Source organism: Schistocerca nitens, chromosome 4 (assembly GCF_023898315.1).
Source record: "Schistocerca nitens isolate TAMUIC-IGC-003100 chromosome 4, iqSchNite1.1, whole genome shotgun sequence".
Classification (NCBI taxonomy): domain Eukaryota; kingdom Metazoa; phylum Arthropoda; class Insecta; order Orthoptera; family Acrididae; genus Schistocerca; species Schistocerca nitens.
Window position 1 is genome coordinate 361,726,936 of NC_064617.1, and position 144,179 is coordinate 361,871,114.

Below are 144,179 nucleotides of genomic sequence, written 5' to 3' on the forward strand. Positions count from 1 at the left end.
GAAGAAGTGTTTTCACCTGAATCTTCATGGTAAACTTCGGTAACACTAGCCTCACGGCACAAATAACTTTGCTTTCGCCATCTTGAATGCCACATAAGTAAAGATTCCTAATTAAGCGTGTAGAAACGCTAACTTGCATATAGCGTTAGTGCTAGGGGATGTACGTACATGTAAGCAATCCTCGACTGTGGAAACGCAGCTTAAAGGATATTTGTCAGATATATTTTATAAAAGACTTTGATGGTGAGTGGGGTACTTTTATCATATTTTTTGTAAAACAGAGTGTGGTCCTAGCTTTTATAAAAGATTTTTCGAAGAAATTCGACAGTGTAATGTGGGCCTTAGTCAGGAGTCTGAGAGGTCACAGACTTACCACGTTGTAACATTTTTTTTTTATTTGTCATTGTGAAGAACCAAGTTATCATTCAATAACTGTGTCAACAAGAACACTCTTGTGTGAAATTTATTTCACAGCATGATGATAAATGAGCTATATCAATGATAAGCGTCAAGAAATAGGTGTGTGACGCTATTTTCCAGAAATATGTAGTTCTATGGTTACAGTAAGTCAAACAAAAATTGAATTCAGAGGTTCCCTGACATCCCTGTACTGCAGATGACATACTGTATTAATTTAGACTTGGAGATGATTTCTGATTGCATCCTCTCAGCACACATAATGCAAAAAAGGTGAAGTACATATGTAACCTATACAACAAAAGCTGATGTTAACATACTGTAACTTACATAAAATTTGTATGCATACATCTTTATTAATTTATTAACATATTTAGTTCTGTAGAACCAAATTGTGGTACAAATCTCCAAGATCATGGAACATGTCAGTACATGAGCTTACAACATAAAAATAATAACAGATTAAAAATAAAATATTTATGAACCCATAAAAAGTAAGCCACTAATCTATGTAAACGTAATCAACAATATAACATAAGAATTAGCTTCATTTTTGAAGCGTCTCCTCAACAGAATAGAAGGAGTGACCCAAGAGGAAACTCTTCAGTTTCGATTTGAAAGCGTGTGGATTCTGCTAAGATTTTTTAATTTCAGTGGTAGCTTATTGAAAATGAATGCAGCAGTAATCTGCACACCTTTCTGCACAGGAATTAAGGAAGTGTCATCCAAATTCAGATTGGATTTTTGCCGAGTATTAACTGAATGAAAGCTGCTAATTCTTGGAAATAACTGAAATTGTTAAGAAGAAACGTCAGTAAAGAATATATATATATATATATATATATATATATATATATATATATATATATATATATATATTGAGGCGCCAATGTCAAAATAACCAGACTGGTGAACAGGGGTCGACAAGAGGTTCGTGAACTTCATCACTTATTGCCTGAACTGCCCGTTTCTGAGCCAAAAATAGCCTTTTAGAATCGGAAGAGTTACCCCAAAATATAATAACGCACTACATAACAGAATGAAAATAGCAAAGTAGAGTAATTTTCGTGATGAACGATCACTTACTTCAGATACCGTTCGAATTGTAAAAATGGCAACAGTAAGTCTTTGATTGAACAACATCCTGAATGTGGGCTTACCACGACAGTTTACCATCTATCTGAACACCTAGAAGTTTGAGCTTTTCAGTTTCACTAATCATATTCTCATTCTGTGAAATTAAAACGTCATGTTTTGTTGAATTGTGTGTTAGAAACTGTAAAAACGGATTCTTACTATGTTTTAGCGCTACCTTATTTTCTACGAACCATGAACTTGTGTTATGAACTCCACTATTTGAAACCGAGTCAATGTTGCACACAACATCCTTTAGTACCTAGTGTCATCAGCAAACAGAAATATTTTAGAATTACCCATAATACTAGAGGACATATAATTTATACAAATAAGGAACAGGAGTGATCCTTGGGGCACCCCCCATCCCCACCCCTGTCCAAATTGACCGTACTTCACTCAGAACGCACATCACAGCCATTCTCAACGCTGTCGATAGTGACCTTTTGCTGTCTGTTGGTAAAGTAAGAGGTGAACCAATTGTGAGCTGCTCCCCGTATGCCGTAATAGTAAAAGGAAAAACCCAACAAAGATGATGAAACTGTGGTGAAGCAAGTTTGGGGATTAAACAAAACAAAAAAACTGTATTTTTACATGAAGGTGGATTCTCTTTAATTCATAATTATTTTCTGGCAATAGGATAACAGAGCTTAAAATTCCATTACGATAAATAGAAAGAAACGATTGAAGAGCCATGTTGGGGAACATACGAATGAGAGCAGTTTCACCGAGTGGCTGTTATTGACGGCTGACGCTTTTGTGACTGTTCATCTGATGGAATATATTTTTTTCGGAGAAGACGAATGACTGTCGCGCCAGTTGGCATGTACACGTTTTTAATGCTTCTGGTAGCTTTACAGGGTCTCCTCCATAGATGAGTTCAACGAAAATCTCTGAAGCACTTGAGCGTCAATAGGCCGACTGTTGTTGTTTACATGCTTAAAGGTTATGTTGGAAAAGTTACGATGTTTAACTTAGTACAGACCGTCTGTGTAATTCTTCCGTGTCACCGTACAACAGGAAAGCTATGGCTAGATGTAGGGTCGCGCTTTCGTTGGATTTTCGTGAATGATTCGAAAAATATTAGGTCTAGAAACGGGTGTATAATTGGGTATCGAAGAAAGCCGAATATTTATCAGAATAGCAGGGCACTTTGCACTTTTGGAAGGTTTTGTGCAACAGTTGCCTTTCCAGTTGTATTAGCGAAACCCACAATGATGGAAAGTCAGATGTTCAAGCAATTGCCTGGTGCTGTCATCGACAGTTCAGAAAACGTCTTATCGAGAACATGGATTTTCGTTAGACTTATTTTTAGGGTGTTTCATTTGTTTGTTATATTCACACCATTCGTCTTTTTAACACCTTTGCTATACATGGGAGAAAGATGTAGAGAATGTTGGTTCAAATTATTTGTTAATGGTAAGTATGGCATAAACTGTGGCTTTGAATAAATTAATGTTACTCATAAATTAAAATTACATTTGCTCTACTTAACTCTTACAATTCTTTTCTTTAGTTCCAAAATAGTTTTCTTGTTTTATGATTTGTTCTTCAGAAAAGAATTCCATAGCCCAGAACAGTGAGTACATAAAATTAGTTTGTAAGTAAAAACTAAACACTGTGAGACACTGACGACGAACTCTGAGAGCGTAACTTGCTGGTGGTATTATTCAGGCATAGAAATTTTGTGTTATTTACACAGTGTATAGAGGTACTATAGATAGTAGATCTACAAGTCTGCTATCTGTATGCTCTCTCTTCTTTGTACACTCTGTGTTAAGTGTGATTGGAAGTAGTTGTTAGATGTTGTTGTATTCAGTCCAGAGACTGGTTTGATGCAGCTCTCCATGCTAGAGGTACTATAGATAGTAGATCTACAAGTCTGCTATCTGTATGCTCTCTCTTCTTTGTACACTCTGTGTTAAGTGTGATTGGAAGTAGTTGTTAGATGTTGTTGTTGTTGTTGTTGTATTAAGTCCAGAGACTGATTTGATGCAGCTCTTCATGCTACTCTATCCTGTGCAAGCTTCTTCATCTCCCAGTACCTACTGCAGCCTACATCCTTCTGAATCTGCTTAATGTATTCACCTCTTAGTCTCCCTCTAGATTAGATTAGATTAATACTAATTAATACTACGATATTTCGTAATGATGTGGAACGAGTCAAATTTTCCAATACATGACATAATTAAGTTAATTTAACAACTTTATTATTATTATTTTTTTAATTTTTTATAATTCTTTTTTTTTCTTAATTTATATCTAAAAATTCCTCTATGGAGTAGGAGTTATCATTCAGAAATTCTTTTAATTTCTTCTTAAATACTTGTTGGTTATCTGTCAGACTTTAGATACTATTTGGTAAGTGACCAAAGACTTTAGTGGCAGTATAATTCACCCCTTTCTGTGCCAAAGTTAGATTTAATCTTGAATAGTGAAGATCATCCTTTCTCCTAGTATTGTAGTTATGCACACTGCTATTACTTTTGAATTGGGTTTGATTGTTAATATCAAATTTCATAAGAGAGTATATATACTGAGAAGCTACTGTGAATATCCCTAGATCCTTAAATAAATGTCTGCAGGATGATCTTGGGTGGACTCCAGCTATTATTCTGATTACACGCTTTTGTGCAATAAATACTTTATTCCTCAGTGATGAATTACCCCAAAGTATGATGCCATATGCAAGCAATGAGTGAAAATAGGCGTAGTAAGCTAATTTACTAAGATGTTTATCACCAAAATTTGCAATGACCCTTATTGCATAAGTTGCTGAACTCAAACGTTTCAGCAGATCATCAATGTGTTTCTTCAATTTAATCTCTCATCAATGGACACACCTACGATTTTTACCCTCCATGCTGCCCTCCAGTACTAAATTGGTGATCCCTTGATGCCTCAGAACATTTCATGCCAACCAATCCCTTCTTCTAGTCAAGTTGTGCCACAAATTTCTCTTCTCCCCAGTCCTATTCAATACATCCTCATTAGTTATGTGGTCTACCCATATAATCTTCAGCATTCTTCTGTAACACCACATTTTGAAAGCTTCTATTCTCTTCTTGTCTAAACTATTTATCATCCACGTTTCACTTCCATTCATGGCTACACTCCACACAAATACTTTCAGAAACGACTTCCTGACATTTAAATCTATACACAATGTTAACAAATTTCTCTTCTTCAGAAATGCTTTCCTTGCCATTGCCAGTCTACATTTTATATCCCCTCTACATCATCAGTAATTTTGCTCGCCGAATAGCAAAACTCATCTACTACTTTAAGTGTCTCATTTCCTAAACTAATTCCTTCGGCATCACCCGATTTAATTCAATGACATTCCATTATCCTTGTCTTACTTACGTTTATGTTCATCCTATAACCTCCTTTGAAGACACTGTCCATTCCATTCATCTGCTCTTCCAGGTCCTTTGCTGTCTCTGACAGAATTACAATGTCATTGGCAAACCTCAAAGTTTTTATTTCTTCTCCACGGATTTTAATTCTTACTTTGAATTTTCTTTTGTTTCCTTTACTGCTTGCTCAATATACAGATTGAATAAAATTGGGGATAGGCTACAACCCCGTTTCACTCCCTCCCAACCACTGCTTCCCTTTGATGCCCCTCGACTCTTATAACCGAAATCTGGTTTCTGTACAAATTGTAAATAGCTTTTTGCTCCCTGTATTTGACCCCTGCCAATTTCAGAATTTGAAAGAGAGTATTCCAGTCAACATCGTCAAAAGCTTTCTCTAAGTCTACAAATGCTAGACATGTAGGTTTGCCTTTCCTTACTCTATCTTCTAAGATAAGTCGTAGGGCTGGATTGCCTCACCTGTTCCAACATTTCTACGGAATCCAAACTGATCTTCCGCGAGGTCGGCTTCTACCACTTTTTCCATTCGTCTGGATAAAATTCGTATTAGTATTTTCCAGCTGTGACTTATTAAACTGATAGTTCGGTAATTTTTACGTCTGTCAATACTTGCTTTCTTTGTGATTGGAATTATTATCTTCTTCTTGAAGTTTGAGGGTATTTCTCCTGTCTTGTATATCTTGCTCACCAGGTGGTAGAGTTTTGTCAGGGCAGGCTCTCCCAAGGCTATCAGTAGTTCTAATGGAGTGTTGTCTACTCCCGGGGCCTAGTTTCAACTGGTTCTGCTCTGTCAAACTCTTCACTCAGTATCATATCTCCCATTTCATCTTCATCTACATGCTCTTCAATTTCCTTGTATAGAAACTCTATATACTCCTTCCACCTTTCTGCTTTCCCTTCTTTGCTTAGAACTGGGTTTCCATCTGAGCTCTTTGATATTCATACAAGTGGTTCTCTTTTCTCCAAACGTCTCTTTAATTTTCATGTAGGCAGTATCTATCGTAGCCCTAGTGATATGTATGCCTCTACATCCTTACATTTGTGCTCTAGCTATCCCTGCTTAGCCATTCTGCACTCCCTGTTGATCTCATTTTTGAGACATTTGTATTCCTTTTTGCCTGCTTCATTTACTGCGTTTTAATATTCTCTCCTTTTATCAATTAAATGCAGTATATCTTCAGTTACCCAATGATTTCTACTAGCCCTCATCTTTTTATCTACTTGATAATCTTCTGCCTTCACTATTTCATCCCTCAAAGCTACCCTTTCTTCTTCTACTGTATTTCTTTCCTCCATTCCTGTCAATCGTTCCCTTATGCTCTCCCTGAAACTCTCTACAAAATCTGGTTCCTTCAGTTTATCCAGGTCCCATCTCCTTAAATTCCCACCTTTTTTCAGTTTCTTCAGTTTTAATCTACAGTTCATAACCAATAGATTGTGGTCAGAGTCCACATCTGCCCCTGGAAATGTCTTACAATTTAAAACCTGGTTCGTAAATCTCTGTCTTACCATTATATAATCTATCTGACAACTTCCAGTATCTCCAGGCCTCTTCCATGTATACAACCTTTTTTCATGATTCTTGAATGAAGTATTAGCTATGATTAAGTTATGCTCTGTGCAAAATTCTACCAGGCGGCTTCCTCTTTCATTCCTTACCCGCCATTCCACATTCACCTACTATGTTTCCTTCTCTTCCTTTTCATACTATCGAATTCCAGTCACCAATGACTATTAAATTTTCGTCCCCCTTCACTATTTGAATAATATATTATCTCTTCATACATTTCATCAATTTCTTCATCATCTGCGGAGCTACTTGGCATATAACCTTGTACTACTGTGGTAGGCATGGACTTTGTGTCTATCTTGGTCACAATAATACATTCACTATGCTGTTTGTTGTAGCTTACCAGTACTCCTATTTTTTGTATTCATTATTAAACCTACTCCTGCATTACCCCTATTTGATTTTGTGTTTATAACCCTGTATTCACCTGACCAGAAGTCTTGTTCCTCCTGCCACTGAACTCCACTAATTCCCACTATATCTAACTTAAACATATCCATTTCTCTTTTTAAATTTTCTAACCTGCCTGCCCGATAAAGGGATCTGACGTTACGTTCCATGCTCTGATCCGTAGAACACCAGTTTTATTTCTCCTGATAATGGCAGCCTCCTGAGTAGTCCCTGTCGGGAGATCCAAATGGGGGACTATTTTACCTCCGGAATATTTTACCCAAGAGGACAGCATAATCTATCATTTAACCATACAGTAAAGCTGCATTCACTTGGGAAAAATTATGGCTGTGGTTTCCCCTCGCTTTCAGACGTTCGCAGTACCAGCACAGCAAGGCCGTTTTGGTTAGTGTTGTAAGGCCAGATCAGTCAATCATCCAGACTGTTGCCCCTGCAACTACTGAAAAGTCTGCTGCCCCTCTTCAGGTACCACACGTTTGTCTGGCCTCTCAACAGATAACCCTCCGTTGTGGTTGCACCTAGGCTACGGCTATATGTATCGCTGAGGCACGCAAGCCTCACCACCAATGGCAAGGTCCATGGTTCATCGGGGGAAGTTGTTAGATACACATCTTATTCCTCGTGATTCTAGCTAATTTCGTTGGGTACAGAGGAGTATTCGACACTTGTCATTGGCTTTTATCTTTGATGTAATGTTAACAGCTGCTATGCTATTACAGTTTGGTGCGCATTGCCACAGCCTGGTTGTTGGTTGGTGAAGCCAACCGATGTGAAAGCAAAAGTTTTGGTTGTGGTGACAGATTGATCTGTAGTATAGCTCGAGATTTGGGTTAGGCTGGAAGATGACAGTATGTTTGTGAGTTGGTGAAGCCTACGAATGGAAAGCAAAAAAATCCTGGTATGAGTGACGCACTGATCTGTAGTTGAGCCCACATGAAAAAAATTGCCGGTGATTTGACGTTATAATTACCATGATGGTTACGTTTGTCGCGTGTTTTCTCTGTCACTGGTCAAAGCTGACGGCTGGTATAGAATATGCGAGTCGACCGAAGTGTCCAATCCCACAAGTCGGCTTTGACATGTGACATAAGGCTGTTGTGGTGTGTGACATCATGACGGCGCGGAATTTAGTTTGTGAGAGTGGCGTGTTTGTAGGTGTCGTTTTGATGCGATTGGTGGTGCTCTCTGGTGGTGTGTTAGGTGATGTTTTTGGTTTAGTTTGCGAGTGTGGTGTTGTGTGTGAATTTTGGTAAATTGCTTTTTTTATGTCTTTGGTAGGTATGGATATGACTGACAGGGTCAACAGTTTTCGGTTGTCGGCTATGATGGGGGTCAGTGCGTTGTCTCTAGTAAAATTTCTTCAACTATTCAGATTTTTGGATGCAGTCGTGAAGAAATGAGGCTTGCTTTAAGTTCCAGCGTCTCAGACCAGGGACGGTTGTATGTGGAGATGTCGTAAGGATAACAGGTCAAGGGAAGTGTTCGATCCCAATGTGTGGCTGTAAATGTTGGTATTGGTATCGGGAGATGTTTTTGAGCTATATAGGTCAAGGGAAGTGTTAGGTCCTAATTTATGGGGTTGGGAGCTGATGTTGAGCTGTATAGGTCAAGGGAAGTGTTCGATCCCAATTTATGGGATTGGGAGCTGCTGTTGAGCTATATAGGTGAAGGGAAGTGTCCGATTCCAGATGATATTGTGTTTAGTGGTATTTGGGGAGTTTTGTGATGCCGTTTTTTTTCGTCATTTTGCATTGTTTTGTATGTGGGTGGGTGTCTAAATTTGTTTATATTTGGTTTGTCCCCACCCAAAAACCCCCTATTTCCCATGCTTGTCCTGTTAGTGTAATTAGGCTTTTTGTGGAATGTGTGTGTGTGTTTGTTTTTCGATGTATTCTTGTCCTCATAATGTGTACGTAATGACTTTATATGCTTCATATTGGAATCATTTGTTTATGGTCATTTCCGCCATATTTGTGACGTCATGGGACAAAGCAGACGGGCGGGATCAGACGCTTCTGTGTTTCCAAATATGCCTCTTTATCCATTTAGTGGTAAAATGTTATTCATACTTATTCTGTCTACAGAGGATTTTGGTCAGATTGAGGCCTTTGATACTACTGACATAAGTGACTTGTTAGCCCAGAGCTCTATCTATGATATAGATCAGCCTGTTACCATAAGCTATTTCCCAAAACGTAATATAGCTGCAAAACAAATATTGTCAGTGTTCTGTACTGATTATTTCCGTGTATATATGTCACATCACAACATCATTCTATGAGAAATGAAAGCCTTTGTGCTGTATCTTTAGTTTCAGTTGATCCAAGATCTATAAATGATGCTACAACAAGAAACAGATTGCATTTCTGCTGAGAGAATTGCACATGTTTGTGTAGTTGTGCAAATAGAAGCAACCAAGTTTCCTTGTATACATGAAATGTATTCCCCATTGTGGATATGAACAAATACCAGCTGACAGAAATGAAAATTTATTCCAGACTGGGCCTCTAACCTAGATTTTCTGCTTATTGTCACTACTGTTAGGCTATCCAAGGACAACTTATGGCCAGACCCAAACTTCCATATGTTGTCAACTGCGACGAGGGGGAAATCTGGTTTGAGTCCCGATCTGGCACAAATTTTCGTTGTAGTAGTTCCATTATACAGCTGATGGTTGTTCATATTCACAACTGTGAATAAATTTCATGTATTTCATAATGGCTGCAGCTGCTAGAGTGCCTGATCCTCCAGACATGCATGATGTCTGAAGGAGCATTGCGTTATAATTTGGAATAACACAGGCACTGCAATATCATATTTATTTGCTGACAATGTGCAAACGACTTTCATGTAAAATGGCTTGCCTGTACAGAATGTGTGTAACCAATGTATGAGTACAGGTTGTAGACAAATGGTTGATGACATATGGAAGTTTAGGTCTGGCTGTGAGTCATGCTCATGTAGCCTAGTGGTAAGGTGACTGGGGACATTGCATTGTAATTCGGAATAACACAGGTACTGCAATATCGTATTTATCTGCCAACACTCGGCAAGTGACTTTCATGTAAAAAGTCTTGCCTGTACGGGAATATACATAATGGATGTATGAGTACAGGCTGTAAACAAATGGTTGACGACATATGCAAGTTTGGGTCTGGACGTGAGTCATGCTCGGATAGCCTAATGGTATGAGACTGCTTGCGACGAGAGAGAAATCTGGGTTACAATCCCAGTCCGGCACATGTCTTCATTGTTGTCATTCCATTATGCAGCTGATGGTTGTTCATATTCGCAACTGTGAATACATTTCATAATGACTGTAGTCACGGCAGTGTATGTTCGCCCAAAGGAATAATGCATCGTAATTCAGAGTGACACAGGTAGTGCAATATTGTAGGTTCCCTTGTCATCCATTCCCATTGGCTGGTAGAATTTGTGTGTAGATCTGGACTGTGACAGAGAGACCTTTACTTGTACTCACACAGAAGCAACTTGAAATCAGTGTATGCAGCCCTACAGTTGTTTTATGTTCCAATAGTTTCTATAAAACATTCCCATTGGTTGGTAGCAGCTTCACTCTTTCAAAGAAAGGGTGTTCCTGCATTGCCTCAAATCCATGGTCAGTGTCAGATTATGCCTCAACATAATATTCTCTCAAGTCAACCGTTTCTGATGCAGTGTTTAGCACTCTGGAGTGTTTGGGGGGTAGATGTTTCAAATCTATTCAGATTCAAGTTTTCCATTATGCCTAAATCACTCCAGGCAAATGCTGGGATAGTTCCATTGAAAAGGCACGGCTGATTTCCTTCCCCATCCCTGAGACATTCTGAGCTTGCACTCCATCTATGATGACATTGATGGGATGTTAAACCATAATCTTGCTTCCTTCATCCATTTAAATTTATTTTGATAAATTATTTGACTGAACTTAACATTTTTTTCAGTGCAGGCACACACAAGTGCATATGGGTGTTGAGTGTAAATTGTTTCACTACTCATGTGTTTCATTATGTGTATAATAAACTATTGTAATTAATATGCTGTTGAACCTTCGTGGAAGATTAATATTGTGTGCTGGATTGGGACCTTAACCTGGAACCTTGCCTTTCGCAGGCAATGCTCTTTCTGACAGCTTTCCAGGCTCCAATCATTACTTGCTCTCTCCACTCTACTTTCACCAGTATACAGGTATATAAATTTTAACTTCCAAACTCCGTGGAAGTTCTCCCCCGTACCTTATTGGACTAGCACTTCTGGAAGAAGGGACACTACAGAGAAATGGCTTAACCATAGCATAGGGAGTTGTTACCAGAGCGAATTTCTGAATCCGCTATACTGTGTGTGTGTGTGTGTGTGTGTGTGTGTGTGTGTGTGTGCAGTAGTTGAAACTTCCTTGCAGTTTAAAACTGTGCCCGACTGGGACTTGATATTGGAACCTTGCTGTCTTTCTAGACACAATTTCCAAGTTGTGGCTACTCTATTTCTCTGCACTATCCATTCTTTCAGGTGCACTGTTCCTGTCAGTTTTGCAGGAGAACTTCTGTGAAATTTGGGACGTACAAGAGAGGTTCTGGCAGAAATAGGACTGGGGTGATAAGTCGTATGGCTAGCTCATGTGGTAAGAGCATAGCCAGTGAAAGGTAAGGTTCTGGGTTCAGGTTCAATCAAGCACACAATTTTAATGTGCCAGGGAGTTTACAAAACAGTCAACATTCTCCTTCAAAGTGAAAATTTCATTCTGGAATATGCTGTTCTCAGGGAATACCTTAATTTCACACAGAACTAGAAAATGAGCATTATTGCTTTAATATACTTTATTAAATCTTTCAAAATGATAGAGTGCAGCAATCAGTCAGTGTTTCCTTTCTATCTTTATTAAAGCGAATGCAGATTTCGTCTAGTAACTGTGATAGGTGTAGAATACTAGGGCATGTATAAAAAATGTGCTTTAATAAGGCTACAAAGTCATGTCATAGTTGTTGAGCGAATACCATTTTCCTAATGTAAGATCATTTTACTCGATTAAATTGCATGCAGTTGGGAAGTTTGTCCTGCTGTACAAATATAAAACATTTTATTTGCAGTATGTTCAGTACTTGTATACATTTTCAAGGGTGTACCTTGCGAGGAGTGGCAGAGGGCTGCTAAACTCCCCCCTTGGGGGGGGGGGGGGGTAATTGCAAGTTGAAGTCTCATCCTGCCCAGCCAGATAGGCAGATTGGTTTGATGAATGTTGCACATGTAATGGACACTGACTATTAGCAAGAGTGCCCAGAGCCATGCGTCAAGAAATCACAAAATTGTTTCATCGTTCACTGCCAATCTACCATGAATACAACTCCTCCTTTCCCCCTTCTCCAGTTCTGGTCCTGCGTACACTCTTGTCTCTTGTTCATTTTGGTATAAAATTTATAACCATGCATTTTATTTTAGAGTGACTACATTTTTTTCTAATTCAGGTATTGAAATTTCTGGACCAGTGATGGTGAAATTAGGGCAATGGGCATCAACAAGGCGAGATCTTTTTTCTGAAGAATTTTGTTTCCACATGTCAAAATTACAAAGGAGGACAAGACCACACTCTTGGCATCATACAGAAAAAACTCTTCAGAAAGCATATGGACCAGCTTGGAACCAAGTGATCCTGAAGATAAATACCGAGCCGATTGGTTCAGGATGTTGTGCTCAGGTAGTGTACTAGCAATAGAATGCAATTTTTTTTTCTCTGTGGTTGAAATGCTTACTTTTTCTATTTAAGAGTGCCAGCTGTTTAGCTTTTTTCTCCAAACATTTTGATTTTCATAAGCCGTATTTCGGTAATACTTACCATAAAAAATTAGAATCTCTGTGACAGTTTCCAACCACTCGACCACAATTTACTCTATACAATTGTTACCCCAATTCTGTTCTGATTTTGATCTCTGTTGAGTTCCATAACTCTGCTCCCATCTAACGTAACTGTATTTCCAAGATTTATTTAAATAATCAAATTGCTCTAGCAATCCAATGGTTGTTGACAGCTCTTCCACATGTGGAAAATTAGTTTTTCCTTTACTGCTGGAGGCAATCTACTGATAAGTACTTCCACCAAATTCATTTCACTAGTTGGTTGATCTAAATACTTGCATTGGTCAAGGAGCCATTCTAAAAAATTATATAGTCCTCTCTGTGAGTCATTATACAGTCCTAGTCCTAAAAAGCCATAACCTTAGCCTTTGCTATGCCCCACTTGTGCAATATCTTGATTTTAAGTCTCTCTCAGGTTGGCTGTTGTCAAAAACGAATCTGCATTAAGTAATACCCACTGGAGTGCATTTCCCTCTAAGTGATATTCTGAAACGAACTCATTTCTGGCACCCCACATATCGACTAATGTCCCATGGAATTCTTTACATGTCCTGTTGTTCTGCTATCCTTATCATGCTCCTTAAAGGGTGGTGGTGTCTTCTGATGCACAATTGTATGCTGTGCGTTTTTTCTTTACATTAAACCTTACACCTAAAATATGACACATTTTCTACAGCCAGTTCCCATACACGCAATTTCCTCAAAAACAGTGTTTGCACATCTACTATTTCTTTTTCCAGTTTCTTATCTAAAGATTCTAGTTCTTTCTTGTCTCCAACATCTTCTTTAAAAAAGAGATAACTGCTGCTTCCAGTACTCCAAATCCTCTCTCCTTTTTTATTCTCTCTCTTCCTTTTCTCTTAGATTCATTGTTTACTGTTCCCTCTGATCCTGGTCTCTTATTTACCTTAAAATTGGATTTAACTTTCTTTTTAACTTCCTCTGATTTTGTAAAATCCAGTTAATACTGGCTTCAATATATTATGAAAAGGATGGACTGCTTCTGACCATATAGAGGAGACATTAAGTCAAAGGCAGTGCGCGCGCACACACACACACACACACACACACACACACACACACACACACACTCTCTCTCTCTCTCTCTCTCTCTCTCTCTCTCTCTATGCGCACGATGACTGTTTCCAACCATTGTCTTTTCATCTTTTCATTGTGCCTGTCTGTGACCCCACATCCCGTCTACATGGTGAGCGGCAGTCTGTTTTTTTCACAGTATTGTTATTCCATTCTGGACTTTTCATTGGTTAATATAGGCAGTCAAATAGAAATCCAAACACCCACCACAATGGGACTGTGGAATGGTTCCATTCAAAAGGAATCACCACACATGTTAAGACATTTATCCCACTAGGAGACAAGATGATGCATTTTTGATGTGTAGAATGCGATTGGCTGCTGGTGGATCACAACTGCACCCACTCTTGCTTTTCCTTGCCAGACTGAAACTGGCATCCATGCATGTCTTTCTTCAGGCCTCCTGAAAATCGCACGGTGAAAGAGCCATATGTACAGAGGATATTGCAATGTTTTCTAGTCAAATCACCGAAGAGAAGCCTTCATCCGATTGGCAGTGTGGGGGTAGGCATTATTGTGCAATAGGATTATTCCGTCTGACAACATTCCGTATTTTGACTTTATGGTGTGTCGCAGTTTCTGCAAAGTATCTTCATAGTGCTGTGCGTTGATTGTGGTTCCACAGTGGAAGAACTCGATGTGCATAGGGCCCCTGCAGTCAGAGGAGGAGATCATCATTGCCTTACCAGAACTTGTGTGTAGAGCTTTTGATTTCTTTGAAGGGTGAAATATTGGATATTTTCACTGTTGGCTTCGCTGTTTGCTCTCAAGCTGTTAGAATGATGTTGGATGGAATCATCCTGTTGCACGATAATGCCTAACCCCACACTGCCAGTCAAATGAAGGCTATGCTTCAGTGATTGGATTGGGGAATGATGCAACATCCTTTATAGAGCCTTGATCTTTCACCATGCGATTTTCATATCATTGGCAACTCAGAAAAAGACATGTGTCAGTCAGACAAGGAAGTGCAAGAGTGGGTGCATTCTACAAAACAGGAATTGATTGTGTCATCTTCCAATGGGGCAAATGTATCAACGTGTATGGCAATTACTTTTGAATGGAACCATTTTGTAGTCTTGTTGTGGCTGGTGTTTGGCTTTCATTTGACTTCCCCTCATAGAATAATATAGCTACAGTTGCTGCTTTATGGTTTTAATGTGGTCTGAAACAAACATCTCTATCACCATGAACAACAGTTCACTATTAGTTACTTAAATAGTTTCAACTGACATCTGAAGACTCAATACAATATCTACGTTTACCAGTCCACACATGTACTAAGATACACTTATTTCACTCAAACGCCAATGATAGTTATCTCATTTTGTCCTGCGAAGAGCTTCAGCTCACATTTTCAGTACAACACATCTTATTTTGCAGCCACAGTCATCCTGTCATTCCAAATAGGGTGCCAGTCTTTTCCATTGCTTGTAAACACTGTTCAGCGCTTGCTAGGTGTCATCACATTGTTGTCCACATGTTTGCAGATGCACTGTATCCTGTAGAACGTATATACACAGCGGTATTTGTTCCAACAAAAATCTTACAGTGTATTTTTGTATATGCTTCAGGTGAATGTCTGAACTCTATACTGGGGAATTACATTATATTGTGGTATTTTCAAAATTACGACGAAGTCTCCACTAGATTGCAGAATTCACAGCTAATACGCCTGAATATACATATTTCCTATTGCAGGTGCCAGAATCTATGGCATGTTATAAAAAAATTATTCAGTTTATAATATAATGAATTCATTTAATGAATTGCTGTCCTAAGGTTGTGTATCTAATAAAGGTAATGTGCCTAATAGTATGAGGTGATTAACAGAGATATCTCCATTAACTTTCATTGCCATGGCAAACAACTTGCTAATGTGCCAACATAATGTGATGAAGTTAATTTGGGGGGGGGGGGGGGATAGCAAATCTCCAGATAACCATGCAGACAAAGCATCTGATATGCTTAAAACATTTAATTGTTTCTTGGGCAGACATTTGTAGTTTGTTAAAAAAAGTCTGAGCTTGCTTCTTGTCTCGAGGCTATGTTTCGCCATCTCAGTTTTTGTTTTTAGAATTACCTATACAAATTAAATAAAACACTCCATCTGACCAGCCTTGGGTACAGTATGATTTGCGTGGAAGAATCTTTGAACCATCCCTTTTGTCTGTCAGTATCTCATTTGAAACTACAATGTAAAGCTGTCACTTCAAGATGAGGTAATTCACCAGAGACTAATTGAAACAGGGTTAATGATTTCAAAGAATGAATGAATTTCTACCCCAAGTAAGAACGAAAAAAAATTTTTTTTAGTTATAATCTGTTAACTGTAATGAAATTTCTCATTATAAAAAAAATAGTTTTCAAATAATTCGTGACACTTTTTTCTCTTTCAATACCATTTTATACAGTCTTATATAGCTTAAGCTCAGTTAAAAATATTGTTCCGATGTAGGGACAAGCGCCAGCACAAAGACGAAGATCGCAAGAGCAAAGAAGGCGGTGAGACGACGTCAGCCAGTAGCTTGCTGATAAGGACCACACCATGACAAGAGCGGCCTCTAGTCAAAGAGAATATAAGTGCCGCTCTGCCTAGCCTCACCTGCAAAGTATTCACACCATAGGGCCTACTAGGAGAACACTATGATAACAGCAAAGGACACTGGTTGTTTTCATGTCGCCCATTGCTTGTGACACCATTGTCAATCTGCTTTATTGAAATAAAGCTATTAATGTTGTTTGCTTCAATTGTTGTATAGCATTCTGAGAACACAGCATCCCTTAGGCACCCTATAAGCGATGAGTGGGCAGGACCCCACAATATAGTTTAAATTAATGTAGTCTTAACAGATGTGTCTTACCCTAACAGAAGCTTACAGACAAAAGAGAGTGGAATGTCCAATATTAAACAAAATTACGCAGATGGTTTTGGGAAAAGCTTAATTAGTTGTCAATCACAGATATTGATTTTCTTCCGGAAAACCTGGAATTCTCAGGGCATTATATTTTACCTGGAAAAATCAGGGAAATCTATAGGAATATCATAACATCTCAGAGAATTGAAACTTGGTTTTATGGAGTTTTATAAGTCACAAAGTTTGAAATACTAAATATCCCTTAGTGTGTTAATTATATGAATATTATTCCATATAATATATCGATGTTTATAAACTGTACTTAAACTACTGCTTATGGCTAGTGCATATATCTCAATTGTGAGAAAAGAAAAGACATTATTGCCATGTGCCACCCCTCCTCCCACCTCCTCATGCTAACCATTAATTTATCAGGAGTTTTCTAATAACACCATCATCCTCACTGTACCTAGAATTCTCAGAGACTCATCTTTTTTACTGTTTTGAAGAAGCCACCCTGTTGATGAAATTTTTGGTGACACCCCTTTTTAAACATCACAGCTGTTGCCTGCCTGTGTTACATGCATAAGATCTGGTGTCAGGACATTGTGCTGGTTGGTTCTTTGCAGTGCTGCAAGGATACTCTTACTACGTGAAAAAGAGAAAAATATTACTGTGTCAGTATATGCTGCTGCAACTCATTTTGTACATTTAAGGGTTCTTATTCTATTAACAAAAGTGAATCTTTGATGTGCATGTTCATCACAACTGAGGAACAGAGTTAAAAGGTCAATAAGAAACAGGAGAAAAACAAACATGCATGCAAGAAAAAAATGAAAATAGTGAAAGGTAGCCTTTGATATCGACTAAGTAGACTATAACCTTACACTATATCCCGAGATAGGTGAGTTGATAATACATATGAAGAAAACAGAAGTAGTGAGTACTAGGTCTAGTTCCACCAGCAGCAAAAACTCTGGTTATGTAGAACTTGGTTGACTGAATTACATCTTCCACATTACCATTCAGTTGGTTATTATTTCACACTAGTAACTTAGTATCTTATGTTTGCCGGTGTTGCGCAAATAAATTGTGTTGTATCCACAATACAATGAGGTTGATACAAAAGCAGTGCAGACCATTGAAGTAAAACTTGAACCAGCAATGTAGCAATGACAAAGAGAAGTTCCAAACACATGTCTGGGTAGAACCAGCATTGATTACAGCAAGAACAGCAGCAAATATACATTCTGCAGCAACTAATAACTCCAGAGAATGCAAAATCATCTACATGACTATTCTTGTGTTTCAATCCTTTTCTGAAATGAAAGACAGGCAGAAACTATGTTAGTGTTACCTCCATCACCACCTTACAGAATTTATTGTATTAAATCTAGATATTCATGAAAATCTGTACTTTTGTTCTTTTGCCTACAGAATGGATCTGGTCTACTCAATTAGTTGTGTGTGCTAGAGGATCCTGATAAATTATCTTCTAACCAAGTGTAGTAAGTGGTGTCATGTTAGGACAGTAAAACTTGAGTTCTTCTCTCTAACCTTGAATTTTACAGTTACATGAAACAGGAAATCGAATCTTATCATGAATGGCTCACCAAGATAAAAGGGTTAAATGGGCAGTGTCATTTTGCATGTTTGAATGATCAGTGCAAATGTTCCAGTGCTCATTGTATTATAGGGGGCCTTTGTCACATATTGTACTTTCACCAAGGAAGTAGCCTCAAAGATATTGCTTCTTTCAGATCCATAGTTAAATGACATCTTACACATTGTGCGAAGTTTTGAGTTTTCCTGTGAAATGAAGAATTATTGATTCACTTCTTATGACATTGTGCCAATGTCAGACAATAATAGGAACAAAGATCAACCTACAAGGCTCACCTCCATCATGTACAATGTTGTTAGTGGAGTAAAAAAAAATCAGACTTAGCATCCTCTCGAACTCAAAGCAATTCTACTGCCCTGTGCAGATTGTTTTGTGAAACATGAAAAATACTGTTACATTTATAAAAATTTGGTTTGTCTCTTTTGTTATAAAAGCGATCAATCTCAGTCTTCGTGCTCTTCATGCCTGAAACACAGTAAAAGCAAAATTTTAGAAATGACTCAGAGCATGCAATATTATTGCTATGGAATCCTAAGATCCGTAAATTTCAGGAATTACTGGTGGGTTTGCAGAGTTTAGTGAAAACTAACTTTGTAAGTAGATACGGGCACATCAAATCTCTCATTTATTGGAGGAAAATTTGTTTGGTTCTTAGTTCACCAGCCTATTACCTGTACAATAACCATATAACAGCTTTTAGTGGCTAAATTTGTCCTTATAAGTGGAAAAATTAACATGGACGTTGAATATAAATAGGTTGCAGAGAAAATGGAAGTTTATGAAAAATTTTTCATGTTCACAATGGGATTAAGATATGCAAATAAGATACAGGCTTATAATTCTCATGCCACCTTCTCCTGTGCCAATATTTGCAACAGTCTGCCCAAATAACTGTACAAGTACCAACAGTCACCTTTTGGCATTTCAAGTGCATCTGCCGGCTTCCAACACTACTTTCAGCAGTTGATTCAGTAAACCTCAAGAAGTGACATTACTTAGACAACATAATTATTACAGGTGCCAACTTACAAAAGGACCTTCAAAATCAGTTATTATTGTTCTGATTTCTCCAAAAAACTGGCTTAAAATTCAATTTGCATAAATGCCAGTTCTTCTAGAAATCAGCTTTATTAACAATAAATGTGGTAACCTTCCAGTATACAAATATGTGCAAACAATTGCCCAAATGCTGCCACTGAAAATTTTAAAAGGGCTGCAATCCTTCATGAGGAAGGTAAATTACTTCTGTCAGTTTATTGGTAATGATGCCCAGGTCTTGCACCCTCTTAAACACACCAAGAAAAAAGGGAGCAAAATTTCTAAATGTTCAGGTTGCAAGCAAGCTTTTCATCAATTTAAAAAAATCATTCTTAGCATCCCCTTGTTTGGTTCCATACTCTTTGTAAAAAATTCATACTAGTTCCGTTGGGTCCCAGTATGGAGTTGGGGGCAGTACTTCCACACGAAGAGGAAGGCAGGACTGAACACCCCATAGCCCTTATCTTGAAAACTGTAAATTCCATCCAGCAGAACTACTCACAGATCAAGGCAGAAACTATTCTCTATAGTCTTTCTGGTGAGAAAGCTTCTCATGTACCTCTATGAAGTGCAATTTCACCTGGTGATGGACCATAAACCATTGCCAGACTTGTTAAGTCCCTGATCATCGTAGCTGGTTGGGATGGCACTATATCTGCAGAGGTGGCCATATTATTATTGTCAGCACATAATTATTGGACCTTCTACAAGTTTATCAAACTTCATATTGTCACAGGTGCCCTCTCCATGCTGCAAGCAGATTCAGAAGTTTATCATGCTCTTGATTAATTCCCTAACACAGCCTCAAAAGTTAAAACTGAATCCTGATATGACTGAACCCTCTGGGAAGTTTTGAAATGGCAAAAAAAAAAAAAAAAAAAAAAAAAGTGTTGTCCATAAGGTCCTGGCCCTTCTACATGCAGGACAGTGTGGTACTGCTAGAATGAAGTGCATGGTCAGCCTTCATGTCTGTTGGACATTGATAGTGACATCAAACACCTCACCTGGACATGATCTGATGAAGCCTTTCAGAAATCACCCCTACATGTTTTTTCATCATGGATGTTCCCAGCATCCATGTTAATTTTGGTGGTCAATTTTGTAGTTTAATGTGGCTCATCATCATGGTCATCTAATCTAAATTTTCGTATGTCTATTACCTCCACAGCATCATGTTGGAAATAACCATTGGGTCTTTCTGCACCTGCCAAGGGGGGGGGGGGGGTGCGCATCTGCAAAATATGTCTTTGCTGCTGAGCAGTATCTGTGGTGCCAATTTGCATGTGCAGTACCACCACATTGTAGCATATAAAGTCACTTTTGACACTTGATACATGGGCAGAATATCAGTGGGAGAGTTGAAATTTGCGTGCTTGCATGCTGAACTCAGTGATGATCTTGATTATTTATCTGTATGCTGACTTCATTTCAGTTTGTTACCTGGTGGCACCTAAAGAACATTTAATGTATAACCATTAAGATCATTTTATGGTATAAGCAGGGAGATAAGGAAGGATGGAAAAAAAAAGAAAGAAACGCAGAATAGCAGTTCTAATAGAGACGAATCAGATAAGGTCATGGTCATATATGAGGCATGTTCATAAAGTAAGTGTATTGTGACCATAACGGACTGTGGTTTTTTGTTCTTTGACAGTTGACAACACAGAGTGGTAGAGGGGGATCACTTGATCGAGTGAGCATCGCAGGAACATGTCAGTGAGTAAACTCACGTTGTAGTGCCCAGTTGCGTGGAATATGTCAGTAAGAAATCCCAGGTGCAAGTGATGTGCTGTGATCTGCTTCCTACTCATGGAAGGAATAACATTGACTGAAATTTTTTCTTGAATCAAAACGATTTACGGCAAAGGTGTTATGAACAACATGGATGTGTTTAAGTGGTGTAGGGAGACAGAACAAATGTTGATAACGAATAGAGCTGTGGAAGACCTTCCATTTTGCCTATGAGATGGTGCAAAAAATTGAGGAAGCTGTTCATGAAGACTGACAGTCAACAGTGGATGAAATTTCTGCAATGTTTTCACACTTCTGAACTCTCATATACAAGACACTCACAAGAATGCTGGGATACTGGAAACTGTGAGCAAGATGGGTCCCCAAACTACTGACAGAGCAGCACAAGGAAAACTGGGTCAGTAGCACCCTCAACAATATTGTGAGACTCTAAAAACTCAAAAGAAGCTTTCAGAAACAAAAGAAGGGCGATGTTGATAAGAGGAGTGTGCTTGTAGCTCGTCCTCACACAGCCTTAGGCACTCTTGGACTCATTTGGTTGGGATGTTTTTGAACTACCCCCACATTCCTCTGACTTGATGTCTTCATATTGTAATCTTTTCTCCTTGCTGAAGGCACACACGAGTGGAATTAAATTTTCAACCAATGACCAGGTGTAGAAAGAGTTTCTGAAGTGGGGAAAGGAGCTGGTGGGGTAGTTCTGTGAGGAGGGCATAAACAAGCTCGTGCCATGGCTCATCACCTGCATTGAACTGCATGGCAATTATGTGGAAAAATAGTCAACAAATGTATTGAAAAATATTCTGTATTTTGTTCAAATACACCTTTTCTAAAATAGAACAAAAAAAATAAAAATTCTGTATGTGCCTCGCGTAATTCATTCATTGCTTTGGCAGCTCACCATTTGCATGAAGAGTACATATTTCGTGCGCACTTTTGTGTGTGTGTGTGTGTGTGTGTGTGTGTGTGTGTGTGTGTGTGTGTGTGTGTGTGTGTGTGTGCGCGCGCGCGCGCGTGCGTGCGTGCGTGTGTTTGTGTTTGTGTTTGTGTTTGGGGAAGGGGTCACTTAGCATATATTTAAATGGAATATAAACCACCATTTTTCTTTTGATAATTATCATTTATTTTGATAACTGTTCTTGTATTTTGATTTCAGGTGTACAAAGCTTACATACGGCAAAATCTCATTCACAGCAGCCAGATGCAGGATGGAGGTAATAGGTTAAATTTTGTAATATGTTAGTTGTAGTATGATAAGGGAAAGAACGTTTACTGTCTTGGTATCATTTCCTTCATACCTGCGTCTATTCTTCACATTAAGTAGCAATCTAACCTTTTTATAACATTGTTTTTTTTTTTTATTCTGGTAAGCTTATTATGGTATTTAATTCATTATCACGTTGAACCAACTGAGATGGCAGAGCAGTGGAATGGTAGTCTCTTAAGTGGGCGGAGATAATGTCAAATGAATTTGTGGTCATTGGGTTTAATTTTCCCAAAGTGACCTTTCATCATAGTTGGTAAATGCTGCTATGCTCTCCCAGTAATACAGTGTTCTACTGGTCTGCATCTTTTAAATTATCACTTCATTTGTACCAGTTGGTAGGTCACTGAAATTTCCCTGCTTCTTGAAATCTGACACCATATATTTTTCTTATCTTCAGAGTTGGTTATTCAATATGTGCTAGCATTTCTATTTGTTGTCTTCATTTATTTCACTGTCAGAAATGTTCTAGCTTTCCTCACAGTTTCCAACTGAATTTTTAACCTATCTGTAAACCTTCATGGCTTTAGTCAAAGCTTGAGCATTGTATGAGATGATGAATCCTGGATCCATTGTGGGATTCTGTAGACAGCCTCAGATATTCCTGTAGGATAATAGTTACGCATGGCACAGTGGGGACCAGCTTCTGTTATGTGAGAGAAGCTAAAATTTGTTTGTGGCCTTCATGGATTTATCATATTTGTGTAATAGGAACCCAGATATTCAGCGCACTTTGTGCTTCTGGCCTTTTTGATTTTGAATTTGCACATCATGCGGCCTTCTGTTGTGTTTCAGCTCTGAGTAGCTGACCTTATGAAGTACTGCTAAGGATTTAATGAACTGAGGCACAAATGTATTGCTTTTGGAAGCAAATATTTATTGTGGTTCCAGTGACATCACTCAATTCTGAAATAAGGTAATAACTTTTTATCATGAATAAGTGACACATTGGTATATTCAAACTCTACTAACATAGCTTCTTCACCGTCATAATCGCCAACCTGAACTAAGTCTGTTGAATTCATCTTTAGTGTTATAAATATCCTGGATGATGAAAATATTCTTTTTGGTTTTATGTAAAATAGAGTGGTGCTTTTTAGTTTTACTATTGGATTTTTTATTATGGCGACACGAATTTATGCTTTAATTACAAGTGAACCAATTAGACATAAATTGGGTTATACCAATATTTTTCTTGTTTTGTTCTGTGTTGGGCTGTATGGAGCAATTTGATTTTAAAGTTCGATATATGAATTTTACTTTAGATTGTGGCAAGGATTGTCCAGTTTCAGGCATCTTCTCTAGGAACTGTTCTCTTTAAAACTATGTAACTTGAAGTGTATTTTGCCAACGTTACTGAAACTTTTAATAAGTCATGGCTGCAAAATACTAACACGAATTCTTTACAGATGAATGGAAAAACTAATAGAAGTCGACCTTGGGGAAGATCAGTTTGGATTCCGTAGAAATACTGGAACACGTGAGGCAATACTGACCCCACGGCTTATCTTAGAAGCTAGATTAAGGAAAGGCAAACCTACATTTCTAGCATTTGTAGACTTAGAGAAAGCTTTTGACAATGTTGACCGGAATACTCTCTTTCAAATTCTGAAGGGGGCAGGGGTAAAATATAGGGAGCGAAAGGCTATTTACAATTTGTATAGAAACCAAATGGCAGTTATAAGAGTTGAGGGGCATGAAAGGGAAGCAGTGGTTGGGAAAGGAGTGAGACAGGGTTGTAGCCTCTCCCTGATGTTATTCAATCTGTATATTGAGCAAGCAGTGAAGGAAACAAAAGAAAAATTCGGAGTAGGTATTAAAATCCATGGAGAAGAAATAAAAATGGAATGGAATGGACAGTGTCTTGAAAGGATGGTATAAGATGACATCAACAAAAGCAAAAGGAGGATAATGAAATGTAGTCGATTTAAGTCGGGTGATGCTGAGGGAATTAGATTAGGAAATGAGACGCTTAAAGAAGTAAAGGAGTTTTGCTATTTGGGGAGCAAAATAACTGATGATGGACGAAGTAGAGAGGATATTAAATGTAGACTGGCAATGGGAAGGGAAGCGTTTCTGAAGAAGAGAAATTTGTTAACATCGAGTATTGATTTAAGTGTTAGGAAGTCGTTTCTGAAAGTATTTGTATGGAGTGTAGCCATGTATGGAAGTGAAACATGGGCAATAAATAGTTTAGACAAGAAGAGAATAGTAGCGTTTGAAATGTGGTACTACAGAAGAATGCTGAAGATTAGATGGGTAGATCACATAACTAATGAGGAGGTGTTGAATAGAATTGGGGAGAAGAGGAGCTTGTGGCACAACTTGACTAGAAGAAGGGATTGGTTGGTAGGACATGTTCTGAGGCATCAAGGGATCACCAATTTAGTATTGGAGGGCAGCGGGGAGGGTAAAAATCGTAGAGGGAGACCAAGAGATGAATACACCAAGTAGATTCAGAAGGATGTAGGTTGCAGTAGGTACTGGGAGATGAAGAAGCTTGCACAGGATAGAGTAGCATGGAGAGCTGCATCAAACCAGTCTCAGGACTGAAGACCACAACAACAACAACAACAACAACAACAACAACACCGGCATAGTCAGAGCGTAGCGCCACAGCATACACGTGTGTCAGCGATCTCTGCTACGGGGGTGGGTTTTTTTTTCATTCCGCTAGTACCCACATTATCTAATTTTGCACCTGTTTTCTTAAAAATTATTGTTATTTGATGACAGATTATTTATGTATCTTTAACATCGAGTATAGATTTAAGTGTTAGGAAGTCGTTTCTGAAAGTATTTGCATGGAGTGTAGCCATGTATGGAAGTGAAACGTGTATGATAAATAGTTTGGACAAAAAGAGAATAGAATCTTTCGAAATGTGGTGCTACAGAAGAATGCTGAAGGTTGGATGGGTAGATCACATAACTAATGAGGAGGTATTGAATAGAATTGGAGAGAAGAGAAATTTGTGGCACAACTTGACTAGTTGAAGGGATCGGTTGGTAGGACATATTCTGAGGCATCAAGGGATCACCAGTTTAGTACTGGAGGGCTGCGCGGAGGGTAAAAATCGTAAAGGGAGACCAAGAGATGAATACACTAAATAGATTCAGAGGGATGAAGGTTGCAGTAGGTACTGGGATATGAAGAAGCTTGCACAGTATAGAGTAGCATGGAGAGCTGCATCAAACCAGTCTCTGGACTGAAGACGACAACAACAACAACAACAACAACAACAACTGAAACTTTAATGGATTATAGGCATATACATTGATAGTTGAAATCGCAAGTTACAGAATTTTTCAGTCATCTAAAAGAAATTTGTACGATTTTTCTAAAGTAACTTTTTCACAGCCCAGGATAAACATATAACAGGAAGTGTGGGTATGCCTCTTTTGTGGTTGTAAGAAGCTGCAACCTCTTTGACCATACAGTGTAATATGGATTTCATAAAGAATAATATTGAAGAGTGGTTGTGTGCATGGTGAACTGTGGGATTAGCAGTGGGCTTGGAAATGAAATCAGGTGATACGTTTCACAATTGGTTGTAAGAGTTGCAGATTGGAAGGAACACCACATTAATTTTACTTCAGACCTTTATTCTGTTTTGTCGTATAAAAAATCCGTTTCGCATCACCTTTTTTTATGAGGGCTTTAGACCTCCAATGGCACATAAAAAAATGGTTTGTACCAATTTAGAAATGTCATACTGTAAAATTTTTACAAGAGCTATTTACATTATTTGCTCATTTTTAAAGTAATTGTATCTACCAGTATTCCACTTCTGCAAAATCACGGTTTCCCCTGAACCAGCCACTCTCATTCATGTTGATTATGACTGGCTCAACCTGAAAGACATTTACGACTGGCTCAATCTGAATGACATTTTCAGACAGTTCATATTTCTCCCAGTAGCTGTCTTCAATTTTCATGTCATGTTTAATACACTTTTTCCAGAGTTCTGGAGTTATAGCATGTATGGCTTCTCGGCATGAAATGTTAAGTACATCCTTACTTCTACAATTTTCTAAGGTGTTAGCTGTCTTTGTTCTTGCTACTTATCCCTTTCATAAGGCCATATGGTGTCCATTGGATTGAGCTCAGTATGAGCCACTGGCTATCAAACAATATTTACTTCTTGTTGAAGTTGTTTCTTGTTCCAGTTTCTTTATTGGTGTTTGAAAATAAGGCCTATCTGGGAGTATCAGCCCTGCCTTAGTCAATTTAACTAAAATCATCAACTTCAGGTGGTAGTGAAATATCATTTGATGCTACCCAAGGTATGATTTCACCTTTCAGCCTCAACATGCTTGAGTTTTTAGTTGAAGAATCGACCATCATATGATATGGTGCTTGATCTATAACAACAGCTGACCTTTAAGGCAATAAACTGAGGACTTTCTTGAACCATTCTTCATAATTGGCCAATTTCATTTTGTTGTGGTAATCTCTGGTTCCTTTCTTCCAAATAAAAACAAAGTTCTGTGCCATCAAGAAATCCTCTTCATTTCTGATGTGGAAAATTATGATCTATTTTCCAGCTCCCAAGGTGTCTGTAACCCTCCACGGCATTCGTAAATTTGCTGAATGTATGCTCAGTATTGATTACAGTTGTCATAGCTATTTTCTGAAGAATCAACCATGTTTTCTTGCCACCCATACTCCATTGTCCAATTCTGCCCGCACCAGGTCTCGTCTGCAAAAAAGATCTTGTAGCCCTTTGTTTATAGCTCTCTCATTTTCCTAATGGAGGTATTCTGGGATACAGCATCTATCACAGACTCCATTAGCATTGGTTTTCTGTTAAGTTTTTGGAAACAGAGTCTTAAGCTTTTAACTGCTTTCAAAAGGGTAGAGATTGAAATTGTTTAGTCCTGCCACTCACCGTGTATAGGGTGCCTAAAGGATGCTGTGTTCCTGGAATGCTATACAACAGTTCAAGAAAATAACATTAGTAGTTTTATTTCAATAAAGCAGATTGATAACACTTAACTTTAATGTAGAAAGGTGTCACAAGCGGTGGGCGACATGCTGCTTAAATCAGAGTCCTTGCTGCACACAATGTTCAAACAATCAATGCATATGGATCACTACAATGTGATATCGTAGCGCTCTCCACTAGGCCGTGCTAATACTCTGTGAATCTGTCCACTAATGTCTGTATACTGAGCCGATCTGAGCGGGCGAGGCTGGTAGGAGCAGCGTTTATATTCACTTTGGCTTGAGGGCGGTCCTGTCATGTTGCGGTGCTATTGTGCGCACTGTTGGCCAACATCGTTTCACTGCCTTCTCAAGTCTTGCATTCTTCATCTTTGTTCCGGCACTTGTGGTTATGCCAGAACATTCCTCCCCCCGAAGCATCGGACCATCGTCGTGTAGGGAGTGCAACCATGGTGGGGGGGAAGGAGATGGGGGCAGGAGTGTGTGCGCATTGTGGGACTGGAAGCTGTGGCTGCAGGAGACGTCAAACTTCTGGCCGTACCACACCATATGGCCTGCGCTTCGGCGGAAATGTCCCCCGGAAAATGACCAGGAGGGTACACGTCCACCTCCTGCTGCCTGCCATGAACCAGATGAAGAAGGTGGTGACTGCTGAGGTGTGGGTGGGTCCAGCTCCCTTTGGTAGGACGATAGGAGACGCAGGAGGTTCCACCTAAGTCTCCATGGGGTCGTCCCACGGTGTCGCGATGACACACACTGCTGGCTGCTGTGGGTGCAAGCCATGGCGACCTGAAAGAAGATACATACAAGCGCCAAGCTGATGGACAATCTCGCCTTGTGCCTACCGTCGCCTGTCACTAAAAATCGAGTAAAAGACAATATCATGTGGTGCGAAGCGATACTTGCAGACTTCCTTTGGTGCTGGATGGTGAGGAGGGTGGAGCAGGTGGAGCAATGTCCGATGGCAACGGCCGTGAAGCAATTGCGCCGGTGATGGTCCATCTCATGGGTGCGATCAATATGAGGTGAGAAACAGTTGCAATGCTTGATCCCTGGTGTGTGTGAAGCGATGTTTGGCCATCTGCTGCTTGAAGGTTCTGACAAAAAGTTCTGCTTCGTCGTTTGACTGTGGATCGAACGGTGCAGTAGTTAGATGCTGTATACCATTGCGTTCACAGAATGTTTCAAATTTGTTCAACGTGAACTGAGGGCTGTTGCCTGACACTTTTACTTCAAGTAAACCTTCTTGGCAGATGATTGATGACAACACCTAAATTGTGCTGCGTGATGTCGAGTTCATTGGCACAGCGAAAGGAAACTTGCTGTACGAGTCAACCATAATCAACCAATGAGTATTCCAAAAAGGGCCCATAAAGTCTATGTGCATGTTGCCATGGTGATTGTGACTAAGGCCAAGAAGAGAATTTTTGCGGCAGATTGGACTGATTTTCTGCACATGCGCGACATCGTGACGTCATCTGTTGTATTTGGGTGTCCATACTCTGCCAGGTACAGTGTTGACGCGCTAACTGTTTCATACAAACAGTCTCCCCCCCCCCCTCCCCCCTCTCATGTCCTTGGTGAAGTAACTGTAACACTTTTTTTGTAAAGCTTTAGGGATCAACACAATTCACTGTCCATTGTCATTTTAAACCAGAATCACACCTTTCTGTACAGCAAGGCTATGCCGACATGCAAAGTATCGGCGCATGAAGAGTTCTTTATGCTATGCAAGGAACGAGGCCAAGATGTGCAAATGTATTTCAGCAAAATGTTCAAATCTGAATCAGCTTCCCTGGCCTGTGCAATTTTTCTATAGTTCAGCAGAAAAGACTGAAGCAGTTCAGAATCCTGAGCATCTGTGTGACCACAAGATGCAGCAGAAGTGTCAAAGTCTGTATCAGGGCCAATCGGAAGGTGTGAAAGTGTGCCTGCATTAGCATGTTGAGCTGTCGGACGATACACCATCTCGTACTGGTATTGAGACAACAACAAAGCCCATCTTTGCAATTTTTGAGGAGTTCCTACAGGGAACAGTTTTGTCGGATGAAACAAGGACTGCAAAGGCTTGTGATCCATCACTAAGTAGAATTTTCTGCCGTACAAATAGTGGTGAAATTTGGTGACACCATACACAATAGCCAAAGACTCTTTCACAATTTGTGAATAGTTACACCGTGCTTTGGACAACACTTTTGATGCGAAAGCAATAGGCCTGCTTTTACCACCAATTCTGTGCGAAAGCACTGCACCGATTCTGTAAGAGGAAGTGTCAGCTTGCAATACAACTGGTTTTTCAGGATCAAAGTGAACTAAGCATCGATCACTGAGCAATGCACCTTTAAGTTTCTGAAAATCTACTTGGCACTCATCTGTTCAAACAAAGGGGACATTCTTGCAACACAAGCGATGCAATGGAGCTGTGATTTGTGCAGCATTCGGTATAAAGTGAATGTAATAGTTCATTTTCCCTAAAACTGACTGCAATTCTGTGGCATTGCGAGTAACTGGCGAGTCTTGTATGGCTAACAAATGTGAGTGAATAGGATGTACACCTTGACTGTTTATGACATGACCAAGATACTGCAATTCAGGTTTTAAAAAAATCACATTTTTCTGGTCTACACTTTAGTCCTGTCTCAGATAACACATGAAACAAAGCACATAAATTTTCAATATGTTCATCAGGTGTATGACCTGCTACTACAATATCGTCCAAATAGTTTGAACAGTTTAGCACTTGTGCAATCAGCTGTTCCAAATACCGTTGAAAAATGGCTGGTGCGGAAGCACTGCCAAAAGGCAAACGCAAATATTTAAACAAGCCCAAATGAGTATTTACTACACACACTTTTTGAGATTCTTCATCGAGCCGTATTTGAAGATATGCTTCGCGCAAATCAGTTTTTGAAAAGTAGTGTTCAGTGCCTAATTTGCCCATGAGATCCTCTGGGCATGGCAATGGATAAGTATGAATGACAGTTTGTGGGTTGACTGTAGACTTAAAGTCAACACATAGGTGAATGTGACCTGAAGGTTTGGGGAGCAATACCAGTGGACTTGTCCATTGACTAGCTGATATGGGCACATTAACTCTGTTATCTTGCCATTCCTTAAGTTCAGCCACGACTTTGTCCCGTAATGCAATGGGAACAGTTGTGGCCCAGCAAAATTTTGGCTGAGCATCATCTTTCAGCATAATATGTACAACAAAATTGTTAGCTTTGCCTAAACCTTCAAAAAAGTGTTTCAGGAATTCTTTTAGCAAGCTAGCTACACTGTCTTTTGCATTGAATGCAGACACTGACAACACATTGTCCTGAATGTTAAAGCCAAACAAATCAGAAGAATCAAGATCAAATATGTTCTCACACACACGTAATTGTAGCGCTCTAAAAGTCACTGTATGCGAGCGATACGTGGCAGGCAAAGTACATGTTCTGAGAATGGGAATGTCTTGTCCATTATAAGCCTCAGTTGCGAGCTAGCTTTAGACAGGCATTGTGAGCCTAACAGTTCATATGTGTGATGATTGAGCAATGTGACAGAGGCACCTGTGCCCAACTGAAATTTCCCACATTTCCCACAAATAAGTAAATGAACAAAAAGTTTGTTCGACTGACGGATGCTTGCTAGTTGCAGTCTAGTTGATATACAGGGTGATTCAAAAAGAATACCACAACTTTAAAAATGTGTATTTAATGAAAGAAACATAATATAACCTTCTGTTATACATCATTACAAAGAGTATTTAAAAAGGTTTTTTTTCACTTAAAAACAAGTTCAGAGATGTTCAATATGGCCCCCTCCAGACACTCTAGCAATATCAACCCGATACTCCAACTCGTTCCACACTCTCTGTAACATATCAGGCTAACAGTTTGGATAGCTGCTGTTATTTCTCGTTTCAAATCATCAATGGTGGCTGGGAGAGGTGGCCGAAACACCATATCCTTAACATACCCCCATAAGAAAAAATCGCAGGGGGTAAGATCAGGGCTTCTTGGAAGCCAGTGATGTGCTCTGTCACGGGCTGCCTGGCGGCCGATCCATCGCCTCGGGTAGTTGACGTTCAGGTAGTTATGGATAAGGTTTCATAACTAACCTTTTTCGTAGGACTCTCCATACAGTTGATTGTGGAATTTGCAGCTCTCTGCTAGCTCTGCGAGTCGATTTTCCTGGGCTGCGAACAAATGCTTGCTGGATGCGTGCTACATTTTCATCACTCGTTCTCGGCCGTCCAGAACTTTTCCCTTTGCGCAAACACCCATTCTCTGTAAACTGTTTATACCAACGTTTAATACACCACCTATCGGGAGGTTTAACACCATACTTCGTTCGAAATGCACGCTGAACAACTGTCGTCGATTCACTTCTGCCGTACTCAATAACACAAAAAGCTTTCTGTTGAGCGGTCGCCATCTTAGCATCAACTGACGCTGACGCCTAGTCAACAGCGCCTCAAGCGAACAAATGTACAACTAAATGAAACTTTATAGCTCCCTTAATTTGCCGACAGATAGTGCTTAGCTCTGCCTTTTGTCGTTGCAGAGTTTTAAATTCCTAAAGTTGTGGTATTCTTTTTGAATCACCCTGTATATTGCATTAATGACATGGGCATTGTGATGAGAGTTTTGTGAGTGGGCTGAATTCTTATGTTTGTTCTGTTGCAAACATACGGATTGCACATGTCCTTTCCTACCACAAGCGTACCAATGAGCTTGTCGGGAGGGGCAGTCTCGGCAATTATGCTGTGAATAACACCTACGACAAGACTTAATTCTGTTAGCCTGTGTAGCTGCCTGTTTAGCAAACTGCTTATGCGGTATGGAACGTTGTTTACTCGGCTTGGTTAGCGCAAGCTGCCGGTGCGGAATGGGGCGATCGCAAGCAAGGGTCACAACCCAGAAAACAGCTGGCTGCTCAAATGCATGAGCTGCCAAGGTACCGGAATCATACTGATCAAGCATTTGCACTACCTGCTGAAATGATGGATCAGACTGTTTCAAAATCTGTTCTCTCAGTTTGACATGATACAACATAATATCTGAATATAAAGCACCGCAAGCACATTTAATTTACGTTTCCTTGTCATAACTTGCAAATCTGTTATCCTCTTGTGCGATAAGTTTGTTCTGACCATACTTTTGCAATGAAAGAATTGATACGTAGCTGTTACCACATTCACTTGTTGGTCATAATAGTCAGTCAGTGAAGAGATAACACTGTCATATGCAAGTTCACTCAGAGTGGTGTGAGGAAAGAGTTTTCGAATTAATCTGGACTCTGTACTTTCTACCGTGGATAATAGGTAGGGAAGTTTCACAGTACCTGCAACATTGTGGGCTAGTAAATGTGCTTCGAACTGTGATAGCCACTTGAGCCATTCCTGTTCTTGGTCACAAAACTGTCAAAAAGGTGATATAGCAGCTGTAGTGACGGTGCTTGTTCTTTCAGGCGTGCAGTGTTGGCCAGTAGCTGCTGCACCGTGTTGAGCAGTGTAGATATTGGCTGCATCTGAAACTGAAACGTCTACATTAGCTGTGTGGCATCTAACACTTGCCGCTGTGGTGCCTGAGCAGTGGGTGGGGCAGGTGGGGGGGGGGGGGAGGGGGTCATGTTGGAAGTCACAAATGCAACAAAAAGGCAAAAATATGTACAAACATTTTCTGCAATGCCTACCTGAAAACACTGAGTATCAAAAATGACAAGAAACTGTTAAAGCAATTAAGCACCCCTGCAAAGTAAAGACAAGAGAGAACTAAGGCGCCAGCACAATATAAACGAAAAGTTCATGGCCGTTGGGCACTGGGTTCGGAGGATTCTCTTCGCCAGTTGTTGGGTCCTGCTCACTCGTCGCGTATAGGATGCCTAAAGGATGCTGCATTCTCAGAATGCTATACAATAATTCAAGCAAATAACATTAGTAGTTTTATTTCAATAAAGCAGACGGATGACATGCAACATAAATCTGAGTCCTTGCTGTTCACAATGTTCAAACAGTCAATGGATATGGATCACTACAGTCTGATATCATAGCACTCTCTGCTCCGCGAATCCTGTCCACTAATGTCCGTATACTAAGCCGATCTGAGTGGCCGAGGCTGGCAGAAGCGGCACTTGTATTCACTTTGGCTTGAGGGCGGTCCTGTCATGGTGCGGTCCTATTCTGCACACCATTGGCTGACGTTTCACCGTATTCTCTTGTCTTTCATTCTTTGTCTTTGTTCAGGCACTTGTGATTATGCCAGAACAGAAATATCAGGAAAATCTACCAATTTTCTACCAGTTTGAGGTGGAGGTATTTTAATTGTGAAGAATACCGTATACATGTAAAAAAAAAGTGATTTGTTCTTGCCCTGGACAAACACAATGTTTTTTCCTTGACCTGGGTAACGTATTTTCATCCTTATCCTTTGAAGCAGCTGCTATGCTCCTCACTGACAATGATATTTAAAGACAGTGTGTCACTTTCTGGTACACAGGAAACCTACTTTTCTCGCTCACTTGGAAATAAATAAATAGCGCTTAAAACTATTACAAGTTCACCCACTGACAATGGTGGTCTCGGAGGAATCTTGATATGATGTAGCTACCATGCTGGTGTCAATAAGGTACTTTTATAAAATCCATGTCCCATTTTATGGTCACAGTGGTTGCAGCTTCTGACAACCATGAAAGAGACTTTCAAAAGAAATCCACGCCCTCTGTTATGTTTATCCTTTGCTGAGAAAACATAACTCTAGAAAAACTGTAAAAACTTTTTTTCTTGAGTGATTGAAAAAAGACACCCAAGACTGGACAATCTGTACTATGATCCAAAATGAAATTCATATGTTGAACTTTAAAATTAAATTGCTCCATATGACCTAATGCAGAATAAAACAAGAAAAATATTAGCTTAAGTCATTTTGCGATTGGTGTATAGGTTTGCTTGTAGTTAAAGCCCAAATTCGAGCTTCCATAATAAAAAAAATCCGATAGTAGACTCAGAATTTTTAACTTCTTTATGTGGTTGTGGGGGATGTATTGTCATTGTTGACGTTACCTTACCATGTAGAGAACATGTTTGAGTTGCAAAGAGGCACAACTAAAAGACTGCTACACATTTGAGCTTTTTGACAAAAGGCCTTCTAAAGTAGAAAGCACGTGCCACATGCATGCAAATGCACCCCCCCCCCCCCCGCCCCCCTCTCCTGGATTTAAGTGCCTGCTTCGGCCTCAGGGATCAGAGTCAGTCAGTGGCCATGTGTGTATGGGCTGCACTTATGTGAATGTGTGTGTTTGTACTTTAGAAGAAGGCAAATGTATTGCAGTCTTTTTGTTGTGTATGACTGTGACTCAGTGTTTCCTCTATGTGGTGAGTACCAGTCTGTGCTTTTCATGATGATGTCATTATTCCAGCCTGGATTTTACATTCTTTGATTTCTTCTAACTCTGAGATGCATACATGCATTTTTGGTTGCCTTGTGATTTGGTGATGTATTTATGCTACATGTAAGAAGAGGTTTTTAGTGTGTAACTTTTCTCTGATAACAGATAGCACAGCCATTGTGACTGGCAACCTTCATGTCAGAAAGATCAGCCTACAGTGCCATTTGCTGAGTTATGAAGTTTTACACTCCTGCAGGAGGGTCTTATTCCTTTCTGCATCCTATTGTTTTATCACAAAGCATTCAACAATGATACTTTGTGAGCAATATTTTATCATCAGACATTCCTGAGAATCCTTATAAAATACGGGTGCAGTAATTCAATTTCTGCAGAATTTTTATATTCTACACTACCTCAAAGGCATTTTTTACAACTGTAACACAAGTGAAATTTTCTCCTCACCAAAAACTGATCCACATATTTCTATTGCTCTTGATGCCCACCAGGCTTAAAGCTGCTATATGAGGCATTCACCCATGTAAGTTCCAATTTCTACACATTTCCCTTTGCAGTACTCTAGTTCATACAATCGAAATCAGATTTTCATGCTGCTTTTTATTCCTAAAACATTTCAATTCATTTTGGAAATGAGCTTGTTCCATTTATTTATTGGTGCTAAGAGAAATTTCTATCAAATCTCCACTGTTCACTATACCTACTTTCATATCAAAGCACTTAATTATCATTGGTAGCTGTCTTGCATTTATCAGTCTTCAGTCATTGTTTATGACCTCATACACCCTTTTTTTCAGTTTATCCTTCAATATGTTTGAATGATTTCTTTGTCTGGAGTATTTCAGGTTTACCTTGAAGTTATTGGTGTGTAATAATAGTTTGAAGTTTTGTATAAGACTGTATTGTTTGAGTCATTATTGTTGTGTCTGATAAGACACACTTTTCATATTTACCTTTGAGAGAAAAAATGAAGTATTTGATTGTGTATTAGCACTGCTTATAAAGTAATTACTGTTACGCACTAATGTTGAACATAGAATGAAATGAGAGGAATGATTCATCTAGAGAAAAGCAGTGTTATGATCAACAGTTAGGAAGGCATGGTGTTTTAATAGTGGACATTAAGTATTAGTCCTGAAAGGAAGTGATTAGCTTAATTACAAAAAGTTTTATTATCAAATATACTCAGATTTTGTTCCATAAAGACACGGGAGAACTGCCGGATATCAGTAACTTCCTGCCACGATATTTCGGCGCAGAGTCTTCTGGCCATCTTCAGGTGAATGCAACTGTAGTAGTACTGGCAAGTACATGCTGAGCTCTGCTATTTAAAGCCTTCTGAGGTGACATTGCGCATGCGCTGCTCAGCGCGCGCGTTCATAATGGCTCCGTGCGCTGCGCCTCGCGCCCTCCACTGTGAAAGCCTGGCGTATCGGTGTCAGGTCGATTTCCATCTTTATGCAGATAACTACGTCGACTACGAAGTTTCTGTATAACAGGATTCCAAGCAGAGTTCAGCTGATAACCGCTATCTCGATTGATGAGAGTCTCGTTGTCAGACAATCTTATTTCCACAGATTCATTGATAATCGAGCTCCAAAAGTTTGATGTATGGGCCAAAATTTTTGTGTCATCTTAATTCATGGAATGGTCTGTGGAAATACAATGTTCGGCGACTGCGGACTTGGTAGGTTGGAGAAGGCGAGTATGCCGTTGGTGTTCCACAATGCGTTCCTGCACAGTTCGTGTTGTTTGCCCTATATATGATTTGCCGCATTCACACGGAATTTTGTAAACACCTGGTTTACGCAGGCCCAGGTCGTCTTTAACGGATCCCACCAGTGATGAAATTTTGGAAGGAGGGCGAAAGATGACTCTCACTTTATACTTTCTCAATATTCTGCCTATCTGTGAAGAAATATTCCCAATAAATGGTAGATAAACAGTCGACCTGAAGGCCTCTTCCTCTTCCTTGTTCCGTGGTTTGTAGGTCTTCATCACTCTGTTCACTTGCCTAGGTGAAAAGCCATTCTTCAAAAATACTTTTTGCAGGTGTTCCAGTTCCGCTTGAAGACTGTCGGCGTCAGAGATAGTATGGGCACGGTGGACCAAGGTTTTGAGAACGCCCATTGTTTGTGTTGGATGGTGGCAACTAGTAGCTTGTAGATACAGGTCTGTATGAGTGGGCTTTCTGTACACCGAGTGACCAAGTGTGCCGTCACTCTTCCGTCGCACCAAGACATCTAAAAATGGCACACAACCATCTCTCTCTATCTCCATGGTAAACTTTATGTTTTCATGTATGGAGTTCATGTGACGTAAAAATTCTTGGAGACGGTCCAGACCATGAGGCCACACTATAAAAGTGTCGTCAACGTACCGCCAAAATACTGTCGGTTTAAAAGTGGCAGATCGAGTGCTCTCTCCTCAAAATCCTCCATAAAAAGATTGGCCGCCAGGGGGGACAAAGGACTCCCCATGGCGACACCATCAGATTGTTCGTAAAATTCATTGTTAAATATAAAATATGTAGAGGAGAGAGTGTGCTCAAACAACGCTGTAATGTCTGCACCAAACATATTGCCAATAAGGTGTAGTACACCTCATTGGCAAGGTGTAGGTGTAGGTGTAGTACACCTCATTGGCAATATGTCTGGTGTAGACATTACAGCGTTGTTTGAGCACACTCTCTCCTCTACATATTTTACATTTAACAACGAATTTTACGAACAATCTGATGGTGTCGCCATGGGGAGTCCTTTGTCCCCCCTGGTGGCCAATCTTTTTATGGAGAATTTTGAGGAGAGAGCACTCGACTCTGCCACTTTTAAACCGACAGTATTTTGGCGATATGTTGACGACACTTTTATAGTGTGGCCTCATGGTCTGGACCGTCTCCAAGAATTTTTACGTCACATGAACTCCATACATGAAAACATAAAGTTTACCATGGAGATAGAGAGAGATGGTTGTGTGCCATTTTTAGACGTCTTGGTGTGACGGAAGAGTGACGGCACACTTGGTCACTCGGTGTACAGAAAGCCCACTCATACAGACCTGTATCTACAAGCTACTAGTTGCTACCATCCAGCACAAACAATGGGCGTTCTCAAAACCTTGGTCCACCGTGCCCATACTATCTCTGACGCCGACAGTCTTCAAGCGGAACTGGAACACCTGCAAAAAGTATTTTTGAAGAATGGCTTTTCACCTAGGCAAGTGAACAGAGTGATGAAGACCTACAAACCACGGAACAAGGAAGAGGAAGAGGCCTTCAGGTCGACTGTTTATCTATCATTTATTGGGAATATTTCTTCACAGATAGGCAGAATATTGAGAAAGTATAAAGTGAGAGTCATCTTTCGCCCTCCTTCCAAAATTTCATCACTGGTGGGATCCGTTAAAGACGACCTGGGCCTGCGTAAACCAGGTGTTTACAAAATTCCGTGTGAATGCGGCAAATCATATATAGGGCAAACAACACGAACTGTGCAGGAACGCATTGTGGAACACCAACGGCATACTCGCCTTCTCCAACCTACCAAGTCCGCAATCGCCAAACATTGTATTTCCACAGACCATTCCATGAATTAAGATGACACAAAAATTTTGGCCCATACATCAAACTTTTGGAGCTCGATTATCAATGAATCTGTGGAAATAAGATTGTCTGACAACGAGACTCTCATCAATCGAGATAGCGGTTATCAGCTGAACTCTGCTTGGAATCCTGTTATACAGAAACTTCGTAGTCGACGTAGTTATCTGCATAAAGATGGAAATCGACCTGACACCGATACGCCAGGCTTTCACAGTGGAGGGCGCGAGGCGCAGCGCACGGAGCCATTATGAACGCGCGCGCTGAGCAGCGCATGCGCAATGTCACCTCAGAAGGCTTTAAATAGCGGAGCTCAGCGTGTACTTGCCAGTACTACTACAGTTGCATTCACCTGAAGATGGCCAGAAGACTCTGCGCCGAAATATCGTGGCAGGAAGTTACTGATATCCGGCAGTTCTCCCGTGTTTTTATGGAACAATCAGTACGCCGGGAAAGCTTTAAACATTACTCAGATTTTCTTTTAACTTAGGATGATTAAGGTGCCCAATAAAATCTTCTTGGTCTCCGTGCCACACCAATTAGTTCAAACTTCACTGGCTAATTACTTCATAGTCTTTCTAAATTGGTAACTACTTGCTGCAGTGTGGTTGATGACACTGTCTTTACACATTCATGTTACCAGTCATGAGTTCACTTTACTTCATCCACTGTCATGTAATGCATTCTGTTCACATGTCTCTGCTTCAGCCAAGAAGATTTTATTACATTGTGTTAGTTAGATACAGTGAAATTGTATGTGATACATGTGGTTTTGTTTTCCACATTTTAATAGTAGAATTATGTTTTTATTGAATTTTTTGGGGTATGAGAACTTGCTCCTGTGATTTTATTGGGATGATATCAATGATTATTAAATTAGGTAACAGCAGTTCTGCCATTTTCTTCAGTAATTGTTGTTGTGACTGTTTTCTGTGACCTCCTCTCAGTGGGAGGATGAATCCCACAGAAAATCATTTGAAGACAATAACCCAATTTTAAAATATTAGAAAGACTACTGATGACTAATAACTAAACTGCTCTTCATGCAGGGATGTTATTAAATAATACTAGTAGCTGTAATACCACAGTTGAAAATAAACTGATATTGCATGTAGCTTAGAGTGTTATCTGATTACATAGTTAATCATTGCCATCTTTTCAACTTGAAGCTACATATTTGCTCTTTATTTACATGTTGTACAAATTTGATCCTTAATTCATTGAAGTAAGGAGTTTTCACATATTGAATTATGTATCTTAAATCATAAGTATATATAAATCTTTAAACTGACATTAGTCACACCACTTACTTGTGTAGATTTTACTGTATTTGTTAGGTATGCCTGATGATGATCTTCTACCCGTTGCTGTGAAGGTTGTCCATCCGAACATGAATGAGCTCTTAAGGTACAACAGATGGTTGAAGTTATGTATTGACACTGTGCTAACTTTATCTCCTATAAAAGTTTCATTTTGTTCTTGTAATCTACAAGAAGGTGGAGGTGTTTTTGCCCTTGTTATTGAGTTTTGTGTTATGGTACATTTTTTAATTACTAATATAAAATTTAGTGAAGTATTGAGAGCCAAGGAAGAAAATGAGTTCTGTTTGGTCAATCTTGATTGGTCTTTGTTTTGAATGGTGTCTGAAGAGGTTGTTGTTGTTGTGGTCTTCAGTCCTGAGACTGGTTTGATGCAGCTCTCCATGCTACTCTATCCTGTGCAAGCTTCTTGATCTCCCAGTACCTACTGCAGCCTACATCCTTCTGAATCTGCTTAGTGTACCCATCTCTTGGTCTCCCTCTATGATTTTTACCCTCCACGCTGCCCTCCAGTACTCAATTGGTGATCCCTTGATGCCAAAGAACATGTCCTACCAACTGAACCCTTCTTCTAGTCAAGTTGTACCACAAACTCCTCTTCTCCCCAATTCTATTCAATACCTCCTCTTTAGTTATGTGATCTACCCATCTAATCTTCAGCAGTCTTCTGTAGCACCACATTTCGAAAGCTTCTATTCTCTTCTTGTCTAAACTATTTATCGTCCATGTTTCACTTCCATACATGGCTACACTTAATACATATACTTTCAGAAACGACTTCCTGACACTTAAATCAATACTTGATGTAACAGATTTCTCTTCTTCAGAAACACTTTCCTTGCCATTGCCAGTCTATATTTTATATCCTCTCTACTTCTACCATCATCAGTTATTTGGCTCCCCAAATAGCAAAACTCCTTTACTACTTTAAGTGTCTCATTTCCTAATCTAATTCCCTCAGCATCACCCGACTTAATCCGACTACTTTCCATTATCCTCGTTTTGCTATTGTTGATGTTCATCTTATACCCTCCTTTCAACTGCTCTTCCAAGTCCTTTGCTGTCTCTGACAGAATTACAGTGTCATCGGTGAACCTCAAAGTTTTTATTTCTTCTCCATGGATTTTAATACCTACTCCGAACTTTTCTTTTGTTTCCTTTACTGCTTGCTCAATATACAGATTGAATAACATCGGGGAGAGGCTACAACCCTGTCTCACTCCCTTCCCAACCACTGCTTCCCTTTCATGCCCCTCAACTCTTATAACTGCCATCTGGTTTCTGTACAAATTGTAAATAGCCTCTCGCTCCATGTATTTTACCCCTGTCACGTTCAGAATTTTAAAGAGAGTATTCCAATCAACATTGTCAAAAGCTTTCTTTAAGTCTACAAATGCTAGAAACGTAGGTTTGCCTTTCCTTATTCTTTCTCCTAAGATAAGTCGTAGGGTCATTATTGCCTCACATGTTCCAACATTTCTACGGAATCCAAACTGATCTTCCCCGAGGTTGGCTTCTACCAGTTTTCGTCTGTAAAGAATTCTCGTTAGTATTTTGCAGCTGTGACTTATTAAACTGATAGTTCGGTAATTTTGACATCTGTCAAGCGGTATATGTGACAAGCTTCAACATATGAAAAGAAACAGTAGTTCTAGGTAAAAACCAACTAAAAGGGGAGAGGGGAGGTTTTCCAGAATTATGAAATTATTCCAGGAACTACGTACAATTTTTTTAGCTGCAGATGGCTCTTTACACTACAGAGTCTGCCAGAAAAATGTATACAGTCTTTGTCAGGCTCTATCGGGATATTGATAGTGTCGTTCGATTTGAGTTATGAGTGTGTTGTAGTAAGGTCTTTGGCTCAACAGATGTTAGTACTTTCATCTCGGTATTGAGAAAATAATATGGCTGGAGCACGCTTGACATTCAAGCATCGAAAATAAATTGTGAAGTGGTTTTTCAAGTTTGATAATGCCGTTGAAATGCAGCATCAGTGGAGACGGGAGAGTGAAACAGAATCATCAACCCACCTAACAATTAAACTGAAATATGCTCACTATTTTTTATATACTATATTTAGCATATTTCGTGACAGTACCTTTTCCATGAAATGTTTACAAGACGATATTTGTCTTTTTGTGTTGGTTTCAGTCGTCCAGTGAAAGTATGATTCCACAATGCAGTTTCGTCGGCTGCAGAAATGACCTGGTCCAATTGCGTTTGCCTCATTTTCGGTGCTTCAAATACCATTTCTTCGAATGCGGTTCCTTCTTGATGTTTATATAAAAAATGTAGTAACATAATTCATTTTTCCTGTTCAGTAGCAAATATTTATAACGGCAACCTGCACATTGTTCCAGTGTCACACACACCGAGAGTTCACTGCCAACTGACTACGGTTAAAGACTACTCCAGTGTCAAAGACATTTCACACAACACACAAGCTTCCACTTGTAACCAGTCTCTTTGATATTCTTTGTCACATCTACTAATATTAATCAATATGCTGTCACTCTCAAAAATATAAGTAAATTAGCATAAAATAAGGCAAATTACAATTCACAAAAAAATTATTCTGACAAAAATATAAGAAAACATTTACAATATCCATCATTAGATTTGGTATCGACAAATCCGGTAGAAAATAACACATCTCCCAGATCCATTACAAAACACATTATTGACAAGTTTGAATTGCATGGAATGATTTGTGATATTCACAAAGGAAGATCAGGAAAACAGCATGCAGCTACAAGTCCTGCATCATTGGCTCATGTATTGGAAACGTTTGTTAATTCTCCAAAGAAGTCTGCTCCGCAATGTGCACGTGAAGAGGGGGTTAGCAGTACAAATGTATGAAGAATTCTGAAAGCTGCAAAGTGGAAAATTTACATTTCATTACTACTGCGTGCGATTAATGACGACGATCCTGATCACCGAATGCAATTTTGCGAATGGTATCAGCAAATGGTAACTGATGATGAACAATTTGGTATTGTGGAGTGACGAGGCACAATTTAAACTTAATGGACCCGTGAATCGGCATAACAGTGTGTACTGGACACCAGAAAACCGCATGTTTATGTGGATAAAGCAGTCAATCTACCAGGGGTTCATGTGTGGTGTGGAGTATCATCTAAAGGCTTAGTAGAACCCTCTTTCTTTGATGCTACTGTCACTGGAGAAGTGTACCTGGAAATGATACGCACATCAGTTTTGCCAGGTATACATGTGCTTTATGGAGCTGAAGAAGAGGTCTTCTGCCGACAGAATGGAGTGCCACTACACTACCACCTAGCCGTATGAGCTTTCCTGGCTGACAATTTTCTGGGGCATTGGATTGGACGAAGAGGGCCCATTGAGTCCCCTCCACGGTCGCCAGATCGAACATCTATGGACTTTTACTTATGCGGAACTGTGAAAGATAACATCTATCAATGTAAGCCACACATGTTGGAGGAACTTCGCCAGGTGATTACAGTGACATGTGCAGCGATCTTCACTGTAACATTGACTAATGTAGTTGCAGTGAACGCTAATTGTTCTGTTATGTGTATAGCCAACTATGATGGAAATGTTAAACAAATAAAAGTAATCATTCCCGGGTTCGATTCCCGGCGGGGTCAGGGATTTTCTCTGCCTCGTGATGGCTGGGTGTTGTGTGCTGTCCTTAGGTTAGTTAGGTTTAAGTAGTTCTAAGTTCTAGGGGACTGATGACCATAGATGTTAAGTCCCATAGTGCTCAGAGCCATATAAAAGTAATCATGTGCTAAACTGAAGGCTGCACAACATGTGTGATCAATTATTAAATGTAAAATAAACGCGTAAGTAATACTTTTCGTTCCTTAAGATGTGTATACATTTTTCTGGCAGACTCTGTATTTGCAATAATCAAAATACTTGAACAAAAAAAAAAAAAGCCCAAAAACTTATGACAAGAAACTGGTCACCAGCAGGTTAATGATGGGTGATGCATAGGCATGTGTGAGGAACAGGTAATTTCATTGGATTTTGAGCTTTCCCTCTTTTCATGGCTTTAGGAGCAACACTCACAAACACTCCCCTTTTCCACTCGGAAGCACGTGCACCATCCCACGCACACGCACACGGACACACACACACACACACACACACACACACACACACACACACACACACACACACACATATTAACAACCAACATTATCTCCATTTTGACAACAGTTATCTTCTCCATATCAAAACATCCCTCCCTCCCAGGTTATCTTAACATGCTGATAACATTACAAATGTCTTTACAGCCAGACAACATTCTCCCTGATTAGATCATAAACACATCTCAGCATCAATTTTTTCTTGTAGCCCAAATGACACTTCTAAATCGTCACTTACCATTACCCCCACTGTAACACAATTATACTCAGATCTTTAGAAATCCTACTGTAATCTTCATCATATTTTTGGTTACCTCTCCTAGTGATATGAAATGAATAATACTGTGCTCAAATTCCTGGGCTGACCCCAAGCCTCCTTCCCAAAGTTATATTTCATCTCTCACTCAACCTGTGCATTATCCTATCCCTTTCCATGCCATTTCATCTCCTAATCCAGCAGTGCTTTGGTTTGCCCTGTGGATGACTCAGGTACAAGACTTTTTCTGTATATTCACCCAGTACATCCTACTGCTCACACATGCTTCTTATGTGATTGAAGACAGGGCCACATGTGAAAGCACTCCAGTCATGTACAAGTCTTGATACAAGCACTGTTCAACACTATCTTCGTATGGTAAATAACCAGCTGTATATGTACATGAATGGATATCGTCAAACTATGCCGAATTGCAAAGTGTCCAACTGCCTACCTTGCTGCACACTGAAATAGTTATGAGTGCAGAAACTGCTACAATATTATTGCCATTTGAGTTCACTCACTCACCACCACCACCACCACCACCACCACCACCACCACCATCATACATTCCCCCTCCTCCTCAGAAATGTAACTCTGGGAAGTTGTGCCTCAGGTTGCCTTTCATTCAGTAAACCCCTCGGTAATTCTTCCACAAGTCTTCATACTCATAGCGATGAATTCTTCTCAGGTTATCATCTGAATGGTGGCGTTGTCTTGTCGCAATGTTTCAATGAGTTTCATACCCATCATCTTCGCCAGAAGATGATGGGTACGAAACTCATTTAAACGTTGCAACAAGGCGATGCCACCACTCAGCTGATAACCCGAGAAGAGTTCATCAGTGGAATACACCGAGAAAGACTGAAATCACATTCATCCTCATATGTCCACTTCCCAGTGCATAAATTATCCTTTCTTTTCATTTCCCATTCCAATTCTCTTCTGTCTCAGTATTGTGTCATCTGTTTCCAATATTATTAAAAGTTTTACCAATGTTATTGAGACCCTGGTCTTTAGATTTTTTTTCCTTCCAGAACTTTGCTACCCTTACCTTGTTTCTCACACTGTAGACCCTCCCCCTCCATCTGCGACACTCTAAAACTATGTATTCATCAACAGTCAATGATGTTATGATCAAAGTGACCACCTGGGTCTTGGCTGGTGTCAGTGTTTCTATTATGATGGAATAGCAGAAACGGGATCCAGAGCTTCATAACCATTGAGATTATGTGTACAGTTCATGTTCAGGTGAATCATTACTTCTCTTCACCTTTTTACATGAGGTGACTGAAGTCATGGGAAACCAATGTGCACCTATACTGATGGCAGTAGTATTGCATACACAAGGTATAAAAGGTCAGTGCATTGGCAGTGCTGTCATTGGTACTCTGGTGATTCATGTGAAAAGGTTTCTGATGTGATTATGGATCCATGAGGTGAATTAGTTGGAGCTAGCATGGGACATTCCATTTCGGTAATTATTAGGGAATTCAGTATTCCAAGTGTCAAGATTGTGCCCGAGAATACCAAATTTCAGTCACTGCCTCTCCACAGGGTGACACAGCTGTTGACGGCCTTCATTTAATGGCCGAGAACATTGGCATTTGCATAGAGTTGTCAGTGCTAACAGACAAGCAACACTGCATGAAACAGCCACAGTAATCAATGTGGGACAAACGAACATATCAATTAGGACAGTGTGGCAAAATTTGACGTTAACAGGCTATGGCAGCAGACACACCGATCCAAGTGCCTTTGCTAACAACATGACATCGTGTGGAGTGGCTCTCCTGGGCTCATGACCATATTCGTAGGACCCTAGATAACTGGAAAATTATGACCTGGTCAAATGAGTCCTGATTTCAGTTGTTAAGAGCTGATGGTAGGGTTTGAGTGTTGTGCAGACCCCCATGAAACCATTGATGAGAGCTGATGGTCGGGTTTCAGTGTTGTGGAGACTCCACAAAACCACAGACTCAAGTTGTCAACAGGGCACTGTACAAGCTGGTGGTGGCTTCACGTGAAATGGATAGGGTCCTCTGGTCCAATTGAACTGATCATGGACTAGAAATGATTATGTTCTGCTACTTGGAGACCATTTGCAGCCGTTCATGTACTTCATGTTCTCAAACAATGATGGAATTTTTGTGGGTGACAATGTGCCATGTCACCGGTTTACATTTGTTCATAATTGGTTTGAAGAACATTCTGGACAGTTTGAGCAAATGATATGACCACCCACATGGCCTGACAGAACATTTATGGGACATATTTGAAAGGTCAGTTCATGTACGAAATCATTCACATGCAAAACTTTTCCAGCTATGGATGGCTTCAGTGGCAGCATGGCTCAATATTTCTTCAGGGGACGTACAGTACAACGAATTGTTGAGTCCATGCTACACCGAGTTGCTGCATTATGCTGGACAATAGGAGGTCCAACAGTGAGGTGGCGCAGTGGTTAGCACACTGGACTTGCATTTGGGAGGATGACAGTTGAAACCCAAGTCCGGCGATCCTGATTTCGGTTTTCCATGATTTTCCTCAAAATCGCTTAAGGCAAATTCCAGGATGGTTCCTTTGAAAGGACAGGACCAATTTCGTACCCCATCCTTGACACAATCTGAACTTGTGTTCCATCTCTAATGACCTCATTGTTGTTCGGGCATTTAACACTGATCTCCAAGGAGGTCCAACACAATATTAGGAGGTATCCCATGACTTGTCACCTCAGTGTATGCAAACTTGACTTTAAAAATATTAACTAATGCTTGTTCAGTTGGGTGCAGGATTCGTGGGACATCTTGCCATTTAGTTATACTGAACTGCAATGCTTTACTGCTTGTTACACAACACAACAAACAAGGAGCCACATTGCTATCAACATATTGTTAACTCAAATGTGGCCCATGTTTACCTTACAAAAATCAGATAGTGGCATGCCAGCTGGACTAACGCTGAGATTCAAATAAAATCAGATTTTAAGGGAAAGCAGTTTAAAGGAAAGGTCTTACTTCTACCATAACACTTGTCAGAAAAATAGTCACCAGCAAGTATCAAAGCCAGTAACAACAGCTTTCTTTGTGATACATGCTTTTTTAAATAACACTATGTGGATTTCATAAACGGACCTCCAACTACGTTTGTTTGCGTGGTCATCTTCCGCAGCAGCTGTTAAAATCTGTTACTATAAGTTATCTGTCTTGAGGTGACTGCAGTTTAATTAAAAAGCATTACACCAGATGCGTTTTGCTTTTATTTATGAAGCATCTTCTATGGTTATTCTGAAAAATGGATGCGTTTCTACATTTTTGGTTGTTTTAGGTTAAAAACAGAGTTTTGTTTCTAAAGTTGGTGTGCAAGTTACCTATGGAGTTTCTTTACATATTCTGTTCCTACCCTCCTTGATAGCTGCGACTAGTGTCAAAAGACTTCGTTTCCCATTTGCACTCGACAGTTTTTGCGATTATGCAGTATTTCTTGCACTGCATTATTTATGCTTCACTTTCTTAAACTGTTTCTCGTTCCGCACTGCAACAGTGTTTATGTCTGTTGGTTTCCTTTTCTTTTCTCTCTCTCTCTCTCTCTCTCTCTCTGTCTGTCTGTCTATCTGTGTGTGTGTGTGTGTGTGTGTGTGTGTGTGTGTGTGTGTGTGTGTGTCTGTGTGTGTGTTTTAGTGAAATTTGTGAAAGTGTCTTGAATTTAGATAGAATGTGAGAGGAGTGGGAGTAAGTCGACTTTTCTTTTGGAGGGAATGAGGGGTATGGAGCTGGGATCGGCCTGGATGGTGATTATAGGACAGAATTGGGGAGGAGATGGTAGTGGTAAATTGAGCCTGTGGTTTTATGTGTACATTTAATGTTATATTGAGTGGTAAATCAGTTTAAAGAGTGTGTGGTTTGCCAAGTTGGCCTGTTCATTTATGAGTTGTTTCTGTTCTGTTTGGTTTTTTGGATGTGGAAGTTTTCTTGTAAGGTGAGGAAGTGTTTTTTGTTGTTGTTTAGCCTTATGATTTCTATGTCTGTGTCTCTGGCTGTTACTTTATGTTGGTGTTGGTGTAAGTGTCCTGCAAAAGTTGAGTGATTCGTCCTATACTTCCATGCTCTTACATGTTCTTTGTATCTGGTGTCAAATGTTCTCCTTGTTTGATTTATGTATCTTCCATCAGATGTAATGCATTTCAGTTGTTATATTCCTGATTTCTGATATAGATCAGTTTTTCCAATTGTTTTTGGGAGGCATTTCTGAATTGAGTTGTTGGTTTAGTGGGCTATTCTTAAGCCTTGTTTTTTGAAAATATTGGATGTTCTGTGTGTGTATTTGAGGTTACATGTCATCGTATACCATCTTTTCACTTTCTGTCTCTTCCACACTTTGTATTGTTTCTGTTCTTGTATTTTGTGTATTTGTTTGTGTGTGATTTTGTCCTTGTGTTGGTAACAGCTGGGTGTTTGTTCTTTTCTGTTTCTTGATTTTCTTGTTTAGCTTTGTTACTAAGATCTATTTGTATACATTGTTTGTGGCTATTTGTATTACTGTAGTCATTTCTTTTTTGTGATTGTGTCTAATGGTACTGTGTTTAGTCTGTGGAGTATGTATCTAAGTGCTGCCTGCTTTTGAGAACTAGGGTGTTGTGGTGTCTTATGTATAATTGTGTCTGTTGCTGTTGGTTTTTGGTATATGTCAAATGTGTGTTGGATATTTTGAATCTTTATCGTGATGTCCAAGGAATTTAACTGTCTATTTTGCTCTTTCTCTATTGTAAAATGTATCTTATCATGAACAAAATATGTGTCTGTGTATAACTGGTCAATTTTTTTGTTTGGTTTTTCTATCAGGCAGATGTCATCCATATATCTAATCCAGTATAGGATGTTGTACATATTTGACATTATTTTGTTAAATATTGCATTCAGCTCGAGACAGATCACCTATAGTAATAGCCTTCCAACTACTTTGCAGTTTTATTTTTCTCTTGGTTTTTTTAAACTCTTCATGGCTGATACATTCTTTTCTACATCATAGTTGTCATAGGTTTGGTGAACAAAGACGGTAATAAAACTTGACATACTGCAGTATGGATGTGTTAGTTGGACATTTCTGACACTTTGGAATGAGATGATGGTTACATTTCATGGAATTCTGTGTGTGCTGTAATTATGCTAATCTTGTCCTCATGATCCCTACATGAGCAAATGTAGGCAGTTGTATATTCATGGAATCATCACTTAAAGCCAGTTCTTGAAACTTTATTAGTAGACTTTCTCGGGATAGTTTAGGTCTGTCTTCAAGAATCTGCTAGTTCAGTTTCTTCAGTATCTCTGTAACATTTTCCCATGGGTCAGACAAACCTGTGGCGAATTCTGCTGTCCTTCTCTATATATGTCAAATATCTCCTGTTAGTCCTATTTGGAATGGGTCCCACACACTTCAACAATATTCTAGAATGGGTCACACAAGTGAGTTTCAAGCAATCTCCTTTTTAGACTGATTGCACATCCCCAATATTCTATCAATAAACCGAAGTTTACCATCTGCTGTACCCACAGGTTAGCCTATCCCTACAAATTGTTACACCCAGGTATTTGTATGACTTGAGTGATTTCAACTATGACTCATTGATATTATAGTCATTGGATATTACAGTTTTTGTTTTGTAGAGTGCACAATTTTATATTACTGAACATTTAAAGCAAGTTGCCAATCTATGCACCACTGTCAAATCTTATCAAGATCAGACTTAATATTTGTGAAGCCTCTTTCAGACAGCATTTCATAATAGATAACTGCATCATCTGCAAACAGTCTGAGGTTACTATTAATATTGTCCGCAAGATCTCATTAATATTCAAGATGAACAGCAAGAGACCTAAGACACGTCCCTGGGACACAACCGAAGTTACTGCTGCATCTGATGATGACGACTCTCCATCCAAGATAACGTGCTGCATCCTCCCTGCCAAAAAGTCCTTAATCTAGTACAAATTTCACTTGATACCCCTATGTAGTCGAAATTTTGACAATAAACATAGGTGTGGTACTGAGTCATATGCTGTTTGGGTATCAAGAAATACTGCATCTACCAACTGCCTTGACCCAAAGCTTTTAGTATATTATGTGAGAAAAGTGAGAGTTGAGTTTCAGATGATAAGTATATTTGGAATCTGCAAAATACTGACGTGAATTCTTTACAGACGAATGGAAAAACTGGTAGAAGCCGACCTCGGGGAAGATCTGTTTGGATTCCGTAGAAATGTTTGAAGGCAATACTGACCCTACAACTTATCTTAGAAGAAAGATTAAGGAAAGGCAAACCTACATTTCTAGCATTTGTACACTTAGAGAAAGCTTTTGACAATGTTGACTGGAATACTCTCTTTCAAATTCTGAAGGTGGCAGGGGTAAAACACAGGGAGCGAAAGGCTATTTACAATTTGTACAGAAAGCAGATGCCAGTTATAAGAGTCGAGGGACATGAAAGGGAAGCAGTGGTTGGGAAGGGAGTGAGACAGGGTTGTAGCCTCTCTCCGATGCTATTCAATCTGTATATTGAGCAAGCAGTGAAAGAAACAAAAGAAAAGTTTGGAGTAGGTATTAAAATCCATGGAGAAGGAATAAAAACTTTGAGGTTCGCCGATGACATTGTAATTCTGTCAGAAACAGCAAAGGACTTGGAAGAGCAGTTGAATGGAATGGACAGTGTCTTGAAAGGATGATATAAGATGAACATCAACAAAAGCAAAATTAGGATAATGGAATGTAGTCGAATTAAGTCGGGTGATGTTGAGGGAATTAGATTAGGAAATGAGACACTTAAGGTAGTAAAGGAGTTTTCTATTTGGGGACCAAAATAACTGATGATGGTCGAAGTAGAGAGGATGTAAAATGTAGACTGGCAATGGCAAGAAAAGTATTTCTGAAGAAGAGAAATTTGTTAACATCAAGTATTGATTTAAGTGTCAGGAAGTCGTTTCTGAAAGTGTATGTATTAAGTGTAGCCATGTATGAAAGTGAAACATGGACGATAAATAGTTTAGACAAGAAGAGAATAGAAGCTTTCGAAATGTGGTGCTACAGAAGAATGCTAAAGATTGGATGGGTAGATCACATAACTAATGAGGAGGTATTGAATAGAATTGGGGAGAAGAGGAGTTTGTGGCACAACTTGACTAGAAGAAGGTATTGGTTGGTAGGACATGTTCTTTGGCATCAAGGGATCACCAATTTAGTACTGGAGGGCAGCATGTAGGGTAAAAAAAGTACAGGGAGACCAAGACATGAGAACACTAAGCAGATTCGGAAGGATGTAGGCTGCAGTAGGTACTGGGAGGTGAAGAAGCTTGCACAGGATAGAGTAGCATGGAGAGCTGCATCAAACCAGTCTCAAGACTGAAGACCACAACAACAACAACATGCTGGTTGGCATGGAGGTTGTCATTCCATTCAAGTGTGAAAGTTTAATGGGTTGCTAAGCTATCAGTAATGATATATTCAGAGGAGGATCAGACAAAGCCAATGATCACAATCCTTTACTGTTATTGACCAAATTCTATGTCTATATTGGAACCAAGTCACGTTTAACAGTCATTATCATAGTTGTACTAAGATCCAGATAAGTTTTTTCTGTTGTACATAATCATTAAACATTTAACTAAAACAAAAGCTACTAACCAGCCCAAAGTTGGTGTGAATGAAGATGAGGACACATGTAAAACCCACACTTGGACTGGCTGGTATAATCAAATCGAATGACTTGGATTCTATTCAAGGCAGATTTCTCCTACCCAGTTTACAGGTAGTGGCACATCAAAACAAGTGGCCACTCCAGCAAGAGTCCATGGCTAAAGTTCTCAATTACTGAACTGTCTCAGTACATGCCTTCCACCAGAGTGAATGTATGTGTTGATCCCACTTGCCATAAAAGAGCCAGTTAATTAATACATACTGTATTGGCACAGTTCCTGGTATCTGTACAAATACCACTTATTCATTAGCAAAAGAGACAGGAGAGCTTCTCCTTTACACCTTCTGCTATGAATCGCAAGAGCCTCACAGTTTTGGACCGGCACCAGTTTAGTTAGGTGCCAGGCCAGCGAAAACTATTAGGCATGGCACATAGCTGAGGGTTTTCCCCAAGAGTGAGGGTTCCATTCTACTTGTTGTGTCTACCAGTTTTAACTTCTGTGGTTGATGTAGGAACTAAAATATTAATGTAAACGTAAGACAAATATAAGCTAGCTATGATGTAATTCATGACTGAATCCTTTATAGGTACATAACTGATATAATTGGGGAAAAAAAACCTTTCTGATTGTACCAAAACAGATATATATCGTTCAGTCGTTGGACGCAGTGGTTATTAGTTTTATTAAGACTGAGTCTAGTGTCCACGTATAATACAGAAAGTGAAATGAGTGACAAGCTAAAGCCCTCTCTTGTTACGTTACCACCATAACTACAAATGTTGAGAATTAACTTTAAACTTTCACATCTGTATCTAATTGATCTAAAAGTTGTATTTTGTTAATACTGCTAATGAGAATCTGATGATAGTATACTGGAGCTTAACACTAACACATACGATTGTAGAAAATGAAAACTTAGACCACAGATTTTTGTTAAAAATATAATTTACGTTTAAAGTCAAGCCAGTTTCGATACAGTAGGGTATTTGACTGTTTTGTGGAAATTGTCTTAAATGCTTAATAGTGTTATTTTATGCTCATAACATACTTTCTATCCTCTTGAATTTCAGTATTTTTGGAGAAAATGGAAGTGAAATTAAAATAAATTGAAAACCCACTAAATGCTCCTTTTGAGTCATTTGATGATGCTTGTGACATTACTGGCTAGCTTGCTGCTCCTACTGTTGTAAATCGCATTCACAGTGATACCTTGTTTTGGAATTTCCATTTTGCAAAATAGGTAACAAACAGTGTGTAGTACTAAATTGCACAAATAAATCTACAAAAACATTTGAGAAGTTGTTTTTTAGTGTTCCAAAAAACGAAAATATGGGTAAAATGTAGTTGCACTGTACTGGCAAAATGCCACCACATCAGTGCACAAGTTATTTAAAAATGTCTTGCACTTTGAACTTAACATTAATTTACCTCTGAGACATACTTTCCCACTGTTGCAAGGAAGGTCAGTGTCATTCAACAAAATTAAACTCACAGTGAAAATTAGGAGAATTGGCTGTCGTTATAACCAAATTTACATTAATCCTTTCGTAGCTTTGTTGGTCAGTTGTCTGTAATGGTTTATAAGCAGCTATCCATAGACTGGTGGCTCAAATCTGGCCCAAAGGAATATTTTAACTCATTTGTAAATGGCTCAACAGTCCTCTCACAGTGGTAATGATTGTAATTACAAAACTTCACCACACTGATCAGAAACAAGGTATTGTTGAGTTTTCCTTGCCATTTACATGCAATTACATATGCAGTCGCCATTCAAATGTCACCTTCCAAGAGGATTCCTAGTTAATGTGAGCACACACTTTTTACTTTATTGGAAACAATCCTTTTCTATCTTTATAATGGCCAGCTAGGAATCTTATTGTTTAAATATTCGTCATCTTACGCAAAGATGAATTAAGCCTGCTGCAGACTCTGACATTAGTTTCTGCTCACAAACATCATAGTCCTTACATTTGTGTTACATGCATGGTGTAAGAGATTTATATCTCTCTGCAAACAATATCTCATCATCCTATACCTTGTACTGTAGGCATGGGATAATATGTTTGCCACTAACAGTGCTTTCCAAAGAAGTGAAATGTGTGTACGCAAATTACATGCCTTCGTGCTCATTTGTCCATTTCCCTGACTAAATTTAAAGCAAAGCTATATATAATACATTCTACCATCAAAACAACTGCCTCACTGATTTCTTACCAGTGCTATTTTTGTCTTTTGTTTTACATTTTTAAAAAAATTTACAACCCTGCCAGGATTTGTACCTAAAATTTTCTGCTTTGTAGTCAGATGTGTTACCCATTGCACCATAGATCACAACACCCTTATCTCTGCTGGGTTGTCTTGTACGCAAGAAAATCAGCAATAAGATTTGCCAAGTATTTTGTTGTGCTTTGGATCATAATTCATATCTGATAGTCGACAATCTGCATACAAGATATGGACCCATTTACAAAACGATCTACAGTTCCTTAGTTTTGAGCAAGTTCGATGTTGTTGCAGAGATCAGGGAAAAAAAAAAGGTCTGTCCTTACATGTGATGCCACTCTTATTGGGTGGAGCATAAATGCATCAGCTGTCTGAAGGATTCCGCTATCGGTGTTCACAAAATTACTTTCTGTTGTTACTTAAAAGTTTTAAATGCATTTTACATCACTAAATAGCAAAACTGTTTGCAGAAATAGTACAGAAAAGGCTAGTACCTTTGACTAAAGCTCCTATAATGCACATATATAACTTCACATTATGCCTAGCATGTGATGTTCTTCAGATCTTCAGCCAATAACTGAGCATTTTTGTTTATGTGACCAAATCCTGAAATTTAATGATTTTTAAGCTTTAATTACTTGAAAATAACATATATTTTGTGAGAATATTGACCGAAAATCACACAGTTGTAATCACACAAATAACAATCTGAACCATATTTTTAACAGAGGAAATAGCTTGCTGGTCAACAAACACTAACATTGGATGTTCGTGTCATATCCATTTTATGCATTTCTGTATGATTCTCACTGTGATATTGTCATCACAAAGAAAAACATATGTATATTCAAAATTAATGTGGTCATTCATATTCGTTTTCTATTACCTTGAAAAAATGTGGATCAGAAGAAAAGAAATGTGCAACACAGAAGTGTAGGACCAAACACATATTGCAAACACTTAATATATATTTTTTGTTATTTCTTATCTTTCGATAATGACACAAAAGCTAAATTTTATATGTAAGCATGATAGAGTTTACATTTCTCATGGCATCTGCCTCTTTCCTTATCTAATCTAAACCTACTTCACCCTATCAATAGCAGGGGACATCATAGTGTTCAATGTGGTTTCTGGACAACTGTGAAGCCCATTGTATTAGTTAACTGCCTCTTTTGTGACAAGTGAGATTCATACATAAATTTACTCTGGCATGTACAAATAGTGTGGCATTTCGGAAATAAAGAACCGTGGCCATCGACACATGCTGAAGTGGCCTTGTGCTTTAACGTGTCAGTCCATCAGATGGGATAGGAGAAATCTGTCTTGGATAGAACACAAGTTGTGTACATGTTGGAACATGCCGTTTCAATAAAGAATAACTGTCTCATGGTGTATCCACTTGCTGAATGTTCATTATTTGTTACTAATATTGGTAGGTTTGCCCAAATTAATGAATTTAATACTTTTTTATTTAGCTGATTCTGTTGCTCACCTCATTGTCTTCATTTCAGGGGTATGATAGCCTCAGATATTTTCTGTATAAAGAAATAAAAGCTTTTCAGGATTGTAAATATTTGTTGGGTCACTAACTATGAAATGAGAAAGTTTTCATAGTTTTAACTCCTATATGCTGAAACATCTCACTTGATTGATTGAGGTAATTTACATCCATCAACTTCCAGATTTTAATTGTATACAAAACTTGACTACTCATTATGATATCTACAGCAGAACTCATCTGTTTCTTACAATAACGAAAACCTAACTGCCTTCTTACACCTTTTCCCACCAAGTGTGAGACAGGACAAAAGTTATATCTATATGCAAAGAGCTTAATTATTTGCATCTTACATTCACATATTCAACAAAATTTAGTGGAGAAAAATTTAAATGTTTTCTTATTAAAGCTTCAAAATTATCCTAATCACACAAAATATCAATGGCAATATCTGACATACGGAATTTTGGAAAACATAGTTTTATATGAGCTTCTTTACTCACAAATGAAAAAAAGCAATACCCCACGGTATCAGAAAGTTCATAACTTGTATTAGGCGTGATTACATCACGCGGCTTTTGAGCACATATCCACTGAGTAATGAAATCAGCAGTCCATTTAATAGTTTCATTAGCCTTAAAATTATTTTTGTTATCTTTCAGCAATTTTAACATACTGCAGAGGTTCTCAAATATTCTTATAGCTGCAAAATTTATGGTGATTGGTCATGAAGAGTGATCATTTTTGTCCCTGGTGTTACATTTATGAATGCTATTGTAGTTTTCAAATTGAGTCAGGTTAATAGCGATAATCTTAGTAAAGGAACTAAGTTTTTGTCATAAGAATATAATGGAACTTTATTAGTAAGTTATGGCCTGTTGTGTAGTCTTACCCTTGTAGGACTCGTGAATTATCTTGCTTTTAGAAAGCACAGCAAAGTATGGAAGATATGTGGAACAGTAAACAAATGTGTTAAAAACAAAACAAAAGAAACAACATTGAAATTTTGTAAGACAGTGTCACTCCCAGTGAGTGTTTACAGAAGTGAAACATGGCTTATAAATAAAGTAAGTTGCACACAAGCAGCAGAAGTGAGATTTCCAAATACAGTAACAGCATGCACAAGAAGTGACTGACATATTTCAAATTTTGTAACTTAGGGAAGAACTGAATATATTTAATGTCCCCAGTAAAATACAAGAAAATAGGAGAAACTAGAATGAACATCTTGAAAGAATGAGTGTAGAAAGATTACTTCTCCAGATGTAAAGAATTAACTCTGTTGGGAGAAGTAATCAAGGAAGACTGAGGAAGCAGTGGATACAGTAACAGGAGAAAACAAGACCTTATACTTGAAGTGAAGATGATGAAAGATTTCATCTTCTTTCCTGCGAAAAATGTGCTTGTTAGTGGTTACCTGTTGTACAGGGGCAGAATCACAATAAAATCAATTGACAACTATTTCCTTTTGGAAGAGCAGTCCTGGAGAATGCTTTAAAATAGTTTCCAGAATGCAGTACTGGTGCCTCAAAATTGTGTGCTGATAACAGCAGTTATAATGTAGTGTCTGATATTTCTCTCACCTTACAGATGATTATTAGTCTATCAGTGGGATTTGTAAAATATGACATAGGAATTACATGATTATAATTATTGATCGTAAATGGACACTGCAGTATTCTAATAATTGTTTTGTTTTGTGTGTGTGGGGGGGGGGGGGGGGGGGAGCCTTTAAAGGAGAAAAAGAGCAGTAGCTGGAAAAGAGGTGGTGTAAATGCTGCTATGTGTTTCTCTGTTCTGTCCATCAATCAGCTGTTGGTGACTGGTTGTCTGTCCTCATATATGGTTAATGTTTATATTATAGTATCATGTTAGTGATTTTGTTGCCTGAATAATAGTTAACTGCTGGGCACCCACTTCAGCCCCTTTTGTGCAATTTGTTGACTGTGTATGGTACATGCAAGATCAGTATTACTTATATGTGGTCATTTGAGTGTTACTGTCTTACTATCTCAATTTACAGTGTCTTGTTCTGTTATTTGTGGATCACTCGTGGCATGACTTTAAGGTCACATACCGATCACTGAGTTAGGTGGCACAGTGATTAACATTCAGACTTGCATTCAGTAGTAGTGTGGTTCAAATCCCCCTCTTGCCATCCAGATTCAGGTTTACCATGATTTCATTTGGTCACTTACACAGAATACCTTCACAGTTCTTTTAAAAGGGGTATGACTGATTCCCTTCACCATCTTTTTATATCCAGGTTTGTGCTTTGTTTCTAATACATCAATGTTGGAGCAGATATCTTCTTAGTGTGTATCTGTTGCTGCTCTTACCACCCCACATTTGCTCCTCTTGTTTTTGTTCACTTCAGAAAAGAAAAGAAAAAAGAAACTGTGAGTCTAGAAGGTACCAATTCTAATCATCACACTCATCTTTGAGGAGTTCCAATCAAGTGCTGAAAATGTAAATATAAAAATACATAATCCTGTCATTTCCATAATGTACTTTGTAATATTGGTCAATATAGTGAATGTCTACAAAGATTTGAATATAATGGTTCTGGTCGTTGCAAGACAGTGTCAAGGAACAATTGATACTTTTTAATAAAACAGAACTGACAAATGACGCTTCTACAATCGCTGTGTCTGCCAGACTTAGTAGAACTACAACACTACATGTTTAATGTTCTGTACTATTAACAGACATTATTATAAATTTTAAAGTGATGGCTTTTAGACTTACCCTTAGCTGTGTAAGTGTCCAAATCACTATTTAAGGAAATGTCCCAAAAATAAGACACACTATCAGCTTGTCTTTGTGGAAGAAGAACAATTATTCTTAATCAGATAGCTGTTCATTATGAAACAAACCAATTCATTCACAGATTGTGTGAGTTCCATCATGAAGGACAGCTGTAAAGCATGTAGAACAACAATGCCCAGGAACAGACACAGCAGACTGGAAGTTTCATTTCAGTTCATTTCACATTTTACTTTGAAATAATGCTACTTGCATCCGTTGCATGCATTTGTTTCAGGAGAGATTTAACTATTTTAAGAGCTGCAGCCATTTCTATTACATGGTTATTTCCGAGCTTAAAGTGGCTCAGTCTCGAGGAGTGTATGAATGATTTCACACATCTTATGAGTGCACAGGTATGACACGTATGACTATCTTTGAAATAATGTTATTTGGAACTGAACTTAAGAATTAATTCTATTTGTGCTGCATTAGACTTTGCAGACATGTAAATTAAATATACTCATCAAAGCATGATCTTCAGAGATTATATTTAGCTTTTTCCTCTCCTTCCTTGTATGAAGGAAGGTGGTCTGTTCCAGTGCAAGTCTGCAGTTTTCTGCCAATTTCTTATACATTTTGTGTCTTTATTTAATTTTGTTTTCAATTTACATGTCTGTCAATCGTTTATATGTACTAAGATTTGGGGTGGATTTCTTTCTCCTAGCTGAGAAAATGGAGGGTGTTGGAGACAGTTCTGGCATACACCTTAAGCACTGAGAGAGCTCCTAAAAACCTGGACAAAGCTGGGTTTTTCTTTATGTTTTCTGTGTCTACTTCTTGCTCGCTCTTTGTTGTATCTTGTGATGCACTGATTTATGGCTCAGTCCTTTGCTAGACGTATCTATGCATGCATTTTGGTCATTCACTTTGTTCGTCTGCATTCCCTGGTGATTTTGGGGGGTTGGTCCTCATAGTCGGAGGCTGTCATGACATTCACGTGCGCAGTGTTTGCACTGCTCATGACTCCAGTTATGGCTGCTAATGGTAGGCCTCTCTCAGCTTGAGGCAGGCAGCCTCCATCTCGACATGGAGCATCACCCTGTATAGCCTCTCAGTTTACTGCAGGATGATGATGGAGGTGCGCCAGTCATGTGTCACGTGACAGGCTGTTGCACTGTTTTTTGCCACTATGGTGTCTTCCTCCTCGAGGCACACCAGTGCAAACTGTGTCCACTCGGCACCACACAGGTGGCCTTAGCCCGTACCACTCTCTTTGGTGGGGAGGAGGCCTGCTGGTAGCACAGGAGGTGAGGCTGCTATTGGCTTGACTCTGACCTGCTCTGAACACGAGGCAATGGTCTTGCTGCATCCCTTTCTCCTCTTTCGTTACTTCATGGCTTTATCAACATTTGCTGAGTTCACCTGGACAGTCTTCTTCTGTTGATTTGTTTCACTAGCATTGCCACAGTCTGAGAAGGCCTTGCAGCTGTGCCAACTTGTGACATGCTGTCTGCCATAGTGGTCACATTGTGATTGGTCTTCTTTGTTCAGAGTGCAGGCACAACTAACTTGATTGACAGCACACACTACACGTACCACCTGCTTGTGGCAATATTTTGCCATTTGTCTCTCTTGTTGACACTTCAGGAACTTTAGCTTCATGTCAAGTTCTGAAGGAAGAGACTCCACCTGTACGTGGAAGCTCAGGAGCCAAAGATTGCATCAACTTCTTTGTCCTGATGCTGGTTCTCAGTTATTTACAGCTCAGATGAACAGCAGCGATCTCTTCTTATTGGCCTGGCTGAGTTGCTTCACAGCTACATCTCCAACCCTTGCGAGGAACAGCCCTTTTCTTTATCACTCACTCAGTTCAGCCCCTAAGGAGAGCCTTGATTGTTGTATCTTCTTCTCTTGTGTCTTCTTTCCTAGCTTCTTTAGTGCACTGTACTTGTCGAGGTGGGTCTTGAGAGTCTTCCAGACATACAAGCTTGCCATTCACACATCTATCGAAGTGCTGTAGTCGAGACACACAATGTTGAGCTCCTCTGTTGCAAAACCATAGTGCTGTAGTCTACACATGCAATGTTGAACTCCTCTGTTGCAATACCATCATGCTTGCTTGTAGACTCCATTGAATCTTTACTGTTGTGTCCAGTGTAGACTGGAGATGGCTAAATTGGCATGACGTGTCTGAGGTACTACCCACAGAATGAACCAAGTGGCCGACTCGTGCTACAATAGGTGAGCAACCCATTGATACTTAGCAGAAGAACTGGGCATCTTCGTTGAGGGCAACAAGTCTGAAAAAGTCTCACTTGCTTTGCACAATGACCAGAGTTTCATTTGTCTGCTGCCATTTGTCTTCTGTGTGGGTGTAGCAGGAATAAGGCAAGTCATAGAAGTCTTCCTCAATGGAGATGCCCAGTTCTTCTGCCAAGTATTTTTGGGTTGTTCACCTGTCAGTTGGTTGCTTGTTTCATTCTATGGGCAGGACCTCAGAGGGGTCCATGCCGATTTAGCCATCCCTGATTTTCCACCACATCTGCCCTTGCCTGTTGTGGTGACATGACAATTTTGCTTATCACTGTTAAAACATTAACATAACAACTTTGCTAGGCCAGAAACATGACAACTTTGCTAGGCATGCACTCTGTTGGACACCTGGTTTTCTCAGCCTTTGACAACAGCACTCAACAGCTGCCATGCACTCACCACAGCTGCCCAAGTGGAACTGTCATGACACTTCTTCCCACATGATCCTTCTGTTTATTTATTTTAGTGTTGTTCTTATTATAACCTGAAACAACTTATCCAACACTTATTTCTTGGTAAACAGCATGGTAATGAGTGCATTATAGTTTGCCACCCTTACGAGATTATGCGTCCAGCTGTTGTGAATTGTGAATATACTGTATTAAGATGTGATACTGATCAAATTTTCCATATTCTAAAGTATAATCCATGTTAAGAATTCACAAGAGGCTTGCTGTTTGTTAATGCTTTTTTACAGAATAAATTAAGGGAGATTTTATTGCTTTTATAGCAGAAATCTCTCTGTATAAAACCTTTTCTGAGTATTGGGATTCAAACAGATCTTATTTCTCACAAAGTCTGATTATTCATCACAGCTTGTAGTATCTCTTCTTTGTGTGTCCTGCCTCTTGCTTCACTATATTCCATATTGCCTTAACTCTGTTGTTGACGTCAGTAACTACCAACCTTTTTCACTGCTGACATTGTTTTCAAAAATTTTTGAGAAGCTGATATATTCTAGAATAGTATCACAATTTGGCAATAATAATATCCTCAGCAAAATCACAGTTTGGGTTTGAGAAGGGTTGCTCTACTGATAATGCCATTAACATGTTCACACACCAGATATTACAAGCATTAAATAACAAAATAGCACCAGTATGTATTTTCTGTGACCTGTCCAAGGCATTTAATTGTGTGAATCATAGTATACTTGTAGATAAATCGAAGTTTTATGGGATTGATGGTATAGCCAACCATTGGATCATGTCATAACTAACCAAAAGAATGCAGAGAGTTGTTCTTAGTAGTAATTCAACCAACAGAATCCAGGGACATAATTCTGACTGGGAAGAAATCGCATACGGTGTTCCCCAAGGCTCAATCGTATGTCCACTATTGTTCCTCATCTATGTGAATGATCTGCCGTCTAATTTAAAACAAGCAGAATTAGTTCTTTTTGCAGGTGACACGAGTGTTGTAATCACTCCCAGTATACATACAGAAATGGAAGGATGGTGAACAACATTCTCAAAAGTACCATTGGCTTGTTTTCTGCGAATGTTCTCACCCTGAATTTCACAAAGATACATCACATTCAGTTCTGCACCTCTAGGGGTAATGCATGGTGATGAAATAATACATAGGGTGGAAACTTCAAAATCCTTATGGGTCCAGATTGATGAGAATTTAAATTGGAAAAAAAACCAACACATTTTAGAACTCCTAGAACAATTTAGTTTAACCACATTTGCACTTCGAACCATAGCAAATTTTGGGGAGAGAGAAATCAGTAAGTTGACCTATTTTGCTTATTTTCATTCAGTAATTTCATATGGAATAATGTTGTGGGGTAACTCATCTTTAAAAAAGAATGCCTTCATTGCCCAAAAATGTGCTGTAAGAATAATATGTGGTGCTCACCCACGATCATCTTGTAGACATCTGTTTAAGGGGCTGGACATTCTGACTACTGCTTCACATTTTTATTTTTTCCCCTCATGAAAATCTGTTGTAAATAATTCACTACAGTTCAATAGGAACAATGAGGTACTTAATTAAAATATTAGAAGAAAAAATGACATTCATTACTCAACATTAATGTTGTCTTTAGCACAGAAAGGGGTGCACAATGCTACAACAAAAATTTTTGACCACTTATCCCGTGGTATAAAATGTCTGACAGCACAGTGAATTTTGAAAACAAATTGAAAAAATTTTTCCTTGACAACTCCTCCTGTTTCTTAGAAGAATTTCAATGTTTGTATGTTTGTAATGTGTAAAAGGTGATGGGTAGGAATTGCTAACTCAATCTGTATATCTTGTTTTTAGTTTGGGGAAATAATAATAATAATAATAATAATAATAATAATAATAATAATAATATGTTGATGATTAGAGTACAAATCGATGTACAAATTAATTTGCAATATGAATGTAAACTGACTCGTTCCACATCATGATATGATCCATGGAACATGAAATTAACAAACTAACAAACACTATAAACATAAAGACCCAATGGACACAATAAATCAGAGGGAGTCCATTTTCTTCTGAAGAAAATGTAAGAAGAAAATGTAAGAATGGTAGAAGTAATGCACATTTTCATCTATACTTAAAGATTCCTGTTATAATGTGCTGTTGATAAAGATTGTCACAAATTTCACATAGAAATGATTTCTGAATGTGTCACATTAGATTCAGCAAACACATAAATGAAACATACTCATCAAAATATGATTATCTCAAAATATGATTATCTCCCCATTTGATAATTCTGTTTATTGGGAAAGTTTATGTGCAATTTATATTTATTCTTACAGCTATGAAGATCACAGCTAAGCTAAAACAGATTTCAGCAAGTACTTAATATGATTTATAGCTGACAACAAAAATCAGACTGTAATATGCCAAAGTCTCTTGAAGAGGCCTCTTAAAATTTTTATTGACTTTTCCCTTAGTATTATTGCTTACGATTTAGTGGGGGGGGGGGGGTAGTGGGGGGGAAGAAGCAACAATCTATTTGCATGGCAAGTGCAGAAATTGATACAGTGAGCACTACAATGAAATTTGTGAACAGGATTCAATTGGAAACTTCCCAAATAACTTGGAACTAACACCCTTTTGCGGAAGCAGACTGAAGATATCCTCACATGACAGACCAGACAACTTACAAATCTGTACATGGATTTTCTTTGTACCTAGTACAAACTTTATCACAGAATCACAAATCAAAGAATAACATTGAATTACTTAAGATGTCCTTTACTATATATAAAGTGACAGTTTCTATGGAGACATTTTAAATCAGCAACCCACTGTGCTTTTAACTGGTACAGACTGTTTCGACGTGGACTATAGGATAGATGGGCTACCACTATATGTGTTTTTTCAGCCATAATACTCATATAATGTCTTGCAATTATAGGACAAGTGAGTTTTTATGGATCAGATAATGGACACTAACTCTGCATTGAACAGCACACAGATGCACACAGATGCTAATTGGAAGGGAGAGGAGGGATTTCATGAGACTCATTACAGGTGCCAAGGATAGAGATTTATTTGAAATTATTCTAAATATTTTTTTTAGAATAATTTTCAGCTGTTTGATAACAGTCACAAAATGTTTGATTCAGTTAACATTGAGGAGGCAGTAACTTACCATAAAGCTGTCATAGCATCAAAGACTACAGATTTTAAAAGAAGTGTTAAGAAAGTTAGAAAATTATCTTTTATTATCAATTGTGGCAGGTGGCAGATTGCAGGTTACCTCAGAAGCCAACAACATATGAGGGCTGTTCAAAAAGTAAAGTGACTTTTCAAATTGCGCAGGCAACAACGTACATTTGATTATTGATCTTTTTAGTTTTGTTTTGTTGGTCCACATGTCCCGAACATATGTTCACAGTTTCAAGTGTACAGCATACTTTGTTTTTGATAGATAGAAAGGTTAGACGTGTTTTAGTGTGCTCGGTGATTTCCGATTATTATAAAAAATGAAGCAAAGAATTTGCATCAAATTTTGTGTGAAAAATGGAATCATGTGCTCTAAAACACTTGAAATGTTGACAGTGGCATATGGTGAGTCTACGAAGATGCCAATGATGAACCTCACTCTGGATGCCCTAGCAAACCAACAACAGATGATAATGTCAAAGCTATGAAGAAAATTGTTGAATTACCATAAGAGAAGTTGCCGAGGATGTTGGCATATCGGTCAGCTCATGTCATGCAATTTTTTTGGACGTTTTGGGTATGAGACGTGTGTCAGCGAAGTTTGTTCCAAAACTTCTCAATTTTGATCAAAAGAACCATTGCATGAGCATCTCTCAGGAGCTCTTAAATGGCATCAGTGATGATCCTGATTTGCTCAAAAGGGGCATAACTGGTGATGAAACACGGGTTTACAGTTATGACATGGAAACAAAAGCCCAATCGTCCCAATGGAAGCATCCTGGAGAGCCAAGACCATAAAAAGCACACCAAGTTCAATCAAATGTCAAAGTTTTGTTCACTGTTTTTCTCAATTACAGTGGCATAGTGCATCATGAATTTTTGCCTCAAGGTCATAAGGAGTATTACCTTGAAATTATGTGCTGTTTGCGACATTATGTGCTGTTTGCGAGAAGCAATAAGCAAAAAGGTCCAGAATTGTGGAAAAACAATTCGTGGACTTTGCATCATGACAATGCACCTGCTCATTCATTGTTGCTTGTGAGAGATTTTTTGGCCAAAAACAACATGACAATTGTGCTACAGCCACCTTATTCACTGGATTTGGCCCCCTGCAACATCTTCCTGTCAACGACTGAGGAAATAAAAACTGCATCACTGGAAATACTCAAGGCTGTACCAAAAAGTGCTTATGAGAAGTGCTTTGAGGATTGGAAGAAGCATTGGCACAAGTGTATTGTATCTGAGGGGAATTACTTTGAAGGGGTCAACATGAATATTGATGAATAAATAAATATTTTATCCTAAAAATATAAAGTCACCTCACTTTTTGAACACACCTTGTACATTCATCTCTGGTAATAAATATGTCTGCATCTACAATTGCATACTTTTTATTTTTACTGTGTATTAAGGTTTCTTTCTGTTCTGTTCATGATGAAGAATGGGAAGAATGTCTGCTTGTACACCTCTGCAAAAGCCATAAATTGCCTAATGTTATCTTCAAGTCCTTGTGGAGCAGATTCATAGGGGACTGAAGAATATTTATAGTTTCTATCCTGAAAGAAGATTCTGGAAGTTTTCCAAGTAGGTTCTTGTGGATGTCCGGTATTTTTCATTGAGTGTCTGCAAATCAATATTTTTCATGATTTCTATTACATTTCTTCACCAAACATGCAAGCCAGTATCCATTCACAGGACTTTTCTATGAATATACTCAGTGTCCCCTATTAATTTGACCTCATGTCACATTTGAGCAGTGTGTAAGTATGGGATGTACAGTGCAATGCCTTTGCAGACAAACTGCAGTTTTCCACTATCCTGCCAATAATCACAGCCTGCTACTTGCTTTACCTATAACTGACACTATATGAGAATTCTACTTTATACCACATCTTTATCCCAAAACATATGTTTGACGTGACGAATTCTATTTGTCGTTCTTTAATCTGGTAGTCAGAAGATACCTTGCTTTCTCATTTGTGATTGTACAATTTTGCATTTGTCTAAGTTAAAAGCAAGTCACCAGGTCCTGCACCAGGCTTATATTTTGTCACAATCTCTATGGATGCTGTTGCAAATCTTGGGTAACACAACTAATAATAGCTGCTATATCATTAGTCTGCGATATTACATTACATTAGATGCAGTCCTCGAGTCCTGTGGATATGAGCCTTTAGGATACGGAAAGAGGTCAAGGATAGATACTGTATTTAAGTATAAAACAATGAAATGACTCAACAATATGAATTATTAATTAATTATAAAGAGCATAACACATTAATTTTATGAGCTTCTTTGAAGATGCTCTTCAATGAAGCAGAAGAAGCTGGCCAACAGAAAGGTGTTTGTTTCAGTCTCAAACTCCACCATATTAGCCATAATACATTTAATATGCTGTGGTAGGTTGTTGAATACATATGTATCCATATATCTGACTCCTTTCTACTAATTTTAATCCCTTTGTAAAGCTTGTTTTTGGTCTTAGTGCTATATCCACTTTTGCACTGTTTTTGAGACATGAGAAATATTTATAACAACAGATTAAAAAAAAATACAGATTATGAAGAAATTATCAAAATACCAAAGTTCTTGAAGATGTCTCTGCGGAATGTTGTCTAGCTAACACCTGATATAATGCTTACAACACACTGCTTCATTGTAAAGATATTGTCCCTGTAAGTTAAGTTTTCTCAAAAAATGTTTCCATAATTGATTAGTGATTGTAAATATGCAGAATAAACTAGATTCTTCATTTGTAAATTGCCTATATCAGTGTACCCGTGTACAATGCAAATTTCACTGAATTGTCATGCTTTGTTAATTTTAGGGTATTGTTTTGCATTCAAGGTTGTAATCTATCTATAATTGTAAAAATGCAACAGTTTCTACATAATCTATTTCGTTGTTCAAGTAGGCTATTTTTATAGATTGTGGAATACTGTAAGAAGTACTGAATTATAGTGTAGTCAAAATTTGATAACCTCTTTGTGTGAACCATCTGTTGATATTTTCAACTATTTCATTAGCAGCTTCTGTAGTAAGAGGACTGATACTACTATTAGGTCTCCAACTTTGCTTCCACCGTTTTGCAGTAGATGGCATTAATGGACAGTAGTGGTGCAAGTCATAGGTCGTAAGTGTCATACAGTAAGCTTAGGCATTTGAGAACATAACGCCATCATTATATCAGTCGATTTTTGATTGCATCTTAAAGTTATTCTTGGCTGAATATGTCAACTTACGAGCCCAATTCTCATCATTTGCGGGAGGTTTTAATTTTCTGCTTTGATAAGAAGAAATCTGCGGCCGAGGCTCATAAAAAGCTGGGGAAGACCTACGATGAGACGCCTGATAGTGACAGAACTTTGCAGAAAATGGTTTCCATGCTTAAAGAATGGTGATTTTGACGTTGAAGACCGGCATGGTTGTGAAAGAGAGAAAGCTTTCGATGAAAGAGAGAAAGCTTTCCTGCCCCACCTGCCGTATTCTCCAGACATTGTTCCCTTTGACTAACAACTTTTTAGTTCAGTGGCACACGACCTGGCTGCCCAGTGCTTCCTGTCATATGAACAATTGCAAAATAGGATTGATGCATGGATCTTCTCGAAAGACGCCCAGTTCTTCTGCTGTGGGTTTCATATGCTACCCAAAAGATGGCCAATACTTTGGAATGTAAATTTTTTGTAAGATGCTCACAATAAAGCCTCAAACTTTGAGAAAAAATGACGGAAACAAAGTTTATTCCTAAACTTGCACCATCTTTCAACAGCACAAGTGAAAGATGATTTATCTCTCGAAATAGAACCCTGCAGTACACCATGTACTCATGAACAGCAAAAGTCCTGTTATATTCATCTAAGGCACAACAGACATTACTTCAAGTGACTGTTAATGACTCTCCATCCAAGACAATATGCTGCACTCTGCCTTGATGCAGGTGCAAATCAGGTTAGATGCCCTATAGCAACATATTTTCTTTAGAAGTGTTGATATGTTATTGATTCAAAAACTTTTCAAAAGTCTAGAAACACCAAATCAATGTAGTTTCCTTTGTCTATAGTACTGAGGATACCATATGTGAAGAGTGTGAGTTGAGTTTTGCATGATGGATGTTTTTGGAACCCATGCTGTTTACTTTCTTTGTATAAGGTTATTTTTTCCAGGTAGGCCAGTACATTTGAACTCAGAATTTATTCTAGTATTCTTCTACAAATAGTTGTAAGTGATATAAGATAGTATTTCTGTGAATTAAATGTACTCCTTTTTTTGTAGATGGGTGTGATGTGTTCTTTTCCAATTGTAGAAAACATCTTTCTGCCCAAAGCCTCTGCAGTACATTGCTGTTGAACAGAGCTAATGCAATGGTAAATTCTGTATGGAACTTAACAGAGACTCCATCAAACTGTGCAACTGAAATGAAGTTTTATTTTCTCCCCTGATTCTAGCTACTTTTCAGCACCACTGCTGCTAATTATTATGTTACTCATCATAGCAGTGTTTTTGTAGCCTTGACCTTAGTTACCCTCTACTCTTCTGCTGGCCAAATGCATTTCAATTAAAATATGACAGTCTGTGAATTTATGATCTAGTTTGTATCTACTGCTCAGTTGGCATTGTTTCTTAAGAAGTTTTTTGAAAGAGACCAATGGTATCTGACTACCATTTTCAATTATTTTGTTAGGTACATGTTTTTCTAGCTAGGTTGGCTACTAATTTGAAATACATTTCCTTTTTGTATTCACATCCGGAATTAAATGATTATAGCTCTTGTGTGAGAAATTGAGAAATTTTCCCTTATTCATTTCTGTGCTTTTCTAGCTCTTTGTACCTTGTGTTTATTGTTAGAATTATTATATCCTTAAAAACTCACCTCTGTCTTCATGTGAACATTCTCGAAGTTGCCATGTTTTCATCATGGGTAGGATGCTGAACCATCTGTTCTTGGGAATTCTCAGAGGAGGCTTTTATATTTGTTTTTCACAAAGTTTTCTCTCATCTTCCACTTTTGAAGCTGTAATTTTATCAGTTAGTTGTGTGTTGATGAAAATATCCTCCAAATACTGCATAGAATAACTTTCAAACTTAGATTCTGAGAACAAGAATTTATTCTGAATCCATCAGTTTCTTTTACAGATGAACTGGTGCCTGATGGTATTGAACTATAACTTTTATCCCATTTGTGATTTCTATTGTGGCCAAATAATTTTGTATGCAGTCCGCCCTTGGTAGCTGAATGGTCAGCATGACAGAATGTCAATCCTAAGGGCCCGGGTTCGATTCCCAGCTGGGTCGGAGATTTTCTCCGCTCAGGGACTGGGTGTTGTGTTGTCCTAATCATCATCATTTCATCCCCATCGACGCGCAAGACTTGCACCCGGTGAACGGTCTATCTGACAGGAGGCCCTAGCCACACGACATTATTATTATTATTATTTTGTATGCAGTTTCACGATTATTGTTTATTGCTGCAGAATCACTAAAGTCTTAGGTGGACGTCTTCCACTCATCTCGAGACTTGGGGTCCATAGTCATTTCTAGAAACAGTGCTATGTACAGATTGGAGGCTATGCCAAGACACCAGAAGCAAGGCTGGGTGTTTTCACTTTCTCTGCCAGCTGTCGGAAGGAATTAATGATCTTCGAACCCAGCAGACAGGTATCACTTGTTCTCATAAGAGCAATAATCTTGAACACTGTTTGGGTACAAATGCTTCTGGGATGGCCCTTTCACTGTATTAAAAAACTCCACAAGGCATGCACATAGTGTGCACATGGTTTTCCTTCCTATCACTTACCACCATTTCACTAATGCAGACCAATTTTTCGTAGAGGAAACTGTGTCTGTGGTATTGGATAATACATAAGCACTGTGGATACCTTGGATACATTCCACTGGATAGTAATCACCGTAAACACCCACTTCAACTAGCTTGCAACTGTTCGACCAGAGACAAAGTGGCTTTCAAAGTTCATGAATTTCAGCCAGCTCTTTCCAAGCCTGTGAACAGCAATTGTGAAGAGGCTCCATTCTAGTTAAGATCAATGTATGTATATCTCGTATTTGTGTGAGTTGAATGAATAAAATTCTAAAGTATTATATAATATACTTTAGACAAGTACTCCATGAAGTGAGCTGTAGACCTGGGTGTGTGAATACTAACTTGATCATGTGTCTAGGTAACCACATTCCAGTTCAAAGTCCTGTACACTGTTACCTCACTGTGCAATTCTATCAAATACCTTCTTTAGGATTGAGAGGAACCTGTTATCAACCTGACTTCCACTGTCTCCTGCCTTCATTGTTGAATGAATATAACTGAATTTTGAAATGCTGCTATTTAAAGACTCTATGCTGATTTATACAAATCCAGATACATATTACATAACTGTACATTGTACCAATGTGAAAATAACCAATTTTTTGAAAAGCTTAAAAGATTTCTATTAACCAAGTGGCAGTAGGAGAACACACACATATAAACGTTAAGGAAATTTGCAATCTTTTAGAGCCATGGCTCCTTCTGGTAGCAGGGTTGAAGAGGAAGGAATATGGGTGAAGAATAGGCCTGGTGAGGTTTAAAAAATGGGAAGAGTTCGAAAAAGTCGTCCAGAACCTTGGGGCAGGGGAGACTTACCAGGCAAGGTGAGAAGGAAGTACTGATTACTGAGGCTGCACTGGATGAGATTTGTAAACCTGATAGCTTAAGAGGTGGAAGATAAGATACTAACAAAACATTGTGCAAGAGTTAATAGGAGCGGAAAGCTAAGTGCATTGTTTATGGCAGAGGTGTAGGTGGGGGAAAATAGATAGGTCAGAAAATAAAAGACATAGGAAACTGAAAGGGAGTGAAGAAAGAAGTAGCTATTGAGAAGAAATGCAGAACTGAAGAAATTAACATAAATTAAGGTCAGGTGGGTTACAAGAACCAAGGATTTGTAATGTCAGTCCCCTCCTGCAGAGTTCTGAGAAACTAGTGTCTGGGGAAAGAATCCAGATGCCACGTGTGGTGAAGCAGGCACTGAGGTCATGACTGCCATGGTTAGAGCATGCTGTACAACAGTATACTGTGTGTTGCCAATATGCACCCTCTTTCTTTGTCCATTTATCCTAACTGATAACTTGATGGCAGTCATACTGATGTAAACAGCTGAATAGTGTTTACATAACAGCTGGTACATGACGTGTTGTTCCACAGGTGGCTCTCCCTTTGATAGTATATGTTTTGCCAGTTACAGGGCTGGTATAGGCAGTGGTAGGAGGTTGCATAGGATAAGTCTTACAGCAGACATGATCAGAGGAGTAGGAGCTGTAGGGTAGGGAAATAGGTGCAGAAGGAGCATAGGATCTGACCAGGATATTTTGGAGATTGGATGGGCAATGATTAGCTGTTCTAGGTGTGGTGGACAAAATGGCAAGACAAGGATAATACTGAGTAATAAGAGGGGTACTCTTTGCTGTTTTTTGGAGGGATCAGTAGTACCAGGCTTGGATGTGATGGTTCGGGAAATCTACTTTTGAAAGATTGAAAGAGCTGTTGGGGTAATTAAGTTCAGTGAATGCTGAGGTGAGAATGATTATGTCTTGCTATAGAGTCAGCAACTGAACAAACACATTCACCTCGAAGACCAAGGCTATATGGGAGGAAACATTTGACATGGAAAGGATGGTAATTGTCAAAATGTAAGTACTGCTGTTAGCAGGTTTATTGTGAACAGAAGAGTGTAGCTAACCCTCAGATTTGGAATAGGGCCATGTGGAATTTAATTGGTAGAATGTATTTAGAAATTCCAAAAACTTTAACAGGTCAGCCTCATCAATGAGTCCATATGGCAAAGATGTCATCAGTGTATCTAAACCAGTCCAGGGGCTGAAGACTTGTGGACACCAGGAAAGCTCCCCCCAAGTGACCCATGAAAAGGTTGGCATAGAAAGGAGCCATCCTGGTTCCCATGGCTGTGCCTCTGGTCTGTTTCTATGTCTGCCCCTCAAAGGCAAAGTAGTTGTTGATAAGTATGAAGTTGGTTAAGATGAGCAAGGAGGACATCATAGGTTTGAAATCAGGTGGGTGCTGGTTGAGGTAATATTCAGCAGCAGCATGACGATCTTAGTATAGAAGTAGGTGGCAAGAGTGGTGACAAGCCAGGTGTGTTATGGGAGTGGGATGGGTACAGATTTCAGATGACCTGAAGCCATAAAACCTGGGCTGTGGAGCAATGAAAGAAAGTTGTTTGGCTGGATGAGTCTTGTTTCATGCTGCTTCCAGCTTCTGGTTGAGTTTAGGTCTCATGAGTGAAACAAGCGGAAGTTCGATGATGATTTGGGAAGCCATTTGCAAGGCTGCGTTACTGCGAAGGATTATATGACCATTTTGGGTGATCAGGGCGTACCATGGTACAATGTTTGTTCCCCAACTGTGATGCTGTTTTTAAAGATAATCGGGCTTCTGTTTTACACAGCTCGCATACTCCATGACAGGGTTTGTGAGCACGAGGAGGAATTGTCGCTTGTCCCCTGGCCACCACAGTCATCAGATCTCAATATTATAGAATAAGCTTGTCAGTGTACCATTTTTACCTTTATTTATTTGTATTGGCAGTAATACATGTCTCGCCTCCAGAAGGCAAGCAATTGTTTCTCATAATCGATTAGTTTTCTTGACTGCATTTTCCTTTCTCTGCTAATTTCTCACCAGTCTTACAGGTAGTTTTTAGATTCTTAAACAAGGGAAAAAAGAGGAAATAGGTATTAATTAAATACATCTGAACCTCTGACATTTTGCTAATAACATTAGGTCTTTAGTACAAATGAAGTTCAAGAATGAGTAAAAGAGCTTAACAGAAGTAGTTTGGATGTAGGAGTTAAATCTATTTTAATTAGAGTAAAATAATGTTTATCAGCATATCAAGATACAAGATTGTAAAAATAAGAACTGATGTAATTGAAGCAGTGTGTGAATTCTAATGTTTAGGACAGTTGAAGAGAACAGTTGGTTTGGATAGCAAAATAATTAAACCAAAGCATTTTGAAATGAAGATTCCAGTGTGTGTTTCCAGTATGTGTGAAAAGAGAAGTTTACTGTTAGTGCATATTAACAGTTTTGAATTATTTCAATGAGTGCTGTACTTTTAATGTACAAACTACTAAAAAACTGAAGAGATGTTCAAGTAACAGTGAAGATATGTCTGTTGTGAATTGTAGGAGAGGCAGAAAAACACACAGATCGGGAAACAAACAGGAGTGGTAGATACAATAAGTTGTTTTGAAGATAGTCGATTTTTCAGGCCAAATCACTAACAATTTCATTAAGAAATTGCCAGTTTTACCCATCCCCAGTCATCTTCAGATTGTAAGATGAAAGCAATAGTTCATTCTATCCACTGGGGAAACCACATTGTCTATATGCCAGAAAATAAACTATTTTCAAAGAAGCATTTGAATAATCTGATGTCTCCAGTATGGCCCGAATGTTGTTCATTCCAAAAGATTTAATTATGACATGAATGAATATGGAGCAGAGGTGTAGTAACCAGTGGGTTACTCCACATACTGCCCACACTGGACATAAGTTAGGTCACTACAGCAAGCGCAATGTGCGCCAACATTCAAACGGTGTGCTGCAAGTACCCGAGGCCACCAGCCACCATCACCTTGTCCACCATGAGCGCAGCACTACATCAGTGACATGTGATGGGGACAGCATCTTGATGAGGACATACACTGGCCTTGGAACCATCAGTTGTTAATGTTCTCGAGACATGTAATTACCTCCGCTCTATTCTTGTTGTTGTCACTCCATGACCCAATAAATTGTATCTCTTTTAAGGCTTTGTATTTCCATGTATTCCTATTTATAACACAAGCAGAAACGAGTGAGGGTTGAAATTTCATGTGTTTCAGGGTTTGTGGTTTTTCTGCCAATTGCCTCTTTTATGGAGCCTTTACTCAAGTCACTTTTGCAACAGTAGCAAGTGCATACGGCCGTATTGGAATGGCTGCTGGCTTTGTTGACCCAGGCTCAACTGCCAGTTGTTCACACTATGATGAAACTGCAGGAGACTGGGATGCTTACTAGAAGGGAATTTGCCAACATTTTGTAGCATTCTGAGTAGTCGACAAGGAGGTGTGTAAAGCACTTTTCTTTTCTTATCACTTACTGCATCACTTACCTCCTCTGCAAGAACCAGCATGCCTTTCTTTTGACAGTTTACTGTTCTCCTATCACCAAAAGCATATGCATGTGGTCACTGTGCATATTGAATTTTACCAATATTGCAAACAGCCGCAGCAGTAGTGTCGAGCTGGGGCAGCTGAGCTTCATGGCCTTACTTGTAAGTGTTGGTTCATCACGAATAAGTCTCAGGAGTCTCAGACATTATGATCAGAGATATGATCATTTGTTCAGCACCAGATAAGATTTGTCAACAAGCTCTTCAGTTTGAAGGTCTTATTTTGGAAAAGGTCTTGAATATTGCAAAATATCTTGATCTCCCAAGCTATAAGCCGCCAATTAGAGGCTTAGAGTGATGTTCCTGTTGTTCCTGGTAGGCAACCCCCCAACGGGATGAAGTAGACAAACACATCATTGGTAGCAGGAACAGTGAACACCACTTCCTTTTGTGCCTTTTTTTAAAAGGAAGTCATGGGGATGTCTGCAGGCTTCAACAAACTCTTAGATTAAATGAAGGTAATCGAGCACCCATTTTCCTACAAGTTGACATGGGGGCTGCCATGTCCATACTCAAGTCCCCACTGTTAGCGTGAGTCTAGCATTGATTGCTAAGCTATAACAATTAGTAGATATTTATTCTCAGCCAACTCACTGCTGACACAGCGTACAAGAGAGTTAGTTGTCAGTTTCGTTATGTGCTTGGTGGTTAATGATGCAAGCACTGAAAATTTGTTTGAGGTTGATGCCTTTGCCACTTTTGGTTTTAATATTATGGATGCAGTGCATATGGTGTCATATGAAGTGTCTTATCATGAATTGGAGTTTTTATGTTCCGAGTTTTTGGATGTATTTGTCCTGACGTTTGTTTGGGTATACAATTTCATGGTACATATCATCTCTAAACCCTCCGCCCACACTTGCCTTTTTTTCAGATGTGGCTAGTGTCACTAGCTTTTTACATAACCAGGTTAGGGTGTGACTGGGTTGCTTAAATCATTAGTGTGATCGGACAGATTTCTTCCAGTGAATGGCTCTGCCCTTAGTGATCGTGAAGATGCTGTCTGGTCAGCTTCAACCCTGTGGTGACTTCAAGGTGACTATTAATGCACAGTCAGTTAGACATTTATCCCCTGCCTTATCCAGAGGAGTTGCTCACAAAGTAGGCTGTGGATCACTTCTTTTAAAAATTGACATGGTTGAAGCCTTCTTTCAGATTCCATTGGACAAAGCATCTAAACAGCTGCCTGTGGTTAATCCACCTTTCGATCTCTGTCAATATCAGTGCTAATGTGTGGAGTCACTAATGTTCCTGCCTGTCAACATTTTTTATAAAAGGTGATGATAGTTCTCCCTCATTACAATAACTATCTTCACGATATCATAACAGTTGCTACCACATAACCTTTGTTCTGTGTTTACTGTTCTACAACCCTCGGGCCTCAAATATCAGCTCACTAAGTCTTACTTTTCCCAGCCTTCCATTGTATATTTGAGTCCTGAAATTTCTCAGCGGGATATGCACCCCATGGAAAACCATGTTGTTGCTGTTATAGCTCCTCCTGTCTGTGAAATCTACGAGAACTTCAGGTTTTCCATGGCAATGTGGCATACTGTCACTAGTTAATTCACAGAGTGGCTACTATTGCCCACCCCAAATATCTGTTGCCCTGAAAATCTGCTCCTTTTGTTTGGTGTGGATCTTGGGAGTAAGCTTTTATGCAGCTTAAGGATTAGCCTTCATTCCGCGCTGTCTGTATCTTGCAACATTTCAACCCACAAGCATCTGTTCCCGTGCCCATGTTTGGGGCGAGGTAGGTCCTGTCCCATTGCCATTCAGATGGCTCCAAACAGTCTATTGCCTTTGTATCAAAAAATCTAAACTCGGCTCAGTAATAGAGATGGGTCGTTCGTGAACTAACAGGTCCAAAGGAACACGTCACAGCTTTCTACCGATAGTTCCCGGGAACAGGAAATGGTTGGTCTCGTTCCCGCAATGACGCATCGGCCGGTATAGTTCCAACCTCGGTCCCGTTCCCATCTGTATCGGTCTAGGTCAGGGCTTCACAACATACTGCTCGCGGAGCAAGCTGTGAGCAGCAAGGTGCGAGCACGGAGCAGCGCGAGCACGCTACCCCCACTATCGGACCAGAGCGGAGAGTGGGGAGAGTCACGTGGGGTACACAACAGCTGCCGCCAGTCGATGTAAATCCGCGGCCACCTGCAGGGATATCACTCACGAATTATTACTGCGACAAATGAAACAAATAAAGGAGAATGTACACATGCCTCATAATTTTATTAGCTTAGTGTATGTCTCTACCATCTGTAGACACTGAAACTAAAGAATTCCACGACAATCCTATATTTTCAACACTTTCTTCAACACTACTTAAAATATCACCTCCGGTTGTAGTGTTCTTCATGGCTACCACATCGAGGAGCTCCTCCCTCACCTGAAGATCTCTATTAACACCTCTAATAAATATGGCAAGCTGCGCTGTTCCAGTGATATCAACACTTTCGTCTAGAGCTAGAGAATACGCCATAAAATCTTTACAGATATTTGCAAACTGGCTCTGGACGTCATCTGCCATGTCCTGTATGCGACGCATAATGGTCATGTCAGATAATGGCACAATCCGAAACTGTTCAGCTTGAGATAGACACAAATGTTCCGCTGCAACTACAAAACCATCTTTTATTAAATCGCCATCAGTGAAGGGGCGCAGGGATTTTGCTAAAAATAAAGCAATTTTGTAACTCACTCTGAGAGCTGCCTCAGTTGATTTTTCTTCGTCGTCCAGATCTTCTTCGGATAGCTTCCTTTTAAGTTTAATAACTTCCTGTGCACGATCTGGTCAATCACATTTTCCACGTCCGTAGTCTTTCGCGTGGTACGACATATAATGTCGCTGCAAATTAAATTTCGTAAAATAATTCAGCGTTTTGTGACATACTAATCATTTTGCAACATCATCTTTTTCAGTAAACAGATACAATTCCTCCCAATGGGGGTTGAACTGCGAAAGCATGGTTGGGGTTACACAACGGCGACTTCACATGATTCTTAACCAGCGAAGTGACTGTTACGAGCCGATCGTAGTACTTTAAACGTTACACAGTCGGCGCGAATTCAATAGGCACGCTGCGGCCCTATTCAAACGGGCGCGCGCATTTCCTCTCCCTCCCACTCCGCGACCTTGCAGCTGCTCGCGAGCAGGTGCCTGAGCAGACGCGAGTACTCGTGCTCAAAACCGGCCAGTTGTTAAGCCCTGGTCTAGGTCTTCTACTTATAGTTCCCGATCGGCACCTCGGCCGGTCTTGTTCCAGCCTCGGTCCCATTCCTGTCTGTCTCGCTCTTGGTCTCTCTCGACCAGACTCGTCTTTCTTCACGTGGCCACTCATCACAGTTCCATTGCCGACTGCTCGTAGTTAGTTCAGTATTGAGTTGTTGTTGTTCATAATTTTGTTCGCTTTGCACGCCCATTCTAAATCTGTTTCAAACATTTTTTGAACTCTGAACTTCTGGTTCATTTTGTATTCTATTCAGCGTCCACAACTGGTAATTAAAATGTATTTTGTAATTATGTTAATTATACATACATCTTTTCAGGTAACAAAATGGAGTATCAGCTTACTTCACTATTTCAATAAACAGAAATATTTGTAAAAAGGCCAGTTTTTGGTATTACACATGCAAAGGACATCGGCATGGCACACACAAGTGGCCATTTTCCGTCTTTTTTTGATCCAAGATAAAAGAGCATGTTCATTGTTATGGAAGGCAGACCGACTTACAACCAAATGAAGCCCACAAGCCCACGCTTCGTAATCGAGTGTATGGTGTCACATTCTGTAAAGAGAATATGATAACCCCTACAATATTATTTCAGTGGTACCACGTGATGCATGAAAAATTGGCCCCAAGTACTAGACTGCTCTTTGTTGCTTACCAATTGTCGTCTATTGTTTTGAAGTTGTTTGCATTAGCTTATTTGTTATTTCTTCGCTGCCTAATTATTACATGTTTATTTATTCTGCTCATAGCAGTCAACAAATCTTGCGTAATTGGCGGGCAGTCGTTACTCGGGGCCGGTTTTCCATGCGCCACCTTATATTATTTACCTGTGATCAGCCACATAATGCTACAGTTGGCTAAATGAGATGTTTTGCAGAATCACGAAAATTACAAGTGTGTGAGAATTATGTTACGAATAAAAACTCTGTACTCCAGAGGGGAGTACAGAGTGGCGCCTTCCATCTTCAGACACCTATGCTACTAATTTTCAATTTTTCATAAGAACCATATACCAAACACAATGAATGGTGAATGAGTAAAACTGAATGGTTCCCAAAGAAGAGTGATCACCGGTGAACTAGCTCCCAAGGATGAATGACTTTGCCCAGCTCTACTCAGCAACATTATACTCAGGTGGAAAAATAACCCGTAAAATTTTCATGTGTTCTTGTCTGGTGAAAATTTTCATATAATTATGGACCATACTCCCTTGGTTTTCTCGTTGAGCCTCTCTGCATTCTTAAAAGACAAAGCTGCTCATTGTTTCAAGAATTGGGATCTGTTCTTGTCATGATACAATTACGAAACCCATTTTTGCCCCACATCACAACATGCAAATGCAGATGCTCTGCCTGGCTCCCTATGGACTCTGGCCCCTCATCTCACAGCTAGGAACTGCTTTGTTTTCAATGGGGTGCGGAGGTGAGCCACATAGTGGTTGGTTTCACCATCTCCCGTTCCCATGATGCCTCTGCCGGAGTGGTGGATCTGGTGTTCCAGCAGGTTGTATTCACGATACGACATGGGTGGACGAACTGTCCATCGGGCCAGGCATCAGACCCACTTTCAATTTTTATTGTTGTACCATCGCCTCTCGCCGTAGTTCCAGTGGATTTGCGATGGTAGGTCCTCCACTTAGTACATCAAGGTCATTGGAGGGAACTCACACAAAATTGCTGGCTTGCTGCCATGTGCTTTGGCAGGCGTGTATTGGGATGTGGAACACCTAGTTGTAACCTGCTGCAAGTGTTTGATTTAGCAGGCAGCATTGCGCACTGTTTTTTCACCTTGGCTGGCTGGCCCTTATGCTACCGTGGGAGAAAGTCTACATTTATTTCACTGGTCCTTTTTTAGACACTTTCTGGTTATTGATAATTGATGCTTTTTCTTGTTTTCCTAATGCTGTTTGTCGTCTGTCTGTGACAACAAATTTAAGTGTGTGGTCCTACCAGAGATACGTGCCAAAGAAGGCTTGCCTTGCACCCTGTTTTCAGACAGCGGTCCTCAGTTTGTAACACAATCTTTCAAGGATTTTTGTATGCTTAATGGTCTACCTTCCATCTGCAGTTGAACAGAAGTGAAAAGTCTTGTCTGAACATTTAAGAAGCTGATGTGCAAGTGTGAAGAAGATATCCCAGCAAAGAAGGCTCTCGCATTTTTTTCAAGCTCTAACAGAATGATGCCAATTGGGGCCAAGCGTCCCACTAAGCTCATGCACAGCCCTCAGACACAGACACTGCTTAACCTCTTGCTGCTGGGTAGGTGTCACCTAGCTGCACTGGTTTTGTCAGTGGCCATGCCCATGATACACGTATGGGCTGGGGTATTTGGATGGTACCCTCACTGGATTCCCACTGTCGCCCAAAGCCAGTGCTATCATTGTGTCTTGGTGGTTCGCACCGAACATTGACTTGTGGCACCACCACCAGAACCAGTTGTGCTCAGGATGGGCGCAGGACCCCCTCCTTGGTCTGTGGACATAACATCTAGTTCTTTGTTGGCCCTGTCCACTCCAACTGTTGTGCTAGTCAGGTAGTGCCCACCTGTCCTCGCAGTAGGGGCTTTGTTAGCAATGTTGACAGATTTGCATCCTGTGGAAAGTCCTGGTATTTGTCACTGTGCCGAGCAGGCACTGCCATCAGTGGGGACAGAAGCCAGGTCCCTTTGCCACAGCCTGTCACCAGAGCCTCTCCTCTCCTCTCCTCTCCTCTCCTCTCCAGTTCCCCATTGTTGCTGCCTGTGTTGTGCCCCTTGTTATGGACTCTGACACTGAGATGACTCCTGCCCTTCTGTCACTGCTCCTTCCCGCAATTTGACTCAGAGTCTGCTCTGTGGGCTGTATGGGTGCCCTTGTCCCTCTCACCTTTCCCTGTATGCACCAGTCTGGGTGAATCGGGAACTTGTAACACATTTGGATGCAGCCAATGGCGCTGCCACAGACACCATGGACAGCTCTTCAGTCACAGCATTTTGCACAGTGATGCCTGGTCTTTTCGTCTGCAAGGAAAGAGGAGTGTAGTAATCCACTGGTTACTACACTTACCACCTACAGCAGATGTAAGTCGGGCTGCTACAAGTGTAGTGCACGCCAGCATCCACATGGTGCTCCCACAAGTACCCAAGGTGGCTGCCAGGGACAGCTCAGTCACTGATCGCCATCACTTGGTCTGCCGTGCATGCACAGTAGTACACCAGTGAAAGCTGAAGAGTTGGCAAACACACACCTCATGTATGGTTTCATTGGATGCAATGGGAAGTGTGTCACAATGAAACAAACTTGAGCTGTCTTTGCAATGACGCCAACCACATCAGCTGTACATAGTGAGTGAGAAACCAAATCCTGTTTTTTGTATTGTATGTTTTGGTGATTGCATATTACAGGCTTTTTAACTGGTATGAAGGTATTTTCTCAAAAATTAATGTAACTGGGCAAACAAACTGAAAAAAATCATTACATTATTGCTCTCTAATGAGCTGGTGGAGACCTTGGGTCCATCATACCAAAATACTTAGAAGGTATCCCTGAATAACCTCTGACAGTTTGTTGATGGAGTTCTGGTTCACCCTGTACTGCATAGAGATATCTGGAGGATTCCTTTATCCAGCAGCAGGTGTCATATGACTGCTGAGATGTACACTTTCAACTCAGCATAATTTTTTCTTCTGTTTCTGAATTTGTGACACATAATGTACATTGGCAAAAGTTTTACATATAGCACATTATTCAACAAAATTTGTATGAAAGAAGGTTAAGTTATTCAGAGCAACTCACTGTTTATTGCTATACTGTATTTTCTATGTTTCATTTAATATTGTGTGTATACTATGTTGCTGTGGTAGATATCATAGAGTTCTAGTTCCTCCTCTTCTTCTCCTCCTCCTCTTCTTTCTTCTTCAATTGAGGTTTCATTAATCACTATATAATTATAGATTTTTCTTGCTATTTCTAGGTTGATATGACTGTCGAGGCTCACAATTTGGAAAGATTTGCAAACAATTTTGCAACTACGCCAACAGTGAAATTTCCTGTGCCTGTATGGAATCTTACTCAGTCTGACATTCTAGTTGAGACATTTGAACATGGAGAGCCATTACTGAATTATGTTACAGGTGATAATACAAATGGAATAAAAACTCTGCTGGCTGAGATTGGGATAAACACAATTCTGAAAATGGTAAGAAACTGATTATTTTTAATTCGGTGTCAGTAAATGTTTTACATGAACTGTGTGAAAGAATACTGTATCTTACAAAATGTTGGCCATAAAGTGCCAACATTAATATTATTTGAGTTTCAAAATGGAAATTCTACCACTTCCACTACACTCCTTTCTGTAGCACCTCCTGCACTTTGCTCCCATTGTACAAAGCTGCTCCACACTGCTAACATTTCTATGGCTGCTTCTGTTTCCAGTACGTTAGTTTTATTTTTTAGTTACTCACAATTGACAGACTGACTCTGTGAAATATTAGGAAAGCAAATGAATTCTACAATCTACACTCCTGGAAATGGAAAAAAGAACACATTGACACCGGTGTGTCAGACCCACCATACTTGCTCCGGACACTGCGAGAGGGCTGTACAAGCAATGATCACACGCACGGCACAGCGGACACACCAGGAACCGCGGTGTTGGCCGTCGAATGACGCTAGCTGCGCAGCATTTGTGCACCGCCGCCGTCAGTGTCAGCCAGTTTGCCATGGCATACGGAGCTCCATCGCAGTCTTTAACACGTAGCATGCCGCGACAGCGTGGACGTGAACCGTATGTGCAGTTGACGGACTTTGAGCGAGGGCGTATAGTGGGCATGCGGGAGGCCGGGTGGACGTACCGCCGAATTGCTCAACACGTGGGGCGTGAGGTCTCCACAGTACATCGATGTTGTCACCAGTGGTCGGCGGAAGGTGCACGTGCCCGTCGACCTGGGACCGGACCGCAGCGACGCACGGATGCACGCCAAGACCGTAGGATCCTACGCAGTGCCATAGGGGACCGCACCGCCACTTCCCAGCAAATTAGGGACACTGTTGCTCCTGGGGTATCGGCGAGGACCATTCGCAACCGTCTCCATGAAGCTGGGCTACGGTCCCGCACACCGTTAGGCCGTCTTCCGCTCACGCCCCAACATCGTGCAGCCCGCCTCCAGTGGTGTCACGACAGGCGTGAATGGAGGGACGAATGGAGACGTGTCGTCTTCAGCGATGAGAGTCACTTCTGCCTTGGTGCCAATGATGGTCGTATGCGTGTTTGGCGCCGTGCAGGTGAGCGCCACAATCAGGACTGCATACGACCGAGGCACACAGGGCCAACACCCGGCATCATGGTGTGTGGAGCGATCTCCTACACTGGCCGTACACCACTGGTGATCGTCGAGGGGACACTGAATAGTGCACGGTACATCCAAACCGTCATCGAACCCATCGTTCTACCATTCCTAGACCGGCAAGGGAATGTGCTGTTCCAACAGGACAATGCACGTCCGCATGTATCCCGTGCCACCCAACGTGCTCTAGAAGGTGTAAGTCAACTACCCTGACCAGCAAGATCTCCAGATCTGTCCCCCATTGAGCATGTTTGGGACTGGATGAAGCGTCGTCTCACGCGGTCTGCACGTCCAGCACGAATGCTGGTCCAACTGAGGCGCCAGGTGGAAATGGCATGGCAAGCCGTTCCACAGGACTACATCCAGCATCTCTACGATCGTCTCCATGGGAGAATAGCAGCCTGCATTGCTGCGAAAGGTGGATATACACTGTACTAGTGCCGACATTGTGCATGCTCTGTTGCCTGTGTCTATGTGCCTGTGGTTCTGTCAGTGTGATCATGTGATGTATCTGACCCCAGGAATGTGTCAATAAAGTTTCCCCTTCCTGGGACAATGAATTCACGGTGTTCTTATTTCAATTTCCAGGAGTGTATTACATCTAAAATTTACGTTTCTTGACTCCTACTAGAATCCTACACCCCCCTCCCCCCCTCCTCCAAATACGTATACACTTTAGTATCCCTGCCGATAGACACTGAGTGTGGAAGCAGATGAGCTGGTATGGATATTGCAGCAAATAGTATAGAATGCTGTCACATAGGGTGCATGTAAAGCATGGCATGGGCAGAGCCACTGATTCAGGTGTTCACCTGTCAGTGGTGATGGGCCTGGCCTGGCAGATCTTGGTTGATTTCAGCTCCTTTGCACTTAGGCATCTTGCTGTGCACTGTTTTTGTGTGCTATCGTCAGTTGTTCATTGTGGTTGCATTTGCGTTTATCTTTGTGCTCATCTGTACATAGTGTTTGGACTCTCTGCTACCATGTAGATTGACCCACATGTCAAGTTTCGTTCCCTCTTCTGGGTTCAGCACCTGCGCGTTGTTGTCAAGCCACGATCAACTTATATAGTTACATTTGTGCTGACAGTGATGGTTTGTAATGTTGCAATGCCTTGTGCAGATATAAAGTGGCATCGGAGAACGCTCTTATGCGTATGTTGCACCTCCAGGAGCAGCATCAAAAGTTACAGCAAGAACTACTCACATAGAATGTGGAATTGCTCCCTACTCGTGCTGCCCTAATAGCAGGCCAGGCACTGGCAGAGAACCTTTCTTCTCCATCACCCCTAGCACAATTCACTAGCTGTGGCAAGCTTGTGTAAAAGAGGGAGATTTACCTACACCATTTCTTTCTGCACTGCCAGGTAAGGCACTTCGTTGATCCAGTTGTTGTTGTACAGCAGTGCAGGATTGTACAAAATCGTGCAGAATTTCATGACCTCTAGTTACTCTGAGAAACTTACCTTTGGTGAATGCTTTTAGTTGCTCACACAGTATTTTGGTTATCAAAATCAACTGGTGGCAGCACGGTTACAGTTTAACCAACACCACAAGCACCCTGGGCAGTCATATGAAGCATGGATTGTCAACCTGCAACGTCTCTTGTGAAAGTATTGCTTTGAGTGTCTCCAATGTGCTTTATCATATTTAGACTTGCTAATTAGGGTCACAATCTGGCTAACACCTGACCTGGAGGTTCAAACTACAGCACTGATCTTGTCCAATCCTTTTTTAGCTGAAGTTGCTCAGATTGTAGACTTACATGAACTCACAGCTGCAGGAAGAGAAACAGTCTGGTTAACACTTGACCCGAAGGTCCAAACTATGGCATTGACTGTGTCCAACCCGTCTTTAGCTGAAGTTACTATGTGGAATCACATGAACTTACTGGAGCAGGAAGGGACATGCATGCCAATGACTGGCAGGTTGCAAAGTTGGATGTGCAATGGTAAATGGCCCCTGGTGCCCCGTGGAATGATCCAGGTGGCCTTGCTTTCCAATGAGACCTATTGACAGTTCGAGTGCAGTGATGAGTGCAGCCTGCGTTGTGCTTGGCCATTACTTATCATTCGAAGCATCATAATGCCTGCTTGGGACCTGAATGTCATTCTGTGCGTGTTTGATGGGACAGCCAACACTAGAAGACCACATGTGGACTATGCTGAAAAATAGGCCATTTGGCAGTGGTTTGTGACAGCTGGTAAACTGTGGGACAGTCATCGAAGGACCAATGTTCTTCCTGTCCTTGGAAGTTGTCTCTGACGTCCCCAAGCATGTCCCATTGTATTCTGCTTACGTTGGTAGAGGATCCAAGCAATAAGTTTTAGGTAGACAGGAGAGTGATGCCAGCGTAATTATCTTAGGTTCTTGGGCTGCGCTGCGTGGCAAAAGCCACTATGTCAGATTGTGTCCTACAGTAATCAGTGCATTACTTTCAGGGGGCAATTCTCAATCTCTGCACATTATAATATTGTGGAGTAGTAACTTATGTTGTTAGTGGTAAATTCACCATTGGTGAAAATAGTTTTGGTTGGATGTGTTTTCGTTATTTGGCTTCCAGGTAGTTAACAAAGTACATCTAGTGTCTTAATCAGTCCTCTTTCATGTTTGGACTTCTTATGATCTTGTACAACCAGCTGTTTAAAAATTCTTTGGATCGGGCAGAAAATTCTGAGGCACGTACCTTCCTCCTGCTGTTGACGATACCTAAATTTTGCCATCCCCTGCCTCATTCCCTTCACTGTGCATGTGATAAGAGCAAGGCCAGCTTGCAGCACTGGTAGGACCCCAGTGTCATTTCTCCTATTTCATCAAGTCTGCACCCCCCACCCCACCACATACTTTTAGTGGTAGCTCAGAAACTAGGCAGTATTGTGCAACTGCACACTGATTTTAAACAGACATGCAGTGGATTCGTATCTGATTCCGTGGGCAGAAGTGTTGTTGGCAAAATTGTCCAGGGGCCAGTATTTATCCTGCATTGACTTGCGCAGTGCATACCTGCACTTGTCATTGGATGCAGCTTCTTGGAATTTATTGGTGCTCAGTGTCACGTTTGGGCTTTACTTGTTTAATCTATCAACAGTATTTGGAGCATTTGATTCAGTGTTTTGCTCTTTGCGTTAACTAATGCTGTGACATCTGGTTAGCAGGTTCTACACGAGAGGGACATTTTTGATATCTGCAGGCTGTCTTGCAATGCCTTTTGGAGAATGGCTTTTGTTGCAAATTGGAGAAATGCAGTTTTCTCTCCTTTAAGGTGTATTTTTTGGGACTAGCTTAGCAAAGATGGTCTTATCCCTGACTCATGTCAAAGCCATAGTCAACCTGGCAGCACCCAAGAACCTGAAGAAGCTCCAGTCCTTTGTGGGCAAGATTTCCTATTACGCTAAGTTTATTCCCCAGGCTGTGCACATTTGTCATCTCCTTAAATGGCTTCATCAAAAAGGCATGAGGCGCATGTGGTCTGCAGTGTTTGTTGTCTACTCCCTGTTTGGCTTCCATGATGCTGGGTGAACCATTAACCCTGTTTGCCAATGCGCTCCATGTGATATTGGTGCAGTTCTATCCTGTTGGTATGCAAAAGGCACAAAGCAGTTAGGTTTCAAACATGCTTTCCAAGGCTCAACATAACTACTCGCAGGTGGAAAAGGAGTCTAGATATTGATCAATGAGAGGATATGGAACAAAAAAGGTCTAACGAATTGATGTCCGGAAATGCATGGTTTCCATACTAGAGACTATTTATTCAATCATACATTGTTACAGAGACTGCGGTCTAATACACACTTTAGCACGCAGCTACAGTTACAGTAAGTGTTGAAAATGGTTGCCATGTGCCTTAATGCAGGTACGTACATGCCGCAGCATTTTCTGTCTCACATGTTCAGATTGGCTGGGCTGCATCTGAACAGTGTCAAAGACAACATGAATACACTACACCAGTGTCTCCACATCTGGAATGGGCTCTGCATACATGATACTTTTGAGATGTCCCCGTAACCAGAAACTGCATGGGTTGAGATCCGATGAACAAGCAGGCCACGCAACTGGAGCCCCTCGTCTGATCCATCAACCAGGGAAGACATGACTGAGATGTGTCCGAATGTTAAAGTCAGAGTGTGCTGGAGCACCATCATGTAGCAGCCACATAACCCTTTGAATCATCAATGGCACTTTCTCCAGCACGGAAGCCCAAGTCTCCTGCAAGAAATGCCCATGGTTCCGGCCTGTTAAGTGACGTGGAAAGAAGACTGGTCCCAAAATATAGTTGCCAATTATCCTGGCCCACACATTCTGGTTGCACTGATGCTGATGATTTGCTGTCACGACTGTTATGAAAGTTGAAGATACCACTCTGCGTAAAGGTGGCCTCATCTGTAAATAGGGTGGATGACAAATCCCAGAATCGTGGTTGCCTAGTGAAAAAACCAGTGATAAAACTGCTCCCGATATGGAAAGTCTGCCACTAGTAAGCCCTGCACACACTGTATGTGATAAGACTAGTGACAATTGTCCTGGAGAATGTTCCACACGGCTGTCTGCGTTATCCTGTATTGGTGGGCCAACTGCCTGGCACTGACACGGTGGTCGCCTTCCACAGTGTTAATCACATTTTCCTTCAAGTCTGGTGTCTAAATATTTTGGGTATGTCCTTCATGATTTCCTTCTTCCTGAAACGACCCTGTCTCAGAAGAACGGCAAAACACTGTTGCAAACATTGAGTGCTATGGTTGTTGTCAGCAGGGATAGGTCTCCTGATAAAACCTTACTGTCGGCCACCTGTTGCCATTCGCCTTTCTGTAAGTAAACACCGTGTCAGCAAGCTCTTGATTTGAACACAGAACCATTGTGTACAATGCTGTGTCACATCCACTAAAAGTTGAATTGCCAAGGGAAGTGAATCGGACACAACATTACAAATAACTATGGCAGGAGAGGTCGCTTGAGCTTGTCCTATGAGGAACAGTACGACCTTCTAGGAGGAAACCATGCATACTGTAACTGTGGCCACATTGTACAGTGCATATTAGACTGCAGTCTCTGTAACAAAATATGATTTAATAAATGGTCTCTAGCAAGGAAAACATGCTTTCCTGGACATAAGTTTGTTAGAACTTTTCTGTTCTGTATCCTATCATTGATTTATTCCTAGAGTTTGCACATGGTTGGAAAAAATCATCCTATAGAGCACTAATCACTGACCTCAAGTTCCTGGTTTCCTTATTTGGTACTTGCTCTAAGCTACCATATTGGACTGTGCACTGGTTGCAGAGGTATGCTCTTCTTCTCAGTAATTATAGTTATGACATTCATTACTGGTCCAGCACCCATCATGCAAATGCAGATGTGCTGTTGTGGTTGCCGGCCATTATCTACCCAAATTTCAATTAATAGGAGGCTCTAGTTTTTTTTTTTGACAGTGCCTTGCAGCAGACATTACAGGATTTTCCTGTGATGGTGCAGGGGAGGTCATGGTCGCTGACACACTATTGTGGAAAATCCTTTGAGCAGTCCAAACGGGATGGCCTGAGTACTTTCCCTTTTTTTTTTTTTTTTTCCTGGATCAACTCAAAGTTGTCCAGGGAGTCCTCATGCTTGCCATGGAGGAGCAAAGCTGTTGAGTGATAATCCCTCCAGTATTGTATCCTTGCACATTCCAGTTGCTGCACTCATTGCACTGGGGTGCATCTAGCATGAAGGCTTTTGTGTGGCACCTTGTTTGCTGGCTGACAATCAACCACGATAGTAAACACCTTGTCCAGGCCGTTGGGTCTGTGCACAGAATCAGGGTGCTCTGATGTGTCAGTTTTCCCCATGACTAGTTCCTGAGCGCCCTAGGGACAGGGTGCACATTAACTTTGGAGGGACCTTTTTGTGTAGTGTGCAGTTGTTGGTGGTTGCTTTGTCACATTTTCTATATTTTGCCAAATTGTTCTCCACGATGTTGACTGCTGCCGTCTTCATGTTTTCACATGAAGAAGTATGTCTCTGCCTTGTCCTGTGATCATGCACTATCTAGTTTTCTTGCCATGTACTGGCTGACATCGGTTAATGTGTGCAGTCTAGAAAAGTGTTCATTTGCATGGGTGCCTGCTGTGCAGTCTTTTGGATTTGTTGCACCTTGAGTCACATGTCCTAGGCTTTATTTCCTTACTGTGCTGCCATGTGAGCATGGTCTTTCAGCTGACAGCAAGGCTGACTGCCGGATGTAGTGATGGGCCACAAAAGATTTGCATATGTTAGTGGTGGAAGTCGGTTGGGAGGAGTTGACTTGTCATTCTAATCAGCTGTGCCTGTGACCTGTGGGACTCCTGCCTGACCTGTGGGACCCCTGCTGCCTCCATCTCCAAGCTGACCAGGCAATGAGGATGTTTGCGATGGTGTTGGTCCGATGGGGGGCAATTGTGGCAGTATGCACCACTGTGGCTGAGTGCCTCTCCCACTGCATGCCTTCCCCTGTCCTACCTCTTATTGCAAGCTGGGGTGCCAACTGAGATAGCCAGTGTGCAGTCCTGAAAGTTGACTCTGTGTCTTCTTCTTCCTGCTCGCCAGTGGTCGAGTCTTTGCCCCCACCAGTACCTGCAGACCAACTATAACCCCATGCTTCATAATCTTTTATTATTGATAGTAAAATTATTACTGAATGTATCAAACAGCTGGAGTGTATTTCCTGATGATAAATGTATTCTTATATGTTATACTGTTTCCAGTAGGGAAAAAAAAGTTTATTGTCAGATGTAGTGTCATTTGAGACACTATAGTTTTCTATTCTGCTCCTTTCTTTACCTACTTTCACATGAATGTGAAGGTAAAATGAGAACACTAATATAAGAAAGATTTAATAACAAAGAATTGATGCCCAAGACACTGAAATCATTTGATTCTGATACTAGTCGATTCCTAGAGAATAGACGATTCTTAGAGTTGTGGAATCGGAATCAGTATGTGATACATCACTGAGATCATAATGGATAACTGTTTTTACTCTAATTCTAGTTATTCTAAGTAAATATTATGGACAGTAGGCTACTGAACAGCTGCAAGATGGTTAAGAAAAAGGACCTGTTTTGAACTTTTCAAATTTAAAAGGGAAAGCAGTATCTTGTAAATATTGTTTTAAGGAATACAAAGTCACATTCCAACAAAACGGAAAAGCATATCAAAAAGTGTTTCAAATTCACTCAGAATTTCGAAAAAGTGCTTGAATTAGGTAAAGTAATTGGGAACAACTTTTTATTTTATTTAATTAATTTATTTTTTTGCATTAGTATAGTACAAGTAATAATACTACCTAAAGGCTAGCTGCTTAATATAAACTATACTTTATTTCAAAAATTACTTTTAAACTTGATTGTCATTTTCTTTCTTTTTATTGTGTACTACCCAAACAGTTCATCTAATTAAAGATGTCAAAAGTTATGTTTACAGTCCAATTTATTCCTCTAATAACTCTCCCCTAAAACTCAAGCAGTTTTTTCAACTTGGTCACCCAATCACTGAAGAAGCTGTGTTGAAAAACACCTTTTCCAATAGAAAATATCAGCTTAAATTTTAATTGTAAGCACTGCTTATCAATTAAATTTTAAAATGCATAAATGCTGGGGCATTTTTGAATTTTGGGTATTTGCTCCAACTTATAACTGCCCAGCATTTTACACCAATAGGTTTGGACCACCACCTCTAAAACATCTTGAACATGCTCCATTGGGTTCAGATCACGACTGTGAACAAGCCACCCATTTCAGGAATATTAATATCTAGAAACCATTGCCTCACATGGGCTGCTTTATGGCAGGGTGCATCATCTTGCTGATACAGTTATTGTCTCCATACTGTTCCTCTAATGTACATAGCATTCAACATTGTAAAATGTGTTCATATCCTTTTTGCATTTAGTTTGTTCTTAAGCGCAATTATAAGACCATGTGTTAACCACAGAAAAAGCTCCATACCGTAACACCACCTGTTGTGTACTTCACTGTTGAAACTACTCGTTACAGCAGGTAACTTCCTCCAGGCATTTGCCAAACATAAATCCATTTGATGGATTGCAACAAGTTATAGTGTGGTTCATCACTCCAAATCACTTGTTTAAAGTCATCCATTCTCCGGTGGCATCACTCTTTACAACAGCTCAAACATTGCTTCGTATTGACTACAGAAATGCTATGGCTTATGAGTAGCTGCTCGATCATTGTACCCCATTCTTTTTGACTCCCTACAGACATTATTATGCTACATGGACTACTGGTAGGACTGTAGAAATTGTGAGTGATTCCTTATGCTGACTTGGCATGATATTTTTACAGCCACCCTCTACAATGGACTATGATTCCTGTCTGAAAGTACATGCACTTGTAACATTACTCATATTTAGGCGAGCTAATCGGCTGCCTAGAACTGGTACAAGCTAAGATGAAGCTGAACGCTAGCAAGCTCAGGTCTCAGGGCATGCTGTGGCTTACGGCTAGGTGACTGGTACGAGCATATCCAGCTACAAAGACCAGCAGCATTGCCATAACTGGTGAAAATCCTGAAGCTGGGAATATGAATGGCTGTTACTCATATGGGCTTTATGCAGGAGATGCTCCAAGAAATGGCAGTGTGTCAGAGAATCTTAAAGATGGCTATGTTACAGTCCTTTGAGATTTGACAATAACTCACATCAAATATTAATGAAAATTTGAATAAATTTGCTATCTCAGAAAAATGAGGAGCGTCCAATAACACAACAGTATTTCAATATCTTTAAAACTACAGAAGTTAATATTTCACAGTGAATAAGCATTCAATCAATAAACATCTGAATTAACAACTTTTAATCACTTCATGCAATTACAACAAACGACATCTCAGGTGATAGTATTGTACTATAGCTATCATCCCTGAAAGCTATGTATCTGTATCTATTTTTATTTATTGACCATCTTTTATATCTGTTTCATTATGCGAATGAGTCAGAACATTACATTCTCCACAATTACACAGCAAATGAACTCAGTATCAGTACCTAACATATTGCTATACTTGTGTAGTTATTTAATGAACAGTTTACTATTTTGCCAATCACTTTCACAAAATATGAGGGCAATTCTTTGTCATTTAACGTGAGCACACTTTTGGAAGAATACTGACGTATTTATTTATGTGCAGACTATTACTCACATTTATTGTAAATTATCTGAGTGTAACAGAATATTTGTAACACTTCTTTTATTTGAATGTTGTTGTAATATATTAGTTCAGAGTGGGAGAGTGGTCAACTTAAATCAGATCATTTCTGTAGAGCTTAAGGACAATGTATTTTTTGGTGGGAATAGCCTTCAGCCAATGAGAGTTGGACAGTGGCAGAATGCTGCTTGATTCAGGGGGGAACTGGGATTTTCAAAGTGAAGCTCTCAAGGGAAATTTTCTGGACACTGTGTTGAGTGCTGGAAGAAGGCAAGCGAGTCTTCGATGACTATATAGTGTAGGGATTTTGCTACCATCCTCTTAACGCTCTTAACGTAACTTTACTACATTTGATAAGAATATTTACTGTCTGTATCTTAACTGAATTATCTGAGATGTTCTTTCTTTAATAAACACTATTCAGCATAATCCTGTCATCTACAACAATTATAGGCATTAGAATATAACCCTTGTTATTCAATTATCCATTTAACTTCTATTTTGTATTTCTGTGTAATTTTATCAACTCTCAGTCCTAGCCAATGCACAGAGTATTTGACTGCAGGATCACAAAGCCATAGGTTATTAATTGCAGCTAGATAGCTGCAAGGCATGAAAGCGCAGACATTCACAGCTCACAACCCTATGACTACATCGAGCCGTTCTTTTTAAACAGACCCATGCTTAGCCCAAGTACCTAAAGTACAAGTAACCACAAGTAAAGATGCAACTGATTTGCTCAGATGAGATGCTGTTTAGGAAGAGCATCCACACTAGCAGTAACCATTAGTTACTGGCGCAAACTCTGCATAGTCTTGGTTTAGCTGGCTTTGTACCTTGTCATTTTCATTCATAGTCATATCACCAACAGCAACTTTAGAAGGGTTGCAATGTCCCAGATGTATTTGTTACTCAGGTGACGACTAGTCCACATTCAAAGTCACTGAGATTCCCTGATCAATCCATTCTGCCGTTGCATTATGTAGGGGAGTCTGGGCACCTTTGATCAGATAGTGTATGTGATCGGTTAACAAGGTATGATATTTGGGCAGAATTGTCTGTTACCATGAATCTGCAGAGTACTTTTTGTTGGTTAGTTTTTGTATTGTCGCCAACTTGTATTTCTTTCATGTGTGTTTCACTTTGTGCCAGTGTTTAATCCCAACAATTTCTAAAGAATAATATGTACTCCAGCAATACAGCCCAAGTGTTCAGCACAAGAGCTCATCCATTATTACTGATTGCATTTATTCAAACATATTAATGCATTGGTGTGGAATACCTGTCTTCCATAAGCTCCACCTGATGCAACTAATTAGAGAAACCACAGATTTCACAATCAAAACTGACAGAGCACCATGCCTATTCAAATAACTAAGCCTACCATTTGCAAAGACTCTCTGGTGTAAAGTTTCACAATGCTGCTGCCCGTAAGAGGAAGCTTTGTCATTGAATTTAGGAGAGGAAGGAAGGGGATTGCTATGGATTGAATGCATTGCTGGTGGAGCTCTGTAGAAACTGTTATGATGGTACTATCATAATATTTTACTGGCTCAAAATGTGTTACACACTTATCTATAGACAAACACACAATTGGTAGGACAAAAATATTAGCATTTATGGGAGGACAAAACTACAAACATGATCATCTAGTTTTGGGTATGAAAGAAAATTCACGAAAAGAAAGCTTCAGTTGAAGAGCTGAACCAGTGATTGCTGCAGTAAAGTGCACTTTGGGTGCTCAGTATGTCAGAATTAAACCTGGAAGTGCAGAACTCACCATGAATGCCAGTTTGCCATATGTATTCTTAAGCAGCTACAACAGTTATCCAGTTCCAGTTCCAGTTGCAGGTTGTGTATCCACAACTCATAGGAAGTTATATCTTATTGCAAAAGGTTTAACACAGAAAGTCATGTTTTAAATATTTATATGGATATGGTGTCTGTTCTTTTCAGACATATCCGAAAGAACAGACACCATTGATGACCTGCAGCCGTCTAGAATGAAATTAGAATTATATTAATACCATCAGCTGCTCACAGGCGTTGATGCATATCAACGGGGACAGGTGAAAATGTGTGCCCTGACCGGGACTCGAACCCGGGATCTCCTGCTTACATGGCAGACGCTCTATCCAGCTTACATGGCAGACGCTCTATCCGTCTGAGCCACCGTGGGCACAGAGGATAGTGCAACTGCAGGGACTATCTCGTGGACGCCTCCTGCGAGACTCACATTCTCACCTTGTATATCCACACACTACGTCCGTTGTGTCCCACCCCAACACACTCATTACTCGTGGAAGACATTCTTTCCAAGTCCCGGTTGGAGCACACATTTTCACCTGTCCCCATTGTTATATATCAATGCCCGTGAGCAGCTGACAGTATTAATATAATTCTAATTTCATGTATTAAAGCTAGAAACTGTGTAATCTCATGAGGCAGCATAACTCATGTCGCACAAATAACACAGACTATATTCATCTGGTATTTGATTGTGAGAGCAACTTCCAACCGACTTCAAACTTAATTACAAACCTTTTCTAAACATTTTTTTTTGCTAAAGTACCACATATCCATTGTGTGTGTGGTAAAACTTCAGCATCCATCATGATGTTTTAATTTAATACTTTGTTACTACTAATTATATTTGCTATACAGGGTGGCCAGAAACAGTCTGAAAGCTTGTAAGGGTGTTGCAGAGTAGTTTACACTGAGAAATAATTGCTAAGAAAACAATTTTATATTTTGTGCCATTTCAGAATTATTTTGCATTGAGGTTAGCCAATCAGGTCATTGTAAGCACATATTCAAGCAGCCTGTCAGAGACAGTGTTGCCAAACTTGTTCTTCATTTGATTTCTTCAAACCGAACAAACATACCTGTTGCTCACATAGTTTAAATTTATCATTTCTGAAAAAGGCATATTTTAACTGGTAATGAGCATTTGAGCAAGTGGTAACTCACAGATTTCTACTGAATTTTAGCACACGCAAGTGTTTGAATTTGCATGCACGATGACCTGATAAGCTAAATTCAATGCTGTATAACTTCAAACAGTGTAACATATTGAATTTTTTCTTAATGATTATTTCTCACCACAACCTCCTGTGCAACACCCTTATAAGCTTTCCACATTGTTGCAGACCAGCCTGTGTATGGGGGTTATCACTTTTTTGATTTTCCATATTTGATTTTGACCTTTTCATTAGTCTATGGGTGAATAATCTGAAATTAATTAAAGCAATGTTATTAGGGATTTGAATCTTCAGTTATGAAGGTTTTACATGTTAAATGTCAAATATTTAATATATTAACTCATTTGTAAAGTAATGAGATGTTTGAAGCTGTTTTATATGTGGAAGTTCAGTTCTTTAAAGAATTTGGGGCCATGGGTTAGTGGTGCAAATATAATCAGCTTGACAGATGTCATTTGCAGAGGGAATATTGTCAATTTTGAGTGCCCCCATTTGATCTTAACATTTGGCTAATATCATTCAGGCATAGGCTCGTCTGCTGGGGCCAACACATAGCAATGGCAATTCCAAAACACTTTGTTTCTAATGTGGTAAATTAAGTGGTCTCATTATTGACTGGGAGACCCCATGTGAGGTCGTTTGGCGGCCTGGTGCAAGTCTTGCCACTTCAGTGACTTGCGCATTTTTGTGAAGAAGATGAGATGAAATGATTAGGACAACACAAACACCCAGTCCATGAGTGAAGAAAATTTCTGACCCAGCCAGGAATCAAACCCACAACCCTATGATCTAGAGGCAGTGATGCTGTCCACTAGACCATGAGTGGCAGACTTCTAATGTGGTGTCTTCTGTTTACCAAAAACGTGTGAATGCACGCATTCTGGTATGAGCTGCTGGAGATTGTTTTTTACATCATAAAATGTCATTCATTTGTGGTTGCCAACGTTTCCCTGCAGACAAAAAGATCAGTAATACTCTGTATGTACACAGCTGATCTTCATACTTTCTGCCTCTGGGAACCATTTCCTTGCACACAGTATGTCTTCTGCCACTAAGAGTTTTGGCATACATCAACTGACTTTTTTAGTTTTAGTTCTGTAAGCAACTTGCGTATATGATGCCTATTGATCACTAATAATTTTTTATGGATGTTTAACAGTGTTCTGCTGGAGCTACTATTTAAACTAGAAACACTGTCACTATGCTGATAAATCTTTCTTAGGTACATTTTTTGATATACTGTGGGGTTGTAAGGATTTTTTAGCAATTACTGGGCATTAGTATTGTTCAGTCCTTTAGTGTTTGCTTGAACATGTTTTTGTACCAGCAGTTTCCAGGGCCCTCAGGTGAGCTATCCACATCACTCTGTATGGTGATATATAATTTAATAAATCTTATCTCTGTGTTCAATTTTGGGACTGATTGTGACATTTCACTGATACAAGGTCATTTGCTTAAAACTGCAATGCATTAGCTTTTAGGCTGTGCTTTTCATTATCTTCTCTCCTTTTTGTTTCATACATTTCAGTACAAGTTCTTGAGCTTCTTAAATGTTCCCTGGTGCGGAAGGAAATCAACAATTTTGATGTTAAGCTTCTTGATTTCCTAGTATGCATTATTTCAGGTGAAGATGTTTTCATAATGTCAATGGTCTGCAGAGATGCATTACTCAATTTAATGGATTATCAGCATGTTGGTGCTTTGGTACATGGGTAGCTCAGATCCCTATTTCCTTAAGCATTCTTTTTCCTGGCAAAGACACACATTGCAGTCCATTAGTAAACAATACTTTTTAGGATGTCCCTGGCTGCTTAATATAGCTTTATGTGCTGTACCAGCAACAATCTTTCCTGTGCTACATCTTAGTGGGTAAAACTTAACAAACCAAGATATCATCCCTTTTGTCCATGGCAGAAATTCAAACACATCAACAGCTGCTAAATCCAATATGTTTCCTGACACAGCACTGTATATGAGGTCTTGTCAAAAAATTCAGGAAATCTATCCACAAAATTTTGCTACACTTACCTTCTATTTATTGTTAATGCTTTCCTCCACATCAAGATAATTTGCCTACCTTGGAAGTTTTTGAGTTGATATCTCCATGAAATATGTAGCAAACAATGTTCAGAAGAGCATATCAATATACGGAGCAGGCTTTTACACAGCATCCAGGAAACTGAGGCTGTTAAATGGTGGTGATGATAATGATTATGCTTCTCCATTGTTTCAGAGGTTACTTTACTGTGGTCACGAGAAAAGCTGAACTTCGCTATTGTGCGATGATTTTCCAGTTTCTGAGGGATATCCTTTTTCAGCTCCTCTGATTTTTTCATTCTGTTTCTATAAGTACATCACTGTTTCTGTGCCTCTTCCTGTTCTGTTCATGTAGTAAAGTTAAACTGTTTTCAATCCAAAGTTGGGTCTGAACACCGTAGTACTTTACTAGGCATTAACTTATTACTTATTATAGGTTGTTTATGCTGTTGCTTTTGTCAGACCTTTGAACTGACTTACCCAGACAGTTACAAGGGGATCTACAATTGATTGTGGACTCTGAACCTTGGTAAAACTCAGTGTTTTTCACATTAACTAACATTGCCATAGGTGAGAGAAATGATAAGTAACAGATTACAATTTTAGGACTAAGTGGGGATCAAAACTGAGATCTTTAGTTCCATAGCCTGACACTTTACCACTGAGACACTGAGCCATACCTCTAAAATAGTTTCAAGAGGACCATTAGAACACTCATTTCAACCTAACTTATTTTGTCATACTCCATTTCTTCATTTGGCAATTATAGATGGCCTTTTGGGCACACAGACAACTATTACATTAATTTCACTGTCTTTCAAAAATCCATGTTTGTCACTTCCACAGTGTTTCTGGCCTTTTCCTGGGTCTTCAGTTCACTGGCTATTTCTGCCTGTCAGTTACTTTAGCCATGATCCTCTCTGTTGATTGACTTTCACTTCAAGTTACAAGTTCGTCAACATCTCTGTTACGTTATCAGGGGGAACCTGAAAAGTTCACATTTTGTTGTAAACATGAGCATAGATGTGAATTCTGCCTCAAAATATGAAAACAAAAAAGTACATAATAAATGCTATTTCATAGCGAACTGTATCCAGACGAACTATTTCATAAGAGATATTTGAAATAGTTTTATTTTCTGCATACAAATATCAAAAACTAAATTAACTTTTGATTACTGGTATTGCATATCATCTGGGGAAGCCCAGTTTGGAAAGATAATGTGCATAAGAATGTGTTTGGAAAACAGAAAGTGCATGAATGCAGAGATTTATCAGTGCACTCGATACTCTGTTGCCACATCAACTGTGGGTGATTGGATGGTTTCTGTACGCACTGTATAATGCATTGTAGGACTCAGCCATGGGCCGTAGCTTCTTAGAAAAAAAGAAAGACATGTTTCTTTGCTAGCTAAAGTTCAAAAGTTGGACACTTTAATGTGGCAGTTTTAGGTGGCATCAGATACCGGTAGAGATTGGTCCTGAACTTCATCGTTTATGACACTGCCAACCTGTGCAAGATCTATACTGTAGCCATTGCTGCTGGGACACCTCTAAAATATTTTCAAGAATGCCCATTTCAGCATAACTTATCTCATTATATCATATTTGGCTCCCATAGCTGGTTTGTTGACCTCACAACCAACCATTACCGAGTGTTTTCTGTTGTGATGCTAATTATTTTCCTTTCTTACTTTTAAATGAGTGAAAAGATTAATTCTGGTCCACCATGGATTATGATGCTTGCAATCAAAAGTGATTGGTGATCCACATGACCATCTCCTCTGGTTATCTCAGTTCTAGTTTGTTTATGCTTGTGACCAACCACCAGTTTTGTAGTGTACTCACTCAGTATTGTAGCACCCGGAAAACAAAATCTGTCAACTTATTTTGATAATGTGTAAAGTCTCCCCTAATGTGCAAATCGAGTTATTTTCAGTTCTGCTTCTGCGCTAAGTAGTTTGTCGGTTCTGCCTGTAGCATTGTCAAGTATGGTTTGCACAGCTGTGCATGACCATAAAAGGTCAAAATCAATGACTGCCAGTTTTGTAATTATAAATTTGGGTGGGAAAAGGAAAATAATATCGAGAAACAACTTAAATCAGAGAAGCAGTCTATTCTTGTGTAGAAAAATGCTGCTGACTCTCAACATAAACACTTAATTGTTGGAAGTTTAAATAGAGCCAAAAAGGAAAACAAGAAGAGACCATTAAAAAATCTGTTGAAGTTCTGCAAAAGCAAACTTTCCAGTCAAGAAACTCTCCAACAACACTTTTTTTTTAACAGTCAATTTTAACACACTAAGGCTTTGTCTCCAGGCAAGCTGCATGACAACTTTTTAAATTTGTAGATCTAATTGTGTGCAAACAGAGAATTAGATGCAAATTTCACTAAAAATAGATACTAATTTTACCAAAAAAGTGTTAATTTCAGCAGAAATAGAGACTGAAATTCTGGGTCCCTAATTATCATTTGTAGTTCTTTCACACCGCAAAACACAATGCTCTTAATAACAGGCGATTCCTCTTTCTGTGCATTGAAAGCTGATCAGCATGTGTGAAGTCCCTGTGGTATTGGATAATCTTAGTTGGTGGTCGGGGGGAGGTCATGTATTTTGCCACATCAGTTAATTAAACACTTAATTCCAAAACTCCCATTGATTCACAAATTATGTAATTGTGACTTGTGATTGTTGTTCATTCCCTGAACTATTTCTTCTTCTGCTTGGGACCTACTTAGGACCTCGGTGCTCCTTTTGACTCTTCACATGGTCTTCTCTTCCTTCTTAGCCCAGAAAGCTTTAATTTTCTGGCTGTGAGCAAGCTTTCTCTCCTCTGTCAATTTTGGTCTGCTGGTTCCGGTGCTCTTTTTGTGGTTAAGGAACATTGGGAATACCCTTTGAATTTGGACTGGTCCTGTATGGTTTTTAGTGAAATTTCAAGGTCTGATTTCACTGTGGTGATCCATTTGTTCTTGGAGGCTTTCCCTCTACCTCTTGTGGTGAAGATGCTGTTCATGGGTCTGCAGTGATTCTGTGGGTCAGATGTCCGTAGAAGGCCAGTCACCTTTTCCCCATAGATGTAATTGACTTCTTGGAGATGGTACAGCTCACTGTTGATTGTCTGGTTTTTCAGGTGTCATCCTCATCTCTTATTGGTCCTAGTATGCTTCTTAGGGTTGTCCATTCCTTGAGCTCTAATTTCCTGAGTGGGTACTTCCTGTTCATTAAGAGGCAGTCACAGGCTTATAATATGGAGGGCCTTACTACTGAGTTTTAATGCTCGAGCCTAGGATTCTTGGGAAGGTACTTGGAGATGTAAATGCTCTTGCGAGAGTGGTAGACTCTGTCCAACTTGGCACATCTAGTGCATACTGCCAAGATCTCCCTGTCATTTGCTGAAATCAACTCTTCTATATATTTGACTGTAGGGATGTCATGAATATTGGTGGCTTTTAATGGAACTGGAGATGGGACTCCCTTTACGTTTATCATGAACTCAGTTTTTTGCATACTGACCTTCAAACAGGTCTTGGCTGCTATGCTGTAAAGGCTCCGCAGTTGGTGAGCTCATCTGTATTGTTGGCTAATAAGACAAGGTCATCTGCAAAGGCTAGGCAGTGTACAGTGAGGTTATCATTCTTGTATCCAATCTTCTTTCCAGTGCCTGATGGTAGTGTGCAATTCCATTCCCTGATAATCTTCTCCAGTACACAATTGAAGAGCATTCACAACAGGCCATCACATTGTCTAACTCCCATTTGAATGATGAAACTCAGAGTTCACTTTAAAATTTGACTTTGGAAGCGGTGTTTGAGGATTGAGCTGGACCAGTCTGATGATATTATCTTCTAGGTCCAGTTCTCGTAGGGTGGAGATGAGTGTCTTCCTGCCTATCAAACTGCCCAGACTCTTTAGATTTACTTGTGCATAGATTCATATAGCATCCAGACCTCTTCAAAGAAAGCCACTGCCTGATAGTATTATAGCCTTATTTGTGCTGCCTATGATAAACTTCCATTGTTTTAACAGTGACCTTCTCTGGTTCTCAAAAACAAACAAGGTACTTTCTGGCAGATTAAAACTGTGCGCCAGACCAGAACTTGAACATGGACCTTTACCTTTCACTCTACCAACTGAGCTATCCACTCACAACTTACAACCTGCTGTCAGAACCTTACTTACTGTCACCAGTGCCTCTCTCATATATTCAGTCCCAGTCCAGAAGTTTTAATCTGCTGCAAAGTGAAAATTCACTCTAGAATATAGTTATTGTTTGCACTTCCATCAATTTCCTTTCTTTTGGCGTTTGTTGCATTGGTGTTGTAGCATTGCTATTGGATTCAAAGTGATACAGACAATGCTGTTAGAGCTGTAGCGGCACCACCATTTAGGATAGGGAAAGTTAGTTTTCTGCAATATTCTGATCACAAGTTACAGCCAGGTGAGGGCCGGATTGCAGTGAGTTATGCATACCAACAGTTGCGAAGTAGAATAGAGACCACAGAGCCGTCAAATTGCTGAAAGAGTATATGTAGCAGTTTTGCATGTCGCAAATCACAGGCAGAAGGGGCCCACTGGCCACTGTAGTGTGTTATGAGTATGTGATGCGAAGCAGCGCATGTGGCAAAACAGAGGTGCACAGCCGCGTATAAATAGGTGGGGGTTTCTAATGAGATTCATTCAAGTGTGGCAGTTCTCCCGGACGGCACGGCGTGTCACGCCACCAGCTACATGCAGCAGCAGGTGGGGCACCAGCATTCCAGTCCCGGTGGGTCGCTGGTTCGACCCTCTGAGGCTGACCTGGGATCCGTAGCCAGCCAGTGGCAGGCCACACCACGGCTCGCTACTGCAGGCAGTCGTCCTGACTTCCAGCACATGCAGGAGGCATCCCGAGGTGAGGGCCACAGATTCGGATGCCGGATCGCAGGCACTTGTTGTCGCTGCGATCTCAGCCACTCCGGCAAGAAGCACCCAGCTGGCTGCCTGCGGCTCACACCGAGCGGTGCTGAGTCGGCAGGGACGCAGACCACTGAGTCGACTGCCGGCATCCTGACGATGCTGCAACTCCGCTGGCGTACAAGGCCGACACACAGCAGTGCGTGCGCAGGTTGCTGAAGCAGCCATTCCGCTCCAAGCCATTTTGCAGACAGCAAAGTGGTGCCCTCAGCATTGGGGGACCCAGTGACACAGATCGAGAGGTACAGGGGCACTGTAGTTGGAAACAATAAATCACTTGGAAAGCTCAGATGAGCTTAATACAGTGCCTCATACCTCTTCCCGCTACATTTGGTCATCCTGATACATTCGATGGCAGAAGTTGCCACTACATTTGGTGTCAGATTAGTAGACGTTGTCTGTCGAGTACGACGTTCGAGCCCACCGCCCACATTACATTCACAAGACTTGGTGAGTTTTGACAAGTTTTCTTTTGAGTATTGGACGTTTTCTTGCCTTTTTGTGTTTTTGAGTGTGGCTCATGGCAGGCGATTTTAGATGTTTTGCGTAGGCATATTATTTATTTATTGGTCAGAATAAGTGTTAGTGTATCTGGGGCAGTAAGATTTTTTCCCTTCGTGGCTGTTAATTACTTTTGTATTGGTTTGAGTTGGTTACCGAGTATGATGATAAAGAGGTATTGCTGATCTCGGCAACTAGGAACCGGTACGCTGAGATGGCAAGGGAGGAATTACAAAGGTGCCTTAGAGCAAAAGTAATGGTATGTCCAACCAGGGTGGTAAGTACCAATCTGGATACATGCATGGTGCAGTTATTTTTAGCCAGGGGGAAAGGAATAGACTGACCAAGGGACATCATGGAACCAAGATTGAGCTTGTAATGGGTCGGGATGCATTGGATCTTCTCCACCTACAAGAATTTGGTAGTAGTAGCAAGTTGTTTTGAGCAGGGAGTATTTACAGAATTGAAATGTATAGAGCTTGAGGGGAGCGGAATTTTAACCAGTGGAACTAAGTGTAACATAATAGGACCAACCTTCCAGCTGCCAGCATAAATTTCAGGAGTCACGCAATTGAATGTTATGCAGCCACAGCTGTACTGGTCAGAAGCCACTTTAGAGTTTTTGCCATGGCAGAATCTGACCTTGTTAAATCAAACTCTGGAGGTCTGTTGAGTTCTGTAAACCAGTTCATTTTAGAGCAAGAGGGGCGCGTATCAGCTGAACAGCTTGTGCATTATGTCGCTCAGTATAGGGAAAGGTAACGGCAAATAATGATCATATTGAGCACCTCTGTGCCAAGTGTCATTGCAGCCTTAATCTGACCTTGTTAAATCAAACTCTGGAGGTCTGTTGAGTTCTGTAAACCAGTTCATTTTAGAGCAAGAGGGGCGCGTATCAGCTGAACAGCTTGTGCATTATGTCGCTCAGTATAGGGAAAGGTAACGGCAAATAATGATCATATTGAGCACCTCTGTGCCAAGTGTCATTGCAGCCTTAAATTTGTTATGTGTTGTTTTCTTTATGATCAGGCAGAGCGCTAATTCCAAGAGGGGACCAATGGTAGTCAAAGTCCCAGTGGATTCGAGGGCATGAGATAAGCAGGTAAGGGGTCGATCGAGCAGTGGTCGTCCAGTAAGGAATTTTTATGTTTTGTTTCATGTCATGGTTTTAAAGGGCACTAATAGTAAGGAAATATGCCATAGGTGCCAACCCAAACAAGTTAAGAGCTAGTTAAGGGTTGACCCGGGGACCGGGTCTTTCCTAAGAGAGGAATAATGTAGTGGCACGACCATTTAGGATAGGGAAAGTTAGTTTTGTGCAATATTCTGAGCACAAGTTACAGCCAGGTGCGGGCCAGATTGCAGTGAGTTACGCATACCAACAGCTGTGAAGTAGAATAGAGGCCACAGGGGCCATCAAATTGCTGAAAGAGTGTACGTAGCGGTTTTGTGTGTCGCAAATCGCAGGCAGAAGGGGGCCCACTGGCCAACCTAGCGTGTTATGTGTACATTATGCGAAGCAGTGCGTATGGCAAAACAGAGGCGCACATCCATGTATAAATAGGTGCGGGTTTCTAACTAGATTCATTCAAGTGTGGCAGCTCTCCTGGATGGTGGGGTGTCGCACCACCAGCTACACGCAGCAGCAGGTGGGATGCTAGCGTTCCAGTCCACGGTGGGTCACTGGTTCGACCCTCTGAGGCCGACGTGGGGTACATAGACAGCCAGCAGCGGGCCACTCCATGGCTCACTACCGCGGGCAGTTGTCCTGGCTTTCAACACACACTGGAGGCATCCCAAAGCGAGGGCTGCAGATTCGGGTGCTGGATCGCGGGCGTTTGGTGTCGCCGATCTCAACCACGTGAGCGAGAAGCATGCAGCTGGCCGCCTGTGACTCAGACAAGCGGCGCTGAGTCGGCAGGGATGCAGACCGCTGAGTCAACTGCCTGCATCCTGATGACGACACAACTCTGCTGGCGTACATGGCCGACACACAACAGTGCGTGCATGGGTCGCTGAGGTAGCCATTCTGCACCAAGCCGTTTCACAGACAGCAAAGTGGTGCCCTCAGCATTGCAGGACCTGGTGATGCAGATTGAGAGGAATGGGGGCACTGTAGTTGGAAACAATAAATCACTTGGAAAGCTGTGAGTCTTAATACTGTTTTTTTTTCTACCTCTTCCCACTACATTTGGCCATACTGATACATTCGGTGGCAGAATTTGCCACTACAGAGCCATTGGTGCGAATTTGTCATCTGCAACATTGAATGTGCCCTTGTTCAGAGGCATCTTATCACTACTGGTGTTGCAGTCCCATGAAATATGACTGCCTCCATCTACCCTCCATTTGCTTTGTTGCACTGTATCTACAAATTTCACCATTTTGACCCTACATGCATATTGTTAAAGCAAATTTCCAAATTTTGTGCACACATGCTTTGCATTTCGCTAACAAAGTTTTAAAACAGATGTTCCAACATTACCTGGTCCATATCAGAATGTTTATTAACTCCAGACTGTTGTCTACTTGTGTGAGTAGTGTTTATCCATTTAAACAATGCCCTGGATTAAACTCCAAACCTCTCCGCTGTGCCTCTTGAAGTGAGGTCATGAGACATTGTTGATGGTGATCTATCTGTTGGGTGGGGATGTTAAGCTTGATGGCCCCTGTGATGCTATTCGAGAGAAGTAGGCTATTTTCCAGCACTAGGTTCCACCCTCTCCCTTCTCTTATCATCATCATCATCATCATCATCATCATCATCATCACTACGAAAACATGACAGCACATTACACACACTTATTGTGGCACCTACATTTAAACACACAACTATCACACTTCACTAACGAAAAGTGTCATTGTGTGTGAAGGACAGAAAATGTTTCCAGTTTGGTAGCTGACTCTGCCCTTTAGGATCTTTCATCCACCAGTGGTGTCTTTACTTTTATCTGGTAAATGGGCTGGAAGAATTTATGCAGAATTGGCATTTCTGGCTGTATGTAGACCAGAGATGTTTCAGTGACTCTTATGCAACCATTTAACACCTACCTATTATCTCATTGTAAACAGATACTTTGTTCTGTTACGACCGCATACCTCTTTCTTTTACTCTATTTTGGAAACAATCTCTTATTCAGCTCATATTGTTGTGTGTCACAAAGTGTAAAACTTTCTTCCTTTTTGGTCACTATCAGAATATGATGGAAAAATCTTACATTATCAAGTCTTTTGGAAGAGTGGAAAAGGAGAGAGAGAGAGAGAGAGAGAGAGAGAGAGAGAGAGAGAGAGACTGACTGACTGATAATATTCTTTTTACATTGGACATAGTTTTCTTTTGTTTCATGATTTTCACAAAATATTTGTAGCCTTCACTGTGCCTCTTCTTTTGCATTCCTTCAGTTGTTTGTAATAAACAGTTCTTAAAAACTTCATTTGTTTCTTTCACTTCTAAATTACCATATATATTATTGGCTATGCCAGCTACCATATTCAGCCTGATTATGATTCACTTGTTCAATTTAGATATAATTTTTTTCACTTTGCCAAGTATCTGTAAAGTTACAGGAACATGAAAATGTATGTAGACTTATTGACCATGAATAGTATGCAACTGGGCTGTGTTCTTAGCATCATTGGCTTAAATATCTGTTTTGGTTTAGTTCTTTTTTCAATTTCATCTTGAAACATGAAATGGTTACAATGGTATTCCCTAGCATTTGCTTTCTGCCCTATGCATTTCCTTATTAGAGTTATGAGATTAGTCAAGTATCAAGATAGAATCTAAGAAATCTGTGAAATTTGAGTTATTTAAAGAAAGTTGTTATGCTTGATATCTGAAAAATATTGTACATCAAATCATAAGTCTGTCTTTCTCATCCAGGTATTTGATGATAATTTTGCACATGGTGATCTACATCCTGGAAATATGTTGGTTCAGAGAGTGGCATCATCCAAGGAAACTAACTCTGTTGTTTCATTAATTACGAGAACCCCTTCTACTTCCTTTAGACTTGTGATTTTAGACTGTGGAATTGTTGCTTCATTAGATGAACGGGGTAAAAAAGCTCTGAGAGATGTCTTTACAGCTGTAGTGAATGGTGACGTAAGTATGGTGTTAACAAATTTTTTCAGTTGATTTTTACAATCTCAGAATTTCTGTATCTATCAGTTGTTGAAATTCTAGGTATACTATTTTCTAAACTATGATTTTATTTATCTCTCTCACTGTAAATTGTTTGTATATGGAATATCAGTGGTATTAATACCACTTTTTACTTTAATTTGTATACTTAATTTATACAATATGCTGAATTTTCACTTCCATCGTTTTACTAATTTTGTTTATTTATCAAACATGCTCCATTTGTTCGTGTCTTGGTGGCTGATGCTGAGATTGTGTTGATATTAATTTTACACTTGAGTTTTAATTAAGGTTACAGCAACATTTAATAAACATGTTGCAAGAACACAATTTGACATTTGTTTATAATTTGTAGCAAAAATATTTCCAGTACAAATTGTGGTACATGAAAGTGCAATATTTGGAGGCCACAGAGTTAGGCCTGATTCATAATTCATAAGTAAAAATGGAGGATAATAATAATAAAATCCTAAAAAACATATTGGAGATACTAAAAAGTGCCTAAAATAGAAAGAAAGAAGAAGATCGCTAACTTGTTTCACATTGCTGAAAAGGTTTTCTGCAAATATAGTTAATGAGAATTTGAATACTCCTATTATTGTTCTTCCTTTTTGTATTGTTTATGTCTTGTATATAATCTTTTTCTTGTGATATATTTTGTTATGCAGGAGCTTGTTTATATTTTGTATGTTTGTTCTATTTGTGATGAAATTGTTTTAATTCAAAGGGAAAAAAGGTAGCAGAACTCTTCCTTAACCATTCGAAGCATGGGTGCACTGACACAGAAGGTTTTAAGCAGTCAATGGATAACATAGTGAAGGAGGCACTAAGTAAAACAGTTACTTTGGCAAAGGTAATGGCTTTTGATGAAACTAGTTTTAATTTGAATAATGTTTGTAGGTATATCAAGTTCCAGAGTTTAAAGTCAACATTGACAGTATTAATAGTATAGAATATACAGTACTTTGCATTCATTATCTGTCAAAAACAAAATACACGAACATTAGTGCATGCAAACATAAAATGTAAGCTGTAGGCATTTTTTAGTAAGTAAATAAAAACTATTTTATTAAATCTTATATATCTACGTATATAAAATGAAGTCACCTGCTCTGATTCTGTACTTCTACCACTTCAGAACCCAAACTGTAATTCACTTAGAAGGTTGTCTTTAGTTGTGTAATTCATTAATCTTTCTTTTATAATCGATTCCATTCTTTTTGAGAATGATGAATGTAGGGAAATGGGCCTGTAGTTTTTATATGCTTCTACATTATCAGTTGTACAGTCCCTGGCTGGCAGACTTAAGTTCTGTTCTGGGAGTAACATGGAAAACACGTTGTACGAACACATAATAACGCTTAACCAGAGAATAAACATGGGATAGCTAAACTGGTGATTGTGACAGGGTTAGTGATGTTAACTGGAAAATAAGTTTTGACACTAGCATGGTTACAGAATTAGTGGTGAGAAGATTGTTTGTTAGAATGAGGAAGGAGAAAAAAATGAGGACATCACACAAATTATGGAAGAAAATGACGATACCAAATTTATATAAAAATTTCGTACCACTTTTCGACCTTATGCATGAGAAACTGGAGCAAGTGAATGAAATGTGAAACTATTTCCTGGCATAAAGCTTTTTTCAGTGACAAAATAGATATAATGAGATCGAGAAACCACACCAGTCTTGGGTACTATTTGTATTAACAGCTTTTTCAGTATTAGACAACAACATTTCGATTTTTCGTGTAGAAAAACTTTTGACGATCTTTGATGAGGTAATGGATTCTTCGACAGAAAGGAAAGCATGCCATGTAAATCTGCAGCAAGATTAGAGAGAAAGAAATGCTAGGATGTAAGGATTGTAGAAATGTGTACTGTCTTGCTTGTCTCTTGTCTTTACTGGTTTTATGTATCCTATATTTAATTTTATATCACACAATCACACAAAACAGCAAGTTATTAACAAATAGGAAATAAAGAATGTATTAATTGCAGGATTTTTTTTTAAAGAGGGGCAGGATGTCAAACTGGCTGACGGAGCAGGAGAGGTGCCACAGGCATTTTAATTTCCACTGCCTTGAATATAGTTTGATGGCATCCATTACAAAATGTACACGTTTGAATTCCACAGAGCAAAATACAGTGATGTGTGATAGAAGAATGGTGCATGAAGAGGTGTGGCACTTTAAGACTAAATAACATGTTTTACATTTCCTCAAATATATAATTTTTATTTACCAGATTCTTCAGAAAGATGTGCACTACAAAGTGAACATTTTTGGAAAGTCGATTTTTTGAAAATTTTTGATGTTTTATATGAAACACTCGAGGGAGGGGAGGTGTACTGCCCCAGTTTGGAAATATCGTAGATCTGGGGCTGATGCTCAGAGCAGTCTTGGGTTGCAGTGGGTAGTCTCCATGTGACTCGCATTTACATTTAGTGATTTTTCTGTTTCCTCTTCGTTTACTGCTCTCACCTCAAATGAAAACAAAATGGATTTCTTGGCCGGGAGCCATCAAGTGAATTAAAATGTATTCAAATAATTACAGAAGGCTAAAATATGTTGTTAGTTTAAGATTTTATTTTATTTCCACCTTTCTGACAGTCAAGCATTAATCGCCTTGGGGAAAAATGACGTTATTTTTGTTGGATTGCTAAATAAATTTGGCTTTTATTTGAAACAATTCTACACAATTGGCTAGTTTCAAATGTTTTCTGCTTTTCAACTGCTCGTTTTCATCATCTAGCAAATATGGCACTATGCCGTAATAAAGAACCAAACACGAGATAATACTGTATGGGTACAACAAGAAAATGTACATCCTGAAAACCACACTGGAAAGCTTAATATCATTTCAAGACCTACTTCATCGGGAATCTGGACATACAAATGTGCACTTTAAGCTGAATTATCCAGTTTAGTATGGTTCGTGAAATTTTGATGCTCTTGAAGTATCCTCTGTTTTTGTGTGTGTGTGTGTGTGTGTGTGTGTGTGTGTGTGTGTGTGTGTGGTATCAGGCGCTCTCTGGCAACTGCTGAAACAAACCTATTTCTAACAGGTCGCAGGAAAATATTGCGAATGGTAGTCTGAAAAGCATTACTCACAAAGCAAATATCCTTTTACACAAGATGAACTATGTGCGAGAACGTATGATGAATTTCTTAAATCACCAAGCTTTTGTCTCTCAGGCCGGCCGGAGTGGTCGTGCGGTTCTAGGCGCTACAGTCTGGAACCACGTGACCGCTACGGTGGCAGGTTCGAATCCTGCCTCGGGCAGGGATGTGTGTGATGTCCTTAGGTTAGTTAGGTTTAAGTAGTTTTATGTTCTAGGGGACTGATGACCACGGCAGTTAAGTCCCATAGTGCTCAGAGCCATTTGAACCAAGCCATTTTGCCTCTCATTCAAAAATAAACACTTTGAGGACAAGCCAGATAGAAGAATTTTGAGCCCAGAAATTCAGACATTTATGTCTTTATTAAAAATTTTACTGACACTTTTGTGTGATGTAACTCAAAACATAACACGCACAGAAAAAATCAACATTATAAGTGGAAGCTTAGTTGCTCTTGCAGGTTATTAATCTTAGAGACCAATATATACATGAAAGCTTTGCTTTTCTTGTAGCAGCACTATGTGTATTAATTTAAACCATTAACTTTTCCTATTTGTGTGTTTGTGCTACTTAACAGTGATGTTGTTGTTGGCTGACTACATATTGTGTCCTATGCTCTGAATATCTGCTGTCATCGACTGGCAAGATCACGTGACATGAGCTATGACTTGCTTATGAAAGCACATCGCAATCTCGATTTCAATGCTTCAGAAAGTAACCTGCGGTGTTTGGTGGAATTCGAATGTATACTTTCGTAATATGAAAATATGCAACTTTCATGTTACTGCACATCCAAGATCTTTCCAAAGCGTGTTTTTTTCCCCCCAAGGCCAGGAAATTCTGTCATTTCTGGTCGGCTGTAAGGTAGGAGACACTTATCGGCCTCCCCTTCCGAACAAAAAAAATGAAATTACCCAGCACTTTGGTGTAAAGTACACACCACACTTTTTCTGAAGTGTATCCATATTAACAACAAATACTCAGTATGCCATAAATATGTTTTGTATTGAAACTTCCTGGCAGATTAAAACTGTGTGCCCGACCGAGACTCGAACTCGGGACCTTTGCCTTTCGCGGGCAAGTGCTCTACCATCTGAGCTACCGAAGCACGACTCACGCCTGGTACTCACACTTTACTATCAGCGCACACTCCACTGCAGAGTGAAAATCTCATTCTGGATGTTTTGTATTATTGATACTTAGTAAAATGTTCTTGAAGAGCAAGAAGTTGGATGCATTGTGTGTGAAATAAAACTGTCAGTTTGTGCAGGTGGCTTATAAACATTTGCATGTAAATTATAGCAGTGTGAGTAAGTACACAAGTCCACAAGCATTATACAGATAAAGAAAATCGAGGATTGGATAATGACAGCATTATGAAAAGGATAATTGCTACTCACCATGTAGTGGAGATGCTGAGTCATAGATAGACGCAACAAAAAGACTGTCAGACAAAGATTTTGGCCAAACAGGCCTTCGTCAGAACACACACACACACACACACACACACACACACACACACACACACACACACCATGCAAACACAACTCACACACATATGACCAAGCCCAGACTCAGATTCCTATGAAGGCCTGTTTGGCCAAAGCTTTGTTTGACGGTCTTTTTACTGTGCCTACTGCTCAAGAAAGATTCCATTTAAGAAAGGATTAGAAATTTTTGGAGTGACTAGTGAGTGGAAAAAGTTCATTGGCCGTATAGTCATGGACAGTGAGTCAGTAATTGACTGATTCCGTAGTCACGGGTGTGACACTTGAACTCTATAAATGAACTGTATAATAATTTTAAAATGTCCCATATTAAATACTCCTCCTTCAGTATATATCATTTAAAAGGAAATTGATTACACTACTAAGTCTGAATATAATTTTCTTTTTGTAATTTATGGAAACCTATATTATTAACCAGAAATCATGTGTCACGGGTGTGACAAAATTCGGAAGTGCAAAGTAGCACATTGACCATTACAGGGAAAAATCTGTGAATTGAATGATTACATGTTAACAAATTATTAACTGTATAATACTGAAATCTCACTGCATTAGCCATGAAAATATCAGTAAGAAACTTACATTATTTTCAAAGTAATAACATAATTTCTATTGTCACGGGTGTGACATAATTATGTCACGGGTGTGACGTACAAATTTCTCTCAATATTTTGGAGAATTAAAGGGTAATAATGGATTCATTACATTTTTTTGCAGTACAAAAAAATCACATTGCTTAATGAAAGTGGTGTTGGTGTTAAATTAATAAAAAAAAAAACACAGTTCTTTAATAGAGACTAACAGACAGCTCATCTTCAATTGAAATACTCTCTTAGCTCAACATAATACACAATATGGAGAATGAATCATTGTCATGTTCAAATAAATAAAGGAATCAATATTCAACAAGCTAACTAAAGAAATATACACAGAAATACATACTTATAATAATACCAGAGAAGGGAAGTTGCCACTCACCATATAGCGGAGATGCCGAGTCGCGATAGACACAACAAAAAGATTCACACAATTATAGCTTTCGGCCATTAAGGCCTTTGCCAGCAGTACACACACATACACACAAGCACACACACACGTGCAAATGCAACTTGCACAAACGTCTGCAGCCTCAGAGAACTGAAACCACAGCAGCACCAGTGCATGACGGGAGTTGCGACTAGGTGGCGGTAAGGAGGAGGCTGAGGCGGGGAGGGGGAGGGATAGTATTGTGGGAGTGACAGACAGTGAAGTGTTGCAGTTTAGATGTAGGGCAGGAGAGAAGTTGCAGAGGGGGGGGGGGGGCTAAGTAGCAGAAAGGAGAGAAATTAAGACTAGGTGTGGTGGTGAAATGAAGGCTGTGTAGTGCTGGAATGGGAACAGGGATGGGGCTGGACGGGTGAGGACAGTGACTAACGAAGTTTGAGGCCAGGAGGGTTGCGGGAATGTAGGATGTATTGCAGGGAAAGTTCCCACCTGCACAATTCAGAAAAGCTGGTATTGGTGGGAAGGCACAGGCTGTGAAGCAGTCATTGAGATGAGGGATATCATGTTTGGCAGCGTGTTCAGCTACAGAGTGGTCCACTTGTTTTTTGGCTATAGTTTGTAGGTGGCCGTTCATGCAGACAGACAGCTTGTTGGTTGTCATGCCTACGTAGAATGCAGCACAGTGATTGCAGCTTACCTTGTAAATCACGTGACTGGTTTCACAGGTAGCCCTGCCCTTGATGGGATAGATGATGTTAGAGACCGGTCTTGAGTAGGTTGTGGGTGGAGGATGTATGGGACAGGTCTTGCATCTAGGTCTATCACAAGGGTATGAGCCATGAGGTAAGGGATTGGGAGCAGGGGTTGAGCAAGGATGGAGGAGTATATTGTGTAGGTTCGGTGGACGGCGGAATACCACGGTAGGAGGGGTGGGAAGGATAGTGGGCAGGACATTTCTCACTTCAGGTTGTGATTATATTCAAGGCAGTGTTCATTGCAGCTGATACGATTCATTGTTTTGGTTAGGTGTGTCACTTGTGGGCTGTTGTAGTTCTAATAGTCTGCCCAATGTGAGACATGCAGATTCACATGGAATATTTTTCAAAACAAAAGAGCATCAAAGAGGGTAGTGGGCATCAGGAGTTGGACTTGGGTAAAGGCAGAACCAACAATAATTTATGGTCTGGATGAAGTCCAAGCAGCGAGTGCACGTAACTGCACAACTTAGTACCAGAATATGATGACTGGTTTGATCATCAAAATATTGTGCAAAAAATGGAAATAACAATTTGAGCTTGAAACTGATATAAATACCATTTACTGTTGTATGCTTCTGTGTGCCTAATGTCAATCAACTGTAGGAGAATATTATTACATCTAAGAACATCCATCATTGTGAAACAACAACTGAGCTGTATATCAAGAAGCTTACGATTAATCAGTTGCACCAAAAACAATCTGAAAAATCAAGTTCAAGGAGATTGATTGTTTTTGAAAAGACTTTGTGAGCTTTTTCACATGCTTGTTTTGTTGTGCATGCAACAGTGATGTACAATCAGTTAATTTGGAAATAATACAGTAGACTCTTGCTACAAGAAACGTCGATAAACAGCAGGAACACTGGCTATTCTGCAAGGTAATAGATTATTTTGATATAGTTACCAATAAACATGTATCTGCATGATCCTACCTCTACATACACATATATTTTCTACTCTACATGGTACCACATCTTAGGGCTGTTCTCATGATATTTGTGTATTGAGTGTAACAAGAATGACAGCTGTGCGCATGCTGTAAGTAGTCTTACAATCTCTACGGGAGTGGAACATAAGGAGCTGAAGAATATCTCTAGATTCTTCTTTTAATACTGATTCTTAAAACTTTACAAGTAGGGTTTCACTAAATAACTGGCATCTATCCTCAGGAGAATGCCAGTCCAGATTTTCCATTTTTCATATTGGTCTTTCATGAGTCAAACAATATTGTGACCATTGATGCTGTCCTTCTTTGTATACATTCAATATGCCCTGTTAGTCCTATTTGGTGCGGATTCCCCACACTTCAGCAGTATTCAAAGATGGGCAACTCAAGTGATTTGGAAGCTGTCTCCTTCATATACTGTCTGTGTTTTCCCAGTATTCTGCCACTGAATGAAAATCTGCTACCTGTCTTACCAATGGCCAAGCCTATAAGCTCATTCCCTTTCATACTCCTACAAATTGTTACACAACAAGTGTTTTGTATCAGTTGACTGATTCAAATTGTGTCTCATTTATATAGCCATAGGATACTGATTTTCTGGATTTTATGAAGTACATAGTTGTGCATTCCTTAACATTTAGAATAGTGCTAATCTTTCCACCGCTTGGAAATTTTTATCAGGATTTGACTGGGTTTACTTCCCTGGGGCATACTTTAAGTTACTTCTACTTCTGTTGATGACTCAATCCACGATAACATGCTGCACCCTCCCTGGTAATAAATCTTCTCAGTCACTAATTGTGTTTGACAACCCAAATCCTACTTTCGTGATTAATTGTTGGTGTGAAATCTAGGGTATGCTTTTCAAGTCTGGGTCTGCCTGATCAATGTAATTGACCTCCAAGCTAGATGATGTGGGGGAAGTCATTCTGTACAGTATACCTAATTATGTTTGGGTTCAGAATATGTTCAGTGATTTTGCATCAGATGGACAGCAGTGAGGTTGGATTGTAGTTTTGTGAATAATTTTACTAGCCCCTTTATATATTCACTGACCTGAGCTTTCTTCCAATAACTGAAAACAATTTTTTGTTCAAGGGATCTATGATATATTATAGTTGAAGTGAGGGCTAAGTTAGCTGCAAATTCTGTATATAATCCAACAAGTGTCCCATTGGGACATAGTGTCCACTCTCTTTGGTTGAGGTTTTGTCTTATGTTCTTCATAAGTTGCACTTTCTATCAGTATCCTGAGGCGATTCCTGCTACTTATTATTTGTTCTGTAACACCTATTTTGTTTGCTTCTGTTTTCACTGCTTCTATCCATCCTAAACTTTTCTTTAGTTTATTAATGTAATTAAAATTTTTCTTTGTAATCCGTGTTTCTTCCATTCTCTTTAAATATCCATACAATTTTAGCTGCCTCTTCCTCACTAAATCTGTGATTTTTTCTGTATTTTTATATAAATATTCATTTCTCCTTTTGATCCATATATTTTCATTGTTTTTCTCCAGACCTAGAATTTTTTGTAATATTTTCTGCTCTCTTTTTTTCCAGCCCTCTTAGTTCGCCTTTCATATTCAGTATTAAACACTCTGATCCATATGTTGCTTGTGTCCTAACACTGAAATATAATGTCTAATCTTTACTGGGAAGGATATTGATTTATTATTGCAGTAGTTTTGTGTTAATGTGAATGCACATCATATCTTATTTATGCTTTCTTTATTTGTGTGTTATCCAGTCCGTTGGCTTGGATCATTCCTCAAGATATTTAAATTTATCAACTCTTTTTTGTTTGTGTTTTATGTAATTGTTTTTTCATAAGATATTTTTGCCCAGTGTTTTCAGTAGTCTCGTGTAGTATATCAAGCATAACAGTTGCATCTGTTCGGTTTTCAGTTATCAGTGCTGTATCATCTGCAAAGGCTAAACATTTGACTTATAATTTGTTCTTTCCTTGTTCCATATTTATACCATTTATGCGTCTGTTTTCTAGTGCATTTTCCCATGTTTTTACTATTTTATCTAAAACCAAATTAAAGAGAATTAGGGACAGCCTGTCTCCTTGTTGAAGTCCTGTTTTGATTTTGAACGGTTCAATTATTTTGCCTTGAAATTTAATCCTTGATGCTGTATCTGTGAGCATTTGTTCAGCAAGTCTTCTGCTTGTTTTAATTATGGTATTTTTAATGTTTATCAGTGCCACTTGGGACTTCTGTATCTTCCCTAATAAAGGAGTATTTGAAAACTGACTTCAGAATTTCTGTTTTGTTTTTGCTACACCTGTTTTCAGTTACTGTGCTATTCACAAGTGTCTGGGCACAAAAACAGCTGCTGACGCTCTTTATCCATGACAAATTTGTTTGAGTTTTGTGAGGGTATTTTGATAAGATGAGACTACTGCAGTCAGTGAAGACTTCAAGCATTATTGTCTTGACAGCCAAATACATTTCATTCAACATGTACTGGTCTGTAGTCCTTTGTTTTGTCTTTTACACTGATACCAGTTTAATTATGGGAATCTTCAGAGATGTCAGGTCTATCCATTGCTGTTATACACTGATGAGCGAAAACATTATGAGCATGGCACATCATGAGATTAATGTTATCTGATGGCATTATGGGCATGTGATATGGTAAGGAAAGTTTGTAAGTGGAACAGAGAGATGAGTGGGGGACGTTTGTAGCAGTGAGGTAAACCACTGCCAAAAGTTTCTTTGACAAAGGGCAGACAGGAACAGCCCAGTGCCAGGGAACAAGCATCTCAGAAAGTGCAAAGGTGGTTGACTGTTTACAAGCTACTGCTGTGAGCATCAATGAAGGATGGTGACATGATGATATGATGATGAGTAGGTGGAAAGGTGTACGTCCACGCATCATCAGGGAATGTGGAGGTTGGAGGCTTGACCTTTCTGTAAAGTGGCAGATTACATGAGCTCTACAGTTTAACAAACTGCTCCAACAGGGATTGTGTTGCATTTGCTGCAGCAGTTGATTGCTTGGCTTTGAATAATTTCATCTGTTGGGGCCATTTCTTTGAGGCTTACACAAATATATTGGGGTCTGGTACCTGTATTGGATGGCAATGCACCTAAGCTAAAAAATTCTCATGTTCACTCAGCACACAAGTCAACCACCTGAATAGTATTCTCTTGATGTGTAAAGCACCCCAGCGCCCATTTGGGCTGGGGGGTGGGGGGGGGTGGGGTGGGGGGAGGGAGAGGACACCCTGAAAAAATCAATTTTTGAATAGTAGCAAACAAACAATAAATAACTTGAGTACAGAGTACTCCTGACCACTGAATAAGATAGTGATTAAACCTTCATTAGTAGGCATTTGTATTTCTGCAGATCTTTTTTGTGCAGATTGGATTGGCTAGACTTGGCACAATTTTGGGTTTTGCTTAATGTTTGTGTTGTAGAGGTTCTGAATGTTTTGGAAGCTGCAGCAGTTGTGGAAATGTCATAAAACATCATAAAATTATAGTTAGTCAGTCAATGCAGTGATATCAAAATTGTGAAATTAGCAGTGAGTTAATTGAAAGAAGATTGTAAAGCTAGAAACAGAGCTTTTGTTGGTCAATGTAACCAGACTTTTTCATGCTCTCAGTTGTATTAAACTGGTTGCCATTTGGATGTGTTATAGAATCTTGAATTAGTTTGTAGGAAGATGTAGATGTGGTGCACAGTCACATGCATTTTGCCTTCACTGGGACAAATCATGACAGTTCCTCAGTGAAGGCAATGATGTTTTCTCATATAAGTTCAGTGCGAAATATGCTTTGTTAAAAAGTGTCATTATTGCTGTTTTCTGTCATAAGTGTATTTGTCATAATAACTGTCAGAATTATGTAGTAAGCTTTTCTAATTGTAATTAGAAAAAAAAACCTTGAAAGCTTTGATGTAACATATGTTTCAGCAGAAATGAGAGAAATATAATTCAGAATAACAATAGCATGGTCACATTGCTGCATTTCTTGAAATTTTATTATGTAGTTGATTATTAAGTGAATGAGTTCTTTTTCATTGAGGCATAATTAATTTGTCTGATATGATATTCTGGTTTTGTATGTTACAGATTCAGGTGTCTTCACTTATGACGGCCTTGTTTACTACAATGATTAATCATAAAGTTAAACTAGATGGGAGTTTTTCATCAGTTATCCTTGCGATTATGGTTTTAGAAGGACTTGGAAGATCACTAGATCCAACTACTGATATAGTGAAAAAAGCTAGGCCTTTCTTAATTGGAGCATTGTGAGCCAAACATGAGATTTGTAATTCATTTAAGAGTGCAGTTGATACACAGAGATACTTACTTTGATTGACTCAAAGGTGCCCAGTATTTGTTCATGTTAATAGTTCACAAGACACAAATGCATTCATTGCTGGAATGAAATGATGAACTATAAAATAATAATTTTGCTGTACACAAAAAATTATTTATACGATCAGTAATAAAGAAATTTTATATAAAACAGAGTGTGTTTATTTATGAAAAAAGAAAATTCAACTGTAAAACTAGAGCTAGTATTAGTAAAATGTCGTGGGCTGTTTATGGATACAATTACTGTGGTAACAAATTTTACCACAGTAATTTTAGCCAGAAACAGCCCACAATGTTTTGATGTGGTATTTGACTCTTCCATCCTTTGGCTTCACAGTTTGCAACCAGTATTATTATAAAATGTTCACTGTTCTCATATTCTCACAAATACTGGGCTTCCTCTATAATTTCTTTATCTATTTTGCCAAGGACTTTCAATTATATTTCCTTTTACTGTATCTGTCAATCCAGAGTGAATGTCACAAGAACTGAATGTTGAGTAGTTAATGATATTTGTAATGGGAGTGTTCATTAATAGTTGTTGTAATAAGGACACTGAAGCATAGATTGCAAAGACAGAAACTTAAGAATATAATTAAATGAGGTCAAGGAATTCAAAGTTGGTGAATTAATTTTGAATTGTCTTCTGGCAGTTTCTGGGGATTAAGGGTGGCAGTGTGGTACCGGTGTGCAAGACTCACACTCCCCCTTGGCTATCAAACTTACTCGGAGTTGCTTCGCTGATCTTCTTTTCAGGATAGCCGGCTGTGATGTCCTGCACAACTTCTTCTTCGAAGATAAGATGCTACTTTGAAGGATTTTTTTATACTTTTAAAATAACTCCATACACTCGAGAATACGTTGAACTTAATCTCACTGTATTTTCATCACACATAACAGTTTTGATACAACTAAAACATTTTTCATAAACTAGACACCTTCCGGACTGTCAGAAACTACCACATTCATTCTCCAATAAATACAGTCTACAAATCTCTCCAAGTTAAACAAGACAACTGTCCGGACCTTATGAAAGTAAGAGAATAAATGACTAACTAATTGTCTCTTCTCTTCTTTTAACAACATCCGTCCGATACACGTCTGTGCTGCACACACATAATTGTGGTGCAGTAGACACAGTTCCACTTTACCACACTCATCTCTAAAATAATGTGTGTTCGACATGGTGGAAATACGAGAGTCTCTAGAATTTACCCCGAAATTCTTGAGGCACTACATTCCCTCTCCTGAGGTCGAACACACAATATTTTATACATATTCATTATGAACATCAATATTGTATTAATATAATATTACTTTACATTTCCATCAATTTATATAACATTTTTCTAGCCATTGGTTACGTTACTTCATGTATAGCTCTCTTTCCTTTTCCATGTTAATCATGGATCTTTTGATCAATGTAAACTTTGTAAGGACAAGAATCTTTCTGTTCCCTTTCCAGTCGTAAATTCCGAGTGTGCGTTACCAAAGTGTATGCTGTTATTTGCCCTTACTTCACGTACTTCTTTCTCTAAGTATGGATTTATTCAATACCTTTTACAATCTGGAGGAACTCTGGGTAAATAACATTGTTCTTTTCAACATGTGTAACTTTACACAAACATAACAATGCGAGTGGAAACAAGAATTCAAACTTACCAGAATAATCTCTACAAAAGGTGAGACTTTTGTCACAATACTGCCCTTTTCCTTTAGACACAGTACCTATACCTTACGTATGGGTTGATACTATGAAAGCACTTCCTCCTTCCATTTTGGTAGGTGCACTCCTTTAAACAAATTCCTAATATACTATGGTACAGGTCAATCCCGATTTTGGTGCCCCTGCCTGCACAGTATAGGTCAGCCTTTATTGAGTCTGCCTACCTTCCCTTTTCCATCCAATCAATGCTGGGTGCATCCTCCTTCTCTTTCCTAGTTCATTATCCTAGCACACACCTTTATGTACCCTAGAATTCGAATACCTCTCAGAGAAATTAACATCCTACTTCACTCCTTACACTTGTTTCCCAATACTTTCTTTAACCCTTTAGAGTCCTCCATTGCTCCTCCAGTCCTATGTTCCCAGTAAACACCACACTTGGAAATACACACACACACACACACACACACACACACACACACACACACACACACTCTCCTACTTATACTCTCGGATGTGGAAAGGCTGCTTCCGGATGCCGTGAAGAGTACAGGGTGCAGCCAACTACAGGTGGTGGCTCATGTTGGTACCAATGACGTGTGTCACTTTGGATCAGAGCAGATTCTGTCTGGTTTCGGGCGGCTAGCGGAAATGGTAAAGACGGCCAGTCTTGCTTCTGAGACTAAGGCGGAGCTCACCAACTGCAGCATCATCGATAGAACCGACTGTGGGCCTTTGGTGCAGAGCCGAGTGGAGGGTCTGAATCAGAGGCTCAGGTGGTTCTCTGACCGTGTAGGTTGCAGATTTCTTGACTTGCGCCATCAGATGGTGGGTATCCAGGTTCCGCTTAATAGGTCAGGAGTCCACTACACACAGGAGGCGGCTACACGGGTAGCAAGGGCTGTGTGGTTTTTTAGGTTAAAGGGTCTCAGGGAACTACAGAAGGGACGTCCGTCTAAAAGTGGGCAGGTAAAACACAATAAGGTAGTTGTAGAAACGATTGGTATTGTAGTTGTAAATTGTCGTAGCTGTGTTGGGAAAGAACCTGAGCTCCAAGCCCTAATATAAAGCACTGAAGCTCAAATAGTTGTAGGTACAGAGAGCTGGCTAAAGCCGGAATAAGTTCAGCCGAATTTTTTTCAAACGATCTAACAGAGTTTAGAAAAAGATAGATTAAATACAGTTGGTGGTGGAGTATTTATTGCTGTCAGAGGTAGTTTGCCTTGTAGCAAAATTGAAGTAGATAGTTCGTGTGAAATAGTACGGGTAGAGGTTATACCTGACAATCGGACTAAACTATTAATTGGATCATTTTACCGACCCTCCGACTCAGAAGATATAGTTGCTGAACAGTTCAAAGAAAACTTGAGTCTCATTTCAAATACGTACCCCGCTCATACAATTATAGTCAGTGGTGACTTTAATCTACCCTTGATATGCTGGGAAAATTATATGTTTAAAGCCGGCGGCAGGCATAAAACGTCATCCGAAATTGTACTGAATGCTTTCTCAGGAAATTATTTTGAACAATTAGTTCATGAGCCCACTCAAAGCGTAAATGGTTGCGAAAGCATACTTGATCTTTTAGCAACAAATAATCCTGGACAAACAGTGAGTATTGTGACGAATACAGGGATTAGCGACCAGAAGGCAGTTGCTGCTAGGCTGAATACCGTAACACCTACAACCAACAAAAAGAAACGCAAAGTATTTCTGTTTAAAACAGCTGATAAAAGTGGTCTTAACGCCTTTTTAGGAGACAGTCTTCACTCCTTCCAATCTGATCATGTAAGTGTAGAAAAGTTGTGGAATGTTTTCAAAGAGATAGTATCGACAGCAATTGAGAGATATATACATTTGATTTTTGTAGCTGCACTCAGGTGGTGAAGTTACATTAAGGAAGAGCATTCAGTTCTCACAGACATCACTATAAATCTACAAAACAAGACTGACTGCAGGAAATTTTCATCATGTAGTCGCTGATATGGAAGGGGTGAAACTTATGTTGATTTGGTTCAGTACTGTACCATAAAATGGGGAAAATTGCATCACCATTTAACTTTTTTCAACTTTTAAGAATACACCATAAGGAAAAACAATTGGAAAGGCTTAGTGTTCTACATGCACGATCTATAATTTAAAATTAAAATTATCGCGTCAAAATTCTGACCATAAATAATTTGTAAATAGTGATCTCCTTTATCACTTAGTTTTGGTCAAACGAGATCAGCTGTAATTTACATAATTCTCTGATCATTTTACCCCACTGCTGAGGTAAACTAGATCGCTGTAAAAGTTAATAAAATTGAAAACCATGATTAGAGCTAAAAACTGGATTTAACAAATAGAATTTTTAAATGGAAACTGAAAGAGCACTTCAGTGTGAAAAATACTTACAATTATTGTATTGGATATTTGATTTTTCTTGCCGTGGCTTTTCCTGTCTGGTTTGTGAATATCACACAACACATAAATAATAATTATTATTAATAATATTATGTGATCCCCCCCCATGAACCATGGACCTTGCCGTTTGTAGGGAGGCTTACGTGCCTCAACGATACAGATAGCCGTACTGTAGGTGCAATCACAACGAAGGGGTATCTGTTGAGAGGCCAGACAAACGTGTGGTTCCTGAAGAGGGGCAGCAGCCTTTTCAGTAGTTGCAGGGGCAACAGTCTGGATGATTGACTGATCTGGCCCTGTAACACTAACCAAAACGGCCTTGCTGTGCTGGTACTGCAAACGGCTGAAAGCAAGGGGAAACTACAGCCGTAATTTTTCCCGAGGGCATGCAGCTTTACTGTATGATTAAATGATGATGGCGTCCTCTTGGGTAAAATATTCTGGAGTTAAAATAGTCCCCCATTCGGATCTCCGGGCGGGGACTACTCAAGAGGATGTCGTTATCAGGAGAAAGAAAACTGACATTCTACGGATCGGAGCGTGGAATGTCAGATCCCTTAATCGGGCAGGTAGGTTAGAAAATTTAAAAAGGGAAATGGATAGGTTAAAGTTAGATATAGTGGGAATTAGTGAAGTTCGGTGGCAGGAGGAACAAGACTTTTGGTCAGGTGAATACAGGGTTATAAATACAAAATCAAATAGGGGTAATGCAGGAGTAGGTTTAATAATGAATAAAAAAATAGGAGTGCGGGTAACCTACTACAAACAGCATAGTGAATGTATTATTGTGGCCAAGATAGACACGAAGCCCACGCCTACTACAGTAGTACAAGTTTATATGCCAACTAGCTCTGCAGATGACGAAGAACTTGATGAAGTGTATGATGAGATAAAAGAAATTATTCAGGTAGTGAAGGGAGATGAAAATTTAATAGTCATGGGTGACTGGAATTTGACAGTAGGAAAAGGAAGAGAAGGAAACATAGTAGGTGAATATGGATTGGGGGGAAGAAATGAAAGAGGAAGCCGCCTTGTAGAATTTTGCACAGAGCATAACTTAATCATAGCTAACTAACACTTGGTTCAAGAATCATAAAAGAAGGTTGTATACCTGGAAGAATCCTGGAGATACTAAAAGGTATCAGATAGATTATATAATGGTAAGACAGAGATTTAGGAACCAGGTTTTAAATTGTAAGACATTTCCAGGGGCAGATGTGGATTCTGACCACAATCTATTGGTTATGAACTGCAGATTGAAACTGAAGAAACTGCAAAAAGGTGGGAATTTAAGGAGATGGAACCTGGATAAACTGAAAGAACCAGAGGTTGTAGAGAGTTTCAGGGAGAGCATAAGGGAACAATTGACAGGAATGGGGGAAAGAAATGCAGTAGAAGAAGAATGGGTAGCTCTGAGGGATGAAGTAGTGAAGGCAGCAGAGGATCAAGTAGGTAAAAAGACGAGGGCTAATAGAAATCCTTAGGTAACAGAAGAAATATTGAATTTAATTGATGAAAGGAGAAAATACAAAAATGCAGCAAGGGAAGCAGGCAAAAAGGAATACAAACGTCTAAAAAATCAGATCGACAGGAAGTGCAAAATGGCTAAGCAGGGATGGCTAGAGGACAAATGTAAGGATGTAGAGGCTTATCTCATGAGGGGTAAGATAGATACTGCCTACAGGAAAATTAAAGAGACGTTTGGAGAAAAGAGAACCACTTGCATGAATATCAAGAGCTCAGATGGAAACCCAGTTCTAAGCAAAGAAGGGAACGCAGAAAGGTGGAAGGAGTATATAGAGGGTCTATACAAGGGCGATGTTCTTGAGGACGATATTATAGAAATGGAAGAGAATGTAGATGAAGATGAAATGGGAGATATGATACTACGTGAAGAGTTTGACAGAGCACTGAAAGACCAGAGTCGAAACAAGGCCCTGGGAGTAGACAACATTCCATTAGAACTCCTGACAGCCTTGGGAGAGCCAGTCCTGACAAAACACTACCATCTGGTGAGCAAGATGTATGAGACAGGCGAAATTCCCTCAGACTTCAAGAAGAATATAATAATTCCAATCCCAAAGGAAGAAGGTGTTGACAGATGTGAAAATTACCGAACTATCAGTTTAATAAGTCACAGCTGCAAAATACTAACGTGAATTCTTTACAGATGAATGGAAAAACTGGTAGAAGCCGACCTCAGGGAAGATCAGTTTGGATTCCATACAAATGTTGGAACACGTGAGGCAATACTGCCCTACAACTTATCTTAGAAGAAAGATTAAGGAAAGGCAAACCTATGTTTCTAGCATTTGTAGACTTAGAGAAAGCTTTTGACAATGTTGACTGGAATACTCTCTTTCAAATTCTGAAGGTGGCAGGGGTAAAATACATGGAGTGAAAGGTTATTTACAATTTGTACAGAAACCAGATGGCAGTTATAAGAGTCGAGGGGTATGAAAGGGAAGCAGTGGTTGGGAAGGGAGTGAGACAGGGTTTTAGCCTCTCCCTGATGTTATTCAATTTGTATATTGAGCAAGCAGTAAAGGAAAAAAGAAAGTTTGGAGTAGTTATTAAAATCCATGGAGAAGAAATAAAAAACTTTGGGGTTCGCCGATGATATTGTAATTCTGTCAGAGACAGCAAAGGACTTGGAAGAGCAGTTGAACGGAATGGACAGTGGCTTGAAAAGAGGGTATAAGATGAACATCAACAAAAGCAAAATGAGGATAATGGAATGTAGTCGAATGAAGTCGGGTGGTGCTGAGGGAATTGGATTAGGAAATGAGACACTTAAAGTAGTAAAGGAGTTTTGCTATTTGGAGAGCAAAATAACTGATGATGGTCGAAGTAGAGAGGATATAAAAATGGCAGGGAAAGCGTTTCTGGAGAAGAGAAACTTGTTAACATCAAGTATAGATTTAAGTGTCAGGAAGTCTTTTCTGAAAGTATTTTATGGAGTGGAGACATGGACGATAAATAGTTTAGACAAGAAGAGAATAGAAGCTTTCGAAATGTGGTGCTACAGAAGACTGCTGAAAATTAGATGAGTAGATCACATAACTAATGAGGAGGTACTGAATAGAATTAGGGACAAGAGGAGTTTGTGGCACAACTTGACTAGAAGAGGGGATTGGTTGGTAGGACATGTTCTGAGGCATCAAGAGGTCACCAATTTAGTACTGGAGGGCAGCGTGGAGGGTAAAAATCGTAGAGGGAGACCAAGAGATGAATACACTAAGCAGATTCACAAGGCTGTAGGCTGCAGTAGGTACTGGGAGATGATGAAGCTTGCACAGGATAGAGTAGCATGGAGAGCTGCATCAAACCAGTCTCAGGACTGAAGACCACAACAACAACAACAACAACAACAACATTATGTGATCAGTTTATACAAACTTTGCGCTCTTGACAATGGCTTTTTGTGTAAGTTCCGTTCATTGTTAAGTTTGACCATGCGTGATTCTTTATTGGACTTCGTACACTGAATAATTCCAAAGCTTTGGTTCGTACTGGACCTTGATATAATTTGTGACACGGAACGTTTGGCTTTGCCAAGACGCTGTTTATTTGGAACAACAGCTTGCAACATAAATGAAACACAAGACTGAATAATATCACTGTATTCACAAAATATACCAAATTGAATAACACAGACACTTTCATTAATTTTGTTGCTGTGTGCATCTATGAGTACTCCTAGTGAGATTGCATCTCAGTATATATAATAATGGCGATCTGCCAAATAATCTGCAGACTGTTTGCAGGTTGATAGTTGTTTGTTTTTATTCCATTTGTTGTTGTTGTTGTTTCCGTTTCTGTTATTTCTATGACTATTGTCGCGGCGCCTCTTGTGTGGTTTGTCGCATGTTGTGTATGATACGTTATGATTATTGTTCATAATGGGATGTGTCTGCTGATGTTGGTACTTCTATTGGTTTGCGGACGTAACCTAACCGACAGCGGCCGGCGCGCCAGGATTAAGCTGGCTAGCCTGCGCATTTTGTATGCTACTGACGTACATTGTAGGAGCTGTTTTGCCATGCGGAACGCAGTTCCTCATGTAACATATCAACAAAATCATGCGCAGACAGAAAATATCGTGCATCATTGTCTGGAATGTGCAGTAACTTCTCTTTAAGATTGAAAGACAATCTCACTCTTAGTGCGCGGAGCTACAGGTTCACAAGGAAAGTGGCCAATATTCAAATATTTCTCAAAGAACCGGCGCAAATTGCCATGTTTAGCATTGAAAGGCTCTGGTTCCATAATCTGTTTCCTTAGACGTTCTTATACCGACTGCACCAAAATTCGGCGAAGAAGGCTCTTTCAAATTGCTCAAATGTCATGCATCTGTTGGCTTCATTATATGCCCTGACAACTGTCACGTTGGATGTATCCCACAACGTAAGAAATTCTCTTTCGGTCACTCCACGTTCTTGGGAATGCATTTCTAAATGCTTCCAGAAAAATTACAGACTGTACAGTCCTTTCTTCTGTGATGAATGATTGAAATTACCGATGTTTAATCAAACTTTCTTCTTATCTGGCATTGTAATGCCGATTGCTTTCACTGTAATTATTGTAGTGATTGACTGCTGAATGGAAAGGAATTTACTGCCCATAAATGTCGCGATTTAGTCTAGTTTTGTATAGTTGTGTCATGTTCTGTAGATCATTTTCACGATTATTTTATCGATATGATGGGGAGCAAGTCAGATTACAAGATACATAAACACACATGAACAGTGCTAATATTAAATTTACTGAAATTTTAGTTCCACGCATGCAACTTCATTTAGTAGAACTTTTTTTTTACCAGTTCCGAAACAGAAAGTCGTCCATGGAATAGAAGGAGTTGTCCAAAAGAAATTATTTTAGGCTAGATTTAAAACTTGATCTGCTACCTGCCAGACACTTAATGTTGTTGGGCAAATGATCAAAGATTTTTGTTGCTGAATAATATAAGCCCCTACTCCTTTTTGAGCAACTAACAGCTTCAATAACGGATAGGAAAGGTCATTTTTCCCTCTAGCGAGGCACATCTGAACCTCACTGTTCTTCGCGAATTGAGATGGATTATTTATAACGAATTTCATTAGTGAATATATATACTCTTGTGGAACAGTTAAAATACCTAACTCCTTGAATAGGTGCGTACATCACGTCCTTGGGTGACCACCACTAATTCTTCTTTTTTTTCTTTTTTTTTACAAAACATTTGTGGAATTTTGTTGAAACAAATCTGTAGGAAATGTCAGCAATCAATCGCAATTTTTGTTTTTACTTTTCTGGTCTACCTATGTTTCGGCCACTGAGTGGCCAGTCTCTAAGATTTTAATGTGCTTATATCTGAAACGTCATGTTACGTTCAGCATGACGGTATAAATGTAAAAATGACTCAAAGCATTGAGAATAGCCACACTGTGCTCGAAATCTCTGTACATCTGGAAAATAAAAACAAAAATTGCGACTGATTGGTGACATTGTCTACAGATTTGTACAAAACAGTCGCTGGGCACCAGCTCAAAAATGGAGTCAAACCTGATTGAAGAAATCTAACTAAGTTTAATAAGCCTTGTGAATTTACAAAAATGTTCTAATGTGTGTGAAATCTTATGGGACTTATCTGCTAAGGTCATCAGCCCCTAAGCTTACACACTACTTAACCTAAATTATCCTAAGGACAAATACACACACCCATGCCTGAGGAAGGACTCGAACCTCTGCCGGGACCAGCCGCACAGTCCATGACTGCAGCGCCCTAGACTGCTCAGCCAATCCCGCGCGGCATGAACTTACAGTTAATGTAAATAAACATTTTTCAGTGGTTGTGAACAGATAATGTATTCAACGGAAAACAAAATATATTTACAATTTAAGGGGAGCTGGGGGTGCCTATGCTGCCAATGCTAAGTTTGAGGAACATTTATGAATAAACTACCAAATAGAAAAATTTGAATTTTTTTTTTACATATAGAGTGGTTTAGTATTGCAGTTATGACAGAGGAATTTTGGAGTATCTTTTCTAGTTTCCTTCCAATGATTTTTTTATTAATGACCCAATTTTTTTTTACAAATAATTGCTTTATAATTAAACTGAAATGAAACTACTGAACATATTGCCAATTGGCTGTGTTACAATGTAAGTTTGACCACTAGGAGTGCTGTATTAAAATTTCATCTCTCTAGCTTGAGTGGATTTTGAGAAAATGTTCCTTATATTCGAAAAATTCTAATTTATGGGAAATGGCTATCAAAGTTTCTCAACACATTCCTGCACTATAGGATGGATAATCAGGGCCTTCTTCTTCATCCTCCAAAAGCTTCCTCTTCTGTCTTCTTTTCTGGCCTGTTGTTCCATCATACTTCATATGCCTTTCTCTTCTTTCTGCTCCTCTTATCCTTTCTCTGTCAATATTTCTTAGTGCTCGTACAGTGCTCACCCTGCTGTAAATCCTAATGCCTTCAGAACTTCACACTTCACACTGTTCCCTTGGTTGTAGGTTGCTATTGCATCATAAATGCCAAAGTGCAGTGTTTTTATGTTTACAAACACCCTTTTAGGAATCACTTTCCAAATCAAATTGTTTACGCTCTCATTAGGATTCTGCATCTTTCCATGTAGACATTTGCGTAACAATTCTGGCTGTGCTAAGTCATGAAAAATTGGTTTTATTGCATTTATCACAGCTGCTGGCAAATCATGTTTGTGATCATAGTCCTTTTTTGCATTATATTTGCACCAAGAATCTTTTGGGCACAGGCTGTGTTGAGGGTATTCATTGGAAGAGGCAGTATGAAGGAACAATGCCCACACTGCTTTTCGCATGTCACTAACATTACTAGTATTTTGGCTTATAGCATACCCATAGTATCTCTGTAGACGTTCAATCACCTCATCAGTAAGCCTGCCTCTCCCTCCTATTGTCTTTCCATCACTGAGCTTACTTGAACCCAAAGTTTGTTTGAGCCTTCGAAGCCGTGCACCCATATGCTTTTGCACATGCCCAATGCATTCCAACTTTTCAACTACAAATTCATTTCCATATGGTTTCAGTTCCTCTATAGTCTTGAAACTTTTGGAGTCACACTCCCCAAGGTAGTATTTGTACCTAACGTTGTATCTGGGAACTGAACGTACAAAAATTTGTTTCACTCCATCCACTTCCATTGCTCCACTTGATCCACTAAAATTTGCATCACAGGTTCCACTGTGCTCTCCTTTGATTTTATTTTTGCACCTACAATATTTTGATAATATTGCAATGTCTATCACTTTTGCACTATCACCACAAGTAGCAGTTACAACCCCATTCAGGGATTTATGACTGCTCTTTTGCCAGGAACCATCTAATGCCACTACCAAATCCCTAGAACCACCGTTCATTTCTACAGTTTCCTCCACTGCTACCTTCATGGTTTTCAAAGCCACATCTTCAACAGAGGATCCTACCAGTTCACAGTAGTACCCAAATTTGCTTGGAGGCGATGGCAAGTTCATAATACCACAAAACAGTTTACCAGTAGTAGACCCTTTCCCAATGGATCAAACACCATACACAAGTTGAACATTCACATCAAACACTCTAGATCGTCCATTTTCGCTAGAGACAGGCATGTGAATGGTAGAAAGTCACTTGATACTTGCAACATGCACAGATTACCTTCATCTCACAAGCTAAACCAAAGTGCTTTGTTATCTCTAGTCCCACTCCTACACTTGAACACATTTGGCACAGAACACTTTCTTTCAGCACAGAAGATAATAATCCAATATTCAGTACTTCGTTAATATCATCACTGTCACTAACATATTCACGAAATCTGCCACTTCCACCAATCAGCTTCTTGCTAGAAGATGTCACAGGGCTATGGCCGGCCATGTGTTGCTTAGCAGAAGAACGCACTGTTTCAGTAATTGTAGTATCGCAACTTGGTATTAGTGTTAATTTTCTTTTCCCTACGTTCTTCCTCTTCTTATATACACGGTTACTAAAACGTGGCATCGTAACCAGAACAACGCTTTACACAAGAAGTATAATACTACCAACAACAGGCGCAACACTGAACTAATTCGAAATGGTAAACAGCAAAGAGACGATGTTCCGCGCTCTTAGCGCTTCATTTGTCACATGAAACATGTAGCCAACCCTTGCACACTCGCTGTATGCGTAACATAAGGCGGTTGTATGCGTAACAGGCCGAGAAAATCCCAAGCAGTTTGCCAGGAAGTCACAAGAGGGTGTTAGATGCATTCAGCGGCCGCCCATTTCCTCTGCAGGCGTGGGGGAAAATGGTAATAACTCCACTTCTAGGGCGAGTAGAACAATAATTCAACGTTTACATTAAAGAGGAATGTTCCAATTTTCGGTAGCAAAAAAAAAAAAAAAAGATCGTAATTTTTTGGATTTGACCACCTCCGGCTCCCCTTAACGATAATTTGGTTTGAACAATAATATTTACAATAAGTATTTAATGTTGAACAAAATAAGAAACAACACAGTAAATAATCAAGACACTGAAAATAATATAAAAATTAAAAAAAAAATACTAGACAAATCGAACCTTCCTGGCTTTTGCTTGTGCAAACTCTTTCACACGATCTGTGTAATTTAAGTCCTCTGGAAGCCCGTGCTCAATCGATTTTGTTGCAAGATCATTCAAACGAGTTTGACTCATCGTTGATCGGAGGTATGTCTTTATCAATTTCAGTTTTGAGAAACTCCTCTCTCCACTCGCAACTGTCACTGGGAGCTTTAGGAGAATTCTCAGAGCAATGTTAACATTAGGGCAAAAATTATGTCTTCCTATAAAATTCAGAGTCTCTTTTGGATCTATTCCAGGTTTCAACAGTGTTGAAAGCACTTTTAGTTCTTCCCTCAACTCCACTGCATCAATATCGCTCGACTCATGATCTTGCAAAATCGGTGCGAGGTTTCTACACTTTGTGTCCAGGCTGTCAGGAGGTGCATTCTTCAGCTCGCCGATGTTGTAGAGAAAATCAAAATAATCACAATGAGTTTTCAGTTGATTGACTCTCTCATCCAAAGATGTGGTTACTATATCTAATAGATAATAGTAGAATTCGATCTTGTTGGGTCATCTATTGTCTTATCCCTTCCTTCATAGGTAAAGTGTATTGGCTTCTTACTTCGTCGCTGGGAAACACTTATCCGTGGTAACGTTAGATCTTCTAGCTCTAATTCTGTAGCCAATTCTTTGGAATCCGTCAAGAAAGACACAAACTTTTCTTTTGTTCTGCAGGTCTCAAAATATGCTTTCGTTTTTCCAAGCATTTCCACGGCCTCTGAAACATTTATGTCAATGGTCTGGAGGGCCTTACTGACTACAATGATGTGAAGCAGGACGTCGTACCAGATTACCAGAGAAGTGAGGTGTAATTTTTTATTTGATTCGCAAGTGACGTTGCTTCGTGAGCGGTCATGCCATCGAATTCTTCTTATGTCTGAACCAGTGCATCATAAACGCCTCCAATTTGAAACCTCAGGGGAGTAAGTGCATCGATGCGACTTTCCCTTCTAATATCACTCAGTGGCTTCAGCGACAGGTTAGGCAGATACTTCTTCAAGACATCCCAACGTCGAACGGAGGACGAGAAGTAGTCATACAAGCTTTTCACTCTCGAAAACATGGACACAGTATATTTAGAAGACATAGCGGCATCGTTTACAACAAGATTCAATGAGTGACTGCTACATGGTACATAAAATGCTCTCTTGTTCGTCTGAAATTCTTTTCTGGTGACCAGACTTCTTTCCTTTCATGTTTGCTCCATTGTCGTATCCTTGCCCTCTCATATTACACAATAGGATTTTTTTATCTTCCAAGAACTTGAGTACGACCTGCGTCAAAATGGGGCTTGAAGAATCGGGCACTGGAAGAAATCCCATGAAATGCTCCTGAATTCGGACATCGTATACGCCGTCGAGTCTTGTCTCCTGGACGAAACTTAAGAAATATCCGGTGTGCAGTCCAGAATTATACTGTAATACTTTGCAGATTTCATCATTAATAGATTGTTGTTGGTTATAGATGCTCCAATAAGATGAATTATTTCATTCTGTGTTTCTTTTCCAAGATAATGATGACCCTTGTTCTCACCTTGCTTTGTTCTGTGCAGGTGCTCCATCATCACAGTGTCGGATTTTTCGAATAATTCAACGAGTTTCAAGAATTTTCCGTTGTCAGGCTGAAAGAGTGTATCTGTACTTCCTCTCAAAGGCAGACATTGCCGACCCAGCGTTCAAGAACATTTTTCCAATGATCGCTTTCAGTATTCAGAAGCCTTTGATGATGGGCGTGTACAGTTCGTGACTTTTTCAGTCCCTCGGAATACACGATCCACTTTCTATGTGAATTCAAATTCTCGGTAGCCTTCCCGTGACTTTCGAGATACGAAGCAAGGTGCCGCCAGTCGCTTATAGTGTTCCTTGCAATTTTTTTCTGTAGATGACGAAAAGAGTTTGCAACAAAAGCAGAATACAGCATCCTTGCTCTTGGAGTACACCAACCAATGTCTACCTGCTTCTTCTAAATTCTTCAAAGAACAGCTGTAGTGCACAGGGCTGAAACGCCGGTTGTCCGCGTTTTTAGGACATTCTTCAGCTTCCTTAATGCGCTCGGGAGGACCTCGCGTGACCAAAGTCGTTCGAATGCAGTCGGTAATAATTTCCGGCCATCTTGCGGGATCTGAGTAAATTGTGTCTTCCAGTTTAGGCTCGCCTTCAATCCCTTCTGCGGTGATGAGTACCTCGGCAGATGTTTCTCCGGTATTTTCCGAATCAGGTCGCCTAATTTCAGTTCTGCCTCATGTTTCAATCTCAGAGCTTTCGTCACAAAGCAGGTCTTGAGTGCAGACGAGGTCTGTTGAACATGTTGTGGATGGCCCACCGTCAGCATTGCTATTGTATGCGGTGGTCGCGGTACTGTGTTCGTCAACTTTATGGTCATGTCCTGAAGATAAAGATGTAGCTGCAGTAGCTCCACTAGTTTCTGTACTTTCAGGATCTATTTTTCCACCCTCGGCCGCTGCTAGGTCGTTCTCTCTTTGGCTTGAAATATCGTTGTAGTGCATCCTTTTGCTTTTTATCATCTTCCTACAGCGCCCGTCTTTTCCTATATTCACTGCCAGACAGTCTTTTTCTACCGTCGGTCATGTTTCGATCCAGCCTGTAAAGAACGATTACGTAAAACTAACTGTTGATGTCAGTGTACTAACTTTATTTGCAACACACTTCGCAGACAGTTTGCTGATGTTCCACTGCACGTAAACGGAAAATTATATTACTGTAGGATACACTGTTCAGGAGATGAAGTCATAAGAATTGAGCCGCGTGAAATTGAATTTCAGGCCGAATTTCACTACAGACGCAGGTGAAACGGTCAAAGAGTGGGGCGGAAGACAATGGAGAGAGGAAGAATAAGGAGATGGAGTAACATAATAATGCAATAAATACACACCCGGGCATCGACGGGTACTAATGCTAGTCGAAATATATTAACTCACTGCACTGAGGTTGTTCATTTCAAAGAACTGACACTCGACATCTGTCGTAATTTCCTTGTGTCATTTCTTTCGTGTCTCATTATGGAATAAGGGGTAACAAATTAGTCATTGCCGTATCACTTCACTTTTCTTCGCTTTATTTTCATTCTAGCTATTGGGACGACGCGTGCTTATTTGCTGACTTGCCAATTTTTCAATAACAGATCATAAGAAAAATAAATTTTCCAATTCTGCAACTTATGAGTAACGTGCACGTGCAATACTAATTGTACGTTATATGAAAAGCACTTACCTGTTACATCCCAAGTTGCAAGAAATTCGGACGCACCAATTCTTCTGTTTTTACGAAACGCAATGAAAGTGCTTCTGACCAATCTTGACTCCCTCGGCCAACTACCGAAACGAATTCTGTAGTTTTCGTTGTAGAGAACACAACAATACCTATTGCCTGGAAAGGCGAAGTGGTGACACGGCAGCGCCAGGAACTAGGTCACGTGACGAGGTACAGCGAGGATACGGTTAAACTAGAACCCAAGAAGAAGAAGAAGAAGCATGAAGCTCACAATATGTATGTGGCCGATGATATGGATAAATGTATTATCAGGCAGCAATTTCTATGGCATTACGAACAATAGAAAGAAATACGAACTTTGCGAAAACTGCACAACTTTTGTCAAACAGAAATGAGCCTTAAAGCTAGTAAGGAAACCCTTAGAAACAATGTTCTGTCTATGGATTTTCGTTTTAGAAGGTGTCAAAATTGACGTTTTGTTTTGTGCGAACGAGAGGGCATTGTTGCTAAAATACCATACTTTCTCAGGTTTTCATCAGAATCAAAGTGACCCGTAGTTTACTAAGATGAAACATGCATTCACACGCATTATACAGTAAATAAATATTGGCAAAGTGATAGTGTGCGATTAGTATTGTCAAAGAAAAGTGCCGTTCAGAGTTTAATTGTTGTTCATGCAGGCGGAGACAGGTGTTTCATGGCTCAAAAACCAAAACGTCCGACTATCACTCAGAAACAGATAGCAAAAATTTTCAAAAATACGTCGAAACCCAACTTATGTCAGGCTTTTTAGCAATGTCTTTATCCCCTGTAATTGCTCACAGCGTATTTACCCATTTGGAATACTTCTATACATTGTAGGTATTGGACATGTTTGACTGTAGTAATGTTCAACCATTTTTTTCCATAATGTGGGAAGAATGAAACACTCGGAAACTGCCATTGAAGGGCTTAGCAAAACTGCTTCAGGCTTAACATGTAACCGCAGTATCGAACATTGCATTCGAATTTCCAAATTAGATTTCGTCTTCTGCAAAATCAGTTGTGAGTAAACGCACGACGCGGAACAGGCTGCAGCGCTCCACTCATAAGAATACTGGCGTGCACGCCAGACTGCTTCCCCCTCTCTGTTCCTCAGGAGTAAACACGACGGTGGTGCCATAGTGGCGAGGAAGAAATTAGTCCTCCTGCCTCCCCTTGTCCAACAGCGGCGGCCGGCGGGTAGTCAAAGCGCCAGGCCACAGTTCCCAAAGCCGCTTCCTCCGAGGTTTGGTTTCGAATCCCCTCTTGGGCATGAATGTTGAGTTTTCCCTTAAAAAAATAAAAAAAGGGGGCGGCAGATTTGCCGCCCCTCGTAAAGTGCCGCCCCGTGCGGCCGCACGTTTCGCACGTGCCTTGCGCCGGCCCTGATTCTTTATGTCCAAGTGCTGAGTTACCCCTGTAAACCATTCCATAAGACATTATTGAGTGGAAATATGCAAAGTACGTTAGGAGGCTGATCTATTTATTAGCAAGACTAGCTATTATATGAAGAGCGAAAGAAGCTTAACTAAATTGTTTGAGAAACTCAGTAATATGCTTCTTCCAGTTCAAGTTGTCATCAATGTGAACACTCAAAAATTTGGAGAAATCTACTCTGTTAACCGAGCCCTGTTCATACGCTACATCAACTGTCGGTATGACTCTATTTGGTGTACAGATAGTGAGTTTTTTTTCAAAATCCATTTTCTGAGAACCACTTAATAATTCTTTGAAAGACATCCGTAACAATATCTTCAGCTGCTTTTTCTGCAATGGGATTTATTATAACACTCGAATCATCAGCAAAAAGTACTAGTTCTGCTAGCTGAACGTTAAGTGAGAGGTCATTCACATGGATAAGGAACAGCAGAGAACCCAAAATTGAACCCTGTGGCACTTGCTTTGTGATGACTCCCCATTCACTAGAATGTACCACTCCCCCAACATTATTTGTGTTATTCAGCACAACTTTTTGCTTTCTGTTCGTTAAGTATGATTCAAACCAGCTGTGTGTACAGCCTTCAATTCCATAAAACCTGAGCTTTTCTAAGAGTGTGACATGATCCTCACAGTCAAATGCCTTGGAAAGATCACAAAAACACCAGTTGGCGATAATTTGTTATTTAGGGCTTGTACTATTTGATGGGTAAATGTGTAGATAACATTCTCAGTCGAGTAACTCTTCCGGAATCCGAACTGTGACATGCTGAGTAAATTATTTTCACTTATATGTGAGACTACTCTTGAATACCTAACTTTTTCGAATACTTTAGAAAATGAAGTCAACAACGAGATTTGTCTATATTTATTTAAGTTACTCTTGTCCCCTTTCTTATGAAGAGGTTTGACAATTGTGTATTCCAATCTATCTGGAAAAATTCCGTGTGCCCGCAAAGCATTACATATATCACTAAGGACTCCACTTATTAAATTATAACAATACTTCAAAATTCTGTTAGAGACTTCATCAACACCACATGAGCTCTTGTTTTTCAGTATATTGATAATTCCCTCAATTTCAGTGGGGGATGTTGATGCTATTTCTAAAGGCCAAAAGTCCTGGGAATTCTATTTTCAACATATTTTTTTGCTTCTTCAACTGAACACTTTAACCCTATTTTTGCTGTTACATTCAAAAAATTGATTGTTAAAATTACTTGCAACTTGTGAATTATCACTCAGAACGTCATCATTTAGCTTTATTGCTATGGTATGCTGCCCTGTCTTCCATTTGACAATATTCCATGTATTTTTAATCTTATTATTCGAATTATTAATTTCGGTCAGAACACATAAGCTTCTCGACTCCCTAATGACTTTCCTTAAGATATTACAGTCAGGATCCGACGTTACTTGCTTACTACAGTAAGCAAGTAACGTCGGATCCTGACTTATTCTGGCCTGTCCATATACTTCCCTCTTCCTCTTACACGATATCGTAATTCCCTTAGTAATCCATGGCTTACGTGACTTTGTAATGGCTTTTTTGGATAACGTTTCAGGAAAGCAACTCTCAAATATTGAGACAAATTTACGGTGGAACAAATTGAATTTGGCATCGGCATCATTTTCTTTGTATACTTCATCCCATTCTACCTCTTCTAGGCTTCTCTTAAAACTCTGTACCCTGTTCGCATCAATAAGCATCCATGCCTTGTATGAACCTGCCTGACGCCTGTAAGGTGCTATTTCCATTAAATGCGCATCATGATCAGATTGCCCATTGACAGCTGGGTACACATCAATTGTTTCTGCCTGGGCACTGTCTATGAAAATGTAATTGATAAGTGACCTACTATCCTGCTGCACACGAGTTGGAAAATTTACAACAGATACTAGATTTAAACAACCAACCAAAGATTCTAGCTCATTTTTCCTATCTGTATCTTTTAAGAAATCTACATTAAAATCACCACAAACCACTAACTGCTTCGTTTTGTCTGATAGGTAGCTCAATAACGCCTATTGTAATTAGGTGTCATGTGTACAGGTGTGTACGGTTGCTGTGAGGTGTGTTGCGTACGGAGAATACGTGTCATACCTATATTTGTTTTCATTACCAAAGCAAGCACTTTGATTATTAGTATTCTTACACTCCGGTCGTATGTCAGCGTTTAGCTGTTTCTGTCGTGCTGCATTGGATTGGGCTGCTTCAGCTATGACATGTTTGTTATTTTTAACAAATTCGTCTACGGTGTCGTGCACAACCATCGGTAATTTTTCCTCTATACATTAGTCGAAATATTTATTTTTCTGATCAACCCAGTCATGAAATTCTTTATTTATGCTGGCAAAATGGTTGTCAGTGTGTAATTGCGGTTTGTCTGCAAGTTTTTTATCCATAGTGTTAACTGTGCCTTCAATTACAGTAATGAGTGTTTTTATTGAGTCATGAATTGACGGATAAGATTTCACTTGAGTGGCAACAGCTTCGCATGTAGCGTTTAAATGAACTGTCATGTGTTCGTCAATGTCTTTTTTGTTTTCAATTATCTGATTATGTATTGACAACATATGCGCTTCGGTGTCTTGCTTGTTTTTAGTAATTTGATTATGTATTGATTTTTGTTTTCAGTCATTTACTTGATAATAGTGTCAAACATGCTGGCAATATTTGTCATCTGAAATTGCTCTGCCCCCGCCACGTCGTTTGACATGACGTCAAGGGCAAGAATGGGATTTGAGCTGGATTTAGCTGTTTGACTAGTGGTCGATCTATTTACGAAATTTCCTTCACTAGGCATGTTAGCTGCTGATTGATCATTAATACTGTACTCAACTCTGGAGTCACTGTCAGTGTTTTGTCCAATGTCGAAGTTGGATTCGATTTGCATCTGTTGTCTGTCGTGTTTCATTTTTGCTAATTGTTTACGCGCTACCACCATGCTACACGTAATGTATATTCGAAGAAAAATCGTTAAACACGTTTGAGAATGAATTCATGAAATTAATGTATATAGCAACAATGTTGGCTTACTGAGCAAGAATTAACATTAATTGTGAAAAATCAACATTCATGGCTGCTTGCCATTTTACGTTGCACTTGACACAATTCGGCCGTTTTGTGGAATGGTATGACTGAATTCTTGTTAAGAAATTGTATGATAAAAATAATTTGGAATACGCGATCTTGCGCAAAAATGACTGCTACGGTTACGGAACATTTTCATAAAGTTGGTAGGCAAGCTACAATTACTGAAAGCGCTTGGACTAGCATGCTAATGTAAAAATGTTATGTCTTACCTTGGATCCAAGTATGCAGTGAAGACTCCAGGTTTCATCATCAATTTCAATGGTTCACCTTTGGTCTTTATAAATATTCAATGGCAATGGCTCGTCAGATATAACCCCATTATCCTTGCAACAAAGAAAAACAATGTAGCAACTACAATAAAAGGTCCAAACACGAAGTCGTCAGTTTGATTTTTCTGGCTGTGGCTTTTCCCGTCTGGTTTGTGAATATCAGACAACACATAAGTAGTAATAATTATTAATAACATTATGTCATCAGTTTATACAAGCTTTGTGCGCTTGACAATGGCTGTTTGTGTAAGGTACGTTCATTGTAAGTTTGAACGTGTGTGATTCTTTATCAGATTTCGTACATTGAATTATTCAAAAGCTTTGGTTCGTACTGGAACTTGATATAATTTGTAGCATGGAACCTTTATCCTTGCCAAGACGCCGTTTAGTTCGAACAATAGCTTGCAAAATAAATGAAACTGAAGACTGAATAATATCACTGTATTCACAAAATATTACACTAAATTGAATAACATAGACTCTTGTATTAATTCTGTTGCTGTGTACAACTACGTACGCCTAGTGCGTATGCATAATAATGGCGATGTGCCAAATAATTATCTGCATCGATGGCAGATATGCGTCCAATCAGGACGGCTTTCAGAACGGAAAAGGGGCCCTCTTCTCGGCAAGACAACTGAACTGCGTAATTATTCACGCCACAGTCGTTACAACCGCTTATACTAATTAATATCTTATGTAATTCTTTATTTATATTCTGAACTTATATCTATTTTTTGCTATATTTCCACAGCCATCCTACAAATGTGCCTTTAAAGATATCTTCTGTATTACACAAACTACACACACAATGTACGTAGAACTTGTGGAGGACTGAAAGAAGCAGTTCCACAATATGTAAAACCAGAATTGACATTTTGTGAAGTAGTAGAGTTTATATGCTAAAAACCATCCTCAACAGTCATTGAAATCCTGCTTTTGGAAGAGCACCTTTCTTTTAGCTTTCCAATGAGTCTTCATGCTCTTTTCGGCATATGAAATAGGCATCACAAGGGGCTGACATAAATGTGTTGAGGTTTGGAGGAAGAAGTATGTCATTCTTCTCACACGGCTAATGTAATATGACTTGACAAATTGCCTCCTTAGCATTTCAGAACCTCCATTATCCCTGAAGTAAGGCATAATGATGATACAAAACAAGACATGAAACAGAGACGCACCAAAGCATCCAATCGAACTCCCGTTGTATGCTGCACCAGGCGCCAGGTACTACCTGCAGCCTCAGACCATCCTCAATACGTATGTTTTGCTTTGTAACAACAAAGGGGGAAGTTCATGATCATCAGCTGCTGCTGTCACCATTGCTCTTGTAGCTTTGCTTGACCCCATTATTGTAATGTTTTCCATAACATTGGTGCTCTTGACCTCAGTATTTTCTGTAAATGTCACATTAAGTTCAAGATGGCATTTCATACAAGATTCGAACTATTACAAACGTAGTGTGTTATCTCTGAATCACTTCTCAGCAATTCCTTTTTTCTTAAAATGCTGGCAAACAGGTATTCTTATGTCAAAACTCCAAATTGGGAATCCCAGTTTCCATTTAGTAGGAGTGCTATAACAGTGAAATTTTCCTTATTGTGGATGAGTACAGGATGCCTTCCAAAGTTAACAATCTTTTTCACTGTATTGACATCTGGCTATACTTCACCTTTTTCATAGAATAAAATAGATTTGTTACTTGAAGGTCTGATCAACATGCAAGTATTACGAAAATCCTTTGTGAACTCAACTGGGTGTTCCAGGAGGAAAGAGGACTTCTTTTCACGGTACATTATTGATAAAATTTAGAGAATTGCCATTTGAAGCCGACTGCCGAACTGTTCTACTGCCACCATCATACATTTTGTGCAAGGACCACGAAGATAAGAAAAACTAGGGCTTGTGCCAAGGCATAAGGGTGGTCGTTTTCCTCTCTCTACTTACGAGTGAAATGTGGAAAGAAGTGACTGGTAGTGGTGCAAGGTACCCTCTACCATGCACCATATGATAGCTTGCAGAATATATAAGCAGATGTAGATGTACAGAATATACTGTGCATACATTTGTTCTCATTTTGAGATTTTGCTATTTAAAAAGTGCATCATAGCAGTAAGTATTATAATTTTGCCATAAAACTTATTTTTTAGTGCTTGAGGATATAAGTTAATCACACTGCTTTCACCTAGAAGACCTTCAAGTGATATACAGTCTCATTTTACCAAACTGCCAGGAGATAACATCCTATTCTTTTAGCTCCTTATCAAACATAAACAGATAACTAAAATCCAAGCATCCAACGGTACCTCAAGAATAGTGTGGTCAGGTAGCCAGTCAAGGTAACAATCAACTGACAATTGTTCTGGAGCCATTTGAGAAACTGTTGTGAATTGTCCTCACCAATGCCTGCTTCCACTTCAGGTGAAGTTTTCCGTCGAGGAAGTCAAAGCGAGTCTCAGCCTGTATCCATTCTGTCACTGTCATTTGTTTCCTGACCAGACCCTGATTTTTTTGCTCTTATCTCTAACCGATTGTTTAAATAAATTTGCTGATGTTATAAAGCCAATCATCTTAAATAAAACTTTGGCATTATATACACAACATTTGAAAAATTATGAATATGCTGTGCTCAAATTATAAATTACAAAGAACTGCATGAAAAATTTGAAGAAATTGAAAAAAGACGTAATTGTTGGAAGGAGTGACTCAGCATATAGAAAAGTCAAAACAACCTTTGGTGAAATAAAAGCAAAGGCTTTAACATTAAGAGTGCAATGGAAATTCCACTGTTAAATGCAGATAGGTGGAAGGAGTACATTGAAGGCCTGTATGAGTGGGAGGACTTGTCTGATGACGCGATAGAAGATGAAACAGGAGTCAAGAGAGAGGGGATCCAATATTGGAATCATAATTTAAATGAGCTTTTGGTGACTTAAGATCAAATAATGTAGAAGGGACAGGTAACATTCCACCAGAATGTCTAAATTCAATGGGGGAATTGGTGACAAAATAACTATACATGTTGCTGTGTAGAATGTATGAGACAGGAGATATACCATCAGAATTACAGAAAAACATCACCCACACAATTCAGAAGATAGCAAGAGCTGACAAGTGTGAGAATTATCACACAATCACCTTAACAGCTCATGCATCCAAGTTGCTGACAAGAACAATATACAGAAGAATGGAAAAGAAAATTGAGTATCTGTTAGATGATGATCAGTCTGACTTTAGGAAAGGTAAAGGCACCAGAGACACAGTTCTGACTTTGTGGTTGGTAATGGAAGCAAGACTGAAGAAAAATCAGGACATATTCGTAGGATTTGTCAACTTGAAAAAAGCGTTTAACGATGTCAAATGATACAAAATGTTCAAAATTCTGAGAAAACTAGGGGTAAGCTATAGGGAAAGATAAGTAATATTTAATATTCATATGGTTAAGAACCAAGATGGAACAATAAGACTGGAAGACCAAGAATGAAGTGCTCAGATTAAAAAAGAGTGTAAGACAGGGATGTAGTCTTTTTCCCCTACTGTTCAATCTATGTACTGTAGAAGCAATGGTGGAAATAAATGAATGGTTGAAGGGTGGGATTCAAATTCATGCTGAAAGGATATCAATGATAAGATTCACTGACAACATTGCTGTCTTCATTGAAAGTGAAGAAGAACTTCAGAATGTGTTTGTGACATTCACCTGCTTTATTTCTTTGTTTGTTGTCCTCGGTGTCGACGTATTGTGTTGTGATACTGGCTGAAAAATAGGGGATGAAGTTCAACACTGACTACTTTAAGAGATGTAGCCAACAGGTGCACAGTTGTGTTTCACAGTTCTTCACTTTCACTGTTCACAAGTGGGTCTGTGCCCTGTGAGTGTAGCTTTTCAAAAGGAAGACATATATGCACCAAGAAAAGGAACTGACTCAGCCAAGTAAAACTGACTAAATAGTGTTTATAAATCATAACACTGATTGGTCTTTTCAGACACATGTATTGTCAAATTGATTTTAAACGAAAACAGTAATTAATTTCAGGAGGCAGAAACTAACTTCAGTTATATTGTAGTTTTTATGTTATATTTTGCATCCAATAAAATTATGTGAGAGTGACAAGAACGAGATTCACGTTTATAATTTACCAACTTGATAAAAATATTCAGAAGTTTGTTGTGATATTTTAAATTTTTACTGAAGATGAAATATAGATCTATTCAAACATTTTAAAGCTGGAAGAACTGTAACTGACAATTATTAATCCTCTGTGTATGATCATTCAAAACAGGTTGAAGTAAATTAAAAGTCCAATCCCTGAAAAGAACAGTTTTGCCAATCATTTACCCTGAATTTCACTGTACATCAACGCGAATAACCGTATATTTTTGAAAATTTTAAGAGGTTATGAATGTTGTGCATAACATACCGGTACACTAAAAAACCGAACCACAAAGGACTTATGCAAACTGGTCAGATAATGATATTCACACAGTCTTTGACAGAAAATGCAAAATTGTAAACCTTAGCAGCTGATGGATGAATGTGCAACTTTACTGCACAGCTAGCAAGGATAGTAAACAGTGGACATATCGACAGCAGGGCATAAAGTCTCCGGGAACTTTTTTCATTGCATGTAATCAGCTGTACAGCAGCTGTACATGGCAGACAGGCATGTGAACAACATACATAGATACCAGTATTTGAGAGATGACATCAGTTCCTCTCAAAGTATTCAGTTGGAGTAGTCAGCAAATTGCTTGACATGGAAATAGGAGCAATGGTACTGTTCAACGATGTTGGTAGGTGTGGGTGAACCATGGCCAAACACAGTGTCAAGAAGGAAGCGGGCAACCTGGAGGGACGACAGAATGCGAGGACAGGGCAATCATCAGAGAGCCAATCACAGCCTCGGATTCATCATTTTATCAATACAGCATGCATCTGGTACTTCACTGACCACAAGGACCATAATTATGTGTATTACGGACACACAAACACCATGATTCCAATACAACATTAATTTCTTTCTTTCCAAGGAACGTACATCATGGTATATAAAACATTAATTCAAGGATATTCAATATTTCCAGAGTGTCTATAATTAC

At 39.6% G+C, this 144,179-nt stretch overlaps 1 protein-coding gene across 4 annotated transcripts; it reads left to right on the forward strand.

Moving 5' to 3' along the window:
- The first annotated feature begins 2,414 nt into the window (after positions 1-2,414).
- LOC126252111 (uncharacterized aarF domain-containing protein kinase 2-like) lies at positions 2,415-118,494 on the forward strand. Of its 4 annotated transcripts, none has more exons than XM_049952976.1 (9): positions 2,415-2,970; positions 12,393-12,601; positions 22,283-22,340; positions 39,660-39,729; positions 58,486-58,603; positions 81,541-81,765; positions 106,450-106,671; positions 107,438-107,563; positions 118,112-118,493. In XM_049952976.1, exons 1-9 carry the CDS (start codon positions 2,487-2,489, stop codon positions 118,292-118,294), a joined length of 1,695 nt encoding a protein of 564 aa, XP_049808933.1. In that variant the 5' UTR covers positions 2,415-2,486; the 3' UTR covers positions 118,295-118,493. The 4 variants fall into 4 exon arrangements, with proteins under 4 accessions (XP_049808933.1, XP_049808932.1, XP_049808934.1 ...); XM_049952975.1 differs by having other exon boundaries at positions 12,372-12,601; positions 118,112-118,492; XM_049952977.1 differs by lacking the exon at positions 81,541-81,765 and having other exon boundaries at positions 12,372-12,601; positions 118,112-118,494.
- Positions 118,495-144,179: the final 25,685 nt, after the last annotated feature.

Coding starts and splice junctions, on each gene's coding strand:
- LOC126252111 (XM_049952975.1), top strand. CDS start 2,487: ATGCTTAAAGGTTATGTTGGAAAAGTTACGATGTTTAACTTAGTACAG. Junction 22,341..39,659: donor CAGCCAGATGCAGGATGGAG/GTAATAGGTTAA, acceptor TGTATTTGTTAG/GTATGCCTGATGATGATCTT. Junction 58,604..81,540: donor CACATCTTATGAGTGCACAG/GTATGACACGTA, acceptor TGCTATTTCTAG/GTTGATATGACTGTCGAGGC.